This window comes from Varanus komodoensis, unplaced genomic scaffold (assembly GCF_004798865.1).
Source record: "Varanus komodoensis strain SLA01 unplaced genomic scaffold, ASM479886v1 scaffold2, whole genome shotgun sequence".
NCBI lineage: Eukaryota > Metazoa > Chordata > Lepidosauria > Squamata > Varanidae > Varanus > Varanus komodoensis.
This window is the reverse complement of record NW_025335568.1, coordinates 53056544-53200722: the sequence shown is the minus strand read 5'-3', so window position 1 is coordinate 53200722 and position 144179 is coordinate 53056544. Positions and strand designations below refer to the sequence as shown.

Here is a 144179-nt window from a genome sequence, read left to right as displayed (position 1 = left end):
ACTTGACAGCTAGCCCTTCACCAGCAGTTGTCCCACTGAAGGTGGATCCCACAGAGTTACTGAAAGGGAAGACTTTCAGGGAGATGTCTCCAGTCTGGGTTCAACTCAACTTCCTTGACATGAGGAAAGGCAATTTTTCCAAACTCACTAGAAGGCTTTTAGAGTTTCTTTGTCTTGTACCTCTGAAGTGACAATGAAGATCTGCATTACAAAGAGACTTCCTGGTGTTTTGAGCCTTAAGGACAAGAGGGAAAGGACTGCACTCATGACACTGGCCAGCAAGCAAAAACTCTTCTCCTCCTAACCAGAACCACCAACAGAATCAGGGAAATGCTCACCAAAGAGCAACATCTCTCCTGAGGAACCACATTCCATTTCCAGGACTCCACAGTCAAGTCTTCTCAGATGGGGAGTTCGGTTGGGTATGAATTTTGTTTCAGTTCTCTTTTGACAGGAACAAAAATTACCAAATTCTCCATATCTGTGAATGAAAGAACTTAGAAATGAATATGGGAGAAAAAAAGTTTGGCCCATTCAGACACAAGACTTTAAGATCTTAGCTCCTTAATGTATGGCTGTGGATCCCTCTTTATTCAGGCAAGTGGATGCCGCCTTTGGGTCATCACCTCTTTTTTTCTGACAGCCACCTTTTTTTAATAGCTACTTGACAGGCAGGCCCATCATGGTTTTTTCCATGCTGGGAATAGCGGAACCTCTTGAACTTGGGGGATGAAGAAAGGTGAGAATTTTGTTTCTGTGCAGTCTTGATCAGGATTTTCCAAAATCAGCAGTGTTCGCCACATTTGGGAAGAAGGGGGCTTCAGGCTTTTCAAATGTGTGTCAGACGAAAAGCAAAACTGACCAATTTGCCCACCCCCAGCAGGAGACTTCCCCAAGTGAAGCAGCCACCCTGCGTAGAAAAGCTTGGCTGCAAGAGTGAAGAGGGGATGCTAGAATCCCGCACAAAATGCTTCTTTCCTGCAGATAACAGGTAGCTTCATACGCAGGATGTAGAAGCCCCACAGGTGCTGTCTGTCATCTGCTGACTGGGGAGAAGGCCTATTCCCCATCCCCATCCCAAGAGGAGGCAATTTAATCCCTGTGGGCACCAAGTCACCTCTCTTTGTGCCCCACAACAGTCCATAACTCTCCCGTTGTATTTTTAACAGTCCATAACTCTCCCGTTGTAACTCTCCCATTGTACTTTTAACTGAGAAGCTGAGAATTATGTTTCTCTTAGTGCCAAAAACTGTAGGTTAAAAGAGTTCCCAAAGGTGATGGACCCAGGCTCCACCTGTGCCTTGTGCTTTGTGGAGAAAACTGCTTGCCCTTTCCCATTCCCTCCATGGCAGCCAGTTTGTGAGAGTGCCCCAAACAATTTCACAAATTGCTCAATGTACCCATGGCTCAGAAAGGTCCTCTACCCTTGCCCTGTACAAAAGCCAACTGAACTGGCAGTAGATCACCCGTGGCAGCTTCCAGAGAACCAACGTTCCAGAGCGGGAACAGCCGGGAGCTGCAGAAGACCTGCCAGGGAGCTGTTGCTGTGGCTGGCCTCCAGCTCCAGTTGCCTCACTTTGTCTAGCTCTAGCGAGCAGCCAGCTTAGCCTGGCTGTGCAATTTGTGCTAATTCAAAGTGACTGAACAGGGCTGTTCCAAGATGCAAACAGCCCGGTTCAATTTCTTGCCACGTCCCTACTCATACCAGGCTTTTTCTCTCAGCTAATCGTCCCAACCTTTGCAAATGCTCAATTTACTCAAATGCCTAGCCAGGTTTCGGAGCCAATGAAAACAAGGCTTCAGCTGGAATACTCCATCTGCTAATTCACAAAAACAATAGTAACAATACATGAAAAGCCTGTCGCATGGTTTACACTCCTCATTCAGAATAATTACGCATAATAATATTACATAGAATAATTATGCAAAGAACAGACTTCCAGCTACTGTCTAAAAGACTGCCAGATTCATGGTGATTCAAGGGGATTTTATGCATTTGGTGAGGCATGGCTCACTGTGTGTGGCCCTCATCTAATTTCAAGGTGGCTGTGTGAGAACGTAATTCATTCCATTTGGTGCAATGCAATGGTTAGTTTTAAAAATTAAGAGTAAGTGTGGTGTGGTAGTCACATTCCTCACTCCCCATCTTTATGCAGATGAAAGATTAAAGATGTGCAGAGCTCCTGGATGCCATCCAAATGCATTTGTGCAGTTGAGTTGATGGAATCCTCAGAGCGCGGTGCATTCTGGGCACGTGATGGGGAAGCAAGACGAAGCCCACCATTTCTATCCCCACGCATGTTCTGCACAACACCTGGACAGAGCCCAAAGAAAACCCCAACCACACACTTCTTTCGTTGTGTTTGCGGTATAAATTGTTGTTTTAACTTTTGTTTTAAACTTGGATTTTAATAAGACATTTGACATGACTACATGTGATACCCCTTAAAAAGAAAAGAGTGCCATTTAACAACGAAAAAGATTTCTATCTAATCTATTATGTTGCCAATTAATGTTCCAATAAATAATAAAATTAATTGTATTTGCCCCCAGTACAAATAATCTGCTGAATTCTCATTCTTCTACATATACCTGCTAATATTTGATTGGGCTATGTAGTTGTCTAAAGTAGACTATTTTTGTATTATATTGGTTTTATTGGTTTTAAATGTTTGCCACCCAGAAAGTCCTATTTAGGACTATTGGTGCAGTTTATAAATTCCATAAATAAATAAAATTGCAAATGACATGTACATTTGGGCCATTTCAAAGCATTTGCTCAACCATTCAATCTCCATTTGATCAACTTCTTCCCATTTCTCTCCTATACTATTCAGCAATGCCAATTTTGCCATAGCAAATTTGGTTACATGAAAAAGAACCAGTAAAGAAGACAACTGCACATTAAAACTCAGTATCTGTGAAATATTACTAACCACATGCAGCTAATAATTTTGAGCACTTTCCCCCATTTTTGGCTAGATCATTTTCAGATGGTCAGCCTGCCTTTTTATTTTGCAGCCTTTTATTATTGTCTTATTATTGTATTTTAGTATTTGCATTAAAGTATGCAGTTGTAAGGCTATTTTTCTTTCTTATATTTATTATTCACTGTGCTGATACCTTTTGATGAAGGGTGATTTATAAATGACCAAAGAAAGACATAAAAACATGTGGCTATAAATCCAGATGACACTAGCCCTATTTGCTGGAATTGTCATCCTGGAGTTGTCATCCTTTCTCAGCTGGCGTTTCATGAAGCATCAAAACAATATTATCATCAGCACATTGCAGTCCACCTGTTTCTATGTTATCCTCTTGTGAATGCTTTTGCAGACCTGATTTGTCAAGGCAGGGAGATGCATGTAAAATACCTCACAGCTGGATCACCAACTTGTATAATATAGATAGACAAATTACTTTTGAAGGCTCATTTGCTTTATTTAGACTGAGGTGGGCAGCATTTGGCCAACACAAGCTACACTGTACCCTTCAACCAAAATTTGGGGTACCAAGCCTCCAAAAACTCTTTTTGCAAATTTTGTAGTGTTATCTGGTACAGAGACCCAAAGGGGCAAAATTAGCTTGCAAACAAGATAATTTTGCCCCTTTTGGCACTCTGAAGTAGCTCTGGACTCCATGTTCTTTACATATTTATTTTTCTTATTCTTCTGTCTGCAGCACCCACAGGGATGTGTGATGCCCAAAACTGGTCCCCAGACCTCCTGAGGTTGATTTTTCTGGGGACTGTCTGCTTGATTGCTTCCTGATGCACACTGATGTGAGTTTCATGATGAATAGCTTATGAATTTCCTCTTTAATGACCTCTCTCAAGTGCCCCAATATCAGTTTGTGTTCTCACAAGGAAGGGACAGAGTTTTTAATTACTGTTTGCCCATTTCAGTTTTCCCTTTCATTTTTAAATAGTGAAATAGTGGAACTCTGCTATTAAGAGTGAGAGACCGCGAAAAGGAAACCAGCAGTTAAAAGCCCTTTTCTCAGGAAAAGAAACTGACATCAAGGCAATTAATAAATCGGCTATTGAGAATAATGCACCACCTGTGCTCCTAAGGAAGTAATAAAACACACAGACATTACAAGGAGGGAACTTTTTAATTAATGAGGCTGAGAAAGTTTTCTGAACAGGACTTCATTGTGAGTAAATATTATAGGAGGATCTTAGCCATGATGGATACTACAGCATCGTATTAATTGTTTGTGCAAATCAAATAATGTTAATATTAATTAAAATTAATTGATTTGATTAATGTGATTCCTGTGGAAAAAAATTACAGAAAAGTAATCCCACAGCATGATTTAAGGACTCCTATTGTGGAAACAACCTGTGACAGATTAGCTATGTCTTCATTCCATATTATTCATTTATCTTTATTGTTATACCAAGAGCCAAATAGGCAAAGCCCTCTGGAAAGTTTACAACAACTCATAAAGTACAGTTAACAATAGAAACATCACAATATTTGACAAGAAGGTTGCTCTCTAGATGGGAACACTTGGTAGATTTAGGGACCTCCAACTTTTGATTGGTGTACTAATAATATGCAATGAATATATTGGGCTTCTATTATTATGTTATACTTGGATAGCTCCTAATCACATTGCACAAAGTAAATATTACATAGAGATGGAGCAAATATCAATTTTGATTTCTTTTACATTCTTATTTTTGCAGTATTAAGTCCATTTCTGCAGATGTTTGTGATTCATGTATTTAGTGTTAAAGTCTATGAAGACTGTAATACACTTTTGTATGCATTTTTCTCACAAATGCATTGTACATATTTTCCCAATATACACATTTGTGCAAGAAGTCCTGCCTAATATTTTTCTGTGCTATTTTTTCTAATGCTATTTTTCCTGTGCCACTATAAACCACCCAGAGAACTTCTGCTGTTGGGTGATATAAAAATGTCTTTATTATTATCATCAATATACAGTATCATTACATTGTTCAAACATTTTTATGAAAACAATGAATTATTTTTAGATGGATAACTAGCTTTATTCTGTACATGTTCCTAAAGGATTTGAAATTTTATTTCCTAAATCTTGATCTTATTCCTAATATAAAACCAATTTCCGCCTCTCAAATAAACACAGGTCCTTTCAGGTCAGGATATCTCTACATTACTTGGTAACAAAGAGCTGTTAAAGTCTGCCAATTTTATAATATAGAATTTATGGTCAGTGGGTCACAGTGGAGCTCCTAAAGGAACTCAGCAGACCTGGGCAGTAAATCAACAGGCATGTCCTTGATAAATACCTCCTGAGCCCACCAATAATTCCTCAGTAGTGCTGAAAGTTAAAACAGTGTACTCCATATGGGACTCCGTACTGCAGTTTCATGAGAGACAAAAGGAGCAGAACTCATAAACAAGGACTGACACTACCCAACATTTGGAGGTGCTTCATCGGTTCCTCTCAGTCCCATTCCCAGTGGCCGGTGTTGAGCAATAGTCAGGTGTGTGTGTGTGAGTGTGTACATTAATGCAACAGGTTAAAGCAAATGTTAATGCTGCAATCCTAATGAACACCTACCTGGGAGTAAGCCCAGTACACCCCAATTAGCTGGTTCCCACAAAGCAGCTAACGATGGACTTCTTAACTCCAATGCACTCTCAAACAGCTCATGACTAGTTTGCTCATGCAAACTAGATCACTGGGTTTTACTTCTGAGTAAATATGTGTATGATTTCGCTATAAGCTCCTAAATCACTACGCCTTGCACTCAGTTGATGCACAACCCTAATTTAGAGCAAAGGGAGCCACCTCATGCTGCATGCAACAATAAATGTTAATTTTGTGCTGTGTGAATGAGCTTTGGGCTCCTGCACTGTCCCGTCCCTCCACTTCCTTCCACACAGCCTGGAGAAAAAAAATAGAAGCGTTCACTTTTATTTTCAGCTGACAGCAGCATATAATCTCTTCTGTTGTTACTCTTCAACTATGGTTAGCTTGCAAGCATGCCTTGTTTGAACAAATCAAGATTAAATCATTTTCTGATCCTGGCTTGTTTGCAAAAACTTAATTAAAACTAACAACTGTGGTTAGTTGAAAATGGAAATGGTGCTTCCAATCTCCGTGCTGAAGGAAACACGTGCATATAATGCTAATCACGGTGTAGCTAGACTATGGCTTAAAATGTTATCCAAACCAGACTAGTTATACGTTTCACCCAGTGACGTTTCACCACATCAAGCAATGGCTTTTTTAGGATCTCAGGCAGAAGTAACCATTAGTGGGAAGTCATCGGGATGGCGGCCAGTGACAAGCAGGGTCCCCCAGTGCTCTCTCTTGGGGCCAATCCTGTTCAATCTTTTCATCAACAACATAGAAGGAGGGATGAACAGTCTGCTGATGAAATTTGCAGATGATGCTAAAACTGGGGCAGTGGCCACAACTGAGCAGCAGGTACTCCAGATCCAAAAGGATCTGGACAGACTATGGAAGTGGGCAGGAGACAACAGGATGGTGTTCAATGTGAATAAGTGTAAGGTCTTGCACTTGGGGCATAGGAATGGGTGTCATAAGTCCAGGAGAGCAGCTCTTGTGAAAGGGACCTTGAAGTGCTAAACATGAGTCAGTAGTATGATGTGGTGGTTAAGAGGGCGAACGACACTCTTGGTTGCATAGCCAGAAGCATGGCTTCTAGATCAATAGAGGTATTACTGCTACTCTATATGACTCTGGTGCATCCGCAGCTGGAGTATTGTGTTCAGTTATGGGCCCCTCATTACAGGAAGAATATAGCCAGGTTAGAGTCAGTACAGCGCAGGGCCACAAGGATGGTGACTGGATTGCAAGGAAAGCCATATGAGGTGAGATTGAGGGAACTGGGTCTTTTCAGCCAGGAGAAAAGGAGACTCTGAGGTGATCTGTTGGCGACATACAGGTGCATGAGGGGATGTCACACGGAGGTGGATAAAGACTGTTCTCCCCTGCAAAGGAAGGCAGGATGCTCTGCAACAGAGCAAAACTCAGGGAGCCAAGGTTGAATTTGGATGCCAGGAAGTAATTCGTGACAGTTAGGACCCCAAGGATATGGAATGGGCTTCCACAGGAGGTGGCTGAGGCCCCATCAGTGAGGGTGTTCAAGGATAGGCTAGACATGCACATGGTGGGCATGTCGTGAGTGGAACTGGCTAGAGCCAGGGGTCAGACTAGATGACCTGGGAGATCCCTTCTGACTTGCTCTGTTTCTATGTTTCTATCCATGACTTGAAAGCCAATAAGATAAAGTGGTTAGTGCTGAATGATGATTCAAGAATCTGGGTGACTTTGGCCTAGTCACTGCCAACCTAACCCACCGCACAGGGCTGTTGTGAGGATAAAATAGAGAGGAGATAGAGGAAGATTTTATAAGCCATGTTGGGTACCTTGCAGAAAACAAGGCACCCTATAAATATAATAAATAAATCACCTGCTTTCTGATATTCCTTTAAGTGGTCATAGCTTTTCACGTGAAAAGCATGGGCTCTTCCACTGAGCTATGCTCCCTCTTCCCAGTTAATATAAAACTTGGAAGACATCTCAACTATTGAAAAGTGTTTTGCTCTTTGGTAAGTGTAGGAAGAATCAGTCCAGTCTGAAATACCTCACTCCACAAACACAGCGAAAGAACATATGTGTACACACAAGTACAAATGCATGGTCATGTGTGTGTGCATCCTTAGCTCTGGATACCACAAAGACAATGAAATTTCAAAGTCTCTGTGCCTCTTCCAAAGGATACTCACAACTGAACTGTGATGAACAGTCCTAGAAGAGAGTTCCACACAGATAGGCAGCTGCTAAGATGATGGAAATCCATTATTCTGGTCTGAACCGTACCTCAGCCATGGTTTAAAGTTCTAAAGCATAGCTGAGGAGCTAGCAGATCTCCAGATGTTCTGGAACCCCATAATTTTAAGCTGTTTGCCATGCTGGTTGGGGCTGATGGGAGCTGAACTCCAACAGCATCTCAAGGGCCACCAGTCCCCACCCTATTCTAAAATGTGTCTGAGATAGGCAATGGCTGAATGGTTGACGGTCACCAGGGACTGCCCTTTGACGCAGGAGTCTCTTGGCCATCTTCTGGAGCACTTGCTCTAGATCCCCTGTTGACTGAGAGGCAGTGGGCCACTGCCCAAGGGGGGCTTTTCCAGTGCAGGTGAGACCAACATACCTGGACGGCACTGAGAGAAACTCCCAGTGAACGCAGTGGGACTTACTGCTGAGCAGACATGCCTAGCATTGCAGTGTGTGTTGTGGAATGGCTTCCCTGAGGAGAGTGGCCTTTTTAACTCATTGATGGGGGTCAGTAGCCCATTTCGGCCGTGCTAAGTACAGAGGGTGTTAAGGGGAGCAGAGAGCAAAGAAGCATTTGTCTCTCTGCTCTGTCTGCTGCCACCATTTTATGTACTGACAATGCACCTTTTTAATTATGATGTGTTTACAAATGTGCTATTTATGTTGATGTTGAGCTTCCTTGTATTCTGCAGTGACTAGAAAAAAGAGACCTGCTTGCTTTAAGGAAATGAAATAGATATAGAGATGTAACCTGGAGCCTGATCAACCCGCAGTACCTATCCATCCCCCTCCATTAAATTTCTATCATAACTTTCCTCCAGGGGCTCAAAGAAGCATTCTTGCCTTGTCATTTTGTCATACAACCCTCAGTCTATGTGGAAGGTTTGGCTAAGAAATGGTGATTGGCCCAAGGTCACCCCAAAGGCATCATGGCTGACTGCAGAGTTGAACCTGGGCCTTCTCACTCCGGGTGCTCTACCCCAGTTTTCCCTGTCCTGGTGCCCTCCAGACATTTTGGACTACAGCTCCCAGAATTCTCAACGGACTGGCTGTGCTGCCCGAGGCCAAAGAGAATGGAAGTCCACCACATCTGGAGAGCACCAGGATGGGGAAGACTACTCTAACCACTGTACCACATTGGCTTTCTGTATCCAATAGCAGGCACAGGAAAGAGTAGGGGAAGCCTTCTGTCCTGCATATGGATCTTCACACTCTCCCCTTCCCTTTCTTTCTTATTTTGATGACTAATCATCAAGGATAGGAAAAGTAGAACACTTTTGTATTAGTAAAACACACTGGATCCATTAGCACAGAAAATTGTTCCATAATGATGGCACGACAGCTTTGTCAGTAGGAAATAGTAGACTGAAAATCAACAATAAAAAAGAGTCATGTACAGTGGCATGTCCATGATTAATTCACAGGCAAAAACTAGGCTAAATTCATTAAATAAATGATCTGCTGAAAATAATTTGCTGAAATCTAGAGCTTAGCTAATTTCCCCATACAGCCTTTGCATAATACTTGAAAATAAACTGTGAGTCTCACTCTCTGCATTCCATTTCTTTTTGAAGATTTTATATGCAATATACACCCTATTCATACTTAGAGCAGCTGGTTAACATATGAGACTTTACTACATATTTCATGTCTGCCATTTTTCCATTAATAAATGCATTGTGGGTGAAGGTTTAAGGATGCCAGTTTGAAGATACTTAAATAGGTCCAAATGTTCTAAATTGATGCTGAATCCACTAATAAGGAATAATGAAGGGTAGTGGGAAATATTGTGTCCTTATGTATTTGCTCTGCTATGTCAAAGGGGTGGAAGGCAAAAGGGCTCAAATAATATGTAACAGCGGGGAATTGACTATCTGCAGTTCTGTCTGATAAGCAACATTCTCAGGGAGGAAGACATGAACATGATGTGGACCTCATCCTGTTGGACTCTGAGGCCACGTGGAGCATGGGCGATAGCTCTCCCGTTTGTGGAAAAGTCGATATTGGACAGGTGAAGAGGAACCAAGCCAGTGACAGGAGATTCCTGTGCCTAGAACTAGAGGCGGGTGGTGTGAGGGGCAGCTGAATTATACCTGGTAGGTCAGAGCATCAAAAGCCATGGTGTCACTTTTCTGCAGCAGGAACTGTTTTCTATCCATTTTTCTCTTTCCAGCTGTGGTGTAGTGGTAAACTTTAAAATCAGGCATTCAGCATGACTGTCCCCATAGCCACAACCCCCAAGGAGAATCCAAAGGTGTTGATCGATCTCAATCTCTCTCTCTCACTGTCTCTCTCTCTCTCTCACACACACACAGGTGCTCACAATGGGATAGCCCACAACAATATAGTGCTGGGAAAATCCATTTCCCTACTAGCTTCTGCAAAGATTGCAACTAAACTCAGAAGGACTAAGGAGCTCTGAATGTGGCAGCTGACATCATCATCCCTACTCAGAAAAAGTCCTGGTGCTTCAACCCTGTGAGCCCTGGCTCCACTACACCACAATTTTCCAGAGATGTTCATAGCTGGTCTGTAAATTCACCAACCCATTTAAGATTAAGGTCAGGCTCACACATGTCCTGTTCATAGATTTGAAAGCCGAAATACTGAATATGCAGAAATGGGGCGGGGGGATATCATACCCTCTGTCTTTGCTCCTGAACTTCCTGGATTCTTGTAAACTAGATCAGAAATCACCTGATAGCCCATCCCAGGGAAGGCTGTGTGAGCATACTTGCCAGCTCACCTCTGTTGGTTTGCAGGTTCACATGTGGATTGAATAGCTACATTTAAGGCAACTATTAGTTTTGAGGCATGCCTCAGCACCAGCTGCCCTCTAGTTTAATTAAGTCGACAGAATTAATTAATTAACTTTTATTGCATCAACAGAAGCAGCTCTTGCTGATAAACAAACCATGGGAAACCCAGAACTTGCAAGCCCCTCCCTAATTGCTGAGTGATGCCAATCGATGGACCAGGGCTCTGACTCTGCACTTGGCTATTTCCTGCATCTGGCCAAAACAGTTGCCTAGCCAATGGATTCATCACCTGGGTTCTTACAAGTTGGTTCACCTTCAGCCAAGTAGGCAATCCACTTCCAAATGGGAAAATCTAGATCGTTTCCTCCATCATGTGGGGCTCAGGGCACATCTGACTTTGGTTCCTCATTATCTGCCTTGCCTTCAAGGGAATTCAAACAACCCAACTGCTTTTGTTGAAGTAGGGCATTTTGTTCCCACCATGCATCTGGCCACAGTTCCCCATGCCTTGGTTACACTAGGGTGAGACTGTTGCAATAAGCTCTGTGTGGGGCTACCCTTGCCAAGCTTCCCTTGGTGCAAAATGCAGCAGTTTGGCTGCTAGCCAATGCACAGAACTGTGATCACATCACCTGACTGCTGAAAGGTTTCAACTGGTTACCAGTTGTGTCTCTCTGCATGTTGTCTGTTTCTATGTTCTATGTTTCATCTTTGTAAATCACCCAGAGAACTTTGGCTATCAGGTGAAATTGAAAGGTAATAAATGAAAATGCTTTTCAAGCTCAATTCAAGACGCTGCTTTTAATGGCTCAGGACCTGGCTATCTGAGGGTCTATAAACATCTGAAGGGAAAACCCTCCTGAGACATCTCTTGCACTAAAACAAGTAAATATTAACTATTTCATTAGTTAAGTAATTAACCAATATTTCACCTCTCTACTGAAAATGGTGCCCAAGGCAGCTAACACTAATGAAATATAGATTAGAAACAAAATATTGATTAAAGATGGGTCCATAAAAAGACATCAATAAAATAAACAAATAGTACGGAACAAATAAACCCCACTTCAACGGCAGAACAGGTTAACATGCCAAAGAGCTGAATAGAAATGAATTTGCCTGCTGGGAACAATAAAGACGGGGCAACTGAGTCATTTTTGGGTGGCGACTGCAAAGGCCCCCCTTTGTGTCCCATCAGATGCTCCCCCAAAGGCAGCAGAAGCGACAGAATGGCCTGCCCAGAAGTCCCTAACATCTGAGATTGTATCCAATGTTACTCCTGCTTAGAGCAGACCCAAATGAATTGAGTGAGACTTAAGATGGACCACACTGGATTCCACTCACTGGCAAGCTCATATGGAATATGGTCCTTCAGGAAATATTTGTGCCTCTCCCTTCCTTACTCTTACTTGACTTCCTTACTTTCTATCAAACCCCCATTAGAACCCTGCATTGCTCATCTCCCCATCTTTTAGAATTCAAGTACACCTCCGAGATCCCTGCTAAACCCCAACATCCTTCATGTTCCCTTATTTAATAACATCCCTGCCACCAAAGCTCTTCATTCTTTCCCGGTTCTGCATGTCTAGTATAGCCCTTGTTGCTTCCAAGCTTACATGAGTTAAAATAACCAGCTTCTCAATTTTATAACAAACCCATATTTTGGGTAGCTTAACATATTCTTAACATATTTTGGAATAAAGCTAATAGCCTTTGACACAAGTCTCCTTCTATGTTCGATGGCCAGTGTTCCCAGCTTTAAATAGATCACTAGCACGCTCTAGACCCAAGATCAATATTTACATATGTCAATCAGTCTCACATGCACACTTGTGTATACCCAGGAACACAATAGCAATGCACATAACTCTTCCAGCCTGCACAGCTGCCAGGCCACATGTGGCCGTGGTCTTGTCAGGAGCTGAGGGATTGATATGCAACTGCCCTGAACTGCAGTGGCGGCAGATTCCCAGTGAAGTATCTTCATTCCCAGTGAAGAATCTTCGGCCCTGGCCTGACTGACCCACCCTCCAAGACGGGCCCTGGGGGACTAATCAGGGACTCCCTGTTCCAGATTAGCTTTGCTCCGACAACAAGGTCCTGCTGAGCTCCAGTGTGTTTCTGTAGGTTTACACATGTGGCGGCAGGTGACTCTTGCACTTGCAGTAACATGCATTCAGATCCCACATCACACTGGAACGAAAAGAATATTGTGCACTTGCCAAACCTTTGTTCTTATTGGAAGGACAATAAACTAGGGTTATTTTGTTGCCCTTCCCATGAGAAATCCACCTTCTGGAACAACTCTGAAACCCACTTACATGTTACTTTAAAGAGGCAGTTCCTAACTACTCTTACTGACAGAACGGAGCACTGAATTGAAAAGGCTACTAACAAAAGTGGGAGAAGAAAATGCAAAAGCAGGAGAGCCGCTGAATATTAAGAAAACAAAAAACTGATTATAGAATTACTTTACTGTCTGCACTGAAGAAATTGAAAAAGTGAAAGATTTTGCATGCCTTGGCTCAGTCATCAGTGCAAAGGGGGACTGCAGCCCAGAAATGAGAAGACTGAAACATGGAAGTGCAGCAAGGAAGGAACTAGAAAAGATCGTCAAATATAAGGGTGTTTCACTGGAGACCAAGGTCAAGATTATCCACAAGATTATCTATTGTATTCATGATCACTACGTATGGGTGTGAAAGCTGGACAGTGAAGAAAACTATCAGGAGGAAAACTGATGCATTTGAGGCTTTGTGCTGGAATGGAGCTTGGGAATACCCCTGATTGACAGGAACAAGTGGGCCCCAAATCAAATCAAGCCAGAACTTTCCCAGAATTTTCCCTGGAAGCTGAAAAGGCTGTCATATCTGGACACCTCATGAGAAGGCAAGACTCCCTGGAGGAGACAATCGTGCTGGGGAAAGTCCAACGCAGAAGAGGAAGCCCAACTATGAGAAGATCGATTCCATAAAGGAAGCCACAGCCTTGAGTTTAGAAGAGCAGAACAGGGCTGTGACGGACAAGACATTTTGGAGGACTTTCATTCATAGTGTCGCCATAATTCAGAGAGGACTTGATGGCGTGTAACACCAACAGAGGTGAGCACAGGCTCCCTGACCAATTTTGGGTCTCTGATGTGGAGGATGGGTAGGATCTATTGCCTTCTTTGCCCTGTGGTTTCAGCTCAGTCTGAGGGGCCCAAGCCATTCGCTTTAATGGAATACAGTGAGATCCAAAGTGCAGACTTGGGGATCAGAACCACAGCAGAAGGAAAGGCTTAAAGCTCCTCGCCATCAATGACACCCCCGAGGTGGGCTCCTAAACCATCCTGGGGCCTTGTGCTTTGGATCTATGATTGTGCGTGAGTTCCAGTGCTTTATTCACTTGGGTACCTTTCAACCATTTTAGATGAAATCAGAGGTTCTCCCAGAGCTGACCTTTGGAGAACAGAAGGCTTAAACGAGAGAAAGGAGCCTACTGTCTTTTCCTTGCAATCAAACCGTCATGATTTATATATTGCTGCTGTTGCTGTTAGTTGTGAAGTCATGTCCGACCCATCGCGGCCCCATGGACAACATTCCTCCAGGACTTCCTGTCCTCCACCATCCCCCAGAGTCCACCTAAGCTCACATCAACTGCCCCAGTGACTCCATCTAGCCACCTCATCCTCTGCCGTCCCCTCCTTCTTTTGCCATCTATTGTTCCCAGCATTAGGCTCTTCTCCAGGGAGTCCTTCCTTCTCATTAGGTGGCCAAAGTGTTTGAGTTTCATCTTCAGTATCTGGTCTTCTAAAGAGGAGTCAGGGTTGATGTCCTCTAGGACTGACCGGTTTGATCGCCTTGTGGTCCAAGGGACTCACAGGAGTTTCCTCCAGCACCACAATTCATGGTCTCAATTCTTCTGCGCTCAGCCTTCCTTATGGTGGGGTGTGTGTGTGTGTGTGTGTGTGTGTGTAATTTTTATATATATATATATAGATATAGATATAGATATAGATATATGTCCTGCAAGCAAGTACACAGGAGGCTGATGATTTCTGACAAATAAACAAGAGTGTTCATATTTGATATTGCTTTGACCATCCAAATCTGTGAGGTCCAGTGTGAACATACACCTTTGTGCTGCTAATGTTGGCTGCATCTCACAGTGGTAACTTCTTTGATAGCTTTCCCCTGGCAAGCAAGGATTTGGTTTTGATAAGAATTAAAGAAATGACCTACAGCATGACCTGCTAGCTCTCTGAGGTAATATTCCCCCTTCTCCTGCAAGAGATAAAGAGACAGGGAGACTGACTGCTTACAAAGTGTTCTGGCACAGAAGACAAATGAAGGCATTGGAGACCAGAGCTCAGACATTGCAGGGTATCAGAAATGAAGATAAGTGAGGCTGAACAAGGTGGGTTTTTAACTTTTAATTTATTTATTTTAGAGGCCTAGATACAGGCTTCCAATTCCCATAACCTCTTAAAATAGCTTGCCTAACTATTCCATGATAGGACTCTGCTGATGTGGACTGCAAGGCTCACTTCAGACCCCGTTGTTAAAGAGCTACACATTTGATTACAGCATGTTCCATGAGCCCCTGGGTGTTGATAAAACTTGAGGCCGCCAGGATCTCACAACAAGGCCAGGAAGCTGCTTTCAGTTTTGGAGACACTCCCAAGGGCTACGTCCCAGTGCTGGGTGGAGCCAAACATTAAAACAGAATGTTAGGACATGTTTAATTAGTTCTTACTGCCGGTGCCTAAACCTTAGGAGAGACATTTCAGCCTTTTCAAAAGGAAAAAGAGTTTCACAAATCGGAGTAATTGCACAAAAACTGCACAAAATTTGGACCACTGTGGCATAGTGATTAGTGCGTTAGCCTGGGATTCAGGAAATCTAGTCCGCACATGAGCATGAAGCCCACTGGGTGTCTTCGGGCTAGTCAGTGGCTTTCCACCCAACCCATTTCACAGGGTCGTCATGAGGATAAAGAAGAGGAAGAAGAGGGGGGTTCTATAAGCCACCTTTCCTTGCAGGAGAAAAGTTAGGTTATCATTATAAGACATTTGCAAATAAAATAAATGAGAAGTGGTTGGGAGAAAGGGGGTAGGACCAGAGGAAGGAGGTGTGACTCTCTGGGGAACCCCAGATGGCCAGACTGCAAATCCAAGAAGGCTGGAGTTGACCCATGTGTCCAAGGTTCCCCATTCCTTCCCATAGCACTCCAGTAAGGTGAATTTGAAGTGCTAGCCCTGCGTTTCCCAACATGCCTAGGGGGAAAGACAATCCCGTGCCAAAAAGGGCTTCTTTCTTGAATATTCTAGCCACACTGAGGTGGCATTTTGGCTGTGTACAGGCTGAAGAGGGAAGAAATGAGTTCCCCTTGGAATCACACACCTCCTGTGCATGCCTACACTTGCAAATCAGTAAGGAAAAACATGAGATGCAACTGCATACCGCATGTCGAAACAGCTGATGCGGCCCTTAGAAAAAGTGTTGAATACGTGCTCTGCTGAGGCAATGGAGTTTTCAAATGTTGTCCCTCTTTCTGAGTCACTGGGACACTGCCCAAGCGCCTGCAAAATTATTGGTTCACCAGGAAATGCGAATGTCTAATGATATTTCATAAATAAAATCTTTGCATGCTACCGTTTGGTGATTCATGATGTGAGGCTGATACGATGAATGTGAACTAACCATTTTTTATTTCCTGTAGCTTAAGGATGCACCTCAAACTACTTGACATCTGGTCTTTTTATGGTCATCTGGTGTTTTGTCTGGCCAGATAGCGAAATTATGATTTCTTTACTTATGAGTTCTTTACTTGTACACAAGAGTTTGTAATGAGCAACCTTAAATTTTTCAAAGTCAAGAAATACATGTGATGAGAAGTTTTCACCCCCGTCCACAGCTCCTCCTCCTCCTCCCCCCCTTGCAGCCGCTTGTTCAGTTGACAACAATGGGGGTGAGAAGAACCGCAGCCGCCGCAGCCTCTCTGCTCACCGGATCTCTTCCTGGCAAGCAAGCCAGTGGGGGCAAAAGGCCAGGCAGTGACAAGGGCAGTGAGATCGCGACTCACTGAAGGACAGGGGGCATTGACGGGCCTCAAATCCTGAAGTTGGCCCTGAATGCCACCTACCAGCAAGTCCCTAATTTATTCCAATTTGCATATTCATATACTGCCCTTCAGTTTAGCGAATGCACAGGATGCAGTCACACAGTCCTAAAATGATAACGTTAAAAAAAAAACTCCATAACAAAGTGTGTGTGTACACACAGAGAGGGAGAGAGAACAGATGATGATCAGATTAGTTCACAGCAGTAAGTCCTCCCTGCAGAACAAAATCGGTAAACATTTACCAGATTAAAAGCCATTTAGCTGATAGCTGCAATGCTTTCAGCTTATGAATGGGCCTTTATCTGATGCTGGGAAGATGCCAAATTACTACCTAGATGTCCCAGATGAGCTTTTGTAAGGGAGAACCTTTCTCTTGAGTGCTCCCTCTGTGGGAGGTTCTGGTGGAGGCACCAAGGAAGAGGGCCTTCTCTGTGGCAGCCCCCAGCTATGGAACCATCTCTCCCCTGAGGCTTGCCTGGTACCAAGTCGACTATGCTTTCAGCACCTGGTTAAGCTGCCCTCTGTGCCAGGGCCCTAAACGGCACATGTGGGACACAGGTGGCCCATGCCAAGTATTCTAACAGGCCCAACCTTTCTTGGTCGTTAATCCTTCAAACATTTGGTTTTTAAATCTCTACAGTGAAATGTTACGATGCATATACTGTTATTTATATGTTATTCTGCATTGTATTGTATTTCATGAACTGTATACTGCCTAGAGGGCTTTGGCTGTTTGGAGGATTAGAAATAAAACAAAACATTATTGCTATTCTTATTTCCACGTACAAGCTGCATGAAGGGCCAGCCCTGCCATTCAATGCAGATAGAAGAATAATAAATCTTGCTTTCTTGCACATTCAGCTTTGTTTAAATACAAGTTCTTTCCAGTCTCATACAAGGAGACTATGGTTGTGAATTTCAGCCTTTACCAAAAAAGAAAGGAGGAGGAGAACCAAAAACTTTTCTCACCCAACTCTACCATTAGGCAGAGAGAGGCCGTTCATTTAGGGCACTGTCAAAGGCAGCAAATTTAAGATGTTATTGTTACACGTCTACTCCCAGGGAAGAGTGCTTGTGGGGTTTTCTGCCTCGGGTGCCAGAGCAGCCTTGACTCTGACTGGGGCAGTGGGCAGGTCCCATTTGCCCTTCTGCCTTGGGCAGCCAAACGCCATGCCCCGTCCTGCCCTCGCTGGCTGCCAGCTGCACAAGGTGTGGTGGGTTACCTGGAGAAGGGGGCTCACTGGCCAAAAGGGTGTGATGCATCACCAAACCAGGGGACCACCCCATGCATAGCATTAGCATATGGTAATATTTATGAATAGATGCACATTTATTGCATCTACATGATAGAAGCATGTATTCATATGATAGGAACATTTATTCTATTTCTGTCGTTGAAATAGAATATCAGAGCATTTCACCACCCTGCAGAAGATTTGCATGCCTCTTCAGCTTGCTGTCAAGATGTCACTGCTCCAAAATCTGAGTAGATACAGAGCAGTATACAAATATTGTAAATAGAAGTAATAACTAATTACATCTATAAATATTTACTCTTGATGGACATCTCCAAGGCCTCTGCTGTGCCTTCTTCTGATTCTTGGTCTTTAACCTACTCTTGGATTGACAACCCTTCAAACAGAGGACACCTTCCAATACTATCCAGGATACCTGGCCACCCTAGCTTTCTGATGACTCAAACAGCCATTATAATGCACACTCATAAATATGAACATTACTATTATTACTTTTTTATGTCACCTTTTCTCGCTAGGGAACTAAATAAAGGTGGCTCCTCCAACACTACTTTTCTCTATTTTCTTATTACAACAACTCTGTGAAGTAGGTTCAGTTGAAAGTCAGTGGTAGGCCCAAGTCACCCACTGAGTTTCATGGCCAAGTAGGGACTAGAACCCGGAACTCCTTAGTCCCGTTCCAACACTCTTAACCGGTATAACACGCTGGCCTTCAGTAGCCAAGATTCATTGACTAAGCTTGTAGGAAGTAAACTTAGGGGCCCAAAAGAATCATATGACCTTTTTCTTTGCTAGATGTTACCAGAAATGCACAAGCCAAGGATATGGGTTGATAGCAGAGAGCTTTAACATCCACATAAGTAAAAAATCAAACTTAGGCGAACAAATATTTGGTTGTTTTTCTCCTTCAGAAATGGGTAAAAATCTAAATGGTATCAGTTGCTAACCCCTGAAACAGAAAACAGGACAAAAGAAGGCATTTGGCCCCTATTTTCATGGGGACCATAAATCAAGGCCAACCCTAAAACAAAAGAGGGAAAGGAAAAGTCATTGAGAACATTCTCATATCCAACAATGGTTTGATTAAGTACCCATTTGTAATACTTGAGAAAAACCACTGGCTTAAGTACTGCACTGCTCTCCTGCATTTATTTTTCTAAGCTGACTCCCAAATTTTAACCATCAATCATCAAGCAGCTTAGCTAGCCTTTGGCCAGAAAGCGTCTTGTGCCTGACAAATTGTTCATATCCTTTTCTAAGGAAAGTCTAGGACTTAGGTCTACATGTAAAGACTACACTAGTACCATGTTCAAGAGCATACAGGTAATGTCATATTGCACCTCCTTAACTCACTGTTTTTCAGCACTGGTAGCACAAAGCAAGGCATTTCAACTCGGAAAGAAGTCCAATTTGGCCCAAGGGGGCTTACTCCCAGGTAGAAAGAATAACAGCCTCCATCAGTTTAGTGCCCTCCAAGATATTTCAGACTACAACTCCTATCATGCCTAATTTTTCACCATGTTGGCTGGCGCTAATGGGAATTGTCCAAAATGTTTGGAGAATACCACATTGGGAAGGCTGATATACAGGACAACAGCCTTCATTTCTATTGCTAATACTGATCTTGAGGACAACTTTGAATAAAATGCAGAAGTAGAGCAGGGCTGAAACAGGAGTACCTTGTGCGTCCTCTTTCAACTCTGGAGCCAAGGAATGAAAGAGCTCCCACTTCAGAAGTTATGCAGGAAGTCTATGAACAGGAAATTTGTATTGTGGAGGATCCAGGGTTTTGTTAACCAAATACTTGAGAAAAACCACTGGCATAAGTACTGCACTACTGTTCTGCATTTATTTTTCTAGGCTGACTCCCAAATTTTAAGTCTTTGTTAACCAAAGTAACAGTGGTCTTGTTCACACATAGCATGAAGCATGGTTTGTTGAAATCTGACTTGTTGTTGTGTTGGAACCCATCTCTGCAAACAAACTGTAATTAGTTAATCAAGTCACAAATCTGCCCTAAAAATGAAACTGCTCTGAAGTCTGGCAAAATGGGGAACTAGAAATAGAACAAAGCAATTTGTTTGCTCATCTGCAATACAATTAATGGTTAAAGCAACGAATCAGTGTTACATAAACCATAGTTTAGCATTCTGTGCAAATGCAGCCAATGGTACAGTTTGCATGTAACTGCAAATCATTGGTTTAAGAAACTATATATTAACTGCAGGGCTGTTTAGCTTTTAAAGAACCTAGCAATCCAGCAAACCTAGCAAAGGACCCATCATGCTCAACAACCTACAACCTGAGCATCATAAGCAACTGATTAAAAACAGAAGGGATCAACACACTTGGTCAGCACACTCTTTCCCACTTGTGCATGGAATGTTATTTAGTTAGTTAGTTTTAAATTTATATGCCACCCACTAGTCCATAAGGATTCTCTAGGCAGCATACACCAGGCAGATTAATGTAATGATCTGCATTGCATGTATAAGTAAGAAAATGAGTGAGAAGGAAACACTAACTCCAAAGCCAGCATGGAGATAGTGCTGTGAAGAGAGGTAGCTGTTGAAAATCAACAGGAGAGATGTTAAGGAATATAGAAGGACAGCACCTGCTGAGAAATAAGCTGCCTGGCTTCCACAAAGGTAAATTCTGTTTCATCAACATTTTAGATTTCTTTGAGAATGTCAATAAACAGCTGGACAAGTGTGATCTTGTAGAAATTGTTTACTTGGATTTCCAAAAAGGTTGAGAACCGGTGTAGTGAGCTGAAGCTCACCTTTAAGTATAACTGATGGACTGACCAAGAAAAGGACCTCGGGCTTGTGGCAGACAAGTTGATGACGATGTCAGTCGATGTGTGGCTGTTGCGAAAAAGGCAAGCTTAGCGTTAGGCAAAATGAGGAACTCTGGTGCACAGACATCTATGAGGCAGCCGCCCTTAGACTACGGTGCCCTGTTCTGGTTTCTGTATCTAAAAGGGGCACAGCGGAGATGAAAAAAGTGCAGAAAGGGGCAACTGAAATGATTGAGGGACCAGATCAACTCCCCTATGAAGAACAGTTATAAAAACTGGGATTGCTTAGTTCAGGGGAGGAAAGGCAGATAAGGGTAAATACGGTAGAGGTGTACAAAATGATGCCTGGTATGAAGAATGTGGACAGGGAAACATCTTCCACCCCCTCTCATAGTGCTAGAACCAGGGGTCATTTTATGAAGGTGACTGGAGGGAGACTCAGGACTGATAAAAGGAAAACTTCTTCACTCCGTATGTAGTTAATTATGGAATTTATTTCTGCCACATATAGCAATCACTATCGATTTGGATAGCTTTCAAATGGGATTGGACGAATTCATAGAAGATAAGACCACTGCTCCTGATGGCCCTATGCTACCTCTGGTACCAGAGGCAGAATACCTAGTTGCTGGGAAACATGGGTGGGACAGGCTGTTGCGCTTAAGTTCTTCTTTCAGGTTTCCTGCGGGTAGCTGGTTGTGGCTGCGAGAGCAGAACGCTGACTTAGATGGACCCTTGGCCTGACCAGTCTCTGAGCTGAAAAATCCAGCAGTTGCGAGACAGTCTATGTCTTTATCTGTTAGGATCGTCTTAAGGATGAAATGAGTGCATGTATCTGATGGTGGAATCTTCACTCCAAATTCAACAGTGTACTTTGGCAAGTGGTGGCGTATTTTTGCCTTCAGCTCTGCAGTTCCTGTCCAATGAGACACACATCACTTCAAGGAGGTAATATTTCAAGGCCTTCATTATGCCAAACAAGGCCTCTTTCTTGCATGAACCACCGGCCCATCCTTAGATATTATTTTCAAGGTCTTTTCCTTGGACCCCATTTGGAGGGAAGAACTACTACCAGCAAAGGCTATGCTCCTTTAAAGTAACACTATAGCAAAGTATGGGCTATTTTATTTAATAAGATGTTATTAATTTTAGAAACAACTCCGGAGTCAATCTTCCTGCCAAGTAGACAGGGTTGTTTTTATATCTCAGTAATGAATAGCACCTTCACCCTCGACTGTGAGAGACTCTAATAATGTTGAGTTGGCATCATTCTCATGTTTTTAGGTCTTTTATTTCCGCACCAGAAAAGGACCAAAAGATTTTATCAAGGCATGGTGTGCATTCCAGCAGTATGGACAATTTCTTTATTGTGCAAAGGGCAGCTTTTAAAAAATCTATACATCCCTCCTATGAACCAAAAACACTCTCTAAATACAGCTATATTGTGTTGCTTCCACAATTATTTAAACAGAGGAGTCTGGCCAAGGAATATACAAATGATTCATAAAAATATAGCCATGCTACACATGTGTGCACCACATGGACCATTATGTGTGGATTTCAGACTTGAGGGGCATAATCCCACCCCTGCCCCCAGTCATGTTTTGTGGAATACTATTAACAGCCCAGTCTTAAAGACATGCTCGAGATGGCTACGCCTAGGTTTGTAGCGTGCTGTACCTTTGTTGAGCATATGTTTAGAAGGTCATCACTTACTTTTAATGTGGAAATATAGTTTCCAAAGTGCAGGTTCTTTCCATTAGCTTGCTTCAAAAACACACAAGACCTGAGATGAGCAACATTTCCTTAAAATAAGAAGACACATGTGGCACATATTAGGATAGTTAGGACGCAATCCCATGTGTCTGGGATAGTACCCCAGGCACCATTAAATAAATAGCATTTCTCCTTCTGAGGGTGGAGAGAGAGGGCCCTCCTTGGAGGAGGAGATCTGACTTTGGATTTCCCTCCAGTCCATGCAGAAATATCTGTATTCCTTAAGAAGATCCATACTCATTCTGCTCCCCAGCCATGTCCCCAAATTGGCTGATAATCTCCATCAGCCTTGGAGCTGATTAATTTCCTCCCATTGGGGTGGAAATGCATAAATTTAGGGGAAAGGGGGGACACAAAAAGAGTGGAAGTGGGTATGATTTCAAATGGAAAAGAAATCTCCCAAAAGGCATCACCTCTGGATAGACTGAAGATCCTTGGGAAAATGTTGAAGGCACAGGCTGCCCCTGGCTCCCAATTCAAAAATGGAACACTAACCTCCAGGAATTGTAGATAATGGAATTTGCCATGTTATTCATATACATCCAAACCAAGGATCTTTAGATGGGAAATGTTCCAGCCACTGAGTGGAGGCTGTTAGGGACTGCACAACCACCACAATTTAGTCTAAAACATTCATTTAGAAAGATTTGCCAACAGGATTTCTCTTTTAAACTCCCAGGAAAATTCAGAGAGCTCAAGACATGTTGGTAGTTGCTTCACAAAACCTTAGTCTCATTCTCAACCATGGACTCAAAGCTGACAACTGGGGTGGTCATGTGTCCTTTCTGCAAACAACAGATGCCTCTTTGAAGGGCTTCAGGGACCCTCCTCTCTTCTGAGGCCTTTCTATTTATTCATACAACATGCACCATGCATGTGCTTGAGAGCCACCATGGCTGAAGATCCTCAGTAGCAGTAAAGCCAGACCGGTTGCTTGCCCGCATAGAGTACGACAGCAGATGAGCTGTATTACAGCCAAGACGTCTTACTTTCTGCTATCTGGGAGAAAACCTCTATTTAGAAGTGTGTAGACAGCTGTGTCAGCAGAGCAGAGCTATGTGTGATTAGATTATGTATTTCAGTGTACACACATTCAGCCCCAATTCATGCTCAAGGCCGGGTGGTTTGAGTGTCCTCGTCCTGAAATTTCCATCCTGAAATTTCACACACCCTTTAGGGCAGTTCAAAGAAGACTGTCTCCACTGGAATCCACTCTTCACATAGTGTCCAATCACCTGCCCATGGGACACTCAGGAGCAGGGCATGAAGGCAAGAGCAACCTTCTGCCCATGTTCCTCAGTTCCAAGAGCAACCTCTGCCCATGTTCCTCAGGACACAGGCACCCTGCTTCTGACACTGGAGGTGACACAAAGCCATCAGGATTAGCAGCAATTGATACTCTTCTCCTCCATGAATTTTTCCAATCTCCTCTTAAAGCCATCTAAATTGGTGGGCATCACTACATCTTGTGGAAGGGAATCCACAGTGCTTCCTTTGATCTTTCCTGAACCTTCCACCATAGGATGACCCTGGGTTCTAGGATTATGAGAGGGGGGGAATGTCTCCCCATCCATTTGGATGAAGGACCTCAAAAGTGTTCTAGGAGTCTGTAATGAGTCAAGAATGTCCTGGATCAGGCCAACATCCATCTAGTCCAGCATTCTGTTCGCACAGTGATCAACCAGGATCCCACAGAAAGGAAAGTACCTTCCTGCCCATGTTCCTTAGCAAATGGGGTACAAAGGCTTACTGCCTTGGATATTCTACTAGAAGGACTAGAACCTTGAAGTCCATGCAGAAAGGGTGATTTATGATGCTGAAACGTTGTTAGCTAATTTCACTGAATAGACCCAGTCATGACATCTTGATCCAAGGAATCAGAAGCCAATGTTAGTGATCAAGATGAGGGTGAAAATCACATAGGGATAGTACAGAATCGTTCTGTTCCCTTCCCATAAAGCACGTACCTTTAAGAATAGTATCTAGCTCAGCTCTGTTATACTTCCTGACCTAGATGCTCAGATCCAAATAAAACTCTAGCTGACCTTGGATCAATAGAATGGTGGGAACAAGAAATACTACAAGAGAAGGATGGGATTTATAAAGCTGAAGTTTTTCAGAAGAAAAGTGAACATTTTTCAAGTATTTCCAAGCATAACTCGTTAGGAATAAAAGTTGCAGAGTATTATAAAATTTAAAATAGTGCCAGACTGGGAACCTGGAATGTTTTATCTGATATTACATTTCTCTCTAAAATTTCCATCCGTATGCTCATTAAAACATAAGAGTCCTGAGAGTGGGGTTAAAAGAAAGAAGGAATGCAAACTCTTACGCTTTCAAAACATACTAAGGGTAATATAACAGGTGAGGCATAAGGTGGCTCCCATGGGCACACACCTAGTAGGACACAGGTTAACCATCAAAAGATATTTGGGACACAGGGGCCGAGTGACTAGAATAGACAGGTTAGATGGGCAAATGTTCTGATCTTTAAAGATAAGGCAGCTTCCCCTGCAGTATAATATATTAATAAATAAAAGTCATGGACTATATTGACTAATACTTATTAATACTGTGTTAAATTACATCAGCCTTCTTCAGGTGCTCCCTAGATGTTTTGGACTTCAAAGCCCATCAGCCTCAGCCAGCCTGGCTAAAGGCCAGCAATGCTGGGGACTTTAATCCAAAATGTTTGGAGAACCTAGGCAGGAGAAGGCTGAGTTACTGTTTTTTCAGTAGTTGCACTAAAACTGGGCTGCCAGAAGTTCTGCCGCCAACTGAGGCAAGAGAATATGTTCCGTCCTGCCAAGGATTTGTTCTCTGTTCCACGGCATTGCTTCCTTCTCCTCACTTCTCCGCTGCCACACCTCTTCCATACCACACAGAGAAGTCCATTCGCAGAGCAAGGCATTGTGGATAATACGGCCACAAGACTCTCCTTAGGGTGAGGTAGAAGGACCTGTGGTCTGAGGTGGAAGATTCACCCTGCCTCATGCGAAAGCCAACCCTAGATACAGCATGATTCTGAAGGTGACAGATGAAAAACCAGATATTTGCCTGCTTAAGGAAAGAGGCACCTGTGGCAGGCAAGAAATGTGCCATTGGTCCTGGCCAGCATCTAACACAGCCTCCACCAACATGTTTGCCTCCAGATCTTTTTCACTACAGCTCCCATCACCCTGACTATTAGCCATAATGGATAGGGCTGATGGATGTTGTGCTGCAAAACATCTGGGGAACACCACATTGGAAAAGTTGGCCTAACACAAAATTGAGCACATTGAACTTTATTGTACAAAAGGTTCTAGCAGGAACAGTCTGTCTGAGCAGTAAAAACTGATTATTATTGCATTACATTACATTTATACCCCACCTATCTTCCTCTTGCAAGGAACTCAAGGTGGTGTACAAGATTCTTCTCCTCTCCATTTTTATGATCACAACCCAGTGAGGTAGGTTAGGCTAAGAGTCAGCAACTGGCCCAAGGTCACCAGTGAGCTTCCTGGCTGGGTGGGGAATGGAACCCAGCTCTCCCGAGCTCCAGTCCAAATGACTGCACCTCACATGTTCTCAGTGTAAGAGCTGTAGTATAAATTCCCTTCAACCGCCTGCAGCTTGCCCCATTGTCATGGGAGTGGGGGAATAAATTAGGAGTCTGTCCATTCCTCCAAAATAACTCATTATGACATTGAGTCCTAAATGAAAACTTGATACACCTTGAACTTTCTATCCAGCATAAATGAACTGGAAACATATGTCAGAACAAAACTGCCTTGCATCATTAGACAGGAAACGATGCATTCTCAAATCCAGACAATGTGCAATGTACATGCCACATATGTAGCCCTTATCGTGCAAAGTACATATTCGCTTTGGCTCAGCTGTCAGATATTCTGAAGCCAGGGAAAGTGCTACCCGAGATAAGATAGACATTTCATTGTTCACCATGCAGATTCCAAATGTCGTCCACCCAGAGGTATGGCTTTTTATCACAGTCATTTGTGTTAAAAAGCAGTCTGCTTCCAGCATGTATTGTTGGTGCCCCTATCTGTGGAGACTTCCTTTAGTTATCTTTTTTAAAATGTTAATGAAAAGTAGGTATCGAACCTAATGCCAGTTCAGTATATTTGTTCAGCTAGACGGCAAAATAGGAAGCCTGAAGTAAATTCCCAAAACAATGAATCACCCTCATCCCGAATATATATATATCAGTTGTGAATAATCTCAGGGGAGAATGTTGGATTTTCCACCAAAGCAAATACTGCTTCAAAAGAGGGATTTTTCTCAGAACCAGAAAAGCTTACATTCCCTCTCCATGTCCGCTCTAATCCTGTTAATTAAAATTGCACCATATGTGTAGTGTTAATTGCACCACACACATGGTGCAATTTTCGTTTGGAAAAGCCTGGGTGTTAAATCCAAGGTTTCATGTGAAGCCCAAGGTGGTTTGGCCCTGGGGCAAGGCGAGCGGAAGCAGCAGGCGGACCATGTGCCCAGCGCTACAAAGGACAAGCCTCCATTTAACAGGCTGCTCTGCTGTCATACCTCTCCTGCTAGTGTCTTGGTGTTTTTACAGATATTGGGTGTTTTAACTGCATTTATCAAGTGTACTTTGCTTTGTAATCTTGATGTACTTGTCACATGAAGAGACGTTACAGCACACGTACGTATGCAATAAATATAAGCATGCAAACTCTTTTTTCCCTGTCCCTTCCCCTGCCCCTGGTAAAACCCTTGGCTGGATCCAGACGTATTTATATTTAAAGTAGACTCACGGAAACCAATAGGATCTGAGTTGGCCCCAGTTTACTTACATGTTAGTGTGAGAGCCATAGAGTGCTAGGCTGGGGACCTGGAAGGTTCAGGTTCTAGTCCCCGCTCAACCAAGACAAGCACTGAGTGGCCATGGATCAGTCACTGATTCTCAGTCTAACCCATCCCACAGGGTGGTTGTGAGAATAAAATGGAACTATGCAAGCCACCTTGGGTTCCCCACCAGGGGGAAAGAGCAGGATATAAATGGAAGGTACTGACCTCATTATTTGTTGTTGTTGTTAGTCGTGAAGTCGTGTCCGACCCATCGCGACCCCATGGACAACATTCCTCCAGGCCTTCCTGTCCTCCACCATCCCCCGGAGTCCACTCAAGCTCACACCAACTGCTTCAATGACTCCGTCTAGCCACCTCATCCTCTGCTGCCCCCTTCTTCTTTTGCCATCTATTGTTCCCAGCATTAGGCTCTTCTCCAGGGAGTCCTTCCTTCTCATTAAGGAGTTTCCAAAGTATTTGAGTTTCATCTTCAGTATCTGGCCTTCTAACAAGCAGTCAGGATTGATCTCCTCTAGGACTGACCGGTTTGCTCATCTTGCGGTCCAGGGGACTCACAGGAGTCTCCTCCAGCACCACAATTCAAAGGCCTCAATCCTTCAGCCCTCAGCCTTCCTTATGGTCCAGCTTTCACAGCCATACATTGCAACTGGGAAAGCTATAGCCTTGACTATATGCACTTTTGTTGGCAGGGTGATGTCTCTGCTTCTTAGTATGCTGTCTAGATTTGCCATAGCTTTCCTCCCCAGGAGCAAGTGTCTTTTAATTTCTTGGCTGCAGTCCCTGTCTGCAGTGATCTTGGAGTCCAGGAAAATAAAATCTGTCCCTACCTCCATTTCTTCCCTATCTATTTGCCAGGAAGTGAGAGGACCGGATGCCATGATCTTAGCTTTCCTAATGTTGAGTTTCAAGCCAACTTTTGCACTTTCTTCCTTCACCCGCATCAAGAGGCTCTTTAGTTCCTCTTCACTTTCTGCCATTAGAGTGGTATCATCTGCATATCTGAGGTTGTTGATATTTCTCCCAGCAATCTTAATTCCAACTAGTGATTCATCAAGCCCCACCTTTCTCATGATGTGCTTTGCATATAAGTTAAATAGGCAGGGTGACAGTATACAGCCTTGCCAAACTCCTTTCTCAATTTTGAACCAGTCAGTGGTTCCGTGTCCAGTTCTCACTGTTGCTTCTTGACCCGCATATAGGTTTCTCAAGAGACAAATAAGATGGTCTGGTACTCCCATCTCTTGCCATATTTTGTTGTGATCCACACAATCAAAGGCTTTAGCATAGTCAATGAAGCAGAAGTAGATGTTTTTCTGGAACTCCCTAGCTTTCTCCATGATCCAGCGTATGTTGGCAATTTGATCTCTAGTTCCTCTCCCTCTTCGAAATCCTGCCTATACTTCTGATATTTCTCGGTCCACATACTGCTGGAGCCCAGCTTGTAGGATTTTGAGCATCACTTTGCTAGCATGTGAAATGAGTGCAGTGGTACGGTAGTTTGAGCATTCTTTGGCATTGCCCTTCTTTGGGATCGGAATGTAAACTGACCTTTTCCAATCCTGTGGCCACTGTTGAGTTTTCCAAATTTGCTGGCATATTGAGTATAGCACTTTTACTGCATCGTCTCATTATAGATTGACGTAATTATGAATCTACTGCTTTGCAGAAATATCCACTCGCTTTTCATTTTTCTACATTTTCTTATGTGACAGTTTGGAAATGAAATGGATTTGACTGGCATTGTTATTTTTTGATGAACTCAACTGTGTGAGGGTGTAAATATTTTTATTGTGGGACACAAGTTAGGTAAACAAAAACTGGCCCTTTTTGATTGCAGAAGTATTCAGCCCCTTTGGTGCAACATGCCTAAATAAGCTTTGGTGCAGCCCATCGCTTCCAGCAAACTATGCTCTTCTCCTTTGCCGTTGGGTTATCTCTGACTTATGGCGACCCTATGATGGAAACCCTCCAGAGTGTCCTGATCTTGGTAGGCCTGCTCAGTGCTTGTGAACTTAAGGCTATGGCTTCATTTATGAACTAGATCCATCCCATAGTTGGTCTTCTGTTGCCTTCAACTTTCCCTAGCATGACTGTCATATTAAAATATAAGAGCTGTCTTCAGATATGACGACAGTCTTCAAATGTCTGAAAAGCTGCCCTGCGGAAGATGGAACAGATTTGTTTTCTACTGCAGTGGAAGATAAGACTAGAGCCAACCTATTTTGAGTAGCCATTAGAAGAAACGAGCTGTAGCAGCATCAGCTGCAGAGCCAGTGCATCAGACCACCTTGGGAGGTGGTGGGCTTTTCTTCTCTGAGGGCATTTAAAGAGAAGCTGGAGCTTCTCTTCTCTGTCTGTAGCTGCAGAGCCTGCACAGAGTCAGGGGCTACACTCAAGGATCTCTGAGGTCCCTGCCAAATCCATGAGTCTATAATTCTAAATATTTATGTATTTATTATTTCTGAAATTTCTGCACTGTCCCATTTTTTAATCCCAAGTAGAGAATAGGAAAGACAAAATAATCAAAACACCAAAAAAGGAAGAGAAGAGAAGAGATTGTAGTGTTTTGGAATGCACATATTTAATCTTCCCAAATGCAAACCTTTACCCCCACCCCACCCCCCAAAAAAAGATTTCCAGTGGGATCTGTTTATTTAGCAGGAGAAATGAAGGAAGTTTGCCTGTAGGCCAAACACATCTGAACTGTTTGTTATTGCAACCCAAATGCACATTAATTATGTGGTCTCAGCGACTGGGGAATATCAACTGCTCAGGCAGTCCGCGATGGCAGGGCATCAACACAGACCAAGCAAAATGACCCATGAAGTGCATGCTGTGAAAATGCGGCTGTCCTCCTCCTCCATCTCTGGCTGTGTCATGGTGGCGGCACAGGCCTGCGCCTCAAAGTTGCCGGCGCCCTTGGCTGCACGGGGGCACAGCAGCCTAGCTTCGGTTTCACTTCTGTGCTGGGATTGCCCCTGAAAGATCATTTGTCATGGGGAGTTTTTGTGACACATTTGCAAATAAGGTCAAACAATTTGTTCAGAGGTGAGCTCGTGAGTATAAACACGCTGTAAATATTTGAGTATGAGTTTTATGATGTTTGAGAGGCTCCCAGAGACATGCACACAGCCTTCCTTCCACATCAAACTGAGGAACTGAAAAACAAATTAGAAACTTACACATTATTGTAGCCATTGCCGGGCATTCATCAACGTTATGAATGTGTCTGTTTATTTTGACAGATCCTGTAAGGAAAATTGGACATGGACAAAATTCTGGTGTGCAGTTTACTATGTCAATTCACCATTTGAAAAAGTCTCCTTGATCTTGCCTGCGGCCAGGGAGTTCATGAAACATAATGCTGATTTCAACAAGAATGTTGTCTGTTTATACACTGATTAAGTAAGATTGTATGCTTTGCAAGATTCACAACATGGAAGTGGTTACTGAGTCACAGCAGTGAATCTTAAAATGCTAGCTGTTGGACCACCATTGGTTCCTAATTAGTTTTCAGGAGATTCCTAAGACTAGGATAATGAATGCAAAACTGTAAGGGCCACTTTCTTCTCTATATGTCATTCAGCTTCAGCATGTGTCCTCCACAAATGCAGTTTGCTGATAGAAGCAGGGCCTTTTCGGTAGTGACACCACTCCTGTGGAATGCCATCCCAAAAGAATCTTAGCTGTACTCAAGATTTCAGAGTTCAGATTAAAAACTATGAGTATCTCTTTCCGCACTGAGGATTTTTGCAGGGCTGGGGGTGATATTTGGCTGAAAGGAGCCTATGCACGAATATGTTCTACTCCTGCAAATTTGTCTAGATGGTACTGTGTTTATTTCCGTTCTTTTAATGAAGTTGCTGTAGCTGTTTTGAGTTATTTATTCTTCTGTCTTAGTCATTAGCTTCTGTATAGCCTGATCCTGCCTGATCTAAGAAGCTAAGCAGGGATGGACCTGGTTGAACCCTGAATGGGTGACTTAAAAGTTGTGAACAGCCCAGAGAGCTTTGGCTACAGACAAATGTAATGTACTAATAATAATTTATATAGCCATCATTATTCATATAGTTGCTATTATAATTATTTTTATTCTCTAGAGCTATTTATTTATTAATAATTTAATAATAATTAAATTAATTAATAATTTAATAATTATTTTATTAAACCCGTTTATATACCGTCCCATCACTGTTTTGGTACGTGCTAATTTATGCAGAATTAATGGACTGGTTTACTACTCCAAATCTACATGACCTATCAAAGCCCACCTTTAAGCAAATCTGACAGCAATTCAAGCAAAATGGTTTTTATTTTCATAATATTGTTTTGATTCCACTGCTCAGGCAAAGCTCATCTCCCAAAGTGACTAAAATGGGAAACAAAAAATGAAACCAAGCCCCCTCTTTCAGGCTTATGCATGAAAATGACAAGATACATAAGGGAAGGGGAGATGAACAAAGCAGAGGGGAAAAAAGATTAGTTGACAGTGCCAGAAGAATGTGGTAAGCTGCAAACCAGCATTTGTCTCCAGTTACGGCCAACCTGATCTTCCCTTATGGGGGTTTGACTTGATTAGAAACTGGTGTAGTGGAACCAAGGCCCACAGAGACGCAGCACCAGCACTTTTTAATTAGCGGGGACCTGACATCATCTGCCACCACCCCACCTCCCAGAATTCCCTGTTCCATCTGAGCTAAGCTACAATCATCACAACAGCTGCACAGAGTGAGGGATTCAGCATCAGTGCATTGTGGCAGACTGTCCTTATTGCAATGCATATTATTGGGTGTGGCTTGGTCTTGAAGGGCAATTAAGATCCATTAGCTGTGCAAAAGACCTGTTCTTGGAAGAACTTCTAGACCTGGTCTTCAAACCTGAGATATTCAAAGAACCCTTCTCAACATGAAAAATCAATGCAGAACCCATTAATAAATAAGTTTCATGCAATACCTTTTCTTTGAACAAAATGTTACAGTTAATGTTGCAATAATTAATGCATTTCATAGAGCAGAAATTATTCATAATAGATGCATTTATTATTTAGTAACTAAACAATACCAAATCTACTCAAAACATACTAAATTTTAATATAGCATTACTAACAAATAATATGAAAAATTACTCTTCATTTGAATGACTTTGACGTGCTAGTTTTTCGTCATAAAGAAAGCCAATATTTGGTATTATGAATGACAGGAGCCAGTGTTTTTTCCATTTCTGCATCCATTTTATCCCTGTATTTTGCTTTCATCACATGAAAAAGTCTTTTTGCATGAATAAGTTGGCAATATATAGGTATGTGAGGGGTGTCATGCAGAGGTGGGTCAAGACCTGTTTTCCCCTGCAGAGGAGGGTAGGATGCATTCCAATGGAGCAAATCTCAGGGAACCAAGATTTAGGGAGAAGCCTGGAAGTACTTCCTGACAGTTAGGACCCCTGGGAAATGGGATAGGTTTCCATGGGAGGTGGTTGAAGCCCCATCGGTGAGGGTGTTCAAGGATAGTCTGGACATGCACATGGTAGACGAGTCATGAGTGGAGTCAGCTGGAGCTGAACCAGACTAGATGGCCCGGGAGGCCACTTCTGACTTGCTCTGTTCTTAAGTTGTGACAAAAGGCAAAAACATCTTTGCTGCATGATCAGGCACTTCAAGATATTCACTGTAAATGTACAAGCAAAAATCAAGGAGTTCTTCCTGTTGGTACTTAATTTTAAGGTCAAATCTGTAGATCTATCGATTGATTGATTGTGGAATCTGATTAACTTCCTATGGAGGTACTCAAATGCTAGTTTCTCATTGACATAGACTTGGGTATATATTGTAAACCAGCAAGACTGCATCAGCTATCAGTTACACACACACATACATTGGGACAGGGGAGGAGGGGAGAGAGACACTCCTATTTTCCAGATATTTTAAAGTTTGAATAATATTGAATTGATTTTATATTTTAGGAATGTTAATTTTAGTTTAGTATTGTTGTACTTGAGTAATTTTAAATCTGTGCAATTGCTGTAATTGTATTGTTATATATATTTGTTCTTAAGAATGGTTTTTATTATTATACTGTACACCACTCAGAGAGCCCTATAGGGCTATGGGAGCAGTTTATAAATCTAATAAATAAATAATTGTTCTCTATTTTTCATTTTGACAATTATATATTTTCATTTTGACAATGATTAAATGGGATTTTAATCCTGTTGTATGATTCTGTTTGCCCTGGAAAATATTCTCAAATAAAATTTTTGTAGATTCAACAAATGTTCTATTATTTATTCTTGAACAATTTTAGGAAGTTACGGATCATTTTGGATCAACAAGTCACATAATTTTTCAAAACAGGTTGCATCACTTTTTCATATCTATGAAATCCTTGAATCAAATGTTAAAATTAAGGCATTTATTTATTATCATTTTAACTATTTGAGCTTTAGTTCCTTGGAGGGATATATTTACTTTATTTAACACTGAAAATATGTCTACAAGGTATGCTATAATCTGAAACTATATGTCATCATGTAATTTTCAGCAATTACCATGAATCAGTTGAGTTTTTAAAAAATACTTCTTTCAGCTCATAAATCCTGCTCAGACGTTTTCTTCAGGATAGCTGGTATACCTCTCTGTGTAGGAGCAATACTTTGTGGGAACTAGATAGCTCCTTGCAGAGTAATGAGAATAATCTTGAGTTTAACTCCCTGGGTTTGATAAAATTAATTATTTTCACAACGTCCTCTAAAAGGTCTTTTCCCCCTAGATTTCTTCTCACAAGAAGAGTATGACAGTGAAGGTAAAATGAGAATGTTGAATATGTGGGGCTTTTGTTTTTATTCATGATATGACTCTTTTTTTATTTGCACCAAGTAAAGATTTTGTTCCATCAGTAGAAATGTGAAAACTTAACATAAAATCCAAGATAATCTATGTTTGCTCATAAACATGAAAAAATGTTTGCACTATTAGATCCATCCTTGAGGCTTGCCCATAAGAATATACTCCTGAAGAGTTAAATTAAAAATATAACACACCCAAAACTAAAATAGCCAAACCAGAAGCATCCAAAGTTTCATCTAAGTGCATTATGAAACCATGGGAAGAAGATTTTGAACAAGATATTAATTTAGCCTCATAAAAAGTAACATATCACTAATGCATCTAGCAACCACTGTATCAGAGAGAACTATGGCATCAATTTCTTTGTTAGATTTCTCACCAGTCTTACAAATAATTAGATCTTTGGTGCAAGATTTTATTAATTTTGACCAGGTATATATGCCTTCCCTCCTTTAGAAATATAGGTAAAGGAGGCTCAAGTGATTTTTCATTATCATTGTATATAAATTTTGAAAAATCCATTTTTCATGCTTTGAGCTCTTCATATTTATGCTTAAAATGTTCTACGTTTTTACTTATCAAATCTGAGTGCTTACTCTCCATATGTCTTCTTAATTTTGTGGGATCTAGACTACTATTGCTTGCAACTTTTTTGCATTCGAAACATATTCCTTTTGACTCATCTTAATTTCCAGTCCAAGTAAATCCAAAACTTTAGCAGCTTTCATCATATTTTCTTTTTTTCAGATTAATATAATTCCTACTTCTTAATAGGCACTTCAGGAGTTTCCAAAAGGCTGTTTTGCATGTCAGGTTTCTGGAAGTATATGCTGAAACAATTGCAAATGCTGCTGAAGGATTTTCATGTTTTTTTCTCCTGTTCAGTTTTTTGTTTGCTTTCCAGCTTTTAATTAAGTAATAAATTAATCCTATACCACCCATAACAAAATCTACATTTTAAAAGGGCAACTCTATTAAATTAAAATTATTTAATTAATATTTCAATTACCGTTGATCACACAATCTATTTTATTGCATAAACTGAATACATACCTTTTTTTAAACATACCTTTAAAAATTCATACCTATGTGATTTGAAGTGAGTTACTGGCTGTACCTAAGCAGCATACTTTTTTGGTCAGATTTGCTGTGTGCGTAGTTTTGGCCAAGAAACCACCAGGACTTTGATCGCACTGAAGAACCAGCATCTGATTCTGCCGGGAATGAAAGAGGCAGTTATTCTGAAACACTTTCCAGGGTCAGAGTTGTACTGACTCTTTGAATGAGGACTGTGACAGCTGGGAAACAGGGAGGGCGGGGATTGAGATGGGAGAGGGCAGTGAGGTTATCTCAAGGCTTCTGTCCCCAGGAGCGCAGGCAGGCAGCGGGAACAGGCAGCATTTGGAAGTGAAGGAATGGACAAGGAGAGGAGGAAGACAAGCCTGGTCCATTCCCCAACATGGAGCTGGGCATGAAGGGCTACCCAGTTAGAGGATCTGCATACATCTGTGGGCTAGCCTTTCTCCAGAAGGACCCATGACGTCAGCTGGAGCTCAAGGTCGCTGGAAAGGAGCATTTTTAGAAGTAGTTTCTAACTGGGTTCAGCGAATCACTTTGTTCATGCACAGAGATTTCTCTTCTTGTAGCTCTCATTCGTCAGCTGTTAATTGGAAATAAAGAGCTGTTTTGCAAAGAGGCTACCTGTTGTTTGAAACAAAGGGGAAACCCGCTCCCAGCAGATTCACTCACAGCCGTGTGACTCAGATCCTGGTAGCAGAGAGCCTGAATGCAAACGCGTGCTTTTTGCAACTTTTACAGATCTTCGTAAGTGAAAAAGTGAGCTTTTAAAAAGAACTATTACAACAAGCAAGAGAAACTGTTTGTGTCAGCATGGATAATCCCACAGGAGGGGTTATCTGGAAAGGGCATGCAATTCGCTAAGAAGGAGAGAGAATCGAGTTGGCAGCCTCATGAGAGCTCCCGGCAGCTGGACCACGCTTGACTAGACAGTTACTCTTGGTGCACTTTCCAAGACTGGGGAGGCACCAACTCTTCTGATGAGGAATATGAATACTGGGAGACGGGGGAGGGCGTGAGAATCAAGGAACACAGGAGGGTGAGGCTGCCTCAAGCTGATTCCCAGAGTGACTTGGCAGATTCTCTCCCCAGAGTCCCAGACAAATCATGGGAACAAGCAGGGTTTGGAAGAGAAGGGAGGGGACAAAGGAGAGGAGGAAGACTAGTCCATGCCCTATCTGGTCCCTGACCCCATGACCTGGCATCATGCTGGAAGAGCTAACCAGTGAGAGGGCCTGCCTAGATCTTGGAGGCTAGCCCAGTGGGGTGGAGCCCAGTGTCCGGATGTAGTTTCTAGCTCGGTAGAAGTAACTGCTCAGTTCATGCTCAGAGACTAGTTGTGGAGTTGCTGCAGCTTGTTAGCTGTGCTTGGCTATAAAAAGCAATTTTGCAAAGAGACTGTCTGTTCTTCCTGCCATGCCTAAATGTTTAGACTCTCCTTGGAGATGTCCGGATGAACACCTGCACTGAGTTTAACACGGTTAGCCAAATCTGAGAAGCTTCATAAGGAAGTAAGTTTGCCGGATGTGCCTGACCAGTCGAGACAGCTCTTCCAAAGGAAGCCATTTATTCCAGAAATAAAGGGGCCTACCCACAGGCAAGCAAAGCACCTTTATGTGCAGCTTTCACCCAAATGGTGCAGGTTTCCCACTTCTAACTTTCTGAATATTCTACCCCCACTCCCTCTGCTGCCCTCACTGTTCCAGTGCCATGTCCTTGCTCCACTCTAGCCTGGCTCCAGCTAGTTTCAGCTGCCCCATCCTTGCTTCTCTTAGTATTCAGAAGGGGACGCTTCCTTGGTTTATACAGGGCCAGCTGTCACTGTGTACATGATCAGTTGGAGCTGCTCTGAGCCTTGAGGTTTGTGATTAGGGAGTATTTGTCTGTCCCCACTATGCCAGTGAGTGGAAGTGCTGCAATTGACTTGCTTCTTCAGCTGGTGGCTGTAGCCAGAGTGGGATTCCCTTCCCTTTTGCAGACCCCTGAGAGTGGGCAGTTAGGACTACTTTACACTGGGCTGTTAATCAGTGGTTAATCCATTGCATCTGCTTCTGGTTTCAATGAAAGAACTGAGATCTGAGTGTTACTATGAGGAGCATTTCTTTTCCTGCGTTTCTGCTACATAACCTCTAGGTGGCAGTATGGTATAGCACTATAGTGCAAATACTCGAAAGGAATTTTATTTTCTTTCATTTTCATAATTGTTGTAAACCCCTCAGAGAACATTGGCAGTTTGGCAGTATAGAAGATGGATGGAGGCTCTGAAACATTCACACCAAAAGAGTTAGCTACAACCTAGACCTTCTAGGACACTGTCAGATGCATAGTAATAAAAATGTCTAGGGTTTTTAGCTTGCTCTTAGCTTTCTTTCTATAAACAAAATATGCCTGGGGTATAAAATATCCCCTGGGTCTGCTTAGCAATAGGCTTCTGGGGTGCTTTTGTTACCCCACAGCAATGTTGGGGTACAAAATAGGTTAACAACAGGACATCTTAATCTGTAGCACAGCAAACCTCTCCCTCTGTCTAAAACATGCATAATATTGCACACTAGAAGTATTACATTTGTCTGCATCATGCCTGTTTTCCTGTCTGCTTTGGGAAGAATATTTGGGGAACGGGGGACGATGTTGGCAAAGTCCATTTAATCATAAAAAGGAGTGTGAATGAAGGTGACTATACTGTGATCAAGTTATGTAGAGCAGCCTTCTCCAATCTGGCGTCCTCCACATGGGCCAGACTACCTGTCCCATTACCCTGCAACTGGGGCAGGCTGGGGAAAGCTGCAGTAGAACCATCAGCTGATCTCTAAAGAGTTCCTTCTTCTTCATAATCAGTAAGGTTTGTGTAATTTGTTACATCTTAGAAGTGTTCACGATCATAAATCGAGTCGTATGATCGCCCACTCCCAGTCTGCTTTGCTGGTGGTTTTAGAGCTGCATATCATGAGACTGTAGTGCCTGCAGTAACGTATGAGCTGTGAGCATGGCACTAAACAGCAAAACCATGCAGAAGGAGTTTTAATTTCATCTTCTGTGACTATAAATGGGTCCACTTTCAAGAATGGTTTTTAAGCACACACGCATTTGTGAGTGGGAGGGAGAGAATATCAAGCGAATGGAAGCTTCAGGAGCTGTCGATGGAGCTGCTTCAACTGACACACGACTGCTTTTGGTGGGAAGCCAGTGTGGGAAATAACAAATACAGATGGCAATGATAATAAAATTTGGCAAAAGGACTGCTGGCTTTCTCCCTGTTATAAACACTGTGTGGTTCTCAGCAGTGTTTGAGGTCTTTCTGTCAGCCAAAGACCTCTTGTCCCCAAGCTGTCCATCAAAGGCATGGATCACACTACATGGCCTTAAGCACATTGCTCACCCTCCAACCCCTCTCCCATTTGCAGTATGGGGAATACTTTGACTGACCTACCTTATAGGGTTATTGTAAGGACTGCAGCAAAGTAATCCAGAGGATAAGGCTGGGAATGGCTACTAGTGCTGATGACTGCCTCTTACCTCTGTGACTGGAAGGAGTACCCGTTGTTGGAGAATGCGCATTTCCTGCTTGCAGGCTGCCCATTTGCACCCAGCTGGCCACTGCTGGGGCAGAACATTGGACTGCCTAGGCTGGTAGAGCTGAGCCTGGCTCTCCTTCGGTTCTGAATATACATGCCATATTTATAATTAACAGTTGTCCCCTTATCTGCTAAAAAGCCATTAAAGTGGCTTGCAACCATTTAAGACAACGGGACCCCGTAAAACAAGAAGATTGAGAGTGGTAGCCGCTGGAAAATGGGTGTTTTTCAAAGGCCAAATGGAAGAGGTTCATGTCCATGCCTTCTTTAAGGGCCAAGAGAGCAAGTCATCATAGTACTTGAAGGAAATATTGGAAGGTGATAGAAATGCCAAGCATTATTAAGTATGAGCGTTATGTTGTTATCATGCCAACTTCTGCTCTCCAAAAACTACTGTCTGTCTTTAGCCTCTCCGTGCCGCCTACTCCAGTTAGTTTCTAGCCTATGGAAGTAATTTGAGGTACAAAAGTTTTGTTATCAGGTACAAATTAATTTGTACAGATTGTGTAAAAAAAAAAAGGCACACGGCCTTGGCCCCTGATAGCTATAAATCAACAAAGTTCTGCTGAGGGCAATGAGCAATGTTAATCTACACCAGCTGTGTATCTGTCCAGATGTGTAGATGTTTTGATGGGCTCACAATGGTCTGGTAGTACCTGAAGTATTTTTCTCTCTGAGCCTGGAAAAATCCAGGCTGGGCAATGATAAACGTACCCCTGTGCCTGTCACCCCCAGAGCTCTTGCTCTGAGACTGGGAAGGATATACATACTCTGCATAAATAAATCAATCACACTTCCATGTGTCTCTGTTTTTCGGGGTGGGGAGGGTCTTTTGCTGTTTGGCAGTATGGTTTCAATGTGCCAAACCACACATTAAGTTTTATGCAGCTTGCTTGCTTGCTTGCTTGCCTGCCTGCCTGCCTGCCTCCCTCCCTCGCTCCCAGGCTAGGAGCAGGATCATTTCCAGGGACACAACACATAGAGAAGGCAGTCATATTTCTTCCCTCCCCAGTGCAATGGGAACCCACATCCTACCTGCCTCCAAGCTCCACTGGAACCCTTAGCAAAAACAAATCCAGTGGTACTAATGGGGATATTTTTTCCTGAAATTGTCTAGCCATTCAGTGGGTTTTTAGTTCCACCGGCACTGCAGAAAGAAGAGATCGCCCTCCCCCTCTCATGCGCTCCGTTCCAGGTGAGGAACTGCTCCCCTCCCATGTGTCTGTAACTAATAAAAGTTAAAAAGTAAAACATTCTGAGTTTAAATATAATGTATAGTATTATTTATTACTGGATTTTAAACTGTCCTTCAAGATAGATTATCCTTCTAAAACAGTTTACAGTGGTCAATAAAACATGATAAAGTAATACAAAAGCAACATTGAAGAATTAAAGCATCATAAATGATACAGAAAAACCGCAGTGATGGCACAAAAATAAGTCAAATAAAAATATCAGCAGCAAATAAAGATATTAAAAAGGCAGTGGATGAAACCATTACAGAATCACAGTAATTCAAAATGTGGTTGGAATAAAAATGTTACTAGAGTCCAACTAAAAGCAATCAGTGGGAGACAACTCTATCTCCCTGGGGAGGGATATTTCAAAGTTGTGGGGCCATCACAGAAAATGTCTTGACCCTTTCACTCACCAGCCTAAAAGCTCTTGCTGATGGTCCAGAAAGGAAGTCTTCAGAAGCCAGTCCTGTCCTTCGGGCCAGCACTCTTGCCAAGAGAGGCAGGGACTTTCTGGTTGTGGCACCAGGCCTCTTCATCATTGTTAAGTTCTTTAAAAGGGCTTCTGGGGATTTGCTAGGGCACGGGGTAGGCTTTGACTATGCAGTATTATTTGCCATGCTGCCGTTGTGTCTCTTATTTAGCTTGATTGTACAAGTAACCTTTGAATTCATTTTACTCACTGGGGTCTCACAACATGACAACCCATTGTGGATTGCTATGTTGTGCAAAACCCAGACTGATTTTGCCAGGGCGGCTTGTGTGGAGGCAACAAGCCACCGCAGCAACCCATGGGCTGTTGTATCCACAGTGGATTGTCATGCCATCCAACGGACTCCATCACAGGTATGGGTGATCAGCAGCTCGAGCTGGGACCACTCTCCTTGCAACGGCTGCATCCACAGCCGTTTCCCTGAGGTCCAGCTGCATGAAAAAGTGGGTGGACCCCTACAAACTCACCGGGCCCCAGAGAACATAATGGAAGGCCACATAGAGCCCTTGGTTTGCATCCTGGGTGGATTTCAAAAATAGAAACCTTTCCTGATGCTGAGGATGCCACCAATTGAACCTGAGACTTGCAAAGCACATGTCTTCCACTGAGCTTCTGACCAGCCCATCTGGCATAGCCCCTGCGGGAGGATTAAAGGAGGAGGCCTTCTGGGTGGGGGCCCTTCCCTTATGGAACGCTGCTCCCACTGAGGTCCACCTGGCCTGAACATGGTCATCTTTTTAGAGCATGATTAAGACGTTCCTATTCTCCCAGGGCTTTTCAATATATATTTTAAATTGGATCCTGGCAGTTTTATTTTTAAATACTGTTAACTGCTTCACATGTTTGTATGTTAAAGGATTTGTGTTTTATAATGTATAGTGCTCAGAATCTTTTGGTTGTGGAGTAGTATGGAAATGCAATGCATGGATGTACGAATGATACTAATTACAGTCTCTGGAACAGCCTATATTTCCTTGATAGCAGCTCTCTTTTATATGATTTATGTTGCTGTTGGGGTGCTTACTTTCAGGGGCTTTGAATCAGACAACTACATATCTCACTCTTTGTTTCCTTTTTAAAAATCCTTTCATAAGGAGCCCTCTCAAAGGCCTTTTGAAATCATAAGCAAACTGTGGTCACAAGATCCACTTCAGCCATTGCTTTCTTCTCTTTTCAAAGGTTTTGTGTCATTGAGAGGATGTTACAGTTTACTCTTACAGAAGCCCTGTCATTAGGATATCACCCCATCCTGCTTATCTTAATGTGCGATCAGTTCCTGAAATGCTTTCCATCAGATGCCTGACCTTCTCCAGCTAAAGATGCCAGAGAAGTAAAACCTTGCAGCAGAGACTCATGTGGTTAAACCTTTGATATTCCAAAGCCTGAGGCTGCCTGGGGTTGAATTCACCCACACAGATGCCAGAAATTATCTTACTGCACCACTCTGGTTGCAGCAACGTGTGACCTAATCCAAACATGTAGTTGAGATGAACAAGTCGGATTTTCATGCCCATGTCCCAGGCTAAGCCTGCCCGTTCAGCCGTCACTTTTAACTGGCTGCAGAGGTGGGTGGTTTGGAGAAACTCTCCGCGTGTAGTGAGGAGGATCAGCGGGTGGCGCTTCTGGATTTCATTACTCCCCTCTTACTTCTCGGCGCTCTCCATGTTGCAGATCAGTGCATTCTGAGTTCAGCTTATCATACTTCATAATCATACAATTGCATATCTTAGCTTTATGTTGTCCAGGTGCCCTCTTTTACGGAGTGCAGTCTTCTCTTTGAAGGGCTGTAAGAGTACAGTCTTCTGTTTAAAGGTGCGTATCCTGCATCTGAAAAGGTATCAGTTGAAGATGCAGAACCATGAGAAAGGAGAACACAGGCCAGGAAGTTGCTCATCAGGAGGGCACAGGCCAGGTGTTAGCACCTGAACAGAAAAATGAGTAAGCACACAATCAGGTACAGCCCCCCAACCCTGTGAGATGTTTTTCATTAAATTGATAGTTCGCCATCTGTAGTTTTACCCATCTCTTAGCACAGGGATGAGCAACATGGCGGCCAGGGGTCTATGCCACCATGGTCTCATGCAGTGTCCCTGGTGGAGGGTCCCTTGCCACTGCAGAGTGAAATACCCAGCAATTCTGTTTGTCTGCACATGTCTGGCATGTCCTGCTTCCCAGATGAACAATTGGTTCTGAAGAGCAAGGAGCCAAAGGGATCCTGCTCTGCTGCAGAGATGTGATCCTCTTAGCCCTCCAAACAGCTGCTTGGCAGGAGGGACGGGAAGCACTATCCTGCCAGGAATCAGGCCACACCTTGGTTCCCAGCAGGATTGCCAAGAATCCAGCAGCTTTGCCCATTCCACTGGTGGCAGGAAGCAGCGGTGGTGGTTACAGGACGAGTCTGCAGCCCCAAACCCACCAAAGCTGTCCACCCCTGAATCAGCATATTTCACACAAGGATGCAACCTCTTTCGGCCTCTTTGGTGCCTCCGCTGGAATAGAGGTTGCTCTGTACAGTCAGTCCACTGCATATAGTTTTTTCTCCACTCACACTGGGAAAAAATGCCCACCACCACCTGTCCACCCTGGGTCATGTCTTCCACTGCATAATTATTCCTGGGTTCATATTTTCCAGACCAAATTCGATCAGTTTTTGTGGGACAGGCAGATCCTTTTTCTTTGAAGTATGTGTGTGTGTGTGGGGGGGGGGGATACATTTGGCAAGGTCAAGTCACTCTCCCCTTTGCTTTCTCCTTCAACTCCTGCATTCAGTCAGATAACTTGCCATTTCTCCATGCCTGGCGCTATGAATCAAGCTCCTTGCCCTGCCCCCACTCCCCACTTTGCAGTTGCTGCTTTTCATGCTGCACCTTGGTCTTCCCTTCATTTATCTTCCCTGACACACCAAAAGAGATCGGAAAGCAAGGCAGATTATTTGTATTTGAAGCTAAATTGATTGCACATTACATTCGGGCACAACCTGGCAACGGGAAGCAACGCTGATCTATCACAAATCTTTCCAGCTCTGTTGTTTTGAGCATCCGCCGAGGGAAAAATCAACTTGTCTCCACATCATTCCCCTTCTCTGCAAGGTTCCACTGTATATCTGCCCAGTGCTTCCACTGCTAGAGTGCAGCCTCCAGAGATCAGGCTACCAGTTCCTGAAAGGAGCGTGCTCTCCAACTCCTTGCATGCCTCTGCTTTAGTCATATTGCTGCAGATCACATGCAGCAGATGAGCATGGCTGGACCGAGGCATTTGCTGTGTGAGGCCAAAGCAGGATGGTCCCTCCATGAAAACTGAGAGCGGCGGTCGGTGAGCTTACGGGGTGCGGGGCCGGCCAGGTAGCATGCACAGCTCAGTAATCCACCCAAGACTGAATTCAGACTTGGCTCTGATGTCTCCTGTAAATGGTTGTGAACTGCACTATGGAAAGAAATGAAGAAGAAAAGGAAGAGGAAGCAGCAACAAAATGATTAGTGGGTCCAACCTATTGCTGACACTTGAATTTGATTTATTCTTTTAGGTTCTGCCTTTAAAGAAACACATTCTGGATAGCGCCCATGAAGAATGTAGAGAGCCCAGCTGGGTCCACTGAAGATTCACACAGATTTTCTAAAGCACTACAATAAAATTACATCTGCAGCTCTTAAATTTGCATCATCTGTTTTCCAAGTGTGCAAAAAAGTCTAACTTTGTGTCAGCAAAAGATGATTTGTATATCTGCCAGAAGGTGAGTTGGTATATGCCCTTTGCAGGAGGTGGTGAAGTGTTCTCCTTTTTATCTTCTCTTCAAGTTTCTAAACAGTGGGAGATGTGATGAAATAATGAGTGTATTGCTTACAGAACACATCTGGCAAAACGGTTAGCAGAAGTGCTTGAGTAAAGCAGACTGAATCCGACAAGTGAAAGATTTGTCCATCTTCAGTGTGTCATAATCAGAGAGCCCCTTGGCTAAACAGTCAATCAGGGCAGACTTGCACCAGAGTGAAACCACCACTACTACTGAAGAACATAAAGAACATGCTGGTCTTTTTAAAATATAAGAAACCCAGAATAAGAAAGGAACTTACATGGCTCTACCTGGCTGTTAGGTGACATCTCTCCCTCCATCCCCAAGAACAAGTTAACCTTTATTTTGAACCCCTTTTCCTCCTTTTTCCTCCTTTTTCCTTTTTTCTTTCTCTTTTTCCTTTGTGATTGCAGTTCCAGCAGCAAATATTTGAACCAGTTTGCCCAGTGTAGAGGAAGCATCCTCCACTTGCTGAGGTGGTAGAGCTGAAAGGTAGTTGACTCATGGTTGTTTTTCTTCACCTGGGTTACTTATCTGTCTGCATCTGCATCATCTGTAGTGAAGGCTTTTTGGTTTCCTGAGCATGCACAATATCCGTTCCTACAGAAGTGCACTTGGGCATAAATTGGAAGAGGAGGACTAAGAAGAAAAAAGGGGGTGGGTACCTGAAGAGAAGGAAGGTGAGTGACAGCGTGGCACAGTGGTGGGCTGAGGTTCGGGAGAGGCACGTCCTTGCCTCCGCTTGGCCATGAAGCTCACTGGGTGACACTGGGGCAGTCACAGGCTCTCAGCAAACCTCGCAGGGTTGTTGTTATCAGGATAAAATTGAGAGGTTCAAAAGGATTATGTAGGCAAGGTCCATAAAAAAGTGGAATATTAATATACGAATTCATATTGAATATGAATTTAATTTAAAATAAATAAAATAAGAATAGATTATTTACTAAGGAATAGGATGAAAATAAACTCTTTTAAAGGGCTATTGCTGTTGTTGTTAATAACAATAAGAATAAGAATTCTGTACTGCCCAACAATCAAAGCTAAAGTTGTTCAGAGGCTGTTCATCTGCTTCTTAACCAATTACTTGATTGATGCACTGTTTAATTTTAAATGTTTTTTTATCACCAAATGTCCATATAGGAATATCTTTGAGTTACTGCGGAGAGGGCAAAATAATTTACCATCTAATAGCGCTATCGAGTACAGGTTCACTGTGATGTGAGCCACTCTGCGTTCAGTAGGGCTTAAAATGCAGATGGGATTGTAGCTTAAACAAACAAATATGTTTGTCCTTGCTGATAGAAAGAAGAATTATCTTTCCTATGTTTTAATCCTCCCCTTTTACATTAGCATACCGGAATCAAAATAACACCGAAACATAAACACATGTGGTCTTCATTTTCAGCCCCACCAATTACAAATGGAACCCACTGCTTAGCAAGGCATTGGCTCTTCTGAGCACCACCTACTTTACATAGGACAGTGCTCTGTGGGAAGGGCTTCCTCGTCCAAGTCCAGTTGAAAGACACAGAATTTTAGGAAGGGAGAGCAGACTGAGCCATGAAGGTGCACATCCACAGGGAGAACCTGGGCAGCAGGCCAGGCAGGCACACGTGCCAGCTACTCACAACTCTCCCTCTTATTCTGAGATGCATATTGGTTGTCTATTAAGGTGCAATCATTCTTTCTGAATGTACTTCTGTAACTATATATGCAAATGTTGTGTGACTTCTAGTTTATTAACATGTTTCCCTATTTTATCTTTGGCAATGTTTTGTGGCAGGCTTAAAAACCCCACACTTAGGAAAGAACACAATCTGCTGCGGCTGAATCCAAGATCTGCTTTCCACAAGAGGAAAAGCTCTGTTCGTAGAAGTATTTTGGCCTGATGTTTGGCAACTTTCCCCTCTACTACTTTTTCAGGGGTCTGGAAGGGATGCTGTGCGGAGGAAGGGGTAGAAAAGTCTACTTAGAACAGTGCAATTGATCCAGCTTACGTTGCAAGCAATTTTCCAGCACTAGCCCCACTGCCCAGAAGCTTAAGGCCATGATGCCAAAGGATTCCTCAATTTATGAGGTTCTTGATGAGCAGCATGAAATTGTTAATCTGTACTAAGCTATTCCTGTGGGTTTCAAAGTTTTAAGAGGTAGATTTATGGAAGCATGATTGCAAAGAAACTGTGTGTGTTTGCACGACACAACAAGCCATGGTGGTTTCTTGTACAGTTAGTCTGTTGTGTCGCCCAAACCTTCTCTTGGTATTTCATCATAGTACGTTTGGTTCCTAGAAACCACAATAAGAAACAACAGACTGTTATATTGCTCCCATGTTTCCCCGTGGTTTCTCTGGTCATCTGAACCAGAGTGACCACTGCAAGGGCTGCTCTAGCCATCCAGTTTGGGGTTGAATTTCAGTTGTGGTGGTTGATGGGATGTGTGTCAGTGGGAGGACTGAGTGTGCGGTGGAATCCACACTAGCATAGAAGCCACATGACAGTTTGTCTGACACATCTAGGCAAAAAGACGTGCACCAGAGACACCATGAAGCGTTGCTTGTCACAATGTGGGAATCCAGCTGCAGCATACAGCCATGGTTTCAGGATACTTTGAGAATGCAGTTTTACTACAGACCGGCTGTAATGCAGCGGAGGAAGCACTCATGATAGCAATTCTGCCTTCTGAAAATGAGTAAATGGACAGAGTGTGTTCTGTGGTCAGTCTCATTTTCCAATTTAGAAATTTTATAGAGGGCAGACAAGATTTAACCAGGATAGCAAATGTGAACTGTTAACTGTCAGCTCTTTAGATATAAACTTGAAGCTTGCAATTTGGGGGTTTGAAATTGCAGACTAAGAGCATGTTTCTCATTTCAGCAAACTGGAAGAAATGGCTATTTTTCAATGAGGGAGTTGGGAAGAAAAAATAAATGTAACTGGACCTTTGAACTTTCAGTAAATAGAGTGAGGTTTTGGAAACATGAGTGGATAAAGATTTTTTGGCCACAGAGTTTCCAAAAGGCCCTTTAGGGTGCAATCCTACACATGTTGGACAGCACGACTGGCTGAAGAATGCCAGGAATTGTAGGACAATTTTCTGTCTAAACAGACATAGGCATGTGCCCTTACTTGCTATGATGTAAAAGTGGAAAGTATAATGGGAAATCATTTGCTGGTGTGAAGCAGAGGTCATGATGGATTCCCTTTGCAAACATTTGCAGGACATTTGCAGTGAATGCAGATAAAGAAGAATATTTCCAAAGCCCAGATTAGCTCATTTCCAGCAGATGCTCACTCAGGGTCTGGATTAAGCACGTCCACGTGCTGACCATGCATTTTACATTCTCTACAAGGTTGCCACAGGATTGCTGCGAGGATGAAATAGAGAAGAAGAGACGGAGGTACATGTAAGTTGCCCTGGGATCCTTGTAGAAAAATGGCAGGCAGGCAGGCAGGCAGGCAGGCAGGCAGGCAGGCAGGCAGGCAGGCAGAGATGAGATGAGATGAGATGAGATGAGATGAGATGAGATGAGATGAGATGAGATGAGATGAGATGAGATGAGAAAATAAAAGTGTATAACCTGCAAGGTTACTTTTCATGCATAACTTGCAAGGTTGTTTTCCAAGGTTGCTTTTCAATTCTTCCTCTCCCCAGCCACACACAATTGCACCAGTTGTGTGTGGCAGGTGGGTGGAATAATGATCAAGCTCAGAACAAGGATGGAGAGGGAACGTAACTTACTTCTGTTGCCCTAAGAAAAGTCCCTCTTCCAAAATGTCCATTTTCTTGAGGATGGGGGGAGGATTACTACTGCTGCAAATGTGAAGTTTCTTCATGCAAATAGTTGCCTCCAATGAAGGATTTTCGTCAGAACACAGCAGAGCAGAAAATGATCCCGTTCCGTCTACATGCCTGCTTTGACCCTGATCACTGTTAATCTCCCCTGGTCCAGGAGCTGACAATCTACATTTCCGAGAAGTGGCACATTGAATGCAAGGTCCATCTAAAGTGCAATGTTTGCTTGTCTTCAGGAAGGGCCCATTCCAGTGGATTTGAGACAGTCCACTCAAGGTAAGTATGAATGGGATTGTATGTCTTTGGCTGATCTTCACAGTGGCTCTACTTCTAGTCAAATGGAAGAAGCCGGCAGTAGTGCAGACCCACTGGAGAGACAGGAAAGAATGTAGATCTGCTGCATCTAACCTGGAACCTTCTGCATCTGCCCTGGTGCACCCCTGTTCCTCCTGTTGCACATGAAGGACAGGTGTGCCACCATGTTGGAAATTATATCTGTTCATCCCCAAAACATCAAAGCTCACCTCACCATAGCAGACATCTCAGTGTGCAGAGGCATTGGTGTTACTCTCTTTTGCTTTGCATGAAGTGGAACATCATATCCAGGTAGACTACCATCTCTGCTTCAAGAACACTGCTTGCATCACCATGGTCATCCTTAATCCACTCTCTCCGCTGGTCCTTCAAGTGTCCTACAGGTTGGGTTAGATCATGCTGTGCCCAGAGTTCATATTGGAGGTCTGTTCAAACATGCATGGGCTCCAGCCAGCTCCCACCTTTGCTGGTTGCTAGCTGTGCCTGGATACATATTCTTTCAGGTTCATCCAGTATCTAAAGCTTCTCATTCCACCTATTCCCAGTTTTCCTCAGGTTTATCCTTGGCCTTATCCTTCCTCCAGTTTGATGCAAATCTTGCTCAAAACTAAAATATGCTTTTTTTTTTTTGTATTTTGGCCCTGCCCCCTTTTGCCTTGGACCCAGTCCACAACTGGAATGTGCCCCCCAAGAGCTTCTCTGAAGTTAAATTTGGGCCTGAGGTTGAAAGATGTTCTCAGCGCCTGTGTCGCTCACTACCCTGCCTGCCTCTCCCTTAGCTACTTCCACCAGTCTTTGTCACTGATGCCCAGGCATTTTCCCTCTGGCTGCTTGGCATGGTGCCTTAGCCTTCAGGGTGGGCACAAGACATTTGATGTCTGAAAAGGACAAGAGCCCCCATCCCACTACTGGCCTGTTCCATTTACTGGCATCTGAATTGTAATTCAACACAGGTAATCAGACAGTGTCCACCACACACCTGTAAGCATCACGAGAGGCCCTCCCAATCCTTCTAGCTACTTCTTACGAACTCCATTAGACAGCTCACTTTTTCTAATGGTAGGGCTGGACCTACAACTTTAAATTTAGGAGTTAAGAGCTACCTGGCTGGTGCAGAACCCAGAACCTGTAGACATGGGAAACTGGCAGTGATCCCTGCAGTCTATGATAAACATCCTGAAGATACTGCTGGGCCTGCATTTTCTTCTTTGAAAGTTCTACCAGCCGTCATTCAAACGATGAGAGATCCTAATGTTCTGACTGAAATGGTTCTCATGTGAAAATGTGCTTTAGAAATGCTAAGACGGGATGCATCCTTTTCTCATTTCACTGCTGAAAAGGCTACAAATCTAGGAAAAGGTTGAGATGACCTTTTCTGTCATTCACCAGAAATAAAACAATTCCCTGGCACTATGTTTTATCTGAGAAATTCCAAGTCCCGTAAAATTCTAGCCCGAACTTAGGTTGTTATCTTGAAAGAGTCCTCCAACATGGGTAATTCAATTTGTACCACATAAAAAAATCTCTGTAGTTGGCATTTAGAAAGGTTGGGCTATTTAAAAAAAAATCAGGATTCCGTGCCAAGGAAAAATAAATCATGTGCTTAGAATGAATTATGTAAACTACAGCTTAGAATAAAAGTCCTACTTTCATCATCATTCTCTCTATTTCCAGCATTCAGGCTGTATCGCTTATGGAGCCCCTTTGGGGGGCCATCAGGAAACCGAGGAGAATCCCAAGGCTTGCAATCCTAAGGGGTGGGAGAATCCTAAAAGAGCCCAGAGAGCACTGCCCCTCAAAGCCCAGAGGAACGCTCACTGTCTGGGACTGAGAAGGAGGCCGAAAATCAGGTGGTGATGGAGTGGTGCATTGTGGGAGAAGCGCACAGCTGACCGGCTGGACGGAGCATTCCACCCTCTGCTGCATCCTGTTGCAGGTCCCACTTGTGCACCCTGATCCCAGCGTTGGGAATCAAAATACACCACGCTGTGTGTGGAAGTGGCGTACTGCTTATAAGAAGAGCCCTGTCAAGTCAGATGGAAGGCCACCATCCAGTATTGCACAGCGACTAGCCAGGTGTCCACAAAAATCCCACACACACAGGGCGGGAGGAGAAGGGCAAGGGAGAAGCCCCCCCCCACTTGTGCTCCCGCAACAAATGGTTTTCAGATGCACGCTGCCTTTGATCCCCTTGGTCACGTGTCACCATCATGGCTAGTAGCCATCAATAGCCTTCAATTTTTCCAACTCCAGTTAAAAGCCACTTCAATTAGCAGCCATCACCACATCTCAGTTGAAGAGGACAGTGGGAGCCCAGCCCCTTAGCTGCAGATTTCAGAACAGGGAAGAAAATAGTCCCCAGACCCTAACTACCTGCCTTCCCTAAGAAAAGAAGAGGAGAAGATACCCTAGGAATGGCCTCCATGGTTCCTCCTATAGAAGTTTCATTCCTGGAGTATCTTAGAAAGCAATGCTCAGAGATTCAGACTGGCTTCCTAGCCCAGGGATGCTTTAGGAATGTGGCATTTATAGCAGGAGCTACAGAGCCTGTTTCTAGAGTGTTCCCCCACTCCTTTTGGGGTGTGGTGGCAGGAAGGGAAGGATTAACATGCATGGGTGTGTGTATACGTGAGAGCGTGAGAAAGAGTGACTGTGAGTGAGTGGGTGAGTGGAGACAGGAGTGAAGTGGGGTGATGTGTGTGAGAGGAGGGGCGAAGGAGGCCTCTGGTGACTGACAGATTGCCTTATAGGGAATGCAGTACGAGCTGCCAAACCTCTGTCTGGAAGTGAGATGTTAACATCAGAATATAGACCAGCACAGTGTGGGCAAGTGGCGTGTGAGAGCAAAAGTTGTGCCTGCACTTTAGAAGGATACTAGGAGCTTAAGATTGGGCCCTCATTGGAGCTGAAAGGCTTTGTGGATGTAATTACTCCCTTTCCCTCCCCATTGGAGCTAAACGCTGCTCAGCGGCACTGGGCCACCGAAGGCAAAAGGACTAGGAGAAGGGGAAGATGCAGCGGAGGCAGCACCTTGGAGCGGCTGGGAGGAAGGCAAGGAGCACTTCCGATGCGACAAGCTCCGCATTCTTGATCTTCTGCAGGCCCTCACAAATGGCCCCGCAGTGTCAGTGACAGGAACAAAGACACCAGGCATGACCCACCTCCTTGATGCCAAGGCCAATGACCAGGGATACATATATTGTAGTCAAAAACAGCCAGAAGGCTACACTAAACAAACATTAATTCAGGCTAAGGCAAATAACAAGATGGAATAACCTCCAACCATGTTCACTGAAGGCATGTCAGAAGCCTGCTTTAGCTTCCAGACAGGAAGCTGCAGCATGAAGGGAAAGACCACCATGGCCATGGTATGGGCTGAGGAATGTCTTGGTGGCTCACGCACACTCTAGCACCCACGGACCTGACAATAAAAATCGGAGGCCTTCCCAGCATACTAGACCATGGGTCCTCAAACTGTGGCCCGCGGGACGGAGCCAGTCTGCCATGGCCTTCCATCTGGCCCGCCACCTACCAGCGTGCTTGCCGTGCGGGTAGGGAGGTGGTGGCTTGCTTGTTCGGAGATGGTTTTTGGACTCGCGCTTCGCCGGCCCACGCAGCCTACATAATCCCCGAAGGCAGACCTAGTGCCGCTCTTCTCTGCACACATTAATTCAGTCCAAAGTGAATGCTGCTGCCCGATTCCCTCTGGCCTCCGTAAGGGGCACACCTCTCACCTGCAACTTTCATGAGACCAACCTGGGGCTAGGAATAGAACTCGCAACGATGTTACTTCCCCCTCTATTTCCATCCTTGGCCCTTGCAAAGTGGGGGGGGGGGCGCGGGTGGAGGTGTTTTGCTGCAAACCAAAAAGCACTCGCCTGTTGGCCAAGGTTTCTGGCACATCAAAGGCCCTTTCCCTTCTGCCCTGGGTTGGATGGGCGGGGATCCTGATCCTGGAAGAAATGCTGGATAGCTCTTTGATGAGGTTTCTCGGAATGAGGCAGGGCTGGGGTGGGGCAGGAGTGGATGTGCGGCAAGTTTGTTGCTTCACTGTATAGGCTGGAATAGATTTGTGGGAGCGAAGGGTTGGTGCGCTGCCATCCCCGCCCACTCCAATTTCTTCTCCTCTCATCCCTTCCAGAACTCTGGTCCCCCAGGACAATATTGCAGAAGGTGCACCAGGTGAAGATACAAGGTGCAAAATCTGCCCTGCGTTCCTCTCCTCTGCTTTCTGAGTCACCAACAATTGCCCTGATTCATTATTCTCTTTTCCTAAGTTCAAGCCCATTCACTTCCCCTTGTACGACTTTTCTGTTCTGGCAGGAGCTAATCTCCAGGCAGGGTTTGCAGAGGCCACCAAGAGAAAGACAGTAACAGCCCCACGCCCCAGCATCCCAAACTCCATCCCCACTTATCAGTTCTCCAAGATAGAGGCAGAACTGGGCCTGGGAGCCAAGCTGTCCCTTGTTCATGTCATGGTAGCTGGCAGGCTGATGCATTGTGGGCCATGAATGGGTCGAGAAGAACTCCACCCACGGCCCGGTAAGCTGCTTTCCACCATATGTGCCAAGAGCCATAAGCAGGGAGTCAGTGTGTCCCTGTGCCTGCAGGGCCACAATACATACAAACATAGAAACAGAGTGAGTCAGAAGGGGCCTCCCAGGCCATCTAGTCTGACCATCAGCTCCAGCTGGCTCTGCTCATGACATGCCTACCATGTGCATGCCCAGCCTATCCTTGAAAACTCTAACCGTTGGGGCTTCAACCACCTTCCGTGGAAGCCCATTCCACACCTCGGGGTTCTAACTGTCAGGAAGAACTTCCTGGCCTCTAAATTGAAGCTTGGTTCTCTGAGCTTTGCTCCATTGGAATGCATCTTGCCCTCCTCAGGTCTCTATGCACCTCCTTGTGACACCCCCTCATGTACCTGTATGTTGCCACCAGATCCCCTCAGAGTCTTCTCTTCTCCTGGCTGAAAAGCCCCAGTTCCCTCAGTCTCGCCTCATATGGCTTTTCCTGCAATCCAGCCACCATCCTTGTGGCCTACGCTGCACTGACTCTAACCTGGCTATATCCTTCCTGTAATGTGGAGCCTAGAACTGAACACAATACTCCAGTTGTGGGCGCACCAGAGTCATATAGAGTGGTAGTAATACCTCTCTCGATCCACTAGCCACACGTCTGGCTAAATACCATTCTGGCTCCTTGATCATGCCATGCAGAAGCCATGGGAGACGTGCCTAGTCACACAGGACCAGTAAGGTGCGTTCAAGGCAGTGGTGGGAGCACCACAAGACCTTGGTGGGCAGCAAGAGAGGTGTCCAACCTGCGCTGGTGCCTGTAGGCCGCCACACTGCCTCCCCCCACTGCTCTGGCTTAGAGTGCCAGAGGGTCTCCAGCAGAGGTCCTTCACACCACCTACAACTCAATCCTTTAACCTCAAGCTACCAGAGGGCAGGCCTGTGATCATGGACCCGTGAAGGTCATTTCTGTTCTAGCATCAAGATACAATCTCCCCTCTAAAAGGCAGGGCTGCCCTGAGGTAGGGGTGACTGTAGCAACAGCAGCTGCTCCTGTGGTATGGTCCACCATTCCATCTCCTCCACTTGTTCTTCCTTCTTCATCTGTACCCTGGCCTCCTTCTCCTGCATGAGGAGTCGGTAGGTACGAGCCAACCCCACCAGATCACACTCCGCCTGACATGGTTTACTTCTGGTTGCTTCAGCTGAGTCAGGGCTGCACACATCTTGCTGGAGTTCGCCAAACTTCTTGCTGTTTCTTGTGAACCATTGTTTCTCTTCAGACTTTCTCTCTCACATAAACAGACACGGTATTAATGTTGGACTCTCCAAAGTATTGACAGTTCAGGCCTTAAGTGCGAGCTACCATAGCTATTCATGTCCAGTAACTAGACAATGCAATTTTGAAGAAAGGCACATAACTAAAACTCAGCCAGCCAATGTCTCATCAAACACCTTCCCACCCTCTCTCTCTCTCCGTCTCATTTATCATTCTATACAGGATATTTACACAATGAACACAAGCAGGTTCAAAGAGTGTTCAAATGTGCAAGATGTTATGGGCATCTGGGTGACAGAACAAGCAGTCTTGAGAGAGATTGTGCGGAGACTGAGGCTCCAGTTGGTTTAGTCCTTAAGTATATTTAAACGATCAATCACTAACAGTTTATCCATTATTTCCCCCCACCCCCAAAGTCAATTTGGGGTTGCTCTTTGTTCTTTTCCCCATCCACATTCTAGGCAGACCTGCAAAGTTCCTGAGGTGGAGAGGGTGGGAACAGTTGCTCCACCGAGGGGGCGTTTTACAGGCTTACCCAGTTCATTCATTCTGAGGTGCTCAGCAAGACAAGACACGGTTGTGTTCCAAAAGCCTTGTTTGTTTGTTCATTCAGATTATATTCTGCTATAAATAGTCTGAAGACTCTCTAAGTGGGTTATAACATTTCACATAAAATAACATCAAATTTTAAAACACAGAAAAATAACATACAATAAAACAGAGAATATGCAGCTGAGGGGTAAAATATCAATGAATTAAAATATATTAAAACTAAAAGCAGTATAAATGACATCATACAATTATAACAATATCAAATTATTTGTTAACATGTCTGGATGCAATGATGCCATTTGTTTTCTGAAAAATATGCACAGAAATGCACATGTTAGGTAGGAGACATGGATTTTTCTCAAAATACTTACGTTTGAGAAAAGTGCGCTCAGAGCAGCATTCCAGTCATAAAGTGTACACATGGGGAAAATGTAGAATGCACACAAAAATGTGCACATTCATGTGTACATTTGGGAAAATGAGCACATAAAAAGTGCATGTTTGCAATTTCTAAAAACATGTGTGCACATATATATAAAGCTTGTACGGCAATGGGACAGGATGAGTTTGACCTCAAAAAATGAACCATCTGGGCAAGTCATAGGTCTGTCCATCTCTCAGAGACTTTTTGATCCATTGGTCTGTGTTGGCATATAAGGCAACAGCAACTGAAACAGAATTTCTCACAGCCTGTGTTAAAGGCAAGCTGCATGGTATGCACAGCATTCATACATCCCAGCACATTTGTGTTTTAATTTGAAGTAAATGAAAAAGAGTTTCACCCCATGTCATAACTTTCACCCCATAATATTTTCCTGATTCAAGCCCTCTCCCCTCCTGAGCAGCTCCACTGGGGAACGAAATCCAGGTGCCACTGTTTTTCCACCAAAGCGAGGCTAACGGCAGCACAATCATCCTGCCAAAACGTCTCTTGTAGAGGCATGATTTTGTTTGGGGAAATGACGTGAAGAAAAGGGTTATATCCCCACCGGCCCTCCCCGCAACCCAACCCGACCGCTCCAATCTGTAGTGTGATTGTTAGAGCCCCCTGGCAGGCCTGGTTCAGCAAAAACACATAAATAAAGGAAGGAAGGCATGAATGAACACATGAATAACAGCATAATCTTATACAGGTCTCCTCAGAAGAAAGTCCCATCAAGTTCAGTGGGGTTACTCCGAGGTGAGGGGATCTAGAATTTCAGCCTAAAGGGTTGTTGAAAACAGCTGTTACCTCGAGAAGCAAGCACACGTCCCGTGAGAGGTCCTGGAACATGGTCCTTGCCTCTTGAATTAACTCTTGCGGGGCTGCTTAACGTGTGACTTTTTTCTGTGATGCAGCCACAACCTCCAGGATGGTGAAGCTCTCAACACTGCCGTCACTTCCGAGGAGAGCTTCGCTTGGCCTGCAGAGCTGCTGACACCAGGCGGGCAAAGCTGACTGAGGGGGCTCCTCTGACATCACAGCCCTGTGACATCATGGCCCCAGATGTTACGCCATGGTGGGCTGCTGCAGAAGCTCTGTGCTCCATGGAGGGAGGCTGCGCGCCCCCTCTACATTTGAATTCCATTATCTCCCACAGTGGCACTGCTCTACGATGGTGGTTTTCAACCTTTCCACAGCTGGGGACTGGTGAAAACAGGAAAACCACATTGGGGATTGCTGAGGTAGAAACAAGAAGCTCCATACACATAGTACAGTATTCTGCATATTAGTTTCCAAACACAATACCAAAAGAAAAAAAGAAAAATTTCCAAGACAACCAGAAATCAAGCAACAAAAATGCCAACAAAAGAACAAATACTGAAATCAGCATGGCGTGGCTCCCCGTCAGCTCCCAGAGTCATCTTTCCCCTCCCTTGCACTTCAGTGCACCCCCTCCCCCCCAGAAAACTGCAGTGCCAACTGATGAAGAGGTGGTGAAGCACCTCTGGCCCCCACGCTGGTCCACGGTGAGCAGGATGCCCCCCCACCCATGGACTGGCAGGAAGCCTCTCTGAAAGCCCCTGCTGCGTGCCATTGAGAGACACCAGGCAGATGCGATGGCTAACAGTGCAGATCCTTACAGAGAGCTCCTCAGAAGAAGGCCCTGCCGACAGAGCTGGCACAGGGAAGACAGCGTGCCATGCATTGCTGCCTCCCCCCACTCTCTAATCCTGTGCTTAAAGGGGAGAGGACAGAGCTGGTAGCAAGAGCTGGCAGGCATCACTGGACAGAGCTCCCTGGAGTGGCTCTTCCTCTCCACCATCGCCTCCTGCCTCTCGCCGTGGCCCAGGAACCGAGCCGGTGAGGAGGCAAAGAGTCTGTGCCCCGGCTGCTTTCTCCCTGCCTGCAGAGCAAGTGAGGATTACGCACAGGGGCAGAGCCCGGTTCCAAAAAAAATCCAGTGCTCAGGCCCACACAGACACGCATTCACAGAGTGCGCAAATCTGCACATGCGTCTTACAGATGCTCCAGATTCTCTGTGTGGCTGTGTCTTCACAGGGTCCCATCCCCTAAGAACACCTCATTTTGTAAAAAAAAAAAGAAAAAAAGATGATGGACAGGGGAGAGGAGGGCATCTGAACCCAGGAAAATTTCACCTGGGCACATTGCAAAAGCGCTGTAAGTTCTCCTGGTCTGGGCAGGGAGGCAGCAGGAGATGAAGCACCTGTGGCAAAGCCGCCAGCTAATCCCGGAGGATCCAATGCAACAAAGAACCTTGGGGCCTCTGTACCTTTATTTCAACAGGTGGCCAAGGCCTCCAGGGCAGTGGGGTAGGTGGCTGCCAGAGCTCTGGCTCTCTAGATGAAAGATTCCAGGCTCCAGCTCCGGCGGGCTGCCTCCTAAGACCAGCTTTGCATAAATACTTTTTTAAATTTTTATTTGCATTGACATGTATTTACCGCTCCATTCCCATAGACTTTGGGCACTGATGGGGTGAGGCAGAGGATAAAGAGCAACAGAGTCTGATCCTAGTGGTGGCGAGAAAGCAGCGAGGGAAGGGCTCCCAGGAGGGTTTCTTGGCCAAGAGCGCTCAGAAAAGCGGAGCCGGCACTGTCTCGGTAGTGATGTCAGCCCTGGTAACACGACTTCAGGGGCAGCACCCCTCAGCCCTTTCCACTCTGCAGGCCGGGCAAACGTGGCAACCAAATAAGGCACGTGCAGAAAGGTACAGGAGGAGGTCAAAGGAAACGTCATGCCATCCAAGTTCCTTGCAATTGCTTGTTTCTTCTTGGTGTGAATTTGAGCCTTGGCCCAGAAACCAGGAACAGACCAGCGGAACTTACAGTGCTTCTGAAATGTGCCCAGGTTTTGATGAGCTTGTACTGTCTGAGCGAGTTCCCCAATCAACAGAGTTAAGTACCAGACACTGAACCTGCATAGCTATCTGTCTGGACACTGGGCAATCTACTAGTCCACAACGCAGCATTCCCGAGGCATCCCACAGGACTGTGAAGCCTCCTGTACCTCTAGACTTTGACTCCCCAAAATTTGGAATGAGGAAGCAGCCATCATGAGATGTTTGTACCAGTCGTGAGATCTTGCCAGATGACACACACCAGGATGTCAAAGTGACCACCGGGAGACATTTCCAAATGCTGCGTGTGCTTATATGCTGTGGCTCTCCCTGGGTCCTACCAGAGGTCTTCCCCCGCTGACCCGCCCCCCCAAAACGCTGCTCAGTGGCAAAGTCCAGGGACTGACCAAGGATCTCTGTGTGCAAAGCTGACTCCTGCTGTCACGTTCCTGCCCCCTCCCTGCTCATTTGGAAGTAAAACCAAAAGGCATCACTTCTCATAACTAGCATCTTGCACCTTTAACTACCAGCCAGAACAACAACGCACCACAGGTCCATGTTTCATTTTTAGTTATCATCCTCATGCTTTAAGGTCCTTTTTAGTCTATTGATTTGCAATCGAGACCTCTGGCCTTTAAATTCATTTCTCCAATAATGTAATAGATGCTTCTGCCTATAAGCTGAAGCACGAAGAGACGATGTCTGTGAAATCAATCATCCACCATTGACAAGTCTGGTTAAATTATCAGGTTGTGTATAATTTTATTTGAGTGTAGGAAAATGAGTGTTACAGCCAAGAGTTTGGTGGGGTTTTCTTTCCTGAGATGATGATTTATTCCTTTTGGCTTCAATAGCTTTGGTGTCAGGCATATTTTATATTTCTCCAGCTTTGACACTTCAAACATTCGATTTCCCTTTGCAACTTCCAAGCTCAAACGTGTTTCCCATTATGGATATTCAAGTGACGGCAACGCATACACTGACTCATGAAGCTGTTTTTTATTCTCACAAAATACATAACCCCATTTGAATAAAATACAGATGGCCTCCAATGTGTTAAACATAGCAAATTTGCCATTTTCTTTTCCACCTCTCTCCACCCCCTCCTTCCCCACTGCTTCTCCTGTTTCCAGCCTGGGATTGTCTACTTGACAGCTATATGAAATCTTTTCACCCCAAGCTTGAATACATCAGAGATGTAACGACAGTGCAACATTTGAAATGTCATTAATGTTTTGTCTGCAATACAAACGATTATGTTTGGGTAGAAGAAGATGGGGGTCAAGATGCAGAATGTGAAGACTTTATCTAGGAGGCCTTAGGCTGGATTCAGATCACGGAATTCTTTTTTTCATCACCTACATGGGCTGGCTTTTGTGGGTGCAATTTATAAAGCATGCCGAACTGCAGTAGTACAGCACAGACATGGTACACAAGAGGTCACCGTTTCAGTCCCAGTTTAGAATATGATCAGCTAGCACAAGAGTGAGCCACATGCACCCCTGAGGAAAGAAATACGGCCTTTTGCACAATTTCAGAAGCCCTCAGCCTCATTCCAACAGCTCTCTGCACGTGATCAGTTCAGATTTCTAGCAAGAAAAACCCCTTCCTTTTGTACACTGCTCCATATCTGGGCAAACTCTGGAGCAGCAAGCAGTAAAAAGATAAAACAGATATAAGAATAGAAACTCCATTTAAAACAGGATAACGTTAAAACTGTGGCTGACTTCCTGAAACAAAGGCATCTTTTGCAGGTTCCACAACCAACACAGTGAGCGGGTTCACACAGTACAGTAAGCCATATTGGTTTATATGCTAGGGATGGCTTGTTGGATTGTCTGAATCTGGCAGCATGGTTTGTTATCCACACTCAAGCTACTCTGGCTTATAAGCCCCCATGTCTGGCCAGTTGGTTGCATATAGTCACAACTAGAGACTGCCTGTCTTCCAGACCTCTAGGGGTTCCCTAGAAGTGGAGCTGCCACACTGAGGGCTCCTCTTTTGGTAGACTCCTGAACCACCTGGAGCATGCCCTCACCTGACCTTGGTGACCTCCGTAAAAGGTTCTAGCCACCTTTTAATCACAGACTCTCAAAGCAGTGTACGATTCTAAAACCTGACAGACTGCAGAGCATCAACATGTAAATGTCTTAAAAGCAGAGCAAGGAAACTAGGAAGAACAACGATTATCATAAGCACTTGAAGGCAAAACCAAACTACTTCCTTCTCCCAGAAAGGCAAGTAGTCTAAGCACCTTGGAAAAGTAAATACTTTGAGAAAGTTATGCACAGTTCATGCAAAATTCATGCCATCTTTCTCACACAGATTTTCTACATAGATTGGGACCCAGGTGGGGCAGGTTTGGCCCACTATCTCGGGGTTTTAGATCACTGACCTAAAGGCAAAACTGGGGATAAAAGAGGGACAATGGGACAATGATTTGCCTGGGACACATTCCACAATATATGGACTTCACCGGTAACCAGAACAAGCATATGTCATTGCATTCAATCAGCTTCATCAGTTTCATCTTTGTTTGTTTTGTCTCCCCATTTCAAAGATTAGAGATAGACAGGCAAACTGAGGAAAGACTTCTGCAACTTCAGGACTAGTGAGACAAAAAGAGAACAGTTGGGGCAGACTTCTGGGCTGCCAAGCCAAAAATTATGGCTGAGCAAGGTTTTATTTGCATGCAGAGATCATCAAGTATCCAGAGGCTGGAACTGCACGAAGCAGCAGGATTGAGGAACCAAAGGAGTGTAAACACAGACAGACCTGGCCTGCAAAAAGGAGCAGAGGAAATTCATAAGGAGCTGGGAACTCAAACAGCATGAGCTGTGCTGTATCCTGATTTGGCTTTGGGGAATTAAAAATTAATCCTTTCTCGAGCCTCTGAGTGGAATTTCTCGTACTGTTTCTGTTATGAAGCCACAACCAGTTTAGCACATGGAGCAAGCATCTACCATGTCTTTGTTCAGGCCTGACTGATATATTTCTTCTTTTGACACTTTCTATTCCCCTATTCCCTTTACACATCACCTGTCGGATTAGATCTCTTTGCCAGCCTGTGCCAGAAGCATGATTTTAAGCACTCATATCCTCCACATAGCCGCATGGAGCCAAAGTCTCTAGTCTTCAGCTGTTATGGGCAAGTCCTGTGTTGTTTTCTGCATGGCTTGAATTATCGATGCCGTGTATCACTTAGACCGCCATTTTATATCTTTACCACACAAGCACACACAGGGTTTTCTCAGCAGCATCCGTACAGTGCGTATACTCCATGTACTCCATCTCAGCAAAGCAGAATTTCCTAGTCGCCTAGGGGTGACACACAACACAAAAAGATGACTCAGAGACATTTCATAATGCCATGTAAAACCTTTTCCTGAAGTTCACTAGGTTCATTGTTTTTCCAGAGGTACTACATCTCCAAGTACTGGTGTTGTGGAGCAGCATTAAGAGAAGTTGTTGAATTTCTGGCCTCCTGTTGGGGTTCCCAGTGGTTTCTGTTTGGCTACGATAGAAAACAAGATGCTGTGATGCCTCTCTTAAGGCTTAGTCAATGCCAGTAAGAACTTTAGGCCAAAATATATGGGTATTTACGGTATTTTGGCCCTCTCCCTTCTGCTTCTGGTCCTGTATCCTTTGGCCCTGGTCTTAACTAGAAGAGGTCCCCAAGAGCATTTTGAAGTTGAATTGGGCCTACAGGTGGAAAGATGTTCTCCACCTCATCACAGCCCTTGCAAATGGATTCCTTCTGTTGATTCTTTTCCAGGATCTGGCATTTCCCCATGCAACAAAAGCCTTCTTCCTCCCCAAATCAGTAGGTCTACACTGATTGAAGAGTAAAGGATCAAAAAGAAGATGAAGCCCACATCCTTTGACATACTGTATGGTCTTTTGATTTTCCATGGCTCCCCACCCACCCTCAGCGACACCAAAAAGATACTGGGATTCAAAATATACTCCTGTTAAACATTAAGCTCCGTAGCATGTGGTTTGTGGCCACAGAAAGAGGCAGGATGAGAGAAATGACTCAGGAGCTAAAACCAATCCCAGAAGTGAACTTTGGAACTAATGGACTGTCAGTGCAGACCATTGGAATGCTACGCTTTGGACTGGCACTTCTACAAATGAGGTTGAGACGTCCTTTGGGACCTGGTATCAACCTACAGCATAAATATAGCACTTGAAGTCATAACAAATATCCTTAAAAGTATAAGTGACAGTTCAAACTATTGCTGCTGCATCTTAGCTTCTTTGGGAAAGAAATATGCATTCGAAAAACAGGTTGAGGAGCAAATTAGAGGTGGAGAAATAGTCATTCTTTCCATACACTTGGCTCTGTTTCTGTTTCACTCAGCCTGCTGCCCCCCCTCCACCCGCTTGGCTAATAGTTTTTGGGAAGTTCGTACTTGATTTGGTCAGATGCTACTGAGCCATGCAGCTTTCTATAGTATCTCATTTCACAGCTCAGTTATTAACTGTGAATTAAACATTTCCTTTCGTTTGTTTCAAAGTTAACTAAAGGGCTGTTCTTGCTTCATGCAATTTTTGTTCCTTTCAATCATTTCCTTTTAGTGCAGGGAACCCATAGGCTTCCCCTATTTAATTCTCTCCACCCATCATGGAAAGTTATCATTAAAACAAATGCTGTCATGAAAAAACCTCTTCTCGCAAAGGATTTCTTTCCCACAATCCAAATCCCATCACTCCTGAGGTTCCAAAGACATTCCCATGTACTTTTTATAGCAGAACTTACACAGAAGTAGGATACAATGAACCGTATGCTACACTCTCAGGCCCGTGCTCATGGAAACAAACACCAGGATGTAATGAGGGGCAGGAATTCATTTGCACAACAAGGCAGCTTATGCTTGCTAGGATGGCCCCAGAAAGTAGCTTAAGCTGGAACAAGTTTCTTTCCAGAAGTGCTAAGGAGGAGTAGTTTCCAGCAACACTACCATTCGCTTCTGTTAGGACCACAACAGTGTTGGATGTCACCCGCTATAGTCTGCACTACATAAAAAAAACTTCTCGGACTTTGTCACCTGCTCAATGCTAGATAATCAGTGCAAGTTTCAAGCAGTCATCATTAAGAGTCACATTAAGAGGAGGGAGCCTGTCACCCCCAAGTTGATACTTTGGCTTTCAACTTTCATCCGCAGTACCTAGCATGGTCACTGGAAGCCCATCAGAGGAAGGGAGGAGCAAGCAATCAATGCAATCAGTAGCAGGAAGGGCCGTAGAGATCAGTACTTGCTTGCCAAATCCTGGTCCACTGTGTAATGTGAAGGAAGGGAGCAGCCAGGAGGCAAAATGATCCCCTTCAATGTAACTGGTAGCATCCACAGCTCAGTGATCTATTACTGCCCTTGCCACATTTTCTTACAGTCCTTATGAACAGAACATGATGCATCTTAGACAGGAAAATGTCCTGTAAAACAGCATTTCCCAACCAGCCACGCATGTCTAAACACGTACAGGATTGTTCCCTAAAGGTGTCAGATTGCCAGGATACCCTAGGGCAGAAAATAACTCACGGAGGAGAGCTGGAATTTGCTGACTGGTTTACAGTTGTTGAGAATCTCTGCATCTGTGTGGAATAAACAAAACATGCTGACATCAAAACAAAAAACTAACTCCAAATTGCCATTGCACTTTTAATGCTTAATTTCAGTTCTTAATTCTGACTTGACCCCATCTCAACTTTAGGCCCAAGAACCAACAAGATTATCAATTATTTGGAAAATATTGGTACATAGAAGCGAAGTTAACTGAAATCCAATACAAAAGCAGTTTTGCCCACATGGGCTGGTTAAACACTAAAGAAAACCAAACAGCCATTGGTAAGAACAGAAAAGGAAGTTTACTTACATAGCTTACATATGTAGAAATGCATCTAGGGTAATCTTGGTTTCAAAGGCGGATCTCTTGCTGGTTCAAAGGCAGGAAGGGAGAAAGAACACATAAAAAGAAAGTGGGGAAGCAAAAGGCAAAAAGAGGCACGCCCCTCCACACAGTTCTCTGTCTGGTTTTAACCTTTCCTTTCCCTCACTGGAAAATTGCATGCAAAGTTACACTATTCCCAACCGGATTTTCTATTCTGTGTGTGCTCCAATGTTTTTCCCATTCACTAGGACCATCTTTTAATAAACATTGCTCAAGATGCACAGGGCAACCCTTCTGCTGAAGTGAGTAAGCCTCTTGCAGGAAGAGAAGCTGTATACGTTGGGATCTCTCGGTTAAGGTGACTCCATTTAATGAAATTGCTGAATCATGTCTTTCAGAAACGTGGAGGGGAGTTCATGTGGAGGATGTCAGTATCTTTCTGGAAAACCTAATAGCTACTTTTAGAATCACCACTGGCCATCCATTAGTCTACCATAGGCAATTTTCATAAGAAAAGCCATGCTGGATCAAACCAATGGTCCTTCCAGTTCCACACTCTGTTCACACAGAGGCAAACCAGCTGTCCACAGGAACCCTAAAGCAAGTTGGATACAGGATCTCAACCTGCCCAAGCTCCTCAGCAATTGGTATACACAGGCATGGAGCCTCTAGTAATGGAGGTAGCCCGAAGCCAGCAAGGCTAGTAGCCACTGATTGCCTCCTCTTCCATGACTAGCAGCATACTTGTCCTTGAATGCCAGTTCCACTAACTGCATGTGTGCTGGTTTTCTTTAGCTTTGAAGATGGGGGATCATCACTAGAATGCGCCTGAAATAAGAAAGCCAATAAGGAACAAGCCAAGTGATGATTAGCAAAACAGAAGACACAAATGAACTGAAATATACACTTATTGTTTTTGAGTAACTGATTCATGAAAAGCCTAGCCTTGGTTATCTAAACTTTGCCAACATTCCAGCTGGTGTACATATGCTTCTTTCTGGTAAGGTGGTGTAATTCTCTCCTTTCCAATTTCAGCCTAAAAGTTCTTGCTTTAGTGCTCCCTTCTTATGTTTTCTTACATTCCTGGAGGATCAGTGCTAGAGTAGAGTTCCTTGGATTGCCAAAGCTCCTTATATCCTCCATTTTGGTGACCGTGCTTCAGAAAGGATATTGTAGAGCTTGAAAGGGGGCAGAAACTACTTCCATTTTGATTCAGCTAAGCTGATCAACTCCCCAGTGGGGAAATACTAAAAGTTTGCAAAAGGATAGAGGAATCTACAAGTATGCATCTTTATAATATGAGAACTCAGAATCATCCAGTGAAGATAAATGGTGGAAATCAGTACAGATAAAAAGAAGTGCTTCTTCAGTCAAATCATGGAATTTACTCCCACAAGTTGTAGTGGTGGCAGCAAATTTGGATGGCTTTTATAGACAAATTCATGGGGGAGATGGCTAACAATGTCTAGTCAAGATGGCTATATATTGTCACTAGTGTCACTAGTGACAATATATATTGCCATTATATATTGTCACTAGGAAGTAACATTTTGTGTGCCCGTAGTTTGGGAACATAAGCCAGAGGTTGTTACTGCATTAATGACTGTTATGGGGTTTCCTTTGGGGCATTTGATTGATTGCTGTGCATACAGAATGCCTAAATAGGATTTTGTTTGATTCAGCATGGCTTGTTATATTAATGCCCACAGGAAACATTCACTAACGGACACTACAACAAGATTTTCACAATTTTCCAAAGAATAAGATCAAAACAATGATCAGTCCCCACAGCTACTCATGAAAAATGCTGCACAGAGAAGAAAACAAAGATATTTCGGAAGGCATGGCTAGTGCTGGGTTCGCACAACACAACAAGCAATTTTGCATAGTGACCACAGTTCACATCTTTTACCATGATCCAACTGACAGATGATCAAGTATTTTCTATAGTTATCATGGTTTCTATCCTCCCTGTTCAGTTCTTCCACTCTTGGCATGTATCTCATCAGCCGCCACATCAGAAATTCAGTCCCAAGGTGCACTGTTACCTGCCCACTTTGCTTGCTTCTTCTTCAGTGGTCTGCTCATAGAGGCTGGATAATTGGAGCGTCCAATGCAGTTGCTGATCTTTCCAGGGGATTCTTTGGTAGTTGCATACCAGGACCATGGAAACCATGATCCTGGGAACAGACAGCATGACAGGCCACGGTGGTACATAGAAACTATAAAGCAAACTGTTGTTCCTTATCTGGCTTTCCAACAGCCAAACTTAACCATGGTGAAATGCCCCAGTTGGGTTCAGACAATGACAGACTAACAATAGTTTAAAAAAAACCACACACACTATGGCTTTTCAGGTTGTCCAAACCCACCCAGTATAACAATCACTTCTGATATGTAATTCTGATGGATAATTCCTTATGGATAATTCCAGTCATTCTCTTTCTCCCATTACCTCCTTTGGACAAGTGATATGGTAAAAAAAAACCCAACCCACTAATGAACTGTTCTTCAGTGTTTTTACAACATAGGGAAGAACCACATGCCCTACAATGTACCACAAAAGCATGTCTAGGAATTTAATTTTTTCTGTGTGTTTCTTTCCCAGCTAAGTACACTTTACTCAGGCCATGCTTTAGACAGGTCTCCACAACAAACTGCCTCACAGAGCAAGCCTGTATTGGGGCTTTGTGGCCACCTTTTTGAACTGAAACAGTTTATTTCATAAGTAAAATCATACAAAGGGAGTTCACTGATAAAGACATTAAGCCAGAAGTAAAGAATAAAACCAGTATAGGCAGTTTACAAACAAAAAGATCATTAAAAAGCAACAAATTTCACCCGGATTAAAATGATAGACATGCAACAATACAAACTTATGTAAGTTTTGACAGAAAAAAGACTGCAATTCTCAGAAGTTGTACAGAAGCGGGTGGAATATACATCTAACTGACGGATAGACACACAGCTCCAACGTGTGCTGTGGCCAGAACAGGGCCGGCCCCGTCACAGCCTTCTTAGGGGTTGCTTCTGTCATGTGACCTGCTTCCAAGGAGGTCCATCAAGCCTGCTTCTTACCAAGTTTCTGCAGGATGACCAAGATACACCTTTTAGAGGGGCTTTCCTTGATGAATCTAGGGTGTGATTCTAGGCATAATTCAACAGAAAAGATTCTACCACTCCAACTAGCCAGTACAAGTTTCTAATTATACAAATATACAAATATCTCTTGAATCAAAATTACGGTTGTTTGCCAACAACTCCATTAACTGGTCATGTTTTACTTCCTCGAAAACGTTCCCATAGTCAATAAAGCAAGCAGACATACTCATCTTACCATCTCACCAACTCACTAAGTATATGAATGCAGTATGATGCGTCCCTGTTTCCAAATCCTCCTCTGAATCCGAATTGAGTGCCTCCTGCCCACTCCTCACTTTTCTTGTAAAGTCCTTATTTTTAAGGAAACCTTAACCAAATGGCTCTTCAAATGTATTGTTCTGTAGTTATTGCAAATGTCAACATTTTCCATTTTAGGTAATGTAATAAAAATTGACCAAGTTTCAGGGGTGATCCCAGGTTGTAGATTTGGTAGAAAAGATTGACTAAACAATTTTTAAAAATCCTCTGCTATTAATTGTAATATTCTGCCAAAAAAACAAAAACGAAAACCCACCCTAACCTAATCTAGGAACCTTGTCATTGTTTTTAGCCATACTGAATTTCAATACTCATTATCCAAGTTTTTCATGATGGAATTTGCAATAAAACTGAAACAAATGAGAATAGAGGGCTGACATTTCTGAAGAATGCTGTCTCTTCTAGACAAAATCCTACCTTCTCCTCATTTCTCACCATCCCATTTGTTAAATGGCCTGGTACATTGTTCATTTCAGAAGTTGACAGTTCACTTTGCACTGTGTAAATAATATCTCTCTCTTCTGATCTCAGGAATTTTATTTCCCTTTTAGCCCAGGGATCAATTGTTTAGAACAGAGCCGGTGTCTTCTTTCACTTCCCTACCTTAGAACTGCAGGAAGCTGTTGGAAGAAGCCAAGGGAATGTATAAACCAGTCAAAATTCAGAACAAATGATAAAAATGCTTTCAGTGCAAGGAAACCCTATACATGTACAGCTATCTGCCAGTACGGATCCAGTATGGATCAATCCTGCTGGACAGCTTTTATGTATCTTCCTCTCCTGTGGGTCTTTTTAATGTTTTAATGTTCATAGGATCCAGTGCAAACCTGAATTGGAAAGGATGCCAGACTGGACCACTTTGCCTCTCTGTCCACATTTATATTAGGTAACTGTTATTTTCTGTCATGTTCTAAGTTTATCAACCCTAAATGAACTTGTTCCACTACATTTATAAACAGCTCTTTATTCAAAGAGCTTAAGATGTTATGCACAGTTTTCCATGCACTGCCTGTGGTCCAAGGTCATCCAGAAACTTCACCACTGAATGGGGATTTGAACCTGAATGCTCAGGTGTAGTCCAAACACTATCCACCACACTACACAGCTTTTTATATGCTGCGTAATCTCAAAGGGTTTTGGTATGCTGCAACAGAAGGGGAGTGAAGAGGAGACTAAGGTATGAACTGTGTCCTTGTTTGAATATCAATCAAGCCACGAACATGGTACGTCAAGGATGCTGAAATCACCCCAAGAAAAGTAGTAGTCAGATGGTAAACAAAACTTCAAACGAGTGAACAAACAAGCAGGATGGCGTGTGGTGCCAAATGACCCAGTGATGGCATTTTTCTGCCTCCTTTGTTGTCCATCCACTGAGAAGCAGGGAGTTTTGTGCCTTGGCACAGAGAATATACTCTGAAGGCACCGAGAGGAGCCACCATGAGGAGATCATTCTGCAAGCAGTGGAAATTCTAATGGGGACAGTGCTTGGAGGCCAAGCCCTGCTTCTGCAGAAACCAAGGGGACTCCAAGGGGACAGCCATGGCTCCTCTGTGAGCTAATTTAGGCCTGTAGGCCAGAGGTTTGACATTCCTATCATAGCTGAACAGCAATAATCTCACCCACTCACACATTTTCAATAGGTTTATAATACTAGATACCCTATGCAGGGTACTGTAGTAATTGTTCATGGTGATGTGCACTTTAGAAACTCTTATGTGCTACACACCTTTAAAATGTTATTATTTGGTAGACAGCAGTACTGTTTTAATCTCTATCCCTCCCAAAGCTCTATGGATGGTTTTCAACAATATTTATTTAATTTATAGACCACGCCAATAGCCCTGTTAGGGCTCTCTGAGTGCTGTACATTTAATTAATCTACAATATGCTTGTGGTTGTTCAGATCATAAAGGCTGTCAGAGCTCCGGGTGAACCACCCACCAGCACAAAGCTGGGCTAGATACACAAATGCTCTGAGTTTGGCATCATTTGCACCTTACCTCAAATCAATGGGAGAGAAGGGGAATATTTGGCTTTTTTTTTTCAGGTGTGGCTCCTGTAATTGTTAAACCCATTTCAGCCTGTTTGTGAAATATTATATTCTAGTCTCACACCACATTTGTATTGATTCAATTTGTACAGGCTTGTTTTATACATTTACTCTTGTATGCTTTTTGATTTCAGGCTCTGTTAACCAGGTTGAATTTTGTAGACAAAGCATTCCGTATGCAAACAAGTCAAGCTGCATGCCACACAGCCATTCTATAAAAGATTGCAGCATCTATTCTTAGTCAGCTGACTCGAGAAGAGCCCCATTAAAGGGAGTACTGTATTTCAGAATAAATGGGCTCAGGAATATGATCCTGTGTAAAACAAAAATGCAGTACAGAAAAAAGAAATCACAGCCATTGCAAAAACTAGCTCATCAATTTCATTTTATTTTCTTACAAAAATAAACATTTTCAAAATGTACAAAAGATTCTGAACGCACAAACCAGAAAAAGCATGACATTTGTCACTTTTAACATTTTCTTATTTGCTTTCACTGAAAGCGTATTATTTAGACACACTTTACTTATGAAAAGATTTTGATATTTGTATTGCATTATTAAGGCTCTGGTTCATCTGCTGTTGTTAAGATCATTTGTTCTTAAAGCTAGTAAGCAGCACCTTCAAAACTCCAAAGACTCAGTAGCAGAAACGCATCTTTTGTACAAGAACCTGAAAAATGTGCTGTTCGTTATTCTCAGTTGCTCTCCTGATGTGTGAGCGATACTGTGAATACAAATGGTCAGTCCAAACATGTTGCTCCTGCCTTGCATCAAGTGTTCTGAACAATAGTTATACCAGATTTCTTTAAGGCAAGACAATCCAGTGGACCCAACAGCAGTCCAAAATATCTTTCATAGTAGAGTCCCAAGGAAAATAACATGGATAGCCCATTCCATGAACCTGAGTATCCAAGCATGACCATCCATGCAGAATGTCAATGGCACAATTCGTCCCGTGTATCAAAACCTTTATAAAAATGTTTAAATCAAATTAGCATCAACTATTCAACATTAACCATTATTCTGGGACTAAACAAATGAAACATGCCATTGGACTTTGATGGATGAATTTAGGATTGCATGAATCCAACTGCAGGGCTTTCCCCCTCCTTTTAAGTCCCATTGTCCTAATCTGCCATATGCAAGAAATGAAACCCAAGAGAAACTGTGTGAATTGGTGCACACTTGATTGTCAAAGATCCAACTGGATTATATAGGATAAAGTAAAACAGGCGATAATTGCCCGGAACTGTTGAAGTCCCCCAAGAAAGAGTAGGGTTAGCTCTCACCTTAGCAATGCCCTATACCCTTTTACTTTCCCTAAACGAAAAATCCCATACAAGTTAAGACAGATATTTTTTTCTGTTTAAAACTGCACTGGACTTTACCCTAAATGCATAATGTGTAAACTGAAGCAGCTAGGGCTGAAGCACTATTTGGTGCGTTCACAGAGATAGATGTAACATGGGTGTCTGCAGCATGCAGCTTACTTTATTCTACCCATCAAAGTGATCGACATCTTCCCAGTTCATTTCTTAAAGTGAAAGTTGACAGCATTATTTCATCTACAAACCCTAGGCCTGCATTGTTTAGTTGATTAATGCATTTGATTAAAAACATGTTAATCAACTGAAAAGGTGCTCTTGTTCAACATGATAGAAAACTTAATCAAGAAATAGTTATACAACCTGCAGATGGAAAGTGCTATCTTTAAAAAGACATTCTTTCCAGTGGTGATTTTGGGGCAGATGTCCAGGGACCTACCTACTCAGCAGAATGAGCAGGAGGGCTCCAGATGTGACGGCATTAGTTTATTATATTTTCTTGTAAGTGAAATAATACATATCACCATATAAAGAAAAATCCATCCCATGCATCAACCAACACATATGGCTATTGTTTATTTTAGTTTAGTGCCTGTGGACTGTAATATGTCTCTCGGTGCCTGCCAGGCTCAATGCCCTCCTGATTTTTATTTTTCTTAAAATACTTCCAACATTTTAACATAGAAACACTGGGAGACTGCAAAGCCAAGGGCTACCCTGCAGCACCACCTTTATTTGGACTCACAAAAGATAGACTATGCTTTGGAGAGCAAACCCACTGCTGCCTTGGAATCAGCTACTGGGCAAGAGCCTCACCCATAAGCCACTTTATGAAAGCACCCATGAAGGTTCCACAAAATTCAAAATGCGCCCACTGATCAAAATGTTTGGGAACGCCAAACAACTTAACTGCAACACTTCCTTCCTCTATCGAAGCAACAGAGGAATGTTTCTGCTATAATTTTCCTGATCCATGCTATGCATCTGCAAGAAGCAAAGTATGCCCTTTAGTTCTTTTAGGGAGCTTTTTCCCATTAGAACTGATACAGTTAATCAATTAAGGATGCAGTCCTATGCATGTTTTGACAGTAAAGGGCAATGCTGTCTGGAAAACGCTAGGTGTTAGGACTTTTTACTATCTAAACACAGACTGCACCCTACTTTTTTTTAATTGGGTGACAGCAATAATAGATACTAGACTGATCTGGTGCACAAGGACTATGCAAAGTTTGGTCTCTTATATTTGGTACAATAAAGTATTGATTGTCTTCCATGAGGTTTGAACTTTAGCTTTGGAACATACGAAGTTTAACAGTCCTACTTGCTTACATAAATAAAATACCTGAACTGGCAGTTCCAAACTCCCTGTGGAAGGGAAGAATTCTCATCCAAATTGTATGCAAATTGTACAGAGCATGTGTGACCCTACTGAGATAAGCACACTAGGGTGCCTGTCACTTTTCAGCATCCTACGGTGAGCCACACAGTGTATCACATTTTGGATTCTATTCTGCTTCGTAAGACAAAGTCACATTTTTAAAATGTCGTCCTATTGCACATTCATCCTGGTCATGCAGGTCTCTTCTTTAAAGTTTGTTTCACACTCTGTAGATTAGAATGAGTGCTAGTGCAATTCCTTCTCCATCCAAGCTGCCTTGCATGCAACAGCAGTCTGCCTGTGAATGCAAACAGCTGCCACTTCCTGTTACTTGGACTGGGGCTTAACCCTACGCACACTTACAGGGGAGTAAGTCCTATGGAATGTAATAGGAGTTACTCTTGAGTAAACTTGCACAGAACTGGACTTCTACGTCACATTAGCCTTCACTCAATCACTTTCACATAGGTTGTCTTGTCACGATCGGACACAATGGAAGTGGAGCCCATCTTGAAGTAGACAAGATGACGACCTAGGCAGAGAACAAAGAAGAAAATATAGTATTTCTAAAAGGAAACAATTAGTAGAGGGGGGAAGAAACATCCCGTCATGAAAATAACCTTTTAAGGCCGCCCTGGTTATCCCCACTTTTCTTTCACACTCTGTATAGCAAGTCATAACCACAAAGGCTTACAGGGAGATGTCTCAGCAGCTGCTTCTCAGGTTTGTGTTCTCCCTACCTGAAAAATCAGCCAAAACTGGTCATCAGTGGGAAGCACTATATTTATATTCATATTCATTTTGCTGGCCATGGGGTAGCGACGAAGAGGGTTTAAATCCCATTGGGCTTCTATACGTATTATTCCTCATCCTATCTCTTTGTATAGTCCTTTATAGGACCATGGGTGCAATTTATAAATGTAAAAATAAATAAATAAGATGGGGCTGGATTTTTTTAAACACGTGAGCCATGCCATAAATTCATGCCATTTGAGTTCCAAATAATACAGGTAGAAGCTAATGGTAGAATTGCATGTAGCATTAGCTATTTCCAGGTTGCTTTGTACAGTCTGTCTTTCTATATCCCTATCAGATCACTCAGCTCTTCAATGGAGGCCCTCCTTTGTGAACCCCTCCCCCAAATGATGTGGGGGAGGGAGGAATTAGCAAGGAAAAGAGCCTTCTCTCTTGTTGTACTCCACCTTTGAAATTCCCTTCCGAGATAAGTGCGACTGGCACCCACATTATTTTGTTTTCATTGCCAAGTCAAGGTCTTTTATTTAATATTGGTTTTTAGGATTCTGTTTTATTTGGTTTTCCGCTGCTGGTTTTATTGTTGCTATTATTGTTTATCCTTCTCTTTGTACTTTACATTGTAGTTTGTATTAGTATCACTCAATCAGGTTTTCACTGATATTGTTTTATCTATTATTTTTATGTTAGGTGCGGTCCTATGTTTGTGTCTATGGGCTACATAGGCTATGGGGCAGCATATAAATGCAACAAATAAAAAATAAATACAGTATTAAAACCAGTAATACAAGTAATAAAATTAATTAAGCTAATCTTGACTAATGGGTGGAGTGGAAATCTAATTTAAAAATAAATAAAAAATACTGTTGAATTACTAAAACTCACTATCATCCAAATAGATTGAACAAGTGCTTAGAAGCATCAATAATTAAGGGATTAACTGCTGGGGCAGGTAATCACGCTTTCCTCCCCGTGCCAAGGACTGCTGCACGCCAGGATTGCCAAGCGACTTGCTTGTGCAGTAGCTCTTCCTGTCCCCAGCAGCAGCAACCATTGGTAAGGAACAAAAAATCAACAAGAACAACGGTGGGATATAAAGTAAATAAATAAAGTAAGTATGAAATCCTGCAGGCTGAAACAAGGAAGACATGGCAAAATCAAGAGGTAGACCTTGTTTGTGTGTAACACGCCGTTGCCACTCAAAAACTCAAGTTTCACCAACAAAACCTGACTTGAAATCCAACCCTGTATCCCACAAAGGTCCAGCTCACAAATAGTGCCACACCATTTTAAAAATCTCACTTGTGAAGGTCACATGGGAATAGTCTTCTGGAGGGTAGATAAAATGACCATGGGCTTGTTGGCACAAAACAAAATTTAAGCATTGATTGTTTTAAATTGGGTTAATTTCTTCCAAATTGCTTTTCTAGGCAGGAAAGGGATTTTGAAAGTTAATAATAATTAAATAAGCATACTGCTAGCAACATATATGACCTCTGTGGCATCTGTAGCATAAACTTCTCAGAGTTCATTTAAGGCTGCCCTTTGATTAAGACAACATTGTTAGTATCTGCTGGTGCCTAGATAGAAGGACCAAATGCTTTGCTTGTCAAAGGAAGATCCTGCTCGCATTTCATCCAGCTGGAAGCGGTCACCCAGCACATATGCACTAATCTCTATGGAACTCATCATGACTGATAAAGGAAGGGTGCTGGAATGCGTTTTGCAGGATCGCTTCTGCAGCTGCTTGACATTCCTCTACCTTCTGTCTAAGCTTAATACAAAGGACAGCGGCTTGCCCAGATCTTACCTCTCTCAAGTGCTACTATCAGCAACATCACATTGCACTCTGGACACTGCCAAGTTTTTGTACACTCCACAGTGATGTGTTTACCCATACCATGAAGCTCATCATTGGAGGTGCTGTTTTGAGTGCCCCTCCATACCGAGATTTGGCAGCTGACTATTCATAAATGGGTCTTTTCACTGGTCCACTCCCGTCCCTGCATCTGAAATGCCCCTTCCACAGTGAACCTGAAGCCTTTCTTGTTGATCTTTCAGTGCCAGAAAAATTCCATCTTATTCTCTCAGGCATGTTTTAACTCATTGTGTGTTTTTCACTGTCTGGTTGTATTTTGTATTTTATGCTATAAAGTTGGGTTTTGAGCTGTCTTAAATGCAATTGTTTTAGATATCTGCTCCCTTGTTGCTCTTTAAAAATGAGATATCTGCTCATTTTTAAAGGGTTTTTGCTGCTGCATTTATTGTGACTATAATTGTGTAATTATTGTTCTTACTGTATATTGTCCTGAGATCCTAGGGTCTGGGGTGACTTGTAAGTTAAATGAGTAAAATAATAATAAAATAATGCATGGTGGCCGGGAAACTAAAATGCTTTAGGAGCTCAGAGGTGTAGATGGTGACATGCTTGTTGGTGGCACAACTTAGATGGATGCCAAGTCTACAGAAAAATAGGCTGTTTGGCATACTTGTCCTCCTTTATCTGGGAGAGTCTTTCATCCCCAAGGGGCAAGAGTCAAAGAAAAGCTCTCAGTGCCACTGCATCCACAGCAAACATGGCTTGTTTCTCAACTTTGAAATAGCAAGCATCAAATGGAAACCCACTCCAGTAGAAGCTTTCAAGCATGCCCATCCTGGTACTATAGATTAATGGTAACTTTAACTTGCTGGCATTTATTACCTGTCCACGTGGTTTGGTTGGTGAGAACAAAAGCTGAGCACTGTGAATGACTCTCACAAACATCGATGGCTTCTCTAACATCAAATACAGAAAGGAGACACCCCTTGTGATGGTAGGATGGCCAGCACCTGTAATCCTCATTAAGGATAGCAGCTTTGGGCAGCTTCTTGTAATCTAGAAGAACAAAGCAAAGGAAGATCATTGTTCCAAATGTGCAGTTTTTTCCAGCAAGTGAAGCTTCAACATGTACTTAGAAAGTGATTCAACGTTCTTTGCCATTTCCTCAATATATCATGTTGTGTATTTGTGTATTTGTGTGCGTGTGTGTGTTTAATCTTGTATGAAAGAATATCTTGTTGAGATCACTAAGGAGCACTTTGTCAGGAAATGGGTGTGCCAAGAAACTCTCTGCACCCCCTTGGTTCTATCCCTCTCCTCCTTCCTGCGCAACAGAAGCCTTTGATTTCATTGGGGTCTCTCTGGACAGAATGTTCTGCAGAGTGAACAGCATCCACTTGAATGAACAGATGAGGCCACTGCTGATGCACTGAACAGTGGGCTGAATTGTCAGGGCAAGACTCAATCAGGCATTCCCAGCCCACCTTCTGAGTCAGGACAGCATGGCTGTTTTTCTTTTGCCTCTGTAAAGGAAAGACAGGTTTTTAATTAAGCAAACTTCTTTTATTTCTTCTTAAGATTAATACAAAAGGGCAGTTGTTTGAAGGGACCCAGAGAGAAAGACCTGGGTCGGGGGGAGTAACATGAAGTTTGCTTCTTGCCTAGCACCTCTGCACTGCTTGTGGATGAACTGCCCGCACTGGTTGCCATTCAGTCTCCTTTCCTTTTACAGATCCCCCTCTCCTTTTCTTCATGGTATTCACCTCAACATTGTTTTCCAACTGCCTGAGATCTCTAATGAATGCAACAAACAAATTAAACTACTCAGTCATAAATATTCTACTGAGCTACTTGATTCAAAAATCGCTACTCAATTATCATGCGCTTCTAATAGCACCTATGAAGCAAAGTATAGCCAGATTTCCAGTTTCACAGCCTTTGCTAAGTTAGAGTCATTTTGGTTCAAAAGTTTTCACCCTGAAGCTATGAAATGTCAGCACACTGGTATTTTGGAAAGGTTATGTTACGGATGTTTCCAATCTGACAATCACAGAGCAGACTTTTGGCTGCAGTTATATACACTTACCTGAGAGCAGGACCCACTGAAGGCAGCAGTACTTACTAAGAAATTATAATGATATTGCACACAATCTAGGAGGCAATAGATCGGTTTATAAGAGAATCGCTCCTCAAACCATTTACTATGCATTCCATACACCATCTCCTTGGAAAGTATGTGAACTATTTAGTAAACACACATTTGTTTCACAAAGTCCTTGATTTCTTCCATTCTGACAACAAGCATGTAAAATGTAAAGGCACAGCCAGAATGTTGACTCCTGTACTTTCAGTAGTCTACAGAACCAAAATTCTTCACCAAATCAAATCCTGAACTCAAAAATGAATCCTGCAACCTGCATTAAGCAACAATCTTACACCCGTTTACCTGGAAGCACACTTCGCTGGAATCAAAGGGACATACTTCTGAGCACAACAATACTGGGTTGTGCTTTAAGCCAACCATCACAGGGGCTGTTGCCTACTCAATTTGCATAATTTGTTGTCCTTCTGCTACTCAAGGAAGAGTGACAAGAAACTATGAAACACTAAAATTGTGCATCCACAATGAATAGAAATCTTATGCAACACACACACATACAGAGTACTCTGAAATTACACCAGTCTCTGCCCACATATTCTCAATCTCACCTTCTGAATAATAAAGGCTAGAAAGTTGCCTTTGAAATAAAAAAGCAAATACTACTGCACCCAATATTAAAACCCACCCAGTACTGACTTGCAAAACACCCTGCCTTCTTATAATTCTAGCACATTAGGACCAAATTCCATGTTTCATGAATCACGAGATTTGTCCTTGAGTGCAGGATTTTACTTTCACATATCAGTAGCGCAGGAACCGGATTCTGATTGGGGCTGCAGCAGGGGCAAAGGGGGGCATGTTGGCTACTTGTGAAAGAACATTCCTGCGCTCAAGGGCAAGGCACATGATTAATGTCATGTGTCGTTTGGCCCTAATGCTCTATATGCCAGAAAGATGACAACAGACACTTAAGGGGGATTAACTGGAACCACAGCATTACTGAAACTGCAATCTGGAAGGAGACACTTCGTAACTTGAGTCTTGGGTTAAACCAGTGCACGGACATCTCACTTTTCCTTCTCCAAGGAGCAGGTGCGGTCTCCTCTGCCTCCTGGCCCTTTGAATCCAGCATGGCTCAAACTGACTGTAAACTGAGCGCCGTTGTCCGGCTCATCTAACAAACAAGCCCACCTTCCACCCCCGCTGCTGAAGTGCCAAGTTTTTGCTCAAGGCAAAGAAGGAGAGAGTTAGCATGTCCTGGCCTAAGGAGGTGCTTGGGACACACCTCTGCCACAGTCCCACTCTGCCCTCTTTCTGCCTGGCACAGCCAAACCAGTCCCAATCCCTTATCCTGGACAGGCCATGCCAGCCACACCAAATTGGTCCTGGAATGTAAGAAAAACAGTAGCCAGGAGCTCTGGGGGTTTGCATCTCCAATGGCCAGTTTGAGGGAAGAGAAAAATTTGAGCCACTACCCTACCTTTAAGCAATATTGTACAGTTTTGGGATTTTCTGGAGTAAGATCTGTGGGGGCCATGGAGGTGCAGGTGTGACAATGGTTGAAGAACACACAGCATGATTTCCACCAATCCCACTGCTGCAGAAGCACCTATTTTTCTTGACTTCTGTGAAAAGTATCCTGGTAGGGAAGGAAAATCCAGGTATCCTGGCAGGATATCCAGGTACCCTGGTGTGGGAGGTAAATCTCCCTTGCTTCTTCTCAAAAATTGCACAAAAAAAAAAACAAGTCACTGTTGGATTTTGTGGGGAGAGACTGTGGGGAGGAGCTGCAGTGATCAGTATGACTGGGAAACCCCAGGGCAGCCATGAAGCTGCCTAGATGATCTTGAGCGAATTACTAAGTCACCCCTAACAAGGGTGGAAGGTACAAGGGAGAGCTCTGCATGCCACCCTGGCCTCCTTGGAGGAAGTAACACGTGGAATTTTGTTGTTCTTAGTTGCAAAGTCGTGTCCGACCCATCGCAACCCCATGGATAACATTCCTCCAGGCTTTCCTGTCCTCCACCATCCCTCCGAGTCCACCCAAGCTCACACCCACTGCCCCAGTGACTCCATCCAGCCACCTCATTCTCTGCCATCCCCTTCTCCTTTTGCCATCAATTATTCCCAGCAACATGTGGAACAGGTTTGGACAAGTGCAGTTGGGCCTGGGAGAATGTGCCTATATCACACTGGGCAAAATTTTAAAAAAGAACCTTGCCTGTTTCCTACACAATGTCCACCTCTCCAATACAACCAGAGAGTAGCGCTTGAGTTTCGGGGGGCAGGTTGTACCAATCCCGCTATCTTCTCTTAACCCCCCCCCCCACCCCATCAGCTACTTCTTTTTAACAAAAATGTTGTGGGAGGCATGATTTGGCTAAAACTGGAAGAGGTCAGGGGATGGAACCATCCTCACTTTTTTCCTATAATTAGAGTCCGGCTGTCCTTTGCAACTGCAACGTATTATCTGGCTTTGCACATGGCTTATCCAGTAAACAAATGCCAAATCAAGTTGGACTGTATGAATTGTGCAACTTATTAATTATATAACACAGCAACATTAACTTGTTTTGCTTATTCCATCTTCCAGAAGCGGATTTTTTTTCAAATTCCATTTTTTTCAGCTTAGAGGAGACCATACAGTGCCCTTCCTGTTCAGAAATGTCATTACCAGAGATAGACTAACTGAAACTCTCCACACAGCCCCTGTGAATTCAGTGGTCTAAATAAAGCTCTTGTAATATTACCTAACATGTTCTGTTCCTGTGAAAAGGTTCAGGCAAATAAAGTAAATCTTTCCACTCTTGGCAGCTTTCATAGGTAGGGAGCACAGATCCATCTGTCAAATTCCTAGAGCCCGGAAGCCACAAAGGTCTCCAAAGGTCTCCGGGCTCTGGACTAGTGTAAATACTATGTCATAACGTATTTAGTAAATGGTAACACAAGCCACACACAAATATACAGAGGAGGAGGAGGAGGAGGAGGAGACGAAGGAGGACTAATTGGGTTCTGAGATGGGAATTTGCTGCATATATGCTGAGAAAGATTAAAAGTTGCCGTTCGAGACAGACATGTTTGCAGATAACTGCAGAAGCACAACAGGCATGGCTTCTGTCAGACCAGACACAGGGCTTCTGTTTTGACTGGCTTGATAGGAAGGATGGAGTGAGAGTGATATCAAACACTGTTTCTAATAGAAAAAAATGGTCAGAAACAATCTTCAGTGTTACTTGCAAGCCATCCTCCTGTTGGATGATAGTGTAGAGAGACTCAGCATCCAAAATCACAGGGATGGTTCTCATCACAAGGGACACTCACAATATGCCTTAGGTAGATTACTGGAATCTCCACTCACCTGTGCCAAAAATTCTGTTCCAAGTCTGTCAACACCTTTTTTCTTGATTTGTATCCTAAAACACATGGGCAAATATATAACTACCATTCTATATCAAGCTGCTTATAGGAGTCTTAGAACAGCATTTTTGGAACAGCTGAGTAGAGATTCCAGTAATTTACCTATGATACATTGGCCCATGTGGAAAAACATAACTTGATATAGTGTGCAAGGTAAAATTTCATTGAGAGAGGTGTATATATGCATATATTTTCTAACAGAATAATTTAAAATGAAATTAAAATTTGCAAATATTTATACTGCTTTCTGTTAAACAAAATTTCTGAACTGGCAGCCCAGTATCCTTCAATGAAAACAGAAGGTTCACTCCTGCCTATAACTATTACATTTTACTTCTCTGCATTACTGCACCTAATGAAGTAGTTTTTATCTAAGAAACCTCACACAGAAAATCTAAATTAAGCCATTAAGAAGAATGAAATGGCACCTTTAAGCTTATCATTTTAAGAGACTAATGCAGCCTATTCCATGCATGTATGCACGTGGACACACATATTGAACCGTAGCTCAGAACTGTGTATGTGTACTGGCAGTGGCTCTCTAGGGTTTTAGTTAGGAATCTTTTTCAGCCTTACTGAAACTAGCCCTACCTCTGAGGACTTAGTTATTGGCAGTAAGTGCTTTAAACTAAAATATGGTGGTATTTTTGTAGGAAATGCTAGGGACAAACTATGGACTCTTTCGTATGCGTGTGCTTTACCACTGGGTTATAACCCTTCCCTTTTAAATCACCTAAATGTGATTGTATATATGCAAAATGCATTTGTGATTGTCAGCATTAACAAATGAATGTTATCCTTCACTAAAGTTTGGATATTTACATATATTTATATTCATATATTTCCAGGGATGTACACTGAAGTCTGATAATGCATTCATCTAATTATAGCAGATTTGCATGATGCTAAATGTCCTGCCTGAATCGAAGAGCAGTTTTTAATTCTTCAGTTAGCTGTATAAATTGCAATTTGTATGTTCACCCAGAGTGAGAAGCAGGTGTCTCCAGGTCAGCAACCATTTCAGGTAAGAGTAGCAATGCCTGACAAATCTACAATTAATTCAAATCAGTGTGGTAATTTCTCTGAGTCCTACCTGTGGATTCCACAGTGGACCTGTTTTTCTGAGTCATGCAAATTCTATGAACTTGCAGGCGGTTATTTTTTACTGTGGGGGATTTGTGCAAATTTCTACTTGTGCTAATGTGGTTTCGTCAAATTGCACATTTGTGACAATGTGCCCACGTGCAAATTCAACAAGATGGAATGACATTTCCATATACCCCCTAAGGACAAATTGATTCTCTCAGTGAATGGGTGATGGAATGAAAGACATGTAACAATCTTCAAAATAGAAGGAATGGATATAACAGAAGCCATATATTTAAGATTTCGAAGGCTGAACCCAAAGTTGCTACAGCCTCATAAGTATTAGATAAGAGCTCCTTAACATATCCAAGTAGCTTTACAAATCAAAGTTCCAATCCTATTCATGTATAACCTCCAGTGTGTCCCAGTCAGCTATATAGGGCTTTTCTGTGTCTAAACATGCACAGGATTATACTTAAATGATATAAATTACTAGATGGTTCCAGCTGGTATCCCACAACTGAACTTAACTTCCTTGGTCAGCAAGATAAGGGGATGCCTAGAATTTAAAGAACAGGATATAATATAACCCACTTCGAGTTGCAAGATTTCGCATTAAGTAACATGATACGAAATGATTGCTATTCAAATATCTCCACGAATTTTTGCTCACGTTTACTTCTGAGCGAAGTAGTGAGAAAAGAAAGGGGCTTCAATGACAGGATGATGTCCTCAAATTTTCAAAACTGAGGAAAAAAAGAAGAACTTTGATTTGTTTCACAGATATACAATATGCCAAGTTGTTACAAATTATAGTGCTGTAATATAATACTCAGAGAAGGGAAAGTTATCTGTGCTTCTGAGTGACATATCTACCCGGGCTTGTGAAAGTTAACATTGCTCCAGCTGAGAGCGGCAGGTGTGCGTGGAGTGAGAAACAAGCAAGTGGCAGATTGAGAGATACAGCGGGCGAAGGAGGGTGCTGAGCAAGCCTAGCAAAGGGTAGCAGAAATGTGAGGTGCAGCTTCGTGAACGCTATTCAAGTGGTTTTCTGGGGCATTATCTACTTTGCAGGACTGCCCATTTGACTCCAGTTATGCTCTGCTTAACTATAAATAGAGCAAAGATTACAAGGCTCTATTTGCTGTATATGTAAAAACATTTCTAAATGGACTTTTGGTCCTGAAAAGGACCCTCATAATATTTTACAGGAAATTCAAAAATAAACTCATTTGCTTATTTAAAAAATTTAAGTTTAAATGTTTGAACAAAAGCAGAATAGAAAATTTTAAAATATATCAGAACTTGAAAGGTCAACGACATTAGAACTTTTCCAAACCTAAATACCATTAAAAGCCAGGCAATATATATATTTTTCTTCACCGTCAGAGGCTGATATAACTTCTTTCAAGAGGGAATCCCTCAACTGGGGTGGTGCCAGTTAAAGCCCTGCCTCACATTTTCACCAAGTGAATCTTTCCTGGAAGTAGATTAAAAAGCAGAGCTCAGAGGACTAACTTACAGGCAGGTTCATACAGGATAGGGGTGGCAAACCTCTTTTAACCCGAAGGCTGAATTCAATTTCAGAAAAACTCTCATAGGCTAAATGCATTATGCCAACAGGCACAAAATGTGAGACCAGACTGCCAATAACTAAGAGCAGAAGATGAAATTGGGCAAAAGCCAGGAGACCAGCAAATAATCTGTGGACAGCTAAAGAGGATGGGGAAAGAACAGTACCAGTTACCTCTCTGAGGCTGGGCAATTTTCTCCAAGGAAAGAAGGTAGACCTTACAGAGGATATAGCATCCTGCACTCACTCCTGGGCCTGCCACCCGTTCATCAAAATGAATGGGCTGCCAGTTCAGAAATTCCACCTAGCACACTAAATCAAGTTATGGTTTTCCACATGGGCCATCCTTCAGACTATGAACCAAATGGATGACAAAATAACCTGAACTGTTCTGGAGCTTGCTGTAATCTCTCTCTCTCTCTCCCCGCTCTCCCTCTCCCTCTGTGTGTGTGTGGGGGGGGGAGGTGTATATATGCATCTATTTTCTAGCAGAATAATTTAAAATGAAATTAAAATTTGCAAATATTTATACTGCTTTCTGTTAAACAAACACAAGAAAAAGGTTAACTACCGAGACCCCAAAATAATCATAACTCAGTAGGCTTGTCTCCCCCCGCCCCCATCCCATCCCAGAACTCTGCCCCCGTCAGTATCATTGCCACTACAAAGGCACACCCAAGGCCACCCACCCAGTTCAGGGCTACGAACTGAACTCAGGTTAAGGTCCAGCACTCTGTCAGCTGGACCACACGGACTGACAATTGGCAGAACAGCCGGTGGAGTAAAAGAATGCAATGTTATGCATGCGCTGCTCTGAGTTGCTTTCCTCTTTGGAGCAAAACTGTAGGAGTGAGCAGAGAGCTGGCCAACCAATGGAAGAAACACACAAGCCCTGAAATGCGCTGTGCAGGCTGGAAGACAAGGCCCGAGGGATGCATAAACCCGTCAGCACATGCTAGAAGCCTTGACACACGGCACAGATCGATGCAAACTATTAGACAGAGAGAAAGAGATGCCGGCTGTAATGGCTTCTTAAGAATCAGACCCATTTGAAACAAGAGCTTTATTACAGACCAATAAATATCACTAAAAGCCTGTGGCCCGCTGGCCTCTCTGGACCCATGGAGGACAACTCTACCTATGCCACTAACCAAGACTACAGAATGGCTGGGCTGGAGCCGTTGGGGGCAGGGAAACTGTTGAAGCAACTAAGGGAGAGAATGTGTGTGGAGGAGGGTCCAGCCCAATGAATTAGGCCTCAGACTGGCACACCAAACCGATAATGAAGGCCTCCACCTCACAATCAACATTTCCTGCTCTCATCCTGGGGGTTGCCATGGAAAATATGCCTCCGGCTAAAAAGATAATCAAGACTTAACTGTTTTTGTCTTCACAAACCCTGGGGATGCAGGCGTGTGTGTCTCTCCTCCTTTGGTGTCGTCTAAATCCAGCATTATCCTTGAGTAATGCTGTGTGCTTTCTTTGTGTGCCACTTCCACAGAGCAGATGGCACGCAGCCACCCCGCATTCTCCCCCCCCCACCCCACCCCCCACCCAACTTCTGACCAGGTTCCTTGGGCCTAATTCTCACACGCGGAAGATGAGGAGGTAGACCGTTTGTTTCAAGGCAGGGCTTTTTCCAGTCCTCCCTGCAGATGCCGGGGATTGACGCTATGACCTTCTGCATGCAAAGCAGGTGCCCCAGTTCTAAGCCACCTCCTGAGGAAGCTCCTCTTCTGATGATAGGTGAGAATTCATTGGATAGAAAGTCCTCCCATGGGGGAAAAGGCCACCTAGAGAACTAGCCTATCAGGGAGACTTGGCTATGAATCTTCCCGATAATTAGGCTTCTTCATATGGGGATCTTCTCTTATTGAAGAACACTCCACTCACATTGTTGACTTATATACAGCTTGTGATCTATAACAATTCCAACACCGTTCTAGTATGCTTGAGCCAAGTATTTCCCATCTTGAAATGATGCATTTGGGTTTTTTTCCCTAGGTGCATTTGTCCTTATTGAATTTCATTCTGTTGTTTTCCTTGCAACTCTTCCATAAAGCCCAGCTTTGTGGAGCATTCAGGTGACAGCTCTGCCAAGAACAGATTCTCTGTTCTCAGCTGTGACTCGAGATTCTTCAGACTTACCACTGGCCACTTAGTTGCTTCTCTGACTAATGCCTTCCTATCCAGCTGCTGAGATTTCCATGTTGTATTCTTTCCATGTAGAAATAATAAATTAACCAGAGCTCTGGGACATGTTCATAGTTTGGGACACTGTTTTATAGCCCAATGCAAGTTGGAGCTTCTGCACAACTTTATCCTGGAGTTGTTTTGATATCTCCTTGATTTGCATCATCCTATTTCATCGGATATGCACACCAACAAACTCTGGGGCTTCCAGAAACAGGTGCATTTAATCTCAGATCATGCAGCACTGGAACTGCATGCAGATGGACTCCATTTAACTATTTATAGTATAATACAGTATAATATACAGTCAATACTGTATAATTGAGTAAGAGATGAATGTGGCCAACAAGTACCACAACAAGATGTGGCCAACAAGTCCCAGTTTGTTTTTGTTTACTTAGCTTCGTGCCATAATGAAAATATACTGCACCTTCACAACATCTTGTGTACAGCAGATGGTACGAGCAGTGCCAGTCAAATCCCTTTCATTTCCACACGAAACACAACAAACATGTGGAAAACCCAATGGGTGCTTAGATGGGATGACTACTACTGCCAGGCACCGCAGGAAGCTGCTTTATACTTAGCCAGGACATAGGTCCATCTGGCTCAGTGTTGTCTACATGGACCAGCAGCAGCCCAGTGGGGCTTCAGCCAGGGTCCTTCCAGTCTACCTGGAGATGCTTGAGATTAACTTTGGGAACCTCTCCATCCGAAGGATGTAATCTGCTGGATGTAAGCTACAGCTGCTCCCTTTTATGTAAGTAAAACCACCACTTTCTCTGACAGAGCAGATTTTCCCAGTCTAGCTGTAGATGTCCTGAAAAGAGCAGTTTCATGCAACTAACTGGAAGCACGAAAGTCTGGGTGAGGACATGCCATGAGCACCAACAAGAGAAGCTGTCAGCAGTGATGTGCATCCAGATGCAAGCCATGTGTTCAGGACACCTGCAGTAGTTCAGGACACCTGCAATACACGCACATTTGGCAGGCTGCATCAGGGTATCAAGGTTTCAAACAGCTTGCCAACAGACATTAGTTCTACAACTTGGTGGCCACTTGTAATAGCAAAAATGGGCCGGCTGGGAGGGGACCAAAGGCATCTGATTTATAGGTACGCATGCAAATGTTGATTTTAAAAATAGAAATATCTTCCTATACTGTAGAAGGTTGACTCAGAACCTGTGTGTCTTTCTCAGACTGCTGTCCAGTTGCTGCTGGTGGGCAATTTCAAGTCCCAGCTCTTTTTTCGGATGGTTTTTGACCATTTTACCATGGGCACCCAGGCCTGCAACTCCCATCAGCCCTAGCCAGTACAGCCAATGAGGAGGGATGACAGGAGTTGCAGACCAACCCTTCTGGAGAGTCATGGGTTGTTCACCTGCTGCTATGCAGGGTCCTGTTTTTCCATCAGATACATGGAATTATGAGAAGAATGGAAAAGACTGAATTGCTGCCTGTCATACCATAATCACTTGCCACAAATCCTCTGCCAGGCAACCTCATTTCACATGTTCGTCTCATTCCTCAAGCACAATGCCTTGAGATGGCCAGGATGCATATGACAGCTTGTGTGATGTGGTGAGGCTGAGTCAGAAAGTCCCTTGTCAGATCTCACCTCACCATTAAGCTGCTTTTAAGCAAGTCATAACCTCCCTCAGCCTTATTCTCTCATAGCAACAGCAGCATTAATTGCAGTTGCACTAAGAAAGGTAGTACCTGGACCTTTAAATGGCAAATTACAGATGTATTTGCAATTATTATTTATTCCCCATAACGCCTTTTGACTATGTATGGGTATGCAAGCTGGACAGAGAAGAAAGCTGACAGGAAAGAAATGGATGCATTTGAGACATGGTGTTGGACGAGAGCTTTGAGACTATCCTGAGCTGACACAAAGATGAACAAGTACGTTCATCTAGATCTAGATCAAATCAGACTAGAGCTTCCCTTAGATGCAAAAATGACAAAACTGAAGCTGTTCATTTTGGGCACGTCATGAGAAGGCAAGGCTCACAGCAGAAGACAATCATGCTACAGAAAGTCAAAAGTACAGGAACAAGAGGAGGACCAAATATGGGGTGGATCAAGTCCATCAAGGAAGCCACAGCCTTGAGTTTACGAGAGCCGAGCAGGGTCATCAAGCTTGGAGGACGTTCATACATTGGGTTGCCATAATTCGGAGATCGCACCTGACAAACAACATTCTACCTTGTGAGTCAAGCCTTAGTTCTATTCCATGTAGTTGGTTTAAATATAGATGGATAACCCCACACTCAGCCCTGGATTATGGGCAAGTTTGGTTCAAGTTTTTGTATTCTGAAACCAGGATAAATACAGTCCATGGAACTGGAAGACTTCCTGCAAAATTCACATCATAAAAAGGTCAAAGTTCTCCTCAGTTTCCTGACTAATCATGTTTAAACCCTATAAATAAGTTGCCTAGTAGCATAACGGTGGCAATAAATTTACACATTCAAATGCACACATTCACACAGAGACACGAAGCTGGATATGGCATGAATAATGTGTTCCATTGTAATGTCACATAGCAGAGATTAAAATCTATTCAGCAAATTGTACAAGAGGTCCTCTCTACTAATTGAAGAATGTAGAGGAACCACCAGTTTGAACATTATTCTCCCGAGGGAACTGCTTCATGAGCGACATTTTCTAATGTGGATACCTAAGATCTTGCAAAAGTGCAGTGTAATATGTAAAAGTACACACATTTGGAACACAGATGCGAGTCATGCCTCATCCAAGACCAGGAAGAGCTGCTGTACTTGCTTAGTGTTGTCTCAGGGTTTGTTGCCACGGAATGTGTGCAACAGCCTCTACCAAACTAATTCAGCCTAAGCAAAACTAGAATCTTTCTACCCAAATAGTTGATGGGAGTTTTTCTCCATATGGAGCACTGCTCAAAACTGTGATTCCCCTCGGCACTCTGAGGAAGGGCCATGCCACGTGGTATTTCTGAGCCTATGTGCATGTCATCTCAAAGTAACCCTTTAAAGTGAAAGAATCTGGGTTTACAGGGCAGGAGGAGAGGTTTAACTCTCCATCCATTGTAGTAACTAAACTCTGCTTTTCTGCTCCACAACTATCGTCCCAAGATGCTACATGATAACCACCCAAAGCCAAAAGATCAAACTGCAGCAACAACTTAAAATGACAGATTCAAATAAAACAGTAGTGTATCATCTTCCCAAGTTCAAACTCTGAGTACTACTCTATGCTGGTTCTCACATACTAACTAGAAACAGAAGGAGTGACCTGCCTGATCAGAGCAAAGCACATCCAGCCCAGCAATCTGATTCCAACAGTGTTCAGCCTGAGGCCTCTATGAGCTTAAATGAAAGACATGAAAGGGATATGAGCAGATACTCTGTACTGAGTCAGACTATTTGCAAATCTTGCTCAAATGTGTTGTCTAGAGCAGTGGTTTTCAACCGCCAGTCTGCAGACTGGTGCTGGTCGGCAGGAGATTTCTTGCCTGTCCACGTTAAAAAGCCCTGAGTAGGAGCTGCAGAGGTCTGCTTATAAGAGCAGCAACTTGTGCTCAGCCCGCTCTTCCCGCTCGCTCAGGGCTGCTGCCCTCACCAGGAGAACTGATCTGCGCCAGCTCATTCTTTCCTCCTGCTACGATCGGTTCAGTTTCCCTGGTGAAGGCAGCAGCCCTGAGTGAGTGGGAAGAGCGGACTGCGTGTGAGCTGCTGCCCTGATACTCGGCTCTGAGAATACCTCCACTGCCACCCCCTCAGTGCACAGTGCAAGCGGCCCCAAGCCACCCCCTTCTGGTCTTGAGCCGCCCGACAAGGTGAGCGGCATGGCCAGGCCATCTTCCAGGGGTTCCTGCTGATTGCAGCTCCTTGTCAGGAGGGCCAAGACCCAAGCCAGGTAGCACGGGCCACTTGCAGTGTGCACTGAGGCGCCGGGAGCAGTGGCAGCAGTATTCTCAGAGCTGCGCATCAGGACAGCAACTCACACTCCGTCCGCTCTTCCCACTTGCTCAGGGATGCTGCCGTCACCAGGGGAACTGATCCATGCAAGCCCTTTCCCTTCTGTTACGATCGGCTCAGCTCCTGCTCTTCCCACTAGCTCAGGGGAACTGATCTGCACCAGCTCTTTTCCTCCATCTGCTACGATCAGCTCAGTTCCCCTGGTGACGGCAGTTGCCCTGAGCAAGCAGGAAGAGCGAGCTGCGTATGAGTTGCTGCTGCAAGTGGCCCCAAGCTGCCTGGTTCTGGTCTTGCACCGCCTAACAAGGTGAGCGGCGCGTCCATCTTCCAGGTGTTCCTGCTGATCGTAGCTCTTCCCACTTGCTCAGGGCTGCTGCCGTCATCAGGGGAACTGAGCTGATCATAGCAGAGGAAGGGAAAGGGCCCTGATGCCACTCTGGTGTCCAAACATAAAATGCAATAATTATCACAGTTATGAATATCACTGGAAAAAGACTATAATCGCTAATTTTCAGACCTATTGTTGTTACTTGTATTTTCTACCATATATTTGTGTGAAAAGAGTTGTTCAGCCCTGAACCAGAGTTGTTTACCCCAATAAAAACCAAAGAGATAAACAGCATGGCTGTCAGTGCAGCGCTTCATCTCTCGGAAACAGCACTGCAGTCACGATTATCAAGTATTCTTGAAAAGCAGCAACAGCAGATTTCAGATTAGCCTTATTTGAATTAAATATTGCCCCTAAAATTTCAGTTGTATTTGATAACATTTCATTTCAATATTTTATTCTTTTATCAGCATTTTTACTGCTTGTTTCTGGTTATTTTAAAGAATTATCATTTTTTGTATTATATTGAAAAACTAATACACAAAATACTATGTATATAATGCTTTTAATTTTTTCTTCAGCTGTTCCCGAAAAAAGATCCTATTTTTGCTGGTCCCCAGCTGTAAAAAGGTTGAAAACCGCTAGTCTAGAGTCCCAGGTGGAGGTTTTTCTTATCAGCTGCTAGCTGACACCATGCTTGCCCAAGCCACTTCTGCTAGCATGGACCTGAAAGGCAGGCATGCCTGCCTCTCTCCACCCCGGGCTCAGCAACAAAAACAAACTCCAGGACAATGTAATATAAATTAGGTAAAACAGCCTGTGGTTTCCTCCTTTTAACTTGTTTGAGTCACCCTCAATCTGACTTTCATCAGTCCTAATGACCATTTATTCCAGCCACAGCAGCCAGATTGCTGTTTAAAAGAAATCTACTACTGACTGTAGCTACCAGTTGGAAAACTGCCCAGTCTCCCTTTCTAGTTATCACCTGGCAATATACCCTGGCTGCAAGAATGTGCATCCTGGACCAAATAATTGCTTTACTTTGCCTCTCATGTGCTGCAATGGAAAAATTACAGTCCACAGCAGTCAGTGTTCAAGGAGGAGAGAGGAAAAAAGTACTAGAACTTATTTATAAAATAGCATCTTGTTAAAACTGCCAGCATCCAATGTCACAGGAATCTGATCAACTTAAAAAGAAAAGCATTGCTCTCCAATTAACTGACGCTGCTACTAATGCATTTCATATAGAACCCTTTGTCTATTTCACTTAATTTTCACTGTAGCCTATTTTCTATTTGACTTGCCTGTATATAGCTGATTCCTAGAATACCAGCTAAATGGTTTGGGATTAAGCAAAATGATTCTGTGTCCCAATCCAAAAAAATCCTTAACTTTTCTCAACAGTTAAAAAGCCCCTTGCAGGTGGCAGATCAAGCCAGTGGGGTGCCAGGAGCAATGGTACTTATGCCTGTGCCCTCCTCCCCACTGAAGACCCCTTCCCTCCATCCATTCAGCCACCTTCTCAGGTTTTCTTTTTTAAAGGAACCACAGCAGTTACTGATCCAAAAAGGCACCACAAAAATGCAGGGAGAGAAGCCAACACCTCCCATTTCTGGACTAGCTGGAGCCCTACGGAAGTGTTGAAATGGCGGAGGACACTGCGAAGTGTCAGTTCTGCACTTGAGATTGAAAGGATTACAGTGCTAAGTGGGAGCTATTGGCATCCCACCACAACCCACTTTTTCTGCAGCTTCTTGCCACTTCCTCCCTTTACTGCTGCTTTTTCAATGACAACCCAGCCATTAGTCCCTAGCAACTCTATACAAATTAACTTATATGGAGCCTTGCCTTGTTCATTTCATTTATGTTGCCTATTCCATTCTGTTGTCCCTTTGACAAGGGAATCATACAAGGAAAGTAATCAGGGAAGACTATAGATACTGGATAGCAGAAAGAGGGCACTTGCCAACCACAACGGAACACCAACAAAAAACGATTTTGAAACGTCATGAACAAAAACATTTGCACAATTTTCTAGGGCCATAAGAAAGGAGCGGGAAAGTTGGCAAACCAGTGACAGCTGCTCCACGGTGACCCTTGGGCATTGGTGGAGGGGTTCTTCCTGGCAGCATCAAGGGGCAGAGTGTGCGGAACAGTAAGGGGTCTTTTTGAGCAGGTTGCCAGCCCATGATGCAACTGCTCTCCTGGGTTCAGAGCAGTTCCTTAGCTCACCGTGGATGAGACAACCCCCAGAACAAGCCATACGTTGTCAGGCTGGCTTATTGCTTGACAAATAAGCCACGCTTTGGGAAGTGGTCCATGTTCAAACAAGAAAAAAACCATCAAGGCTATTACACACAATATTATGATTATGATTATGATTATTATTATTATTATTATAGCATTTCTATGCCGCCCCTTGCCGAAACCTCGGGGCGGCATAGAATATAGCACTCTTAGCCATCCCTCTTTTTCTGTAATTTGAATGCTTACTGTACTTTCACTGTTTTGTATGCTAAATTCTGGGGAAAATACATTTTATACAAAATTTTATACATTTATACAAAAATACAATTTGTATTTGTATAAATGTATTTACACATTTATACAAATGTATTTTATGTATTATAGATGTATTATAAATGTGCATGTATTTTTATTATTATTGCATTACATGTATACTCCACCACTTTCCTCTTGCAAGGAACTCAAGGCAGTCTATAAGGGTCTCTTCTGCTCCATTTTATCCTCACAAAAACAGCTATTTGAGATACATTAGGGTGAGAGTCAGTGATTGGCCCAAAGTCACTCAAAGAGTTTCATGGCTGAGTGAGGACTCGAACCTGGATCTCCCTAGTCTCCAGGCCAAACCCTTACCAACCACCCCCACACTGGCTTTCTAACCATGTCATAAAAGGCAACATAAAGACGGGCGGGCAAATGGATGAGAGGAGAGCTATATGTTCGCATACATATAGCTACATATTATTCGGTTTTGTTTCCACTGGGGCTGATGGCTAAAATTAGTGAGAGATGGTGACCAGCCCAAGCCTTGTCCAATGAAGACCCAAAGTTGCTGTCTACTGCGTCAGACCACCAGTCCACCTAGCCCTGTGCTGTGGATCTGGACTGGCACAGGCTCTCCGCAGTTTCCAGCAGAACTTTTTCTTGCCTTAACCCAAAAATGCCAGAGACTGAACCTGGGAATTGCTTCATGAAAAGTGTGTGCTCTGCCAGTAACCTATGGCTGGATGCAAACAGGCATTTGAACCTGGCTCTCCCTAATCAAAGTCTCCAACACTACAAGGAGGGACCCCAAAAAAGCAGGAATTATCTTCTGGAGGGCAGCCCCCTTGTCGTACAGGCTTCCCCCGCTAGGCGAGCGTTCTAGGAACCCATGTGCATCAGGGTACCCAGCTGGGTTGTTGTGAGAGGCTGCATTCGGCTTCAGGGAGGGTTTGGGGGGAGTTTTTGAGACTCTTTCAATAATTTTCCTATTCTGTGATGGCTGATTTATAAAAGCAACGTGCAGTTGATGAAATTCTGTTCAGCAGTTTTTGACCAAAAACGGCATGACTCTTGTGCCCCACCCTCCCTATTCACCCAATCTCACCCTGTGCAACTTTTGTTTTGTTTTGTTTCCCTGGATGAAAAAAGTCCTCAAAGGGAAATGTTTTGTCAGTGTGGAAGAGGTGAAAAGGGATCAAAATGAACAAGTTCAAAACCTGTTTTGAGCAGTCGAAAAAAGTCTGGATAGGTGTATTGCATCAAACAAAGAGTACTTTGAAAGTGACTGAAGTTTGAACATGCAAAAATAAATACACAATTTTTTATAAATAAATTCCTGGGGTTCTTTGGGTCCCCCCTTATATACAAAAGTCTCTAACCACTATGCCATATTGCTTCCCATTCTTGTGCCACTGTATTGCCAACTGAAATAGATAGACAATTACAAGAAGCATTTAGCTGTAGGGCTGTAGCCAGAAAGAAAATCAGAGAGAAAAGAGGTGGGAGAAGGAGTGTTATGTTGCCCAGGCTTCCAGTTTTCTCAGGAGGTTACTCTAGCATTTTGGAAGCACCTTTGTCCTGTAAATATTTACACGCAGTGCAGTCTTGCCAAGATGTCAAAGAGCAAATGAGAACAGCGAATGCCATGCCTTATAGGCTGGCATTGCATTCCACTCCTCTTTCAGGAAGCGATGCCCCCAACTTTCCTGCGGCACACAGGAAACCCTCCGGACATAATAATGGCTTGCTCATTTGTTTAAATGAGTTAAAGGGGGACAAGATTTGATGCCTGAAATGCTCAAGGATTGATCTAGCATGGGTCAAGCAACCATAAGGGCACTGCTCCAACACCTTGGCAGCTGTCTGTGGCATGGGCTCTTCCTCAGGATGAATACACTTCAAAAGGAACCAGGCTTCTGCCCAGTAAAAACTCTGAAGAGAGGCAACACTCACTGGGAGCAGTTTTCCCTTTCACGCTGCAAGAGAAAAATAAGAAAGCCATACCTGTGCATGCTCTCCCTTTCCTTGGAGCTCTGAAAAGCACAGAAGCCCAGTGCTTTAGAGAATAGGGTTAAGTTGCATTTACTTGCACTAGACTGGCCAATGGTTAAGGCAGAAAAGGTCTTGTGAATGCACCACAGCTGGAAATGCTATCAGGGAAGAGAGATTCACTTTCCAAATGGCACTTCGCTGAGTGTGTGTGTGTGTGTGTGTGTGCGCGCACGCGCGCCTAAAAGGGCAATGAGACAGAGAGCTTAATATGGCTCTGCTGGTCTTTCATGATGCTCAACTGATTGGTTTCCCTTTCTGTTACAGCTGAGAATAACAGTGATCTCACTTGCATAATAGCTACTCCTAGATTCTGCTCTTTCACTATAGGGAGTCTGGCAGGGTCCTAGGTAGCTCCTTACAGCCAGTCTGGTGTAGTGGTTAAGAATGCAGAACTGGGACTTAGAGCTGGGTTCTAGTCCCCACACAGTCATGATGCTGAGCCCGACACAGATTCTCAGCCCAACCTACCTCACAGGGTTCTTGTTGTGACAATAAGATTGAGAGGAAGAGAATTATGTAAGCCACCTTGATTTCCTAGGAAGTAAAAAAGGTGGGGTACAAATATAATTGAATGAATGAAAATAAACCAGGCAAACGGACCATCACTGCTGCTCTCATGTGTGGTACAGGACACAGGTGTCCTGTCACCAGAGTCAATGTAAGATTCGGCTGCCATCTTGTAAGGCTCTGTAGGTGGCATGGGAGCAGGTGCTGCCTTGTTCCTTGCCTCTTTGGATGGCCTTAATGACATCACAACAATACACAGCCAATCCAGTTTTGCCACATGGCCGCATCCCTCACGACAGGTAAGGGCAAAGTAAATTAATGTGGCTGCCGTTCTGCACACAGTTATCATAAACACCAAGGAACTCACTTCCAAGTAAAGTTGCATAGGATTCCTGCCACACATGTACATCTTTGTAAGGAACACAGGAAAATAAAACACTCTGAAAAGGAGAGATTTTCTTGAAATGTTTGCAAAATAAAAAGTAGCTAGCATTGGCTCATCTCTTTCTAAATAGCCATGAAGAAAAAACCTGTTCATATGCCACACTTGCCAGTATTCAGTGACTGCAGAGGAATAATATGAGAAAAAGCAAGAAAAAAGGACGGGTGCCACTTTTGTCCTTGGGGAAATGTGCATTTCTAAACAATTCTGCTGACCATCGATTCAAAGGCAAGTGCTTTATACTAAAACTCTTAGAGCCTTACAAGTCCTGTTTGCAATCTAGATTTTGTTTCAGGTTCAGTGCAGTCAATTTTAGTAACACACACACACACAGTGTGTCATTTCAAATAGCACAGCTTCCAGATAACAAACTTTACTTTAATAATGGGGTGATTTATGATTAGAGAAAAACACACATGACGATTAAAGCTTCATGCGCGCACACATATGCTTTTTTTCTGTGTCATTAAAGCAAAGTCCAAAGTAGAATATAATTTATGACACTATAAAAAGTTTTACAACCAAAGCACAGTGAAAGCTTAAGACCCAAGTCCTTCTGTAACATTACAAAGGTTTATCTTGTTAACGTTTATTTATGGGAGGTTCAGATTGACAAGAACTTTCACGGAGTTGCTTTTCTATTGAGGGCCACTTTCCTCACGTGGAGCAATACTTGAAAAGAATCCATCTTTCCTTTTCCTCTCTCCTACAGTGATAATTTAGTACTGATCCTCAGCTGCTGCCATACAAGGCTGGGATTTATCACCATCACATATACGGATGGTTTTACAATTCCATATTAAAGACACTTATTTCAGTCTTTCCATTTCTTGTAACACAGAGTATTCGACTTATAATGGCTTGTCCATTCATTTCAAGAAAAAGACAGACAGGCATTCTTTATTTGGTAGATTTGTTTTCTCCATTAAAATGAATGAGGTCTGTATGTTCAAGATAGCATGCAGGATTGTGGGCAGGCCGAATTGAGCTTTCAGAAGTTGAAATGAAACAACCTATAAACATTTTTCATTTTTTCTGGTTTAATGTAATCCAACCTGGTATCTGATAATTATTTGCAGTTCTTCTATGAGAGCCCTAGAAAAAATTGGGAGGAAATACTTCAAGAGTTGGCTGGGAGGACTCAGACCATCTATTTGCAACCTACAGCCATTTACCTAGAAGTAAGCCCTTTGAATTAAATGGGGTTGCATACCGTACAGGTTCTCTACCGGTGCTTATCGATCTCATAGTGTAAGAAGAGGATTTCGTCACTCTGTTCTGGGCTTTGGGAATTCTAAAAAGCCCTGGCATGCAGGACATGAGAAGATTATTTTACTAGACTATGGACAGGATCTCAGTTCATATACAGTCCAAATCTGCAATGTACTTAGCATGATTAATAGCTGTACAGAAATCCAGCTAATGCCTGCAGTTTGGGTACTTCATCATTCATCAGCTGGACAGACAAGTTTCTTAAATAGGTAGCCAGGTAATCCTTTTCAGTGAGGGCAAAAGGCACCAGTACCTGCATGCCTGGGCAGCTGCCAGGCCGCTGGCCCCACTTCAACTTTATTAGGAGCCTAACCTTCGAAGCTACATCACGTGCTTGGATCTAGTCATTCAAGCCAGCATCATTCAAAGGCACTGTGGAGGGCCAGACCCAGCCCAACATTTTCTGCAACCACAACCAGAATGAGGAACTCACCTGAGGACATGTCATCCAGAGTCCCCCCCCCCCACACCCTACACGCATAGCTTTTTTGGCAGTCATAAACATGCAGGTTCTACTTCCCCTTTTAATTTTCTTTAAGAATTTGCTACATTTCTAGAAGTGGTACTTCACCTGAATTGGTCTTCCGTGTAATGTTCTGGAGGTACATGCCACTTTTGTATAGATGCAAAACTCTTTCAAGGTGAGCAGCTGTTTCATCTATCCCCCACTGAAGCTCTCCTGTAAACAGTAAGGAAAAAATTATGGCTTAGAAAAAGAAAGAGTCAGTGTGGCATAACAGTTAAGAATGCTGGACTGAGACTCAGGACATCTGGGTTCTGGTCTCCACATGGCCATGAAGCTCACCAGGTGACTTTGGGGCAGTGGTAGACCCAGCCTAGCCTGCCTCACAGGGTTGATAAAATGGAGAGGAGAACCTTATAAGCAGCTTTGGATTCCTTGTAAGAGAATAACAACAACAATAGCCACATTTGCTCATATTCATTCTTTGTTCTCCAAACTGCTCTCCTTCTCATTTTCCTTCTCTTACCACCCCCACTGCTGCAATTTAGGATTGGACAGCAAGTACATCTAGAACTATTATTATTAAATTGAATTTAGTAGGGTAGATCTCTGGGAAATTTGCTATAGATCAGCAAAGAGTTTTGCTTCCCAATAACATCGACAACAGAGCTCTCCTCCTGTCCAAATTTATACTGCTGGAATGAAGAAAGCTTTGGATAACCAAGGGTGTATTATAGTGCAAAAGGTCTGTGAGCAACATCAAATTCTGGCATTCTAAACAAATCCCTGGGCTCTTTTAATTCTAAGTGTATGTCTTTGTGTCAACTGGATCTCAGGGTTCTAGTTTAAAAAGGGAGGAACAGTTGATCAGGAAATCGCAACACCTTCAGAAGGATGGAACAGAATGGCTAAAATTTGGGGACCTTTTTAATTCAGGGGAAACAAGATTTCTATGAAGGGAAAGTATTATTGCATTGCCTGCCTTTTTTACTTCTTGCGAGGAACCCAAGACAGCTTAGATAGCTCCATTTTATCCTCACAAATTATGCATGGCGTCAGAAAAGCAGATAAGCTCACCCTCCTTTCAATATAAGGAACTGAATGTCAACCAATGATACCGATTGACAGTAAATTCAGAAAAGGAAGTCCTTTGCCCAAAGCACAATTTAATTTATGGAAGTCACTGCCATAAAGATGGCCACGTGCTTGGCAAATTTCAAAAGTAGTTTGCCTAGTGAATGGAAACAGCTGCAGTGGCTTCAGGGAAGCTTCATGTGCTGAAGTAGCTTGCCACGGAACTCTAGATGCCGGGAAAAGCCAGGAAAGAAGTCTCTTGGACAGCCATCTGAGTGGGTTGGCATGAACTGGTGTCCTGAACCAGCAGGGGGTTCGACCTGATGGCCTTCATGGCCCCTTCCAACTCTACTCGTCTATGATTCTATAATTCTGTGATTCTTGCCTTCAAAGTCTCTAGGTGGGTTTTTCAAAAGTGTTTCATTGGCCACTGTGAAATGCAGACAGTTGTCCTGATCCAGAAGGAATCTTTGTATGTCCTTACCCGTAGCATTGACAATCACATCCAGCAACGGTCTCAGCGACGAAGGGGCGCTATGCGGCAGAAGATATGTAAAGAAAAACCTACGAAGAAGCGGAATGTGTGAGGTTTATGAGAGTGTGCTAACCACTGAACAACATACAGGAATAATAAAATCCCAGTAATTTACAAGTCTCTGAGCTATGCAGGAAATAGAATCATATTCTATAATTAAATATATAGCTCCACCTATATTCACACAGCTGCTTGGTGCAGCTTAGCACAGAGAGCTGCTTTGCACAAGGCCACCTTGTAACTACCTGTAAATATTTTATTAATGTAGAGATTTTCTATAAAAAACCCTCATGGATCTGGCCTGTTTGCAAAAGTGTCTGCCTCTGCTTGGATAAGGTCGTTGGGGAGGGTTTTTGAACTGTAAATTCAAAACTTCTTTCACACTTCTAATCTGAAAAACAACCAACTTTATTCTTGTTGATTCAGGTACACTTCTAGAAGGCAGTATGCTCTGTACTTCCAAGAAAGAGAGTGAAGGAAGGGTGGGAGAGAGCAGACTATTCAACCCACAACTTCTGCAACCTGTGTAAATTACACACATTTCAAATTCATCATCTCTTCCAGGTGGCTGCCCTGCTTCTATTTAAATATCACTAGAGAAGAAGAACCTACCTTCTCCCAAAGCAGGCTGTCCCACTGTTGAACAGTTCATAGCATTAGAAGTTTTCCTCCCTAATTAGCTCTTTTTTCATTTCACTTTCCTTGTATATCCAAAGTTATTGAGACCTGTGCATTAATTTTCAGCTGTTTCAATATACCTGTATGCATTGTAAAGATTCCTCTTCTCGTTCATACTTTGGCATTCGCCCTCAACAGAACAAAGTAGAGTGAAGTTTCTTGCGGGGAATTCCATGAAACAGTCCCTGTTGCTACTGCAGGAGCTCTCCTCAATGCTGGCATCGTCCAGATCAGTCACTTTGAGCTCCCCATTCACGATCACAAACTGTCGAGGTCGGAAATCCAAGAGAGTCACAGAGCCCAGGGGAGAGTGGGCCAGGTAATGCAGAAGCCGAACTAAGCTCAAGCATATCTGGAATAACAAAAGCCAAACTGTCACGCACAGCTTTCCTAACAGGGCAATCCTGTCTGTTTATTATTACAGCGCAAAGAAAATGACAACAGACCTTCAGCTCTCTTCATTGCTTGAAAAAGACTCAAGGGCTCAGAGTGCCACGTGTGGGTGCAATCTCCCCCTGGCCTTTAATGTTTTAATTTTGCTCTTCGGAGGTCCTGGGAGGGAAATGAAGGCTAACACTGCAGATGCACACGGAAACCTCCTGCAAGCAGTCTTTATGCAATGTGTCCATCATGCAAGGCCCATTTCAAAGCCGCCTTCTGTGTCGGCTTTGTGGATCACTCTGGCCAAAGGCACTCACTTAACCTCAGTCACAACCTAGCTCTCTACAGGAATACTCAGAAGGAATTCCTCCCAGGTTCAGGCGAGATCCTGCTACAGCAGACACAGACACTGATCTGTGTCATGGACATAGATCAGTGTGGCTCCAAGAGGATTTTATGAGTGACGAGAGCTTTAGGCCAGGAAGATGCTTGCCTTCCACGCAACTTGACTCAGCCACCATATGCAGCACCCCCAGGCAGCTGCTGGTGCCTCCACGCCCCAGCTGGGCCTGCTGCAGCACGGCCTGTTGCCATGGTCCTTGGAGCCAAGGTCTGTGATGTTCACTCCACACCTGGTTTCTGGGACCTGTAGTCTGACACATCTCGAAGGCATCAGGTTGGGGAAGGCTGCTCTACACATATCCTGAACCTGCGTAAAGGCTGAGGCCTTTCAGGGTGCTAACTGCACTTACGCGAAATCTGTCCTCCCAGGAGGTCTGTAAAAGCTGTATCATCTCCAGCGGCGAACCCAGCTCTGTGATAGCTGTCAGTGTGTCGGAGATGTCATTGCTGTCTTGGTAACAATATCCGTGAAGCTGCAATGGCAGACAGGGGAAAGGAGACGTTTCAACATGCATGCTTCAGCCTCACACTGCCATGCCCTGGCCTCACCCCCTCATAAGAGTCACATGCTGAGAGTCACATGCTGGTGCAGATATGTCATTGCTAGGCTGAAGGTGGAGGGCTCTGAGATGAAATGCAAAATCACCTGAAAATATCCCTGCATGTAGAAAGCTAGCACCCATCAGGACAAGCAGGGTAAGAACCAGTTTACAACTTCAAATGTTATACGCAGGGAGGTTTTAACTGGGAGTGGAGTGTAATCACCAATATATAGACTGCACTGATGGCAGGGCTTGTTTACACCTGGGGGAGTCCATTGTCTTTACTAGGATGCTACTTGGCAGGTGGGGAACACATTGTTAGCATTGGTGGACCTCCCACCCACCAAATGCCAGCTTCAGAGAGATCCACACGAGCAGCTTCACTTGCAGACTTCCTGTGGAGGACATGCAGTTTTCTGGGTATACAAATTAGCAACTGTGTGAATGACCCTTTAAAAGGAAATTGCAGGTATGGGACTCCCAGTCCATATCAGGACTTTGTTGCAGAGAAAGAGGAACAGCCCCCAGAACTGCTACTTGCATTGATGTGAAAAGGAACATTTTTGTGAAAAGCATCACATCTACTTTGACCCATCGAGTTTGACCCTCTATGGGGTTGCTGGAGAACATTTAAATCTCTCAGTGCAGGAGGAAATTGAGGCACCAGTTCTGCCCATTTCCTTCCCTGATGCAGCTTGCTGTGGCATGCCCCTGGAATCCTGAACCATGCTATAGGTTGGGAAAGGGAGGGATGGCAAGGCTGGGAAGAAATCAAAGCAGAAGGGTGCCAAGGCTGCATTTCTGCACATCTGGAGAGCTCTAAAGGGCTACAAATGCTTCCATCGCCTCAATTCTTGCAGCCCTCTCCAGAAACTTGTCACTGCCTGGGAAACTGAAGGTCAAAACTACATTTCAAAAGTGTCTGGTTATATGAAGTAATCACCCCCTTTGCACATAAAAGGTACTCTGGACAAATGAGAATGTAAACACGAGCAAAGAAAACAACTTAAAACAAGCAATTGACATTCTGCCATCAAAGGTATACATTGGGCAGGGCTTTACACCTTTAATTCCTGGGACAGAGAACTGGGAAACTGAGCAGGGAGTTCAGACAACCAGCAACAAAGAGGCAGAATCCAATACTGGTGGTAAACAGGTGGCTTTTCAGTGGGGAGGGGGAAAAATGTCTGTGGTAGGAACTGCAGAGAATTCTGCTTTGAGCCCCATTTTGACAGCATGGCAGGGAATGCTGTATCAAAGAAAAAAGAGGACCTAATTCTACAGAACGAAAAGGTCAAATATTTTATATTGATAAGCCATTTGCTTCCATAATACCAGCACATTGTTATGACAGCAAACATTCCTGTGCAGTGTGAACAAGCTAAATCCTATGGAACTATGCAGCACCATCAGTGCATGCCAGACCTGTCGCAATTGCCCTAGGACAAGCGCAAAAGAGACAACCCCAGCTCCTTATTTTTATTTATTTATTTAGACAGCTTATATGCCGACCCCTTCGCATAAGCCGGCTGACAATCATTAAATCCCGCATATAAATACAAAAAATACACAGAATACATAAAATACATAAATAGTGGAAACAGCCTGGTCAGTTTAAAATCAATAAATAAACCTTAACAAGTAAAATAGCGTTTAATTAAAAAGGTCTTGGCCCGGCCTTCTACTCACTGGCCGGTATCTCCTAGTCCTTTAGCGCCCAGGGGGCCCACTGCTGATAGTACAAGTGCTACAAGTCAGGAGATTCCTTGCAAAAAGGCAGGGTAGATGGGCCACTTCACACATCCCACTAGGGCCCTTGAAATAAGCAATGATGGCTGGCAGTTTGCTTGCTAACCTGGCTTATTCCTGAAAAAGGACTGGGTGCCTCGCAGCTGGCCTTGGCTTGCTTCCCCCTCTCCCCACCCACTCCCAGCACATATCCCATGAGTCTTTGTAGCACAGCCTCCACAGCAATGAGTGCAAATATGCTTATCGGTAGCGCACAATTTATTTTGTAGATTATTTCTCACCTTCAAGGAGACCGTAAGTCCCAGGAACAATCCAAGAAAATAACCTTTAGTTTGCAGGAAAGGACAAGAAGTGTGCTACTTTTCAATTCATTATCTCCATCTTGGTATTACCGATACAGAGAGGTGCTTGTAAGATTTTCTGCCTCGGGTGATCAACTTCATCTTACCTGGGTACTGTGCACCTCAACTTGGTGAAGGGGGGTAATGCAAGACGCCCCCTCCTCCTTGTTTACTCTGCTCCCTCAGGCAGCACAATATCTTGGGAACAATCTTCTGCATATTTAGGCAAGAAAAAGGGCCTGCAAGTCCCAGCAATCCCCAGACAGCATGGCTTTAGACTCCTTTTCTGTCTAAATATGCTTGGGACTGCTCCTTAAAGCTGGACCTTGAGAGGGGAGAAGCTGCTTTGCTCAGCCCCCCTCCTACGTCTGTCTGTCTGTCTGTCCCGTCTTCCTGCCTTCTAACACAAAATCAAACTCAAGGCAGCACAAGAGAATTAAATGGCACTTAATAAAAACCAACAAAAAACAAATAAATGGTGGTAGAGACCTACACCATTCTCATAAAGAACATTATCAACAGAAGCAGACTTAATGCATATCAAACACACCATAGAAGCCTTTACCTATCTTGGAATAGGATGCATTGGGGGCAAACACAGCACATGCCTTGACACTTTGCTTTTGGCAACATCATTGCAAGCAACAGAGCTGGGAAAGGCCTAGGTTTAGGCTGACATGTTTGCACACACATTCTCCCTCCCCACTTTGCATATACACACACCCAAGAATTTCCTCCAAAAGAACAAAATTCCCTGAAAATATGTTACATTATCACATCTAGTCATATCCAAAATACAGGCATTTATCTGTTTTATGCCAGTTTAGTTTGGCTTCCCCCCAAAGAATCCTGAGAATTGCCATCTATCCTATTCTATTCTATTTATATCTCACCTTTTTTCCTGCAAGGAGCTCAAGGTAGCATACATAATCTTCCTCTCAATCTTATCCTCACAACAGCCCTGTGAGGCAGGTTAGGCTAAGTCAGCAACTGGTCCAGTGAGGCAGGTTAGGCTAAGTCAGCGACTGGTCAGTGAGCTTTGTAGCTGCGTGGGGACTAGAACCCGGATCTCCCAGATCCAAGTCGGCCAGCACTCTAACCACCACACTGTACTGGCTCCCAGTGTATTTAGTCAGCATGTGAGGAATTAAAAGTTCAACGTCACTGGCCAGTCTCTGCATTCCCAAGTGCAGTTGGCTGGTGTGCGGGAATTAAATGGCTGTTAAACCAAGTTCGGTCTGCTCCTTAAACAAATGCACCCTGTGCATCCAGGTCCTTTTTGTACATAAGACTGCCTTCCATTGTAAGCTGCAGTCATTTTGCTAGTGAGATGAGTAGCAACTGGTCCCACAACTGGCCTTTGTGGCAAGGCTTCTGAAGGCAAGCCGGAGAGCTTGCAAATCATCCGCTCCCATTAAAGAAGCAGCAACTGAGATTGGGGCCCTTGGGAGCCATCTGCATGACACACAACAAATTAGCCCAGATTATGTTTAGGCAGTTATGCTCCAAAAGAGCACAAGAAGAACGGGGCCTTTTACCAACTCTGCCATGTATATTTTGTTTTGTGCAAGAGCGGGGAAATATCTTCTCTGATAACAGCGACACGAGTCAAATCTTCTACAGCCACCCCATGGTTTTCACTAAGCAGAAATGGTGTTCAGCCACTTTAGAGCACAGACGTGAGGCTCATCGGATGCTGACATGGACAGTTATGGCTGGTTTACAATTGTATCAGCTCCAGGCTTCCAGCAGCAGCAGCATTCTTGCTAACAGATCCTTTCTTCACTCTTAAAAGCTCAGGATAACATCTGGGCCTTTGGGGAAGCGTTCTTGCAATAAAGAAGCACTTTGTGTAATTCATCTTTCCTCGCCAAGCCGCATCTGTCTGCTCCGTCAGCCCACCTCCTGTCTCCCCCACTTCCCCCCCATTCCCCTGGGCTAAGGAGGAGGGAGCAGCAGATGGCCACCTCCAGTGAATCGCCAGAAGATGGCACTGCGTTGACCTCTCCACCCTCCATCAAGAGTCAGTTTGGTGCATATACACTCATCATCTTAAGTATCTAGCAAGACGTCTGAACCCCTAGCCAGAAAGCTGTGGCAGGGCTATCCTGAGTCAGTGCAAAACATTACAATGCAACAGCAAACTGACCAACTTAAGCACATGTTGGTCAGTGTGATCATATTGTTTTTTATTATCTTTGTCCTGATTTTCTATTATTGTGATTTTCTATTATTGTGATCTGATTTTCTGTTATTGTGATCTGCTTAGAAGGCCCTCGGGCCAATTAGCAGAAAATAAGTCTAAAAATAAATGAATAAAATAAAAACTTTGTTGCAAGTACAGCACATGGCACTTAATCCTCAGTCCAACCCTGTGTGATTAAGAGGGAGGTAGCAATTTCCACAAGGCCACTCAGATTCTTGATGGAGCCAGGCTGAGATGTTCCCGCCTCAGAACACTCCCTCTGTGACATCACACAGGGATTACAAAGACAAAAGGTACTCCCAGGCTAAGCCCACCTCCTTGCACTTGCTCAGCCATAGAAGGGAAAGCACCAGATGCAGGATGAAAAGTGAGGAGCCTCAAACGTGGCCTGGAAGTCCATTTCTTGCCCAACACCATTATGCATTAAGAGTGTTCCTCGGGGGGACTATGATTCATTACTTCCAAGGAAAACCAAAACAGACTTGTTGTATATCCCAGCTGCACCACTCCTGAATTGGTGGTCTGGAAGACAAAGCAGTGCTGATTTTCTCTGCAAGAACTGCATCCAAGTCGCCCACGAGGCCATGTTTCATGTTTTAACTGGAAATGTGTTTGGCAGGACATTCTGTGCTCCTTTCCTCCCTTTTTCTCTCCTCTGCACTTGGTGGATTTCTTACTGGGGTACTTATTTGTACTTGGGTACAAATTTATTGGCAGCCCCCTACCTATTCCAGTTCTATACCCCCAGAAGGAGGTGAGCTGGAAATGGACATTCTTACTTTTTTGTTTAGTGTTGCATTTATATCCCACTTTTCCTCTATAGAGATATATACTGCTTAAGGTGACACACGTTAAAAATATTTCAGTTCTACATTTCTACACCACCATTCCTCCAAAGAGGTGCAATATGATTCTCCCCCTCCCCATTCTTTCCTCAGAGGAGCATGAGGCTCTGTCTCTCTCCTTCTCCACCTGTTAAACCTCTTGGGATAGCAAACCTATGAACAGGTCAACTGCCCAGAGAATCTCAGCTATTGGGTGGTATAAAAGTGAAATAAACAAATAGATTTCAGGGCATACAACATGAGAGATAACATGCTTTAAGTCATCCTTGGTCCCTAGGGAACTCTGACACTTGTAGTTCTGGGGAGCTCCTTCAAAGGGGCTGATGGACAGACAAAATTAGGACCTATCTCCAGCTTCACATGATCACAGAGGAAGCAAGGGTGCCATGGTTCTTTTCCCACCCTGCATGTTAAAATTGCATGCCATGCAATTCACCTAATGAAGCTTGAGGTGCGTGGGCTGCCATTTTTCCCAAACCCGGAAGAGTGATGGCTTCGAAATAGCGCTGGATTGGTTTGGAAGCCACACACACACACAGGATACATTGATGGGCTCAGGCAACATGGTATCCCACTAGCATAATTAGGCAAATTGTGGGAGAAAGTTATTTATTTATTTAGAAAATTTGTAGGTTGTCCACCACTGTTGTCTCTGCCCAACACATGCAAAAGCAGGGAGCACAAGCCACTGTCACTTCCTTCTGCAGTGATCCTGTGAAGGCAACCAATAATCCAAATGCAATGAAATGTAAAATAAAAAGGTGTCTATATATTTGCAAACTAAACACAGCAAACATTAATAACAGCAGTTTGAGTGACTGCTGCTAATACAATCATCCCAGTGTTGCTAACTTAATTAACACTGTAGTGGGAACAGGAAATGATGGTCTATTCACACCCTAGTTGATAGAAGAATTCTCGAAAAGTTCTAATTAGCATTTTCATGAAGTCTTCTTTTAATGTTCCTTTGCCGAAGCACAGCAACATTCTGCAGGGCAGGGAAGTATCCTGGGAAACTAAAATGCTCTACTGATGGTTTTTTAGTGTAGCCGTTTTTAGGTTGAATTGGCCTCTATCAGATATCAACTTAAAGGATGACTACTGCAAATTAGGAAGGAAATCACCACATAAAGGAAAGAGGAAGGTGAAGTGCACAGAATGCACAAATGCATTCTATTCCATTCAAAAAAGCCACTGCTTATGGTTCAAATTAAAACCCATCTTTAGCACTGGCTGTGCTATTCTGTATTGCAAAAGTACACTAACAGCTAAATATGCTAATCAGTCACACTGACAAAGCATTTGTTTATTCATTGATACTGCAACCCTGATTTGTATAATTATAACGCATTTCTACATGTGCTTAGTTGCCCAAAGTAGCTAAGCTCCATTAATTCAATAGAAGTATGTGATCCTACATATATTCAATAAGTTTCTCTCATGTGAACAACATATACTTCTCCATCTTTATAGGACTAATGCCTCATAGCCAAACTACAGATAGAGTTAAAGCTGTTGCTAAAAGCTATATTTTTTCTTCCTTTTCTTCCCACAATTGAAGAGAAATCTGTTTTCATTGGGAAAGGAGATTTAATACTCTCCCAATGAAAGAGAGAACTCCAAATCATGATTTTACCAGTAATTCCCCATTCCACACATGGATTAGGGCTTTGGTGGGGAACGGGAGGTCCCCTTTGCTGCCAGTAGAAATTTCTGTTCAATGTCCTATAACACATGGGTGCAGATTATCAGCAACAATGGGAGAAACACTAAACTTCAACTCCTGTGCAGCAGCGTAAGTAAAAAGAGATGTAATTTCAGGCTTTGCCTTTAGCTTAACATGTAGTTTGGCTGTTATTCTCACCCATTCTCACAGTCTTAGTCTTGCTATATCGAGAGCAGATAGGATGATGCAAAACCAGTCATTCCAGTACATTACCAATTCACTACATCCGTGGATTTACCTCTAGAGTAGTCTCAGTGATGTGATTATTGAACTTGCACTAAAAGCTCAAATTCTGATCTACAGTATTTAACCCAAGAAAATACCAAATTAAAAAAAAAAACAAACAAACCAAGCCAAAGTCTAGTTTGGTATGTTTATAATGTTGTCCCAATCAGGCTCTATGGCTTGGCATAACAACATGAATATATTCATATAAAGGTACAAGCTATGTTACAATCATAAATAAATCCTTTATCATTGTAGTAGAATTTTAAAATACTGTTTTATGCCAATATTTATTTATCAAGTGCCCAATAAAATAAATGTTTGTACTATCAATGTTTTTTAAACACACAAATGAAGTTAGTGGTTTATCCTCGGTTCACCATCTTTTATGCACACACGTACGCACGCCTACAAAAGAGTTCTCTGCATATGACTTATGAACTCGTATTTAAATTAAGAAAAAATCCTAGAATCCTAAAGATGTTTACTCAGAAGTAAAGCCACTGGGTTCTGCTTACTTCCCAGCAAATGTGTTTTGCCTTGGGCTAGTAGGCTGCAATCTTATTTATGTTTACTCAGAAGTAAATTCAAGTTGAACAGAACTCCCAAGTGCTACACAATGGCAGTTTTAGGAGGTTTACTTAGCCATACTTTCATTCAACATATTAGTCACCCTGTAGCAATTGTTCTCAGGTTAACATACAGGATATCATAAAAACTGTTCAAAAGTTCAAAAACAATCTGCACAATTAAACAATCAAATGAAAACATAGCAGAGGCTAAAATCATAGCAAGCATTAAACAATGCAGAGATCTAAAACAAAATCTGCAGAGTTAAAACCAATATACCAGCACAATAAAAAATACCCAAGGTTAGAAGGCTTATAGAAAGGTCTATGCATAACCACAAAAAATAACTTGAAAGCATACGCTCAAAAGACCTCTCTAGGGATCATATACCTTTTATTTATAAATCAATCAATAAAATTCTGCAGCTGGGAGCTGATGCCAAGAAGTCTCTTTATCATGAGGCAACCCCCATACCCCACATCCAAGAACCTAGAGGGATGCTGGGTCTAGCTGAGAGGCTCAAGCAGAAATACAGAGGAAAAGACACTCCTTCTGATATTGTGGCCCCAAGCCAAGAAAGGCTTTAAAAAAGAAAGCCAGGATTTGGAATAGGAATGAACATGGAGACAGTGGAGAGGATACAATCCTGGCATACTGGGAACAATATCCTGTTCCAGTCAATTCTAAATCTCTGGACGACCTCCATCATTGGATTCATGCAGGCGTTATCTCCTATATTGTTTAAGACAGAAGCTGGTGAGTGAAATATAAGTGCAACAAGTTTGAACAGAAAACCCAGCACTGCTGTCTGGTAGCCATCCGCCATGAGCCGAACCACTTAAGTCTTAAGTGTGTCCAAAGGGATACAATGGTCAATGGTATGAAAGGCCATGGAGAGGTCCAAGAATGCCAACTAAGTTAACACTCCCTATTCTATCTTCCTTGCAAAACCCAACCCTAAGCCTCAACTGAAATCAATCCAGAAAATCAGTTTTGTCCAAGTGTGTATGACTCTAACCAGCTGCCTGACACCTGAGCACCTCACCCACCTCTTTGCTAAGTACATTGTTTTTCATGTATGTTAGCATTCTATGTTAATACTTTGGTGGCTCCAGTAACACAGAGCATGTGGAAGGGAAGGAAGGAAGGAGAATGCAATTAAAGCTAGTTCTGGTATACAATCAACCCCAAGCACCGAATGGCTGCTTAGCAGTACAATCCAACCATGTTTTCTCAGTGAGCAAGTTCTGCCTGGTTCAAGGGGGTAATTCCCAGGCAAGGGTGTCCAGAATTACTGCGCCGGTCTCCCCGATTTCAGTCTTCCAAAACTGTTTCCTATCCATGCAGTACCTTTTCACTCTCTGCCATACATGTGATGAAGTATGGCTATGAGCACAGTAAACCATTTGAGAGAGAATTAGAGAATGAGGTTATTATGGGCCTTCTTGTATGTGTAAATCATACTGAGCAGGATCCAACTACTGCTAAAACGTTTGAGTGCTTTTGATTTCAGCTTAAACACTAAGCATGTGTTTAAATGGCTCTGAATGAAATCAGTGGAACTAACACTGCAATTGTATTCATGCTTACTCAGAAATTGTCCAATTGTGTTTAATTATTCCAATTCCTGAATATGAAAAAGGGTTGCAACCTTTTAAAAGTGTTTCACTGTGGCTAGATTAGTAGTGGCCGGTGTGGCTAGATTAGAAAGGCAGACATTTCTCTTAATTATGAGCTCTTTTTCTGCCAGATTATACCCAAGGCGGCTTGCCACACAAAATACTGCTCTAAGGAAAGAAAAAATACAGACTGAAATAACTACAGCTTAAAAATCATTGTTTCAATGAAAACAGCAAAATGTCAGACGTACTGCATCCATCTTGCCAGTGCAGTTATCAAATCCAAGGAATGGATGACCAGAAGCTGCTCAGGGGAGACTCCTCTGGTAAAATCCTCTCTGGCTGATGGGAAGTCAGAAGCAAAAAGGCTGGGCAGATCCCCCATGGAGAGAGATCCACCAGGTGAGTACTACTCTATCAGATATATACCACTTTTTCAAGTCCCTTGTCAGTTTCAATTGTGTCTTTCCTTCCAGTTGGCTCCAACAACATGAGAACAATCACTTAAGATGAGCTATTTATGAGCGGCTGAGCCTTTGTGCCGACACACAAGGCTTATAATTATGTTTCATTACAGTAAATCAAACATCACCATTGTCTCTCTACAATCAGAACCATTGTTTGAAATTAACAGCTAAGCTACTGCAGTTACCAGGGAAAGGATTTCTGTCTTCTTCCCCAGACTGGTGTGTGTAGGGGGGTGGGAAAGACAATCGACCAATATGCCTTTTTGTCTCCACAGCTGGATCAAAATGCAAAGTCGGTGATCACACACACACATACACCCACCTCCAAAACGAAAGCGACAACACTGCAGCATGGTATAAAGAAGTGGACAGGCCATCAGCGACTGCATTTGGCAGGGAGCGACTGCAAAGCAATTAGCAGGGCTGCTAAATCTTCAGATACAATAAATCAGTGACCCAGATCCCTCCCTTTCTCAAATGCCTCTCATTATTGAATCAACTTTAATGAGCAGCTCTCCACCACTTCTCTGCATTCCAGACCAAGCTACTTTTCCATTTTGATCTGCACCTGCCCATCTCAATGGTGGCCACAAAAACAGCCCATTGGATATGGGAGGGAGGGCAGGCGGGGGATGTGAAATTCACAACTTGCAATGGCCGACAAGGCAAAGACATCCACACAGTTGTCACACTAAGGGAAAGACAGCTCCCTGTCTTTTCTTAAACAGAAGCCTTCTGTAGGCCATCAGCAAGAGAGGCTGTCAGTAGCTAAACTCTTCCCCTGAAAAATGTCCCTTCCTCTCTTTTTGGGTATTTCTCCTGATATGTCCAGGACTTGTTTGCCTGATTTGGTACCTCTGGGCTCTCCAAGAAGGATGCAAAACATGTGGCACAGATAATTGTGGGATCTTTGAGAAGGCTCCCTTTAAAAACTCCTCTGTGTACATATTAAGGCATAATCCTTAATATGTCTGGTTGGGACATGCTGAGAGCTATAGATCTTTTATTACAAAACATATATAAGGTTCTACTTTTACAACCTTATCATCCAGCTAAAGAAATCTACATTGATCAATTAAAATCTGGTGCTTATAAATAAAACAGTTATTCTGAAAGTTTGTGTATCTATTCATTCTATTTATATCTTGCCAAATGCTTTACAAAACCATGCACAGAAACACCAAGCTTTATTTTTAGAACATTAATGAGCCATCACCATTACCTTAAAAAATAAGAACTGATTCCCACAGCATTTAGCAGTCAATCTAAAACCTGGATGTGAAGCAAATTATTTAGTGCATATTTACCGAGTGCAATGTTTTTATTATGGGCTGCCCTCCCCCTGATGCCGTTGTCATTTCCATCTGGCATCTAACACACTGTTTACCCAATTCTTTTTCGAGGGCAAAGAATAAGAACTCACAGTGACCAAACAAAGACAACTACTTGAATCTTTTTTTTAAAATCCCGTAACAGCCATTTGCCCTGATAAATTAGGGTCAATTATGAAACTTAGTGTAAGCTTTTTACCCGCTGAGCATTCATTATGATGAACGGTTCAAAAAACTTTTGGAAAGGATGCAATTTAAAAATACAAACACAATCTAAGCTGCTTGTGACAAGAGACAGGATAAGAATAGGGAAGGGAAAAGAACACATCGTTATCTTATAGGCCACACTTCAAGCTGTCAGCTGGAAGGGATTTACAAGGGAAAATGCCTGTCTTTGGGGTCAAATCTGTGCCCAAGGGAAGACCCACTTCCACTTAAAGAAAGGCTCGTGAACATACTCAGTTTGAAAATGTCCAGGATGGCGTATCTCCTAAGGGTAGGCAGTCAGCAAGGGAGAATCAGCGCGTCAAATGCAGTTCTTGGATTTAAAATAATGTTGTGATACTTAACAGGGAGCACCAGCCTGTTGATACAAGGTGCTCTTCCTTGGGCTGAGATGCACAGGCCTTTGCCTACTTAAAGTATTTATAGGCTTGCCACACCAAGTCCCTGTTTAGATCTGAAACAGATGGGTGTGCTGTGCCATGTAAAACTGCACAGGGTGAAAAGGAGGGAGGGGTGGTTGGATGTTTCCATACTCCCTCACGTAAAACACTCTAATAGAAAATTAGATTATAGTAGAACTCGCCTCTTGACAAGCTGTTTGAATATGCTTGTTTAGGGGAGTATTGGATGGGGAAGCGTGGAAGTATTTGGTTTACCACCTGCAGTGTGAAATGGAACGGCCCAGAATTAGACTGGATCCATCACTAATGTGATTCTTTCCCATTCTGCAGCATGCTATCTCTTGCTGGCAATGTCTCTCCATAGGCTTAGCATCTCTCCTTTCCCAGCCATGCTTCCTGAAATTATTTTTTACAGAAAATACTGTGGGATAACCTGAGGTACTCTGGCGGTAAAGCATGAGACTGGCCCCTGAACCATAGCCTTTCTTCTCTCCTTTTACCTTCAAATTACACATTCATAACTTCACTCTGAATTGAGATGAGTTCCTTGCCAGTTTGGAGATAAAAGAGGTTTAAACTGCTGTGCTGCTCAGCTGGTTGATCGAAAGGTCGCCTGTTCGAATCTACACAAGGGGGTGAGTTCCCATTGCTCCGTCCCAGCTCCTGCCAGCCTTGCAGTTGGAAAGCCTGCAAATGCAAGTAGATAAAAAGGTTCCACTTCGGTGGGCAGGTAACAGCGTTCTGTGCACTTCGGTGTTCAGTCATGCCGGCCACATGGCCACGGAGACTGTCTCCGGACAAACGCTGGCTCCCTCGGCTAGGAAACGGAGATGAGCACCGCCCCCGAGAGTCAGGCATGACTGGACTTAATGTCAAGGGGAAACCTTTACCTTTATGTGCCCCTTATGGACTTTTTAATGGAGGTACCACATTTAGAAATACTCTTCCTAGGGAAGCTCGCCTGGCCACTTCCACTGCTGTTCTCCTGGTGCCTGGCTAAGACTTCTCTGTTCTTCCAGGCCTTTCATAGTACCATGATCTTAGCTGCTAAGCTTGCTGGCTATTTTGAGTTCCTGCAGTGTGTATTTTTATCTCACTATTTATTTATTACATTTATTTCTATTCTGCCTATTCCCAGTGATTGGAAAGCAACACTTACTATGTTGGTACTGGATATTTATATTTTGATGAAGTACTGGATTTTTGGAGATTCGCTGTTGGATTTTTAATAGTGCTACCGTTATGCTTTAATCGATTTTGCACAACACCTAGGGAGCTTGTTTATAAGACATCTCATTGCTGTAATGAATTAAAATGGTGTCAGGATGCCAACAATGCCCTTCAAGAGATCCCTAGGCTTCTGCTGTCAGGACAGTGTGAGTGCTATGAAGTAGGAACAAGGAAATATATTGTGTTCACACAGCACAATAAACCATGGTGCTTTTACGCCAGCGGATTCTTCTCCTGTTGTCTGAACCTAGCCAGAGGGCAGGAGATACTTTTAATTTTAAAAATTAAGTCAATAAATGAAAGAAATTGTTTACAATATTTAGCCCATCCTTTCAAAGGAAGTTAACAAATGATCGTTTCTTTTCTGCAACGACAGCAGAACTAGGAGTATTTTCAAAACTATGATGAACCCCAGAGGACAAGGAGAATAGTCTAAACCTGGCACCTATAAATCTATGCCAGCAACTCCAGGTGGGTAATGCCCATGAGACAAATCTACCCACACTTGCTTTTGATTCAACCATTCCAAAATAAAGTAAAATACAGAACAACAGCAGAATCTACCATCAATTCAATTTGACCAACTTGCCACGTAGAACAGCCTGCTGTGTGCTTACCAGCAGCCCTAACTGCAGGGCGCATACGTAAATGAGACTTAAATATTAAACAGAAGCTGGACCTTTTTCCTTCAGCAAGACCCACTGGGAACCCAAGCATGGTTACTCAAAAGTAGGCTCAGCTGAGTGCAATGGAACTTCCTAGCAAATGTGCTTAGGATTGTAGTCACTATCTGTAATCCTAAACACAGAAAGTAGTGGGACTTACTTCTGAGTAATCGTGGCTAGGATGGCACTGTGCACTAGTTTAAACCCTACTAATGCGGCTTGCTTGGGCTGTTCGTCTGCATTTGTTACAGAACTTTACAGAAGGAGAGGTTCAGATGCAATTTAATCTTGCTCACGCAACACCATTTTTCCTGTTTTTCTTCTTTCCCAGAAGCAGCTACTACAATATTAGTAACTTCCTTACCTATTTCTAAATTAGAAACTCTTCTGTGCCAGCTGCTGATGGAGGAACCTGCATTTTTATTCCACTAGAAGTTTCTGAATATTTGTCTAAGTTTTCCCATTTAAGGAAACAGAGAGAGCAAGACAGAAGTCAGAATAGCTTTTCCAACATCCGACCGCAAGCTAATGCATGACTAAAGGCACCTATGGAAACTCAGACTGACTTCCTTGGCCTTGATCAAACAACTATCACTTGCTCGTTCTGTGTGATTGCACAATTATATCTCATATTCTCAAGAAGGTGCGAAACCTGGTTCCGTGCCCACAGTCAAATCACCTACACAGATCTGAATAAATAATAGACTTCGTATATAACCTCTTAAAGTGTTTAGAATGTTTAATGTACATTATCTCAGGAATCCCTGCAGCAATCCCACAAAGTGAGTGAGTGGTACCACCCCAGAAGATTAACCATCCTGCTGTTTCACATAAGGTCACCTAGTCAGACCTGACTTACTATATATACATCCCACCTTTCGCCTACTGTGGAACTCAAGGTGGCTCCATGAAGGTTCCAGGTGGTCTCCCAAGCTCAGGCCAGCCCAAGCCCTGCTTAGCTTCAACATGGTGGATGCCTCACATGCCTTCCTACGTTATCTGAGTTGCAGAAAATGGATGAAGCACTTACCTGCTTAGGACTGCTTGTGGTTGGCCATCCCATTTGATGTTAAATTCGTAACATCCCTGTCCTTGCATCCATCCTGCCTTGTATACCGGGAGCATACCAATGCACACATTTCTCTAGCCTACAGTTTTCTTGAAGCGAAGGCATTGGCACATGGGTAAAACACATTTTCAGTGAAAATAGAGCCAGGCTATGCTTGAGTCAGAAATGTCCACAGTTCTGCCATTCTTTTCCTACTGTTGTGGTAAGTATGAGATAGTAACTACAGGATGTTAGGACAAAACTGATCCTTCTTAAATTAACTCAAGCATATACCCTGTTTACCTGCACAAAGAGCCATGCATGTAACAACATGCCGAAATCTTACAACCAGCAAGAAGCTGCAACTGATACAAGAAGCTGCAAACAAACATCATATCAATAAGTCCAAATAATCAGACCAAAGAATCAGAGAAAGCCTTCATCCAAAAGCTAAAGAAATAGCTGGGAGAGGGGGGTATAGCACAGGACTAGTGAACTGGGTTCTAGTCCCTGTTCAGCCACACGGCCAACTGGGTGATTTTGGTCCAGTCAGACTCTCAGCCCAACCTACCTCACAAGGTTGTTGTTGAAATAGATTTTTATTGTAGGGATAAGATTGAGAGCATTAGAAACTGAGAGCATCAGAGAATGATGTGCACCGCTTTGTGTTCCTTGTAGGAAAAATGTGAGATAGGAATCCAATAAATAAATAAATAAGTCTTGTAGCCCTAAAGGAACAAAAGCAAAGATGTAGCTGGTCTAATTCCTTCTGGCAGAAAGGTTTTGCAGCTTTTCAGTGCCTACTTTGAAATGTCACTGCTCTTACTTACTGCAAATAAAAATGGCACCGATGATCAAACCTACTGATGGACCAAACAGGTGAGTTGACTCATATGGGAAGAGGTATGATAGGAGTGTCCCATACCAGGCAAGGCTCAAAACATTCAAAGGGACACCTTAAACAGGACCCAGAAGCAAACTGGGTGAATATGGCCAAGCCTTCTAGTACCTACCAGAAGGTGCTGTGATGTTTTCTGCACTAGCTGAAGTGATCAAGCCCTTTTTCAGGACAGACTCATGAAAAGCATGCTGCCATGATCAAGCCCAGCAGAAGTTTTGGAAGCACAAATCCTATAACAAGGCCTGACCCCATCCAGAAATGGGAACAGCTTTCTAATGGATCCAAAAAGGGTAAAAGATGGAGAAAGGAAATAACATTATAACTTGTTTAGTTTATCATTAGAATTTTTTAATACTCAGGGAAAGATGCTGCTTGGATTTTAAGACTTGTGCACAGAATATGCAGGGCAGATACCGCTTAAAAGGAATTACAGGGAGAATCGGTCGCAGCCAGCGGTCCTGTATGTACTTGGAGACTCTGAGCTGCAAATGCTGATTTCTGACTGAAGTTTATAGGTTGCTTCAGAAAAAGGGACTATTTGTGGATAAATAGGCTAATTCACTAATGCTTTGGCAGCCCGTCACTCATCGCAGATGGATGTGCCGCTGAGCTGGAAAGAAGAGCGGGAGAATGGGTGGTCTCCAGCGTATTTCCGCACTCAGGGAAGCAGCAACAGGAAAATGAGCTTCTGTTCTTGAAAGCTCCCTACACTTTCCCTGGACACAGAGCTTTGCTTTAGGAAATTCACCTAAACAGGTTGGGTTTATTTAGAAAATCTGTCCGTCCTGTCAAAATTAAATCAGAAGTCAGAGAGCCTTGGAGGGGCAGGGGATGAGGGGAGATGGAGGGCCACTTCCAGCAATGTATATAAAGAGATCAGTGAAGTGACACATATTGCTAGTCGCCAAGAAAGAAACTACTTCTGCCATGATTAACTTCAGGGAGCACAGGATGAAAAGAATTAAGAGTCTAGAACAGACCTCTGGTTTTAAAAAACCAAGACAATCACTCTGGTCTATGAAAAAATCCAGTCTATGGTTTGGCAAAACCTTTATTAGGCCTTATCAAAATTTCACAAAATTCTGCATTTTCTGCATGAAAATTCTTACTTTCTTCCTTTCTATTTAAATAGTGTATTTATTACAGTTCTGTACAGCCCAATAATCAAAGCTCTCTATACGATTCACAAAACAAAACATAAACGCATCAAACACAACAGAGGAAAATGTAATCTTAAAACCTTAGGTCTAAGACAGAATAAAACCAAAGTGAACACTACAGTAAAAGCTAGCAGCAGTTCAAAGATTTTAAGGTACAATAATGTGACTTTTAAGTCAGAAGAACTAGATGCTTTTGAAAAAGTTGTTCAGCTGGTACTAAAAAATCACAGTGTAGGTACCTGGCAATGGGAAGGTCATTCCACAACCTGGTTGACACTACTGAAATGGCCCTGGCTTTGGTAGCACTTGCCTCATTTTATTCAATGGGACACTCAAAGAAGGGCCCAGGAAGGAGATGGTCCTTTGGAATCCTGCCCTTCAGATGTTTTGCCACAGCAGCTTTATACAAGAAATACATTCAGCAAAAATAAAATACAAAATGCAATGTTAAAAACAAACTCAAAATAAAAACAGCACAAAAAATCAAAACAAAAGCAATTTAACAGAGAATAAAAAGTATTCAAAGGCCTTGGGGAAAAATGGTTTTGCCTGGCACTGAAGCTGAATAGATACTGGGCGAAACACCAGGAAGGTCTCCTCTCACACTGCCATATACCTCATCACAGATGATGGTGGGCCCAGAGGAGAGATTTGGAAGATGATATTAATGCATAGGTGAGTTGAAATGGCTGCGGGATGGAACCTTCTCGTTCACAAGACTTTCTGCAGGCAGAAGTGGGTTGAACAAACAACTTGGGATAGTTTCTACTTTCATCCCCCACCCCAGTGGGCTTCTCAGAATCATCTGATAACCCCTGTTAGAAAACTGCTAATGGCCAAATGGATCTTTGGTCTCATTTATCAGAGCTCTTCCTATGTTCTTACAAAATCCAAGATACTTGAAGGGAGACCAATGAAAGGCAAAATAAAGCTAAAATAAAACGAAACCTGATTCAGGAAAAATCCAGAACAGACTGAAATCACTCCAAAGAGGATGAATTCAGATTTATCCCATCTTAAATAAGATTCTCTCTCTCTCTTTTTTGAACTTTAATGGAATTCAATCAGATTTTAAAGTGAGGTGCTCCAGAGTGACATTAAAACTTCTCTAGGGTTCTCGAGTCACTGACAGGCTATGGCTTTTGATTCCTGACCAGAATGAAATCAAATTTAAGTGTCTAGAATAAAACTGGAGCTCAATACAACCTCAAGGCAGGCCGCAGTCCTATTTTAGGTTCTTAAATAGATTGATACATAAAATGAAACCCACATTCTGGCCGTATCCCAAACATCCTCTCAAAAATTTCAAAGGCACTATGAGCAACAATAGATCTATGCCTGAGACCACAAGCATGTCTAGCTAGATTCATCAACTTCATTTTTACTCAGATCCTGTGTGCATAATGACTTAGCAAATGTTTAGTGCTCACTTGCACTTTATCAGCCACACACCACTGCTTCCAACAGAATTTGTAGAATTAAATCAAATTGACAGTAATTTTTCTAACTTCGCATCCACCTTTCCTCTACTACACCATCCCATTCATATTAGCTTCACTGAGCCCGCAAGGAAGCCAAAGCAATCTAAAGTCCATCAGCAAATATGGTTCTGATTATTTAAATGAAATATTCCCATAATTGGAGTGGCACGTAATCCATGAAGTTGTAATTGACCAGGTGGGAGAGAGAGGTTCCAAAGGGAGGTAACTAGATGAGCTGTTGATTCAGAGTCCTTCACAAATTAACAAAAGAAGAAAAGACAGTATGAAGACTGGTTCTAAAGACATACCAGCAAGACAAACAGAATTTCACTGCACCTTCTCTTATTTTCAAGAGTCACGAACAGGACAGAAGAAACACAAAAACAAAGATTTTCTCTGTAGACCAACCAGGTATCTACAGAGAGAAGCTATCTGCTGAGCTTTTCACAGAGGTTGGGCACAGCCAAATACTTTCCCCCAAACAGAACAGACAGGTACACTGTGGCCATTAAAGTGGCTTTAAAAAGATGAGATGAAATCTGGACTGAAGCAAGGGCTTGGCTGAAAAGCAAGGCAGGGGGGAAGATTTCAAAGTCCTTGGTCTTTGGCCTTTTTCTTTTAGGTTCTCTAGAGAATGCAATCCTAAGTATGTTCAACTGATTGAGGACCTGAAAATATGCCTTCTGTAGGTGGGAGTGGGTGGAGGTTTTGTTCCAAAGAGGACTTAGGGAAGATCCCCCTGTACATGTTTATTTGGAAGTAAGGCCCATGGAATTCCATGTGGATTACTCCCAGCCTTTCGGATTGCCTCCACAAAGTGGAAAGGGGGGATGTGACATTGTGGACAGTGCTGACAATGGAAACTTTGTGAGTTGGTTTCTAGCAAGAGAGAACATTTGAAAGACAGTCGTTTTTAAAAGAGAGAGAGAGGGAGGTTTGGAGGGAGTGAGCAGGGAAGCTTTGCTGTCAAGCTCCATCGATTGCCTTGTCTGCACTTTTGACAAGACCAATTTGATTTGCCGCCGGACGAGTAAAAATTGCTAACAGAGACCTCCTTCTCCTGTTGCTCTGGGAGCTGTTTATGATATTGCTCTCACAGTGCCACCACCGCTCCACACTCCCCGTCTGTCTGTCTCTCCCTCCTCCCTCTGTCCAGATCCAAGCAATGAGGCGTTGATCTTTCATTCCTGGCCAGGACAATTTCCAAAGCAAGTAAAACTCTGAGCTTCTGGATTTCAGCCAGGTTTAAACACTCCAGGAATAAAATTTTACTTTATTTTATTCCAGGAATAAATTTATATTGAAATCAAGGAAGCCCAAGTCCAGATATGATGAAAGCCCTTGTTGCAGCATGTTCCTATACATGTCTACTCAGAAGTAAGTTCCACTGAGCTCAGGGCTTTCTTCCATACAAGACTGTAGTCTGGAAGCTCCATCCTATCCAAATTTAGGCAGAAAAAGGCCACCAGCTCTCAGCTGCGGCATGCTGTGAGTTGTCATCCTTTTCTCTATCTAAATTTTTGTAAGATTATGCCTTTATTAACTTAGCTGGTTTGTAGTTCATTATCTTTATTACACATTCAGGGGTAATTGACTATGAATTTCAGTGGCATGATGATTGCAGAATTACTTTGAACAGATGGTTTCCCATACTTGTTTATGTCAATCGCTTTCTGTATTACTGATTTGCTTATATAATTGATCTAATTTGACTCTGAAAATGAATTGCACCCTTACACATTTTCAAATTCCATGGATTTTACAGGGACAGAATAAAGGATAGGTTTAATTCAACCATGCAGGAAGGGTTAGGATTTTGAAAGTTCCTAACTTTGCCTAAATGAGGATTTCTTACCATTAAACATAAGCAAAAAGACACAGGTTTTTTTTTTAGTGTACAGAGCTCAATAACAGCAAGATCCCCGTCCTGAACAGCTAATTTTTGTAGGCATCACCAAGGAACAAGAGGCATTAGGAGGCATCAGAATTTCTAGAATGCCAAGAAATGGAACAAGTTTATTTTCCCCCAATTTTTAAATCTCACATCAATTTCTTTGTAAAACCTCAGTTATGATGTGTGCCCTGTGTAGGAACTGTGGCTGAATACAATCAAGATACCACGATTTGCTAAAAAAAGGTTACCTATTCATAATGAAGACACACAGCCAAACGGACTCATTCAATCAGGAACAGTTCTTGGTCCTCCTAATGCTGAAATGTGGTTTTCTGATAGTACTAAACCCAGATTTCTTAGCCAAGGCAGCATTCGTGGGGCTCAATGCTTCGTCCTAGCTTCTCTACTACTATATAGAATGTATTTGGAGGTGAGCTCTTAATCATTCGAACAGAGTATTTCCAGCACGATCCGTGGCGTGCTGAGAATCCGAAGTCCTTTAGCACGATGAAACCGCTCAAATATTCATCCAGCTTTCTTCCTGCTGCCGAATTAGAGATTCCGAAGCTTACAGGAAATCTACCAGGGGAGAGAATGCCGGCATCTCGATCCAATGACACGGCGCAAAAGTTGCAGCACTATCTTGTGCCTGTCTACTCAGAAGCAAGCCCCACTAAGTGTGGTTTTACTTACTCGCCAGTACAGGCTTTACAGGCTTCCGACAGATTCCAACGGGGCTTGCAAGGGGACTCGTCCCGAGAGCCACGCGTGCGGGATTCGGGGACTGAAAAGCGGGGAGGGGGTCACAAAACTCATGAAACCGGCTCCTCATCCTCCCATTTACACGGCCTCGGGAGGAAGTTGCGCGAGCACTTCGGGCCCCTCACGCTGCCGTTTACTCCCAAATGAAACTAAGGGGCATTCAGCGTCGGTGGTCAAGCTAGCCTTTGAAGCAGATCGGTGCCTAGGGCCCAGTTTAACAAGACCTCCGACTGCTCCGCCCGGCCACATGAACCCGCAGCACCTTCACTTCTAAATGAGCACATCAGAGCCTAAGGAAAACTTACTTGCTTCCCGGCAGCTTGCGACACCTGTCCCCGCGCTGGTCGGCTCGGAAGCCGGGCCGGCGAGTTCGCACGTGGCCTGCCGTACCCTTTTGACACTTTCTGGTCAGCCCCCCTAGCGGGACACCTCCGAGAAAGAATCTCGCCCTCGCAGCCTCTTCGAGCCCCTCAATTCAAAGAGAGCCCAGTTCAAATGCCATCTTTATTAGAAAGGCAAAGATAATAATCCCGCCGGCTACTGGCATGACCATCACTTTTTCTCTTCCTCCTCTTCACCCAGTTCCTGAAAGAGTAGTCTGCTCGTCTGTTATGGTGTCCAATGCCAGAAGCGGACGGCCACAGGTAAGCCAGGACCCCGCTTTAAACCAAGAGAAATCTAACCCCAACGGTGTGGCCCATTTTGCATCAGATCCACCCCACTGCCTCACCCTCCACACACGCCCGGACCCCTCGGGGAATCAGCCCTCCCAGCCACCCCACCGCCTCGACGCGCGAGCCTCTTTACCTGGAGGATGTTGGGGTGCCGCAGCCTCTGCAGGAGGACCATCTCCTTGACGATCTTATAGGAGGCCAGCCGGTAACAGTCCTCCAGAGAGCCGTAACGTTTGACGCAGTTGTCGATGTCGTGGCCCGCGAAGTCCACGGACTTCAGGGCCACTGCCAGGCTTCGGTTGAGCACGGCTTTGTAGACGGCCTTGGTGTAGCCGGAACCCAGGTAATGCACGTCGGTCACGTTGCGGATGTCTCGGCATCCCAGCCGGAGCGGGCTGAGCGACAGCTCCAGCTTGGCCCGGGGATGCCAGGGCGTCCCGGAGGAGGTGCCCACGCCGGACCGCAGAGACCCGAAGCTGCGCTCCGTGGACGACGACGAGGAGAGCCGCTGCTGCGGAGCGAGATCCATGAGCCGGCGCTCCAGGGGTTTCATCAGCAGCCGCGACCCGGAGGGGGCGGCCGGCCCCGGGGCTTCGCGAAGCCGCCGCTCTTGATAGCGCAGCACCTCTTCGTAGCGCTCTCGGATCTGCCGCGCTAAGTCCCAGCGGCTGCGGCGGCCGCCGCTCCGTTCCGCCTCCCCTGGCAGGTCCAGAGGCGAGTCCGCCAGCGAGTGCGTGACGGCCGCCGTTTGCTGCTGCTGCGGATCAAAAGCCGGGATGAATAAGACGTTGAGCAAAGTGCCCAGCAAGAAGGAGAGGCAGAAGCCGGCTGCCACCGCCAGCTTTCGGCGCTTCATCGCGCGGCAGCCAGCCAGCCAGCCAGCCCGTCCTGCCTGCCTGCCTGCCTCTCTCCTGTCCGGCAGCTCGCTGCCTCCGCTGCTCTCGCTGCGAGCGATCAGCTTGGCTGAGATCTCACTCGTAGCATTCCAGATCAGCAGCAGAATCAACGGCCAAAGAAGAAAATGCCTCCCCCCGCCGCCAAAAAACCCGCCTCTTCACTCTGCACTGCCGCCGCTCCGTTGCGCGGCGAGGCGAGCCCCCCGCATGACACTTGCCTACTCCAGCCCTGCCTTTATAAGCCCTCCCTAAAGCGCTCGGTATTGTTCTTCCTATTAGCTGCCACGGCTGCCCGGCGAGGGGGGAAATGAGAGTTTGCACGCGCGCGCGCTCACACACGCGCGCGCGCAAATAAAAAAATAGAATCTCCGAGCGTTCTACACGCACAGATAGAGACACACACGGTGACGCCAAGTGATTGGCGGCTCTCCCTCGCCACTGGAATGGGGAGATCTGCAGGGAGGATGCCTGGGAAATGAAGTCTTCTCTCTTGAGGTGGCGGCCGGCAGACCAGAGGAGGAAGAACTACAAGTTCCAGAGGCCGCTTCTAGCCCGAGAGGCGGCACCCACTCGATAACGGTGTCGCCTGCAGAAGACATGGGACGAAGTGGAAAGTGTCCTTTTTCAGCGCATTTAAGAGTAGTAATAGGTCGCCTCCCAGGTAAGCATTACTAAAGGTAGCATTACTGAAATAAAAGTAAGTTACAATTAATCTTAGTACTATGCAGTGCTGTGGGTGCACTCTAAGCAGGACTCACATCGACTGCAACCCCACTAACCTAAATCTCATTCATTTCAGTGGGTCTACTTTAAGCAGGTCTCATCTGAGATACAACCCAGTGCAATCTCGCGCGGAGAGGGAGGGGAAATGCAGAAACGATGGGGTACGGTGTGAGGATTTATGAAGGCTTTCGAAGGGAGAGACTTGCCATATTTTAAATACGCCACTGTCTGTATCCCATTTGCTGTTAACAAGCAACAGAAGTAAACATGGAAACAGCATTTCCAAGATTTTGTGCATTTATATCACGCGGTTTTTCCCTCTTGGAAGGAATCTAACGAGCTTTATATAATCCACCTTCTTCCCATCTTATCCTTCCGACAGCCATGTGAAGTACATCAGGCTGAAATTCAGTGACTGGCCCGCAGTCACCCAGGGAGCTTCATGGCCCCGGGGGGGGGGGGGACGGGAACCCGGATTTCCCGAGTCCCGGTCCAATGTTCTAACCAGGAGATAATACTTGTTCTGGAGTCACCTGGACTGCAACCAAGGAAGCCATCAACTCCTACATACAAATACATTCTCCAGTCTGTATTTTCTTCCAAGCTTACAATTCTTATTTCGAAGGTGTTCTAAAAGATGAAGCACTGACAGGGGTGGGGGTTAAACAAGTGATGGTTTGCACATATTTGTCAGATTTTTAAAGTTATATGCATCTTTGAGCATGCACATCTCCCTCCAGTCCTCCTGTCATTGTCAGATACTCATTAAGTCACATCCAGAAAACTGTATATTGACCTCTACTGGAAAAACTTAGGACCCCTAGGTCAAAATTGCAATTTACAGAAGGCATACAGTTTGGCAGATGGAAGGAAGGCTCCTAGCTGAACCAGAAAATAAATAGGAGAAACTGCTTAGTTTATTTCTTCTTTATTATACCAATTCTAAGGGCCCAATTCTATTCATATTTAGGAAGGAGAGGTCCTAAAACTCCCAGCATAACCCAGTCATAAGTGGCAGAGGCATGCTGGGAACTGTAGAATTTTTTTCCTCTCTAAACATGCATAGAATTGCACCCGGAACAGCTTTCCTATTATAGAAAAAACATCAAGCATTCCCTTGCTCTCTAACATCAAAATATGGTCTCACTAAGATCATATTTGTGATGGGTTTTTTAATGTGCATATTTTTCAGAGCTCAGATTTGTAGTAGAGGCTATTGTATTGACTTGGCTAGCAATCAGTTGCCTATTTCAAACTGTGCCAGGTTTGCCAACTGAACTAGAGGTCCAGGGTGGTTTCTGTCTCCAAGGTGATCCTGCACACATATGCATGAGAGCAACCTTCATATATTCTAATACAAGGTTGTAAACCGCCCAGAGAGCTTCGGCTATTGGGCAGTGCAGAAATAAACCACTTCTGAATAAAGGGGTGAGAATAGAGTTGTCACCTAAAGGCAGTATGTGTCACTGTTACCCTTCTGTGCAACTTTATCTGGAGTCCTTTGGTTAAAAGGGAGAACTTGCATCCAATTTAGTAAATGCAGCTGTAAATAGTAGTCTTCCAAAAAAAAAAAAAATCGTATCATGAATTTTTGCTTAGCTGTGCAGATAGGGAGCCTTTAACTCCGGATGTTAACAGTCGTACCGAGCAGGAAACTTCTTGGGTTAGTAATACAGTATGTCATTACTAGAGAAAAGGAGTGGTGCAGTGGTTATAGCCGCGCCCGGGAGGCCAAGGCTATAGACCCCTCTCGGCTGGGAAACGCACTAGGTCAATTTGGGGCAGTCGACACAGCCTAGCCTTCTTCCCAGGTTGTTGCGAGGATAAAATGGAGAGGGGGGTTCGCTAAGCCGCCTTGGGTCCTTTGCAAAAGGAAAAAGGGAGAGGCATCAAAGTAATACTAATCATTAATCAAAGCAAGCATTTCACTTCATTCAAAATGACCCAGCTGTGCCCAGTCGGCCGAGGGGATTCTGGACTTTCGCGCCACAGTCTTCAGGGCTCGACTTAGACCGAGCTTCTACGTTAAGCGTTTGAAAGCACCTCTCTGCATCTCAGCACGCGCTGGGATTTTAGGGCCACTTAATAAGCTTGTCCCATTCCCACTTTCTTGCTTTCTCGCCCCTTCAAAAAAAAAAGGGGGGGGGACGAAGACCATCCACGAGTCGTTCGGTAAATGAGCTTTTCTCAGACAAGTGTATGCAAATCAGTTGTTTAACCACTCCTCCATCCGCACTGAATGGGCTGGCGACGGAGGGATCTCGCGGGGTGGGCGGCGGAAAAACAGATAAAAATCAGATTTAAACGCACGGGCAGCACGGCAACTGTGCAATGGAGGAGTGGCCGCGACTGACCGACCGAGGCTGCTGAAAACGCGCGCACGAGGCCCCGCGGGCTTTAGGCAGCGCGCTGAGCCGAGACGTCGGAGCCGGATGAACGCGGGCGACTCATTTAAAGTGATGGTGGTGGTGCTTCTTAGCGCGTTACAGCGCCATCGAAAGTCTCTCTTCGCAGAAGTAAGTCCCACCGAGTTCAGTGGAACTTACTCTTGTGTAAGGAGGTTGGCTCCAGACTTAGGCATGCCTGCTTGGATTTACTGAAATCAGTGAGACCTGTATTACCATACCTGACTTAAATCCCATTGATTTCAATGAGTCTACACGAAATTTGACTAAGAACCGAATGGGTAGAACAGAGAGAGGCACCTAGCCCCCATCATATGTTTTGCACCAAAACTCCCATACTGTCAGCTGAGGATGATGGGTACTGGTAGTCTAAAACTATCCAGACAGCACTGAATTGCGCACCCTTGAATAAATGTTGCCATCCTAGGCACTCTCATTTATTTATTTATTTATTTATTTATTAAAACATTTTTATGCTGCCCCATTCGCCGAAGCCTCTGGGTGGCTTACAAGGGCACAATTTATGCATATTTGGAGAGGAAAAAGTCTTACAACTTTCGGCATGGCTGACAGGTAATGCTTGAATTGTAGGACTTGTTTCTTTCTAAACATGTATATATGTGTGTTCCTAGTTCTTGCATTTTTATTCAACTATTTTCTCTCAAAATGGCTCACATCAATTAAAAAGAAAGGGGGACAGACTACATTCAAATGAGAAGACACACCAGGGATGCAGAAAGAAAAGAGAAGGAAAAGATGGAGAACAATTTTTAAAAGATTGGAACAGACTGGAACTTGCTTCCATTATATGTTGGGATAGGTTTATTGTTAGGTGCAATGTTGGATGCAATCCTATGCAGATATAGACGGGCATCTCCCAGCATGCAGCAGCCAGGATGACTGACTGGGAAATACTGAGAGGTGCAAGGTTTTGTTTTCTTGTCTAAACATAGTAAGGATGCATCATTAAGATACATTAGTGGTACAGAAGACCTCAGACTCCCTCTGAGCAATGCAGATTTGAATCACCATTCAATATTATAAGCAGATCCATGTGGCAAGGAGCCAAGATTTATCACCCCAGAAGATGGGTTGAAGCTGCAGTAATGTGGAGGATGGAGTCTCTCCACAACGACAAAACAGCCTCCTCAATATAGAGCTCTGTGTTGTGACTAGGAAATAAGGACTTGAAAAGTTCTTGGCGGGAGCTGTGGGGCCTAGTTAGCAATGTGCGCCCTACAGCTTAAACCCACAACACAGGTCCCAGCATGGGGTCACTCCCCCTCTCTGCTGGAGATGTGAGTTTTGGGGGCCCTAGTGCTAAGTGTGTGCTTATCCATCAAGGCCCGCATTACTAGGCTGTTAGCAGCTCATTAACAAATATAATTAGCCTGAGAACCGACACAAAGGGTGAGTGCATGGAGGGGGGTGTTGGGAAAGACTGGAGGCAGGGCAGCCGAAATTTGTTTGGCTGAGGCAAGTTTAGAGAGAAGAAAAGTTGTAGAGAGCCATTCATGTCACCCACACAAAGAAAGCCACATTGAAAATTGACACTTTGCTTGTGCTGCCAGCTAGAAGATTTGGAAAGCAGGCTAGAAAAAGTGGGGGTCAGAGGCAGTGCTGGCTCACTCCATTATTGCTAAGGGGTCAATCCAGGCAGGGTGCTTTTGGCTCCCCAGTCAATCACTTATGGACCAGAAAAGGGGGTTATAGTCTGACTTTGCAAACACAGGTAGCACAAACAATGGTGAAGGTTCAAATTTGTAGAAGCAACTTTAGCCCTCCACACCTGGGTGGGGTGGGATGCTCTTCTGTAAAGGAGAAATCTCCTTAATCAGGATATGGGGGATAACAGCTTGTTCAACCACTTCATCCCTCCTTTATTACATCTTTCAGCCTGTCTGAAATAATGCCCATGGTTCTGCCCTTGTTTATTTTCATAACAACCCTGTGAGGAAGGTCTGGCTGAGAGACAATGAGCAGCACACGGTTCAGTGGGGATTTGAATCCTTACAAAAGTCCAAGCCCCTTCCTTCCCACACCCCAGAGGTCTTGAACCTTTTTCAGCGCAAAGGCCAAGTTCCGTTTTGGAGGACCTCTCACTGAGAGGATGAGGCTGAAGGCAAGACAGACAGGCCAAAAGTACTAGCATGTTTTAGCTGGAAACCCTTGTTGCTAATAACTTAGTCTGCCAGTAATAAGAAACATTTCAACCATTCAGAATGTAAGGGAGAGGTGCACAAAAGCCAGGAAACCAACAAGGTGGATGGGGAAAAAGTGAGGTATGGGCAGCAGAAATGGGTATGGCCTTTGGTGGAATCCCAGAAGCCTGGTTTTGACCCTTGGAGATTCTGCACCCCTGCCCTAAATCACACCATATACCTTGCTCAAGATAGCTAACAAATACAAAAATGCTTGAATCAACTATTCTGAACATGTGCAAAATTACAAAGAAAGCATACTGCAGTCACCAATTCAAAGGGAGACTTGTAGCCAAGAACTTAGAAGACTGAGACATGCAAGAGGAGCGATGAAGGAACTAGAAAAGTTCACTGGAAACCAAGGCCAAGGTTATCCATACTATTGCATTCACAATCACTGTGCATGGGAGTGAAAGCTGGAGAGTGAAGAAAGCTGATAGGAAGAAACTGGATGCTTTTGAAACATGGTGCTAGAGGAGAGCTTTGCAAATACCCTGGACAGAGAGAAAGACAAACAAATGGGTCCGAGAGCAAATCAGTCCCTGAAAGCAAAAATGACAAAATTGAAATGGTTACACTTCAATCACATTAGAAGACGACATTGGTGAATGCAATGTTGAAGATGGGCAGAAGAGGAGGAAGACCAGCTATGAGATGTAACATTCCATGAAGGAACCCACAGCGTCGAGTTTACAAGAGCTGAGCAGGGCTGTGAAGGACAAGACATTCTGGAGGGCTTTCATTGATGGTGTTGCGTAAGTTCTGGATGACTTGATGGCACTTAACAACAACAGTCGTAATTGTTAAAATTTACATTAACTTTAAAAAGTCCTTCTATTTACTTTGAGCAATTGATGAGGGGCTGTCTTTGACCCCCTCCTAATTTTGTGGCAGGTTTTTAACCATCATCCAGTCCACTGGTGTTCCGAGCACTGACTGTAGCCGCTTACATCTGATACCTGGCCTGAATCCTGATGAAATCAGCTCAGGAAAATCAGTCTCAGTTGAGAATACCTTAATGTGCCCCACTGAATCATTAAGGGTTTTTAGCCATACACAAAGCTCCCATAGCAATTTGGAAAGGAGTCTTATTTGCACTTACTTCCTTACATGAAAGGGTTTACCTCCAGATAAAAATGTTTTGAATGGGACAGTTTAGGATAGGACTGTTCAGTCTTGGAACTGGTTCCATTTATATCCATGGGATTTACTTCTAGGTCAGTGTGTTTACAATCAAGGTTCTGCTAGCATAATATGTTGAATTTGTCTCCTTTTACAAAGTCACCAACATACATGTAGATATATTTCAGAGAGGAACAGAAATGTATGAGTTACATATGGGTGATTTGGTCATTCATAGAGCCATGAGAATAAAGTCATTGTTAAATTACTTTTATGCTACCAGAAGCCTGAAATTTGCTATATATTCAATAAGGAACATTGTAATTAAGATTAAGAATGTACTAATTACTGAAGGAACAGCATGGTGTAGTACTTAAGCTTCACCTCATGTCCTTTACCAAATCTTACGAATTCAAGCTCCTGACCCTGGAGGCTGCAAAAAACAGTAGCTAAGGTAGCTCTTCTGCTCCTGTAGTTTCAAGCACTGCTGGTTATTCCAAAAAATCTGGATGTGAGACTTAGCTGTTTCTCTCACAATGAGTAAAACAGTCAAGGAATTTCCACATAAGCTGATACCATTCTAAGAGCCTACTTCTACATTAGCTAGACAGCTGAAATGTCATAAACAGTATGAGTTGTTATAATATTCAATCTTAAAAATTGGCAAAACAGGGTTTGGTTTGAAAGAGGGAAGATTCTCAGTAACAACCAAGATTGTAATTACTTGCACAAATATGCAAACACATATATAAAACGTGTGTGTGTGTTTCTCTGTTATTAAGTCAATGGCAAAGGCAAGAAATAGGATAAATGTTTGTATTCAAATGCTGCCAAGATGCAAAAACATGGATCCCTGGCAAACATGGATCCCTCCTTATTTCATAAGAACATAAAGGCGACAACCTGCAAATTAAAATCAAAACACAGCATCTGCCTCCACAAATTGAACCATGATAATTATGATTCTTCCACTCATTGGGGTCACCACCATACAAAAACAAAATGAATTTGATTCCTGGGCCCCATATGATTTTTACAGGGACATCCCCTAAACAGGCATTCTGTCACAGAGCATCTCTGCCTCCATGGAAGGAAGCATAGTCCAGCACAAGCCACTTATGGCTTCAAGTATCCCAGCTGGATTGCACTATCCCAACTGATGATGAATTACTTTGCATTTATATCCCACTTTCTTCTTGTAATTCCAAGGTGCCTTACAAGGTTCTCTTCCTCTCCATTTTAAACTCATGACGACAACCCCTGTGTAGTAGGTTAGGCTGAGAGTACGTGATTCACCCAAAATCACCTAGTGGGCTTCATGGCAGACTGGGGACTACAACCCAGATCTCCTGAATCTTAGTCCAGCTCTTAACCGCTCCACCACAATGGCTCTATACAGATGTGGCCATAAACTCACTTTTATAAACACTTTTGTATTTATAAAGTTCACATAAATATGAGTTCAAAGGAATCCATCTTTCCCACTCTGTTTTCTCCCTAGCATTCCTGTTAAGCAGGTTGAGAGGCAAGGACTGGCTAAAGTCACCTCAGGGCTCCCATGGCCAAGAACGGAGATTTGCGTATGGGTCTCCCAGTCCTTGTTAAATTCTCTAAGCACTGCACCACATATTTTATCAATTTAATGCATAGAGCTGTTAGAATGATATATACATCCAGAAAATTAATCACATCTCTTTTCTGGTTCAATCTCCATTTAATCCAAGTCTCCAAAAGTCACAATGAAATTCTAGTGACACGCTGAAAATGCCAAAAGTGAATCTGAATCTGAACTTCCATCAAAAATATGTTCCTGATTTAAATGTAATATTCTTCTAATTGCACGGCATGTAAACCATGAAGCTGTAATTAGAAGAGGGTGGGAATCTGGTAGATAACTCACAGAGAGAATCTGAAAAGGGAACAGGAAGACCTATCCAAGACCCTCGGGGGTTTCTCCCCCTTCAGCTTTTATAAGTTTAATAACTTCAAGTCCCCAAATAGTTTTTTTTTTAACTGAAGCCCTTATAGACTATAGAGTCAATATGCTGCATATTAATTGGGCAAACAGAAAGGTTTAAATCAAAACCTCAGAAGAGTTTAAAGATTTCCCTATTATCTGGGTTTACACTATGTTCTTTTCAACCATATTCACCCCAAGACTCAAGTTTTGATGCTTATGTCAAAAGCTCCCTCTTGACAAATTAGAGGCTTGAGTGAAGCAGCCAGTAGTCCTGTCCCATTTCCTTTTAATGGGGGGACTCCTGTGTGAAATACTGAAAAATCTGTGGCACATTTGGCTAGTTTCCAAAACCTTAGCTAAGAATGGGGTTGGAAATGCAAGTTACAAGTGAGGACAAGGCAGTAGCTATTCCCAGCGTGGGCACTTCATAAGCCGTTCACCTCTAGCAACCCAGTGAGTATAATCCACATATGTCTCCAAAGGCCACTTTGTCCCCATGCCCCAGACACCAGGGAGACCTGTGTGTCTATGACAGCAAGGCCAAAATGAGACAGGACACCCAAACAGGATAGCCTTATTATGGGCCAAAAGCCTATCAGTTAAGCGCCACCTACTGGATCCTGCTGCTGAAAACATTCTTCCAAAGCATACTTCAACCATCTGAACACCCACCTATGAGTCCCCAAAGATGGCTTAGTAATGATGCAGGCTCAGGGTTCAAAGAGCTCTTGCTTCAGTTTTCCTGCCACACCCAAGTAGCTTAACATGATAGAGGAAGAAAGAGGCAGCACTAGCAAAGAGGGGTAGCATCAACACCTGCCAGCTACAGAAAAGAAACAGATATGTCAAACACAGTGGCATAGCGGAGCCAGGACGGTGCCTGTTTTTGTTTTTTTTTAAGGAATGCTGACATTATCTGCCACCCCCTCCGACTTGCCTGCTCCCTTCGAACTTAGCTGCAATTCCCACAGTAGCTGTGGGGAATTTTTTTCCCTCCAGCAATGATATATTGTACCATGTTGTAATTAAGGATGCCAAAGAAAACTGCAACAGATTCAAAGGATCTGCAAACAGATTCCAGATTTCTTGGCATCTTCTCTGTAGATTCCACAGGGAACTTGCTTTCCCAGATCGAAAGGGATCCACAGGGCTTGCCAACCAAAGTATTGCTCTTTCGTGTGTGTGTGCGCGTGCGCGCGCGTGCAAATTTAGCCTCAGAAAAATGTGCAAAATCAAAAGCACCAATCAAAAATGTACAAATCTCCCTAGAGGAAAATGTGAAAATACACATGGGAGGAATTTGGTTTTATCTGATCTGCCCATTCTCAGCAGTGCAAATTTGCTCAAGTACACATATGAATTTGTGCAAATTGCAATTCCGTAAATTGGCAGACAGTAAAAGTCATCCAACCATCACTGGCATAGCAAGTTCACTCCATTTGATCCCTATTGTAATGCAAAGTATACTGGAATGGCTTGGCCCTAAATGGGCAATTAAAATCCATTAGCTTTAGAAAAGATCTGCTTCTGGGTAAAGAAGAAAACTGCTAAAACTGGTTTTTGTTGATACAACAAAGCTGTCTGCAGTTTTGGACTCTTCCCTGGAGATGTGCCCAAGGGTGACTGTCAGGATGTACACTTGTTTACTACCACATCAGTGCAAATAATATGGTAGACAAAGTGCAGCAAAGCACCAGGAAAGTGAGAGAAAACCATCAGAACCAGACCAGCTACTTGAAACAAAGTTCAACAGATGGATAAACCCTCTTATGCCACACATCTCAGGATGTTTCCAGGAAAACAGATCCTCTGTTTTCATCACACATGAAGGCTCAGATAGGGAGCTTTGTTCACACATATTGAGTGTATGGTAGCTCGGTCATGGGGAGGGGCTGACTACACAGGTCTCATCAGCCACCCACCCATCTGGTCAGTTGTAAACTGGGGGAGGAGGGGAGCCAGTGCATTTATTTCCATGCCAGCTGCGAGGAAGCTGGGTGCAAGTGCCTCCTTCAGAGTGAGGTTGGAGGACCTGAATGTTCAAGCTCCGACAGTCCTGTTGTCTCCCATACGATGTCCCTATATCTATTTTGATACCTACTCGCTGTAATTGGAATAGGTTTGTACTTCCAGTTCCCAGCATCTGAAGAACCTCAGCCTAAATGTCTTTCAGAAGTTTGTAACTTTTTGTACATAAGTGGTTAACATTGACTGCTGAACCGAGGGGGGCCATTCAAGCATGATTACATCCTAATATTCCTCTATGGATCAATTCCATAAAGGAGACCGCAGCTTTGAGTTTAGAAGAGCTGAGCAGGGCTGTCAAGGACAGAACGTTTCAGAGGGTATCCATTCATAGGGTCCCCATAAGTCAGAGAAGACTTGACAGCACATAACAACAACAAACTCTGTCCATATTTTTTGAGAAAGCCAAAAGGCTATATCTGAATGAATTCAGTCAGTTTTTATTTCAAAGTAACGTAAAGGAAAAAGTGGCTTCTCAAAATAGCAAAGAAAATTAGCTAGGTGTTATTTTATAAGGAAAAAAAACAAAAACAAGATAGAGGCACAGAGAAAGAGTTTGTTATACCTTCTCTGAAAACTGAAACTGCTGTGTGTCTAGGACCAACCCATTGTAACAAAGTTCCAAAAAGAACAAAAGCTTTATCAGTATTCACTATTGCATTGCATTAATTTTTACAGAAGTCTACCGTAGGGCAGTATCATTCCTTTACTTTCTAGTAAAGGCTTAATTTTCTACCATCCAATGCTTATATACTTCAAACTAAGTTATACTTGTGTTCAGTGGCCCTTATTCTTAGTGAAATATGCATAGGATTGTATCCTTAAAGGCTACCAGCAACCAGTTCTAAAAGGTATGTTCTTATAAAGAAATACAGTCATATTGTTGTTGTTGAGAGAGAGAGAGAGACACCCGAACCGGACAGGTGGGTAGACCCACCGACTGAACAACGAGTGGGTGGGGGGATGGAGGGTAGGCAGACAGGCAGATAATTTCAAGCTGGAGAGTATTACATAATAGGTCATTCAAGATTTGAAAGTGCCATTAAAGAGTAAGCCCCATTGAACACAGACGTATTTTTCAGTTGATGGGTAGCTTTGTACCATAAGCCACATTTCCATGCTGTTTGTGAAGTGTGAACGTTTAATGCAAATGACAGGAAACCCCTCTGCTTCATAAACTAGGGAACTGCTGCTTGTCAATGTAGAGGCAGAAGTAGGGACATAAGAGTTGTGCTAGATTAGACCCAAAGGTCCATCTAGTCCAGCATTCAGTTCACAGAGTGGCCAACGAGCCACCCACAGCAAATCCAAGGTGTATTGACCCGATCCCCTTTGTCCTCAGCCCTGTCCACAACTGGGCTGTGCCCGCCCCCAGGTCAAATGTCATACCCTAAACATTTTTACTGTTTTATTAGTTTGCCATTTTTGTGAAGCACCCAGAGAGCTTCGGCTATTGGGCAGTATGGAAATGAAAGTATTATTACTAGTATTACTTAATAATAGGTACAATCCTAAACATGTTTTAAAAGAAAGAAGTCCCACAACTGTGTTGACGGGAGACGCTGGGAGCTGCAGGTCTTTCTTCTGTCTACATGTGCATAGAATTGCAAACAATAATAATAGAAAGCACTGAACTGCCCTGGTCTAAAGGCCAAATCCTACACATTTAGATGGAACAAAATGCTACAACTTCCAACATTCCCCTTGGAAGCATAGGTCTTTTTTCAGTGTTAACATGCACAGGATGGCATGTAAAGAAAACAGAAGAGGGAAATTTGAAAGAAGTGAAAGGTTGGGGTGGTAGGGAGAGAACAGAAATCTCAGCAACAACAATCATTGCATTCCTGTTTCAGAGCTGGCAAATGCAAACATCGCTTTTAGGTAACAACACCACCCTTGCCTTATTCCAGACATTCCTTCAGCCAAGTTACTGCACACTGGGTGTTCTGCCCCAATTTTTTAGACAGCCCATGGCCTGAACAAGGATCAGTCTATCAGCCTAGGGTAGCTCTCTTCACGGTTATAATTCCCCCCTGATTGCTGCCATTGTTTTCAGACACCTAACAGCTATTTACAGTCCCTCACATCTTCATCACAGAACCCATTTAGAGTGGGATTAGCGGCCTTCACACATAAGCAAAGGAAAACCTCCCATTAAGCAGACAATGGCAGCTTCTCCCCCTTGGAGATGGCTTACCAGATAATGGAGCCCTACTGAAAGAAGCCTGCTAGGCAGGGCCTTTGCATCGCAATTTTACCTGAGGTGCTTCAGGAGTGGGAATGTCAATAGGGCAAAGGAAAAGTGGGGTGGGGGAGGGTGGGAGGAGAGGCTGCTTTAAAGACCACATGCTGATAGCAAAATTGGGCTTTTAATTTAGCATTCCTGTAATTAAGAACATAAGAAAAGAAGGAGGGGAAGAAAGACCCACACTTAAGCCTGCATGCTACAGTAGCTGACCAGCTGCTCCTGAGAAACTCCGCTAGAGTATTTCCTTAGTATTTCAATTCTGTACTGCCAAGTAGCTAAAGCTATTGGTCAGTTAACAACAGCAGTGACTTCCAGTGGTTTTGCACCAGCATCTGCTGATAGTATGGCTATTTATATATTCGCCAAGAAGAAACACATCACTGAAAAAAGAAGGCACAGAGTTGCACAAACTTGGCCCCAGCTTATGGAACAAACATGTCAAGAGGATGCAATCAGGTGACCCTTGTGCCTGCACATGCAGGTGTCTGCTTTTGATGGACAACTTCAAGCCCCGTGAAGATCTTGCAGTTCCATCTTTGTTAAGCTGGACTAGGGCTAGCCAGCCTTTCAAGCAGAAGATGCCATTAAACTAGATCTGCTGCTTTGAGTACTTCTAACCCTTTGAAATCTTTAAGAGCTGCCCCCCCCCCCCCTCTCTCTCTCTCACACACACACACACACACACACACAGAGAGAGAGAGAGAGAGAGAGAGAGAGAGAGAGAGAGAGAGAGAGTTCAAACTCATTTCAAGTGCATGAATTGTGGGGAACCAACTAAAGCTGAAAGGCCTTTAAGGAAATTAAATCACACCTTCTGACCATTTTAGTCATAGCTTGATTCCCACACCCACAGCCCAGTTCTCCTGAAAGAGCAATCAAGAGTCAAGCTATTAGTTACATGTATTGCCAGTTGTGTTGGTGAGGATCATCAGGCACATGTTTTATTCTAGAGTAAGTGTTGTTGTTAATCGCAAAGCACAACTCCAATCTGAATCAGGACCATCATGCACCAAGAAGAGAGAATTACCCACCCACCCCCTTATTCTGTATACACAGTTTTGGTTGATTTTTGAGTTTTGCCTCTAGAGTGCTGAGCTAGAAATCAGGCAGCAACATAATATAGATAAGACAAGCAGAGATACTGAGCTTCCATGGCCCTTTTTGTGTCCCCCCTCCTTGTCCCTTTTTCTCCCAAGGAACTCTGCCAGTTGACTAGATCAATTTTGCTTTATAATGGGTCTTTTTTGCTGCCACCCCAAATGCTGAATCAGTGCTGAATTTTGGTAGCAATTTTGACAGTGTGGTGAAAGGAATGCAGCCCTCCAGCCCCTGGAAGTTACCCACTCCTGATTTAAGGGGTAAACTTTAGGTCATATCACCCAGTTTCTCCTCCCCCCCCACACCCCGGTTTTAGTCCAGAAACCCACAAATACTTACAGCCTGTGTCATGTATGAAAGTTATACTTTTGTCTGCACATTCATATCTCACATATAACCATGATGTGCCAACTATATTTTTCTACTAAAGTGAAATGCTTTGGAGATTGACTGACTCATTAAGAAATGGTGCATTGCACAGCTCCCAATTAACATTCCACAGCAAATTTCAACCCAGGACTGAAGGACTCGGTCTAGGTTCAGTGACCTTCCTGATCCTTGAGGTTATTAGTCTCTAGGCTGAGGAATCTAATGCAGCCACAAATGAATGTGGATGAGATGAGATGTCTAAAACAGGCCTGTTCAAATTGTGACTTACCCAAATGAGCACAGCCTGCTGGACATGTACTGCAGGCAGCAAAATGGCTTGGCAAACTCTCTTTGCAGTCACAGACAAGCAGTAAAACTCAGAGGTTGACTAGGCCACAGATGACTGGTTGGATGCATTGGACTTGGTAAGCCAGTTTTGCTTCATCTTTCCTAGATTGATCGATTGTCAGTTTTGGATAGCATGCACCAAACAGAAATGCACACCAAGAATTAAATAGGCATATTCAGATGGGATGCCTTTTTGTAAGGGTCAGATGGGATGGCCACTCATGAATCAGTCAAAAAATAAAAGAAAGCACTGCCAAAAAAAGAAGACACCAATTTGCTCATAAAGGATGCATACTAATTTGTAGATGCAAATTTAGAATGAGTGTATGGCAATACAATACATCACGTGGACAGCTGTGAGCCAGTGAACTGTGGACTTTTCCAGCTGCTTGTGGCTGATTGACTACAGTTCCCATTGCTGTCTTTCACTGAAACAGAGTAGGAGAGCCCTTCAAATAGAGGACTGTCCTCTGCAAATGAAGACATGTAGCCTACCTAGAATCAGATAATCAAATTATAAGAAATGCATTTTAAGCCCAAACTGGTTGTTTTTGGGGCAGGGGGTAATTCTAATAAAAATCTGAAGGCCCTGAATAGAGAAGCAAGGAGATGGGTGATAATGCCCACTTACTGATTCACTCACTGTCAGAGAGTTTAAATGGTTCCTTCCAGCACAGCAGGAAGTAGTTTCTTGATTTTCCTGTCATCTGAGACATGAGAGTGGCCATTTGCCCTACTTTGTTAGCCTTTATGTTAAGTTGCCCTCAAAAGGGAACACCCGGTCAACTGGCTGAGTAGACACACTGGTCACCCGGCCACATTTTGCCCTGCTCTGGGGTGATGTATTTTTGGATGCCTCCACACAGAGCAATTCCAGGGCTCGGCATCAAAGAACATTGTGCAGCTATTCTGCATCTCCCTCCTGAACAGATTTTGTATGCTAATAACAAAAAAACAAAGATAGAACAAAGAGTGGGAAAACATAGGAAGTGTCCTGACGGAAGCTGACACTGTCTGAACCACTCCTAAAATTCTGTGTAGTGAGGCAAAGCCCACCAATTGTTATGTGCTTTCTCAGCTTTGTGTACTTTCCTCCTTTTTCTAAATACTTAAAATCACTGGCAGTAAGGCATTTAGGCTAAAACATGGTGGTATTTGTGGCATTTTGCCCCCATTCCTTTTGCATCCAGCCCCACCAAACACTGGAATGCGTCACCCAAGTACTTCTCTGAAATGGAACGCAGCCCTTTGACTGAAAGCAGTACTGCACCCTTGCCTTAGAAGAAGTGCACATGTAATGAAATGAACCAGTATTTTACTTGATAAGGAGTAATTGCTTGTGGACATCTGCTAATAAAAATAAATAATCTTGATGTGCCCTGAAGTCCCCTTTAAGCATAATTTATTTGTCCTCTTTATATATTCTATTTATATCCCACCCATTCCTTTTCAAGGAACTCGAGGCAGTTTACATAATTCTCCTCCTGCTTCTCTCAGTCTTATCCCCACAGCAACAACATTGTGAGGTAGGTTGGGCTGAGAGTCTGACTGGCCCAAAGCCACCTCGTTAGCTCCATGGCCAAGCAGGGACTAGGACCCAGATCACTTGAATCCTGGTCCTGCACTCTTAAGCACTACACCACACTGGCCTTCAAAGGTCTCATGACTAAGCATTGCCAAGGTGACATGACAAAGCTTTTCCATATGATTTTCCTGTGGAGTTTTGGGAAAGGGCGAAGGCTTTCAGCCACAGTGATGGAGATATTTACATAATGGGGACCTCAGCAGGTTCCATGGGAAAGACCAGTCTCCCAGGTCTCCCTGTTCTAAACATGGCACTCGATTTTCCACAGTTGACTGCATAACTGATGACATTTGACTGATTGTATTTTTGAGCATGGCACTTGGGACAGAAATGCAACTATGGCCTTAAACTTTTGAATGTATCAAACAGGCCGTCAGTTTTGTTGCTTTTTTTTTTCACTTTTGTCTCCATGTGAAAAATCCATGTTCTTCATTATATCCATCCCCAACACTTCCCACAACACACATCACTCTTTCCAGTGACCCATCTGGAATACTTTGATGTTCAAGAGGTGAATTTTCAGAAGGCAGAAAACACAGGCCATGTTTCCTATTACGAGCCCATGGCCCGTGTTGGATCTGTCACTGATTAATGCCTTAGTCTATCTCTGCCCAATGGACTGGGAAGGCTCTTACTGACACCTAACTCAAAATCGGGAGTACATTTGCACCAGCTGTCTTGAGTGTACTTAATTATACTAGTCTGGAAGAAAAGTCAACAAGGGCTTATAAACACAGCTACTGGCTGGTGTTAACAAAGAGCAGCAAACACGGTTCATAACACTGCAAGAATCTGTGTTTGCATATACCACAGCCTTCCCCAACCTGGTGCCCTCCAGATATGTTGGACTACAAATACCAGCATCCCTAGCTCCCATCCCTCCGGGGGCATCCAAGCTGGGGAAGGCTGCTCTTCAGAGAAGAACTAGACTTAGGTGAGAAAAAGTGCAACAGAAATTCCAACGATTGCATCAAAATCAGGAAGACAAAAAAACATTAGGTTCAGTGCAATCTTCCTTTCTTAGTTTGATTATATTGAAAATACTACTATGCTGTGTGATATGTTGGACTACAAAGAATATTTGCAGTATGCTGAAGATACAGACAGAGCTGGATAGCTGCCAAATTGCAAGGGAACCATTTTTTAATATCTCAGGAATTGGCTATTATTACATTGCGTTTATGTAATGTTCCAGACCAGCACTTCTAACTGCTATACCACCCAGCCCCTCAGTAGCATTGCACTGTCCCTAGAGCTAAGTGTGCAATCCTGGGCATATTTAGATTCAGGATGGTTTCCTAAGTTGCGATGTGTGGCTGTTCTGTAGATTTAAATTAAGTATCTACAGAAGAGCAAGCAAAATGTCCGGAGTGGTTAATGGCAAAGTGGCAATCCCGAATACAGTATTTCCGTTTGGACTCAGAGAGACAATTACTTGCATTTATTTTCATAGGAGCAATGGTTTGCATAAATTGCTGAATCCATTTTTGTGCAATGTACATCTTCGCAAGTTTAGTTTACTTAAGCCACATAACACCCATAGGAGCAGATGTTGTATCAGCCTCGCCAGCTAAGGCCACCAGGATCCACTAGAGAACAGTTTGCCTCAGAGCCTGATGATATCACATGCTGAAAGCAATAGGTAAACCTTTTAACTTAGTATTGCGCCCTTTTCACGCCCTTCCTCACCTCCTCCAAAGTCTTGTATCCCTTGGACCAGAATTGCTGTCTCCCTTCTGAACAGTCAGTTTTTTCATTGCTGGCATCACAGGCAGGTGTGACTGGGCACCTGCCAAGCCACCCCCCCACCACACACACACACACACTAATCTGGAGTTGCTCTTCTCCACTGCAATCCACTTGCTAACCTGCCTCTTGCTCTGGCCCAGACAATGGAGATGGGAGGAGGAGGAGCTGTAGTGCCACTGCCTCCTTGCTTTCTGAGAAAGAAGATGAGGAGCAAGAGAGCTGGTGGCTGAGGTGGAAAGGTGGACTTGCTGGGGCAGGGGCCTCATGGGGAGGGTCTTACCCAAGGGCCCCCGAAAACCTGGAGCTGGCACTGTCTTTTTCAAATCCCATTTCAAATCCCAACTTTCTCAGTTTTGAAATTATTGTGAATAGATTGCGTCCTCTCTGAAACCTCGTTTTCTTCCCATATTTGGCTCAGTCCTGTCTAAATCAGGGTGACCCTCTGCTTCTCAAAGTAGGCATGCACACTTATCGCAAAGATCATGGTTTGCGCACTTTTTCCTTACCATGAATCTTCTGTGTAGCGGCAGCCTCACACTGGAAACAGTTCTTTGATCCAGATCACACGTTTTGGTATGCAAAATAGGGACAATACCCTTCACTGACAAGGTCATGCAATCTGGAGAGAATTATAAAGCATCTAAATGCCAGTAAATCATATGGACAAAGCAGCACAGTTTATGAAAGAATAAATCTTGTCTTTGTCACATTTACAGCCATAGGAGTTAATAAAATAGCAACCAAAGGAGAACCAAGGGATGTAATTTATTTAGACATGGAGAAGGCTTTTGATAGATCTACTTCACAAGAAGTTATTAAGGAAATTTGGTCATCTCTAGAGAGTGAGAGGTAAAGGGTTGTCATGGAATCGAATCTACTTACAATAAGCTTGAAATAAATGGCCAGTTCTAGGGAATAAGAAAGATTAATAATGGGGTACCCTAGAGATCATTTTTAATAAACTGGAAGAAAGGCAGGATTGTGAAGTGATAAAATCTGTTGTCAGGATGGCGTTTCTTAGGTGTGGCAAGGAACAACTTTGTGAAGTAACTGAATGAACAAACTCTGTGTCATTTCTTCCAAACAAGTGCAGAAGACTAAATAAACCAGAGTTTCAGCTGAATTCAGTATTGTAACGCATGCATGCTTGCTGCTGCTGCTGCACTTTCAGTGTTTTCTGCATCTGCCCTTGGGACATCAGGGAGATGTAAAATAAAACTTGTTTCTTTCATCTGTATCCAAATAGTGCAGGCAACCTATATGGGGTTATCCCATTTCATCTGCACAATGAGGTAAATTAGGCTGAGAGATGACAGCGAGGTAAAGAACACCGAGACAGCATTAGAAACTGGAACAGGTATTTCTTCTAACTTGGTAACTACATTGGCTCTTCGGCATGGCCTGGGCAGCGGACTAAAATGTATTTGCGCGTTTCTTCTCAGCTGAAACATCTGAGGAATTGTAGGGGAGGCTGCAGAGCTTTCTGAAGACCAGCACAATTCCTGTGGGAGTGGTGAGGACTCCCACATCTATTGTCTGGATTTCACTTAAAGCAGGGGGAGGGAGCCATATCGAATCACTGTGGCTGGCAAACTAATTTAAGTCCCAGATACTTCCATTTTCTCTGCAAAGCACAGGCTGCCCAATACCTTTATAAATCAGAAGCCAAATATCTGGGAGTGGCACTCCTTCTGAAAGAAACCACGTTATTTCCCTGGCCAGACCACTAGCAGTTCTCTCTGAACTTTCTCAGCTCTTGTCAGGCCTTCCGCTGGCAGAAGTGTGTGAAGCCAATTAACCCCAAGGGCCGGCCACTGGGAGCTGATTTATGGGGAGCCTCACCCTGCAAATACGATGGGGAACTCCAGCCAAAGCACAGCTTTGCACTCCATTACACTCCTGCCTTCTAGTCCTCTGCTCTCCATGGTTATAAACTACTGCATGTCCTGACATCCCCCACCTGCATTTTTGCTAAAGCACCCAAAGCCATCTGTCTTCCTTTAGTCTCTGTAAATAGTGGCCCAGTTCTCTGAACACTTGTCTGCCTTTCCCTTTCTGAATCAAATAGGTATTATGGGCGGCTGGACAGGCAGTATCTGGAAGCTAGGAGAGGAGAGCATAGGGAACTTGGGACTCATCCCTCGGGAGAACGGCTTTCCCTCCTGCTGCTGCTCCCAGCCAAAATGCCACTTTAACCTATGCCCTGAAGTGGGGAAAGCCAAGTGACATGAGGCTAGAGACCAGCAGTGGGTAGCCTGTGTCCCTCTGGCTTTTTTCAGCCTACAGCTTCCATGATCCCACCATGCGTTATGCTGACTAGGGTGAATCAGAGTTGTAGGTAAGAACAGGTGGAGGGCCTCTCCAGCTCCCAGCATTCCTGGCCATGGGCCATGCTGGCTGGGAAAGCAGAGAGTTGCAATCCCATGCATTTGGGGGGTGCCAGGTTGGGGAGGGCTGCAAGAGAATCCCCCTGCAATTAATTTGCATTAGGACTTAGCACTGCCTATGTCTGACTGGCAAGTGGCCACCAAATCTTGTATACTGGGAATTAAAAGATGGTTAGAGTGCATGATGCCTGGGGATGGTTTTGAAACAAATTCAATAAATAAATATGATTAGCAAACAGATGAGCTTCGTCTTGCCCTGTGGAAGCCACAAATGCCGTGGCCCATTACAAGAGGCAAAAATGAGCGTGTTTAAACATGAATAATACCTGGATGTGCAGATAGGTGGACTATGTACAGCTAGCATATAGCTGGATGCATAACAACTGGGTGAGAGTGCAGGGACTCCTCTCAGAGGCTGGGGCTTACTTTATTCTTTGCAACCTTTTACACCACCTAATAGCAGAAGCCCTCTGGGCAATTCACACCAATTTGCTAGGGTTTTTGTTAAATCAGGGTCTTTTGTTTGTTTGTTTATTAATTTATTCTCATTGAAACAGTGATGGAAAGATCTAACCTTTAGATCACTGTTCCGTATCAGGGGTGGAAAACCTGCTGCCCTCAAGAAGTTACTGTACCGCAACTTCCATGATGCTTTACTGAAGCCTTTATGTAAACCTTTATTTTACATGACATCGCAACACGACATTGTCGTCTACAAAGTTCATGCTCGAGAACCACACAGTCGAGTTACCAAAAAAAGCAAAAAATATCATAATGTTTTGAGTAAGTTTATGATTTTGTGCTGGACTGCATTCATAGCCATCCTGGGCCACATGTGGCCCACGACCACGGGTTGGACACCCATGATTCACTGGCTAGCTAGGCCTGATGGAAGCTTATAGAAACAGGTAGGTATAAGATGAGTTACAGCTCAATAGATTGGAAAGGAGAGATTGAGGAGATAAAGAGCAGAGGTGGGGAGAAATAAAGGGGGCAGAGGACAGTAGCAAAAGATGGAGGGATAGCAGAAGCAGGAGGCCTCAGAAACAAGGAAGGCAGACGTGCAGGTGGGACCAGTTGGATAATGGAAGGGAAGAAACATGAGCTGCTGTCTTACATTGAGACAGACCTTTAGCCTGTAATGTTGGCCCCGACTGGTACCAGTTCTCCTGGGTTCTTCCAGCCCTACTTGGAGGTGTTGGGGATTGGTATCTTCCGCTTGCTAAACATGTGCTGTACCAACAGAGCCACAGCCCCTCTCAGCTGAGGGAACGGGAGAGATGAACTAGAACAGAAAAACAGAGGAA

At 43.6% G+C, this 144179-nt stretch overlaps 1 protein-coding gene across 1 annotated transcript; it reads right to left on the bottom strand.

The window, feature by feature from the left end:
• Positions 1 to 69822: 69822 nt before the first annotated feature.
• Positions 69823 to 122612, bottom strand: PKDCC (protein kinase domain containing, cytoplasmic). The gene is made up of 7 exons (XM_044429147.1): positions 121890 to 122612; positions 100045 to 100167; positions 98992 to 99263; positions 98183 to 98262; positions 96733 to 96840; positions 75603 to 75776; positions 69823 to 72680 (listed from the first exon to the last, which is right to left on the bottom strand). The coding sequence occupies exons 1-7, from the start codon at positions 122610 to 122612 to the stop codon at positions 72595 to 72597; spliced, it is 1566 nt and encodes a 521-aa protein (XP_044285082.1). The 3' UTR covers positions 69823 to 72594.
• Positions 122613 to 144179: the final 21567 nt, after the last annotated feature.

Excerpts from the sequence above, each read along its gene's own strand:
- PKDCC (XM_044429147.1), bottom strand. The coding sequence starts at position 122,612 with ATGAAGCGCCGAAAGCTGGCGGTGGCAGCCGGCTTCTGCCTCTCCTTC. Across the intron at positions 96,841-98,182 it reads TGTGATTGTCAATGCTACGG|GAGAGCTTCAGTGGGGGATA; the intron begins GTAAGGACATAC and ends TACTGTTTACAG. Across the intron at positions 72,681-75,602 it reads CAACCAAACCACGTGGACAG|GTCGTCATCTTGTCTACTTC; the intron begins GTAATAAATGCC and ends TTCTCTGCCTAG.